The sequence below is a fragment of the Cimex lectularius genome, unplaced genomic scaffold, assembly GCF_000648675.2.
Source record: "Cimex lectularius strain Harlan isolate CLEC.00 unplaced genomic scaffold, Clec_2.1 scaffold408, whole genome shotgun sequence".
Classification (NCBI taxonomy): Eukaryota; Metazoa; Arthropoda; class Insecta; order Hemiptera; family Cimicidae; genus Cimex; species Cimex lectularius.
The window spans coordinates 58,109-191,966 of record NW_019393055.1 but is presented as its reverse complement, the minus strand read 5'-3'; the positions used below and the strand labels follow the sequence as shown (position 1 = coordinate 191,966).

Below are 133,858 nucleotides of genomic sequence, written 5' to 3'. Positions count from 1 at the left end.
TAGTTGGTCTAATTTTCGGTGCTCCAGTGTGAACTTGAGGTTGTTTCTTGAAGACGCTGCGCTTGTGATGTAACCAGGGCATTTATCGTTGCGTCATATCCCAGGATCCACGACGAGGCGAAGTCCCTCCCCGGGGCATTTCTCCTCTCACTTCCGCACCGGATGGTACATCACGTACCTGCTGAAACCGTGGCCTCCTTTGTCGACAATGGAGTAGACAAATTTATGCCCGTTCCGCATTTCAACCGGCGACGCTTGGCATTATTAAGTGACATGGGACTTTATCGAGCTGAAAGAAAGGCGGCAAACCGTGAATAAAACAATTTTTATTATTAGTTGCGCCCAGTTGAACAATAAACGAGTTAAAATGCCAAAAACAATGTTTCGTAACAATGAAGAAAAAGCTTTTTAAACCGATAAATCTACATAATATACTGAGAAATAGGAACAATTAGAATATCTTCTACCTTACAATGGTTCACACAGTTAAAATATTTCTGTATTTAATAACAATGCCAACATGCAAATCACAATAAAACTTTTTTTGGTGATACAAGGCCAAAATGTACTAGAAAGCTGTCCAAGCCCAAAGAATAATTATATTGAACAATAACAATAATCTCAAAATTTTTTGAAAATATAGGTTCCTGTCCTGTGCAGTGCATGCATTTTTGGTTTATCATTCGATTTTATTGTTCATCTAGGATAAAAAATAATGTGCATGATTCTATTTAATAAGATTGGATATAAAAAAATTTCAAAAACCAAAACACGGTTTCGGTAAAGTAAGCAAAACAATATTTTTGTTTTTAAAAAAATCGTCTTAAAGACTCTTTAAAGCTCTCGAAATGGGGGCGTCGGTGGCCGCAACGGTTTAGTCGTTGACACGAAGTTCATCACTGCAAGGTTAAGGTCCAGGGTTCGAATCCAGCGGCCCTGCATTTGAACCCGGCATACTTACAAATGGGCTTTTTTTTTCAAAAACATCGGCATCCCGTGGGTTCAAATAACCTCGTAGTTGAAATACTCTCCTAAAAAAAACCTCGATTACGAATTTCTGTGATTTTTTAAAAAGACCGTCGGCATTCCCTCCCCCCCAAAAAAAATCGCAGGTTTTTCTGGCTTAGAATATTATTCTAAAAAACTTTTGTTCGTTTTAATTCAATTCTTTTGTATTAAACAAAAGCCTCCCTCCCTGTTTCCAAGCAATGGCAACTTTTCTTGAGAAACCCATTCTAACCCTAACACTGCATAACATAACCCGTCCATAACCCTGAATCTACATAACCTAGCCCATCCTTAACATACATAACCTAGTCCGCCCCTAACCACTAACCCTAAATCTAACCCGTCCCAAACCTTAACTCTACATAACTTAACACTACCTAACCTAGCTTACCCTAACGCCAACGCGAACTCTTCATAACCCTTCCCCAAACCGAATTCTGCATAACCAAGCTCGTCCCGAACACTACATAACCTAAACCGCCCCTAACACTAATCATTTTTGTACATAGCCTAACTCGTTCCCAATTGTAATCCTAACTCTATCTAACCTTGCCTGTTCCTAACACTCCCTAATTCTACATAACCTAACCAGTCCCTAGCACTAATCCTAAACCTATATAACCTAACCAATTTCAATAACGTAACCTAACTCTACATAACCTAACCCGTTCCTACCGCTACATAATCTAGCCCGCCACTAACACTAACCCTAACTCTCTATAGCTTAACGTTGCCAACCATGTTAAACATAATTGAAATGAAGCTTACTTTTCAGTCACTTTATTATAGTTGATTATTAATTACTTTCATATATATTGAAAAGATCAAATCTGTACGGCATAATCTGTATTTGTAAGTCTGACAGGTGCCGGTAATCCGACGTTTTATATTCACGATTTTTTTTTTTTTTAATTGCGCATTAATGTGTGAACAGAACGACTTTCACCTTTTCCTCGGAATCCTTTAGTTATCAGTTCTTTCACCTGGGAGATATCATAAATTAGGCCCATTTTTCGTTTCATGACTGATGAAAGGTCTTTGTTCCTGGCGAATCATTATGGAAACAATCAAATTTATAATATTTTAAGTAACTGAAAGACGGTCAGATTTGTAAAATCTTCTTACACAAAAAAATCATGGTTAATACGAGGTCATCTTTGTTGTTAATGCAAGCTAACTCTTCAATACCTAACGGGCATGCGATTCCGAGTAAAGTTTTACTTCCCTGTTAACTTGTTGCACTTTTGTTATCCCTCTGCTAAAAATTGCTACTGTTTTCAAGACTTTGTCCGAATCCTGGGCGTCTGAAGTCGGTCTGAAATCATTATGTGCAAAGCAACCTTTTATACGATCGAGGTTGAGGTTTGAATAGCGTGGGGGAAGTGAGATCATCAAGTCGTCATGCTATCGGTGAAAAGTAGCGGTCGAGGATCGTCCGAAGCATTCGTTTTCAAAAAGACACGGTTCTTTCCCCGAAGAAAAATGCCTAGAAACTGTTTTATTTAATCAAAATAAAGTATGCATGAAGTTCTAAAAGAAAGTAGATTTAAAAATATTTATTTCATTTACGTCATTGTTGTCTTCTTAATGAACGACTACAAAAAGAATTCATGTTGTAAAATCAGCAGATATGAACTTATTATATTCTTTTGAATAGTGTTAAATTTATTTTAGAATTATTAATAAAAACTATTCTTCATGAGGGAAATCAAACACAAAAGCAATATTTAAAAAAATGATAATATTGACAAGCATAAATACAAAATTAAGTTAAGATAGTAAACAGGCAGACAGTGGGTCGTAATGAATGGTATCACTTTCCTAGCCTTGACTCGGGTCTCCTTTCTCCTTACCTGCTACACGATTCAAACTCCCAGGATGTAAATGATGACACGAATCGGCCTAACTACTTCCACGTGGAGCCTGACCAATTTTCGCTATGGCATAACATGATCCTGCATGACGACCTTTGGAAATATACGTTTGGAGAAATGGAAGAAAGGCGATGAGCTTCTTCGCGATTCTGAAATGTCAGAGGACAATAGAGAACGACACTGGCTGATTTTAAGCCTATCACTTTAATTAATTTAGTTTTGAAATTTGGTAACGCGATTGCTTTTATTAGGTCGAGAATGTTAACTTTTCTTTGACAAGGGATAATACATTAACACCCTAGTTTTCTGCCTAAAACTTGACTAACTTTAAAGCGTTATTGGTAAGAGTATTTTTTACACAATAGATATAGATATTTTTCAATACTATGTTGAATTAAAAAGCTACGGTCTACGCCGGGATTTGAACCTAAAACCGCTAGCGTGGCAAACATAAGCGCGACGCTATAACCGCGGGTCTGAGATGGAATGTTTAAGTTTGTACAGCAGGCCCAAGTCCTCTATACGTTCTCAAATGCTTGTGAGATATCAAAGAGACAAACGGACGGTACTGCTTCAATTCGTGGTGGCGTTGGTGTCTTCAACGCGATGGGCTTGGTGCATGGTTGGGTGTAAACACTATTATTCAGGAATAATGTTTAAGGGTGTAAATATGGTTAAAGTAGGGCCATTTGAATATTTATTTTGAATTTAAAAAAACATAAAGAAAATAAAGAAAAATAACGAAACATTTCCTCTCAGCAGAAACCTTTCAAAAGTACAGTAAAAAGTAGAATTTTTACTATACTTGTAAAATTTTCTTATGAGAAGTGTTACCAAAACTAGTAAAAATAAATGAATACTTACTATAACAAAATAACGTAAGACATTATTATTTTAACATTCTTCAGCTCGCAAATTTATAAAATAGTGAAACCTCATAATTGAAATTTTAACGCCAGCAACTGACAACATAAAAAATTAAAGAGAAGAAAATTATTGCCTTAACGACGGGCGATACTAAACCCGCATTACTTCGCACCCGTGCTGGCTTTATTGAAAAGCCTATACTAACTAGATTCATTGTTTTAGCATACGATATACAAATGAGAAAAATACACCAATACTTTCTTATTTCTAGGAAATCCACACAATAACAACATAGAAAGGTTCAATTAATTAAGGTTTTTAGTTGAGATAAAATTGAAAGATATTAATTGGTCAAGCGGACCACAAAAACTAGTGAATAGAAGACAATGTTTAATTTTTAATTTTTACAAAGCTATATATTTTTTGTACATATTGAAAACAATCGTTGCATTATAATTTGCAGCACAAAGAAGGGGAAGATTTGTGAAAGTCTAAACCAGCGAAAATAGGCAGACAAAAATGATCAGAAAAGGCCAAACTACGGTTCATCACTTCCCAGACCTTATGTTGAAATATATAAATTGGAAATTTTTCAAACGCATTAAACTAAAATCTTTCTCAATGGCAGTTCTTTATTTTTTATGATTACCATTATGCCATAAAAAATTAGTTATCAAAATGAATTTTCCTTCCTTGTTCACAGAGATTCACAACAGGAGAGGTTACATCAACCCTTTGTTATTTATTTTATTTTTTTAAACCAAATTTGTAAGTATTTTGGATTCAAATTTACGGTCGCTGAAATACCGATGCACAGTGGTTAAGAGGCGTCAAAAATTTATTCTCAAAAATATTTTATTTTTCTTCAAAAATGTTATTTATAACTTTTCGTTTATATTCGTTCGATATAAATTTACTTTGCGACATCGGAACTATAATAAATTAAGTTTTTGTCATTCCCAAGTTATATAATTTTTACAGGAAAAGTGTTTTACGTTTTATGACACTTACAGATATCAAACACAATTACGTTTGCACCAAATAATGTATTAATGGTACTGTGGGATCGCAATCGTTTATAGACACGTTGATGTGAACAATGTAGTAGAATTCTTAATAACTTACAAATAGAAGACTTATATGAAGTGTTCTAACTTGTCCATGGATACAAAAACAAGTTTCACAGAGCTCCAAGGTAAGTTATTTCTTTAAGTTTTTCCCACTTAATTATAAATATCATTATTGTTTTCAACCAGCTTTGTAAGAAATTGAAGAAAAAAGGCAAATTTCAACAAGTGTATTCTTAAGACCTAGATTGATGCTAGTTGTATTACCCAGATCCATGATGTAATTTGTGATTAAAATTTATTAGTTATCAAGTAGGTGTTAGGCCAAGTATGAAACTTCTGGAGGCATTAGATCTATAGATATTCAGGTTCCATTCCTTGGCTCTATATAGGGAACATGTAAGATTACCCCTCGATGTGAGTATTGTTCCTGAGGCGGCGAGGTTTTACGTCCCCTGTTCCGATTTTTAGAGGAAGGCAGGCAGTTTTAGTGTACATACTTAGATATATTTTTAGTTATCTCGTCTTATGTTCGTTTGTGTATGTATTGAGAGTAAATGTATTCATTAGCGTGAATATGTGAGGAAAAATGAAGCTTCCAGATCCGTCTCACCCCAAATCCTTTAGTGTTGTAACGATTAAATTTTTCCTTGGATGGTTGGAACAATGCGGCTTTTCTAAATCAACAATTACATTATAATCATTTGTTTTTTATTGACCAGATGTTTTCCGCTTTATGTCACTTTTAAAAAATGTGCGCTAATGTTCATCTCTTATTTTCGACCTCCAGGGCCAGGTCTGGCACGAAGGGCTCATCAATAAACTAAAAGGTATGCTACCAAAGCAGTATGTCGAAATTATCAGTTCCTACCTAACTGACAGACTGTTTAGAGTCAAACAAGATCAATATTCAAAATTAAAAACAACAAATGCAGGAGTGCCACAAGGTAGCATATTAGGTCCACTGCTTTACTTGTTTTACACCAGTGATTTTCCGAAAATAGATGGAGTAAAAATTGCAAAGTTTGCAGATGACACAGCGGTGATATCACTAGGACCGACTATCACCCACTCAACCAAAATCCTCCAAAATGCATGTAATAAGATAAACGAATGGACAAAAAAATGGAAAATCAAGCTAAATTAACATAAATCAGTTCATATAATCTTTACAAACAAAAAGGTGGACCATGTTCCGTCGCTCATAATCGATGGAACTACTATACCATACAGCAATACAGCTAAATATCTGGGAATGACCTTAGATGCCAAGCTGAGATGGAAAGGACAGAAATAGGTTTAAGGTATAGACAACTATACTAGTTTACAGGATGTGGCTCCAAACTTGCTATACAAAATAAAATATTATTATATAAACAAGTCATAAAGCCTATGTGGACATATGGTATTCAACTATGGGGTTGTACCAAACACAGCAATATCAAAATCATACAAACACTCCAAAATAAAATCTTACGTAACATGGTCCATGCACCTTGGTACATAAGGAATAAGGACTTACATAGGGATCTTAAGATCCCTGAAGTCACGGCGGAAATACAAAGATTTGCCGCCAAACACCAGGCTGGCCTCAGCCAGCACGAGAATGTGGAAGCGACCAAACTCTTACATAACCGAAACATGGTCAGAAGATTAAAAAGAACAAAGCCATATGAACTTGTGTAGTTAAAAGTGAATAGTGAAATGTAAACCTTATTGTACCAATGGGTTTATAAGAATGTAAACATTTATTTATTCTATAATATTATTGCAAAATTAATGGTTGGTCTAATAAGACCAATTTTAATAAATAAATTTAATTTAAAAAAAAACAACCTCCAGGGCCAGTCATGATTCAACAGGTTGATAATCCACCTAAAAATTAAAAAAAAAATCATTTGATCATAGAACTAATTATTCAAAATTCAAACTCTCAAGAATAAAAACATTTTCAGTCCATAAAAAGACTTATTTGATGTGATAATTATTGCCTTACTGAAAAGTGATAATTAACCTGCAATAATTTTCTCCTATGAAGAGAATTTCTTGAAAGTAAAGGCTAGTTCTCAACTGATTCATGTTTTCTTCATATTTTAAAATTGATCAACTCTTTATTTTTAAACCATTTTCTTATACAATCTTCTTAATTTTCTTCTTCAAATCATCAACTTCCACTTCTTTTCCAATACAGTACAATATATTTCTTTTCACAAAGTAAAGTTGAACAGTTAATTCGGATGGAACTTAAAAGGAATAAATTAACTTGAAAAGATGTCTAGACTTGGACAAGTTGATCAACTCTGTTGGATCAAATGTTCTTACAACATATTTAATTTAACTTTATGTGATCTGCCAATGTTTAAAAAAACAGAAAAAAAACATCTTTCATCATGAGAAGACGCCTTTAAGCGGCTTTTACCCAACATTAAGTTATAGCAATTATTGCCTTAAAAACAAGCGATGCTAAACCCGCAATACATCACGACCGTGCGTGTTAGCATTACTTTAATAATAAACCTGATTTAGTGACAGTGAAAGCAAAAATTGAAATAATTAATGGTCGCATTTCAATTTGTTTAATTTAAATTACAAATAATGAAAATAAGATATTCTTAAATAAATATTAATAATAAAAATAAGTCATGACTTAAAAAATCTTTTTTTAATTCGTTTATTTGCTGACATGCTCCACATACATATTACATGTTATTATATAACTATTATTATTCTTATTACTGAAGTTGAAATAATGTTCATAATATTGTACTAACTAATAAATTGCGATTTAGGTTACAATTTTACAAATCATAAAAATTAGAAATAATATTACAGATTATTAAAGGTAAATAATTAAGTTCACAAATTGCGTGGTCCGCTTGACCAATTAATATATTACAATTAATTAAGGTTTTTAGTTGAGATTAAAAAAGGAGGGAAAATTCTAAAGTTGGGATTGAGATGGGAAGTTGGTGTCCGAGTGGATCGAGGTCACGATAGCTCAAATGGTAGAGCAGCGGCGTATCTAGCCGAAGATCGTGGGTTCGAATCCCACTCGAGCCATTGACTTTTTTATCTCTACTAAAAACCTTAATTAATTGTAGTAAATAATTAAGGTTAAAATCTTTGTATCACATATTTAAAAGTATATTTATTTTTACCACGTAAAATAATGCGGGCTTTGCTAATCTTAAAGAAACTTCTAACTCATTGTTTTTCTACCCTTAAATACTTTATTAAATGAAAAATTGTCAGAAATGAAGAGAGTTTTGTCAGAGGAATGCAAAAGTAAATTTATTACGAAGAAAGCATAAAGCTTACAATGGTAAAAATAGAAAAAATACTCCACCGAAATATTTGAAAATTGCTTACCATAAACTAAAAATGGGAATGTCTTTTTATTATGAATTATTTTTTCATGCTTGCATATTATTTAAAATGGATATAATTTTTTTCCATTTTCTGGTTTAAACTAAATCAAAACGTAATACGAATTGGTGTGGGAGCAATTTTTTTATACTCTGAACTTACAAAAGTGTGTCATCACTCTTCTCAAAAACAAACAAATATTCGCTTTTTATAAAGATGTCAACTTAGGCTTCTTAAGATTAGAAGTTGCGCCTTCGTATGAACGCTGTGAAAGTTCTTAAAATGACAAACCGCACCGTTGAAGGCTTTGACCCCTTAGTCACTTTCACTTTCGATGAGATCAGCTCGGTCAAAGTTATTGTCACCGGTTTTACTCGGATTTTCAATTATCCGAATAACTAATATGGCCTATTAATTAAACGCTTTAATGTTATATCCTAACGTATATCAGGATTTAAAAAAATCTAATTTCAAAAAAGAAATTGGATACTTTGGAATCTGAAAAGGAAACTTTAAAATAGACAACAAGAAATGCGTCTGGTCCGCATGTCCTCGCTGTGGTCTGTGGTCAGACTTTAGCTTGTAGCCGTTATAACTTTATCTCATCCATCTAATTTAAAAGTTAAACAATGCACCGATGAATGATAGACCATCAATTTGATTTATGGGCTTTTCTTAGGAATCATACAATTCGATTTTAAAATTGCAAAACCATTTTGGTCCTATTTTGGTTAAAACTCCGTTGAAGACCTTGTAAATATAAACATTGGTACATATAAATAAAGGTAGCTCCTGACAAATGTGAAATACTCGTATTGAAAGGGTCAATGGGCACCCCCCCCTTAGAGTGAAAATAGACGGTAAAAACATCAAACCAAGCCATGAAGTCAAATACCTTGGCGTTGTTATAGGAGAGAGATTGAATTCTTTTCCACACGCTCTAAAAATCCTGGAATCCACACGCTGTACCTTTGCAAAATTAAGCAGGATAGCCAAATCAACATGGGGGCTCAGCTCAAAGGCACTTTCAACGATCTATAAGAGCGTATATATCCCTATAGCAACTTATGGAGCAGCATCCTGTGGATGAAAACTGCAAGGTAAAACCAAACAGGTAATAGAACAAACCCAGCAAATTGCTTTACTGAGGACATCGAAGGGATACAGAACGGCTTCCACTCACGATCTCCAAGTGTTAATGATAGCAACACCTATTGACATAAATGTCCATAATGCAAAGAAAGAGCTGAAGAAGGGATTGCTACCAAGACTACCCGGCTTAGAGGAACATGAAGCGAATTGGTTAAGAAATGCACCCAACAGCCAGCGCCAAACTTTTCTGAACGAATGGGTAACCGACACCTGGCAAAGCAGATGGGAAAGTAGTATCAAGGGCAGGCTTACTTATGAGTTCTTTCCCATCATTAAAGAAAGAAAAAAGCTGAGTTGGGTGCAACCAGATTTTTGGTCCACACAAATGCTTACGGGGCATGGAAACTTTGCCGTTTATCTGCACAAATTCAAGAGAGCAAATACCCCAAACTGTCTGTTATCCAATGTTCGTGAAGACGTACGACACAAGCTATTTTTCTACCCAAGCTTTGTACAACTTCGTCAGGACCTGCGAAACAGTTTTCAGAATATATGGCCTCCAGAATTGAAGGAACTTGTAAAAAGCGAGCGATGTGTTCAAACAGCTTACACAGAGCATCCTAGCGGGTAGTAAACCAAGTACCTGAAAAAAAACTTTCTAAACCACCTGTGATTAAACTGTGATATATTTAAATGTGTAACCTTAGTACCGATAATTCCGGGCTGGCTACTTCTTTAAAAATAAGTTAACATTGTTATATAGTACCTAAAACTGTGATTGTTCTTTATTGCTTAAATTAGTATATTTATATTGTTTTGTAATTTTATATAGTTTTTATAACTTTAATTTTGAAATTTTATGTAATGATTGTATGATATTACTGTGCGAAAAGGAGTAACTAGCAAGGGGGAGACCTATTAGATTAGGTCAATTTAAGTAATACAGAGAGGAAAAATATATATACCCCTCACCTTCCTCGTGACCCCCGTTTAGAGCGAGGCATAAGGAAGGCGTTATGCTTCCGTTTTCCCCCGTACAAGAAAATAAGTCAGTCTAGTGGCCGAGGTCCGCCGGTATGGGGTCTCCCTCAGGGAGGTGGATGGGAAAAAACAAATATAATAAATAACTTTAATCCTACTTTACTTTTCAAATAGGTCGACCTTCTTCGATGAACTGTTGAAGGAAACCGCGTTGGCCGAGTGATAAGATAGTCTAGATTTGCCACGCTACCGGTCCTGAGTTCAAACCCCAACGTAGCGCATGGCTTTTTAGTTGAAAATTGTATGAAAAAGTATTGTAAAGTGGTTGATCGCTCTGACGTAACACCCAACGGGTCGTTAGACCTTAAGTCCTCCTGTAATACAATAATTATTTCACTTTAAGATTTTACTTTACTTGGACTGGTGAAGCTTTAATTTTAAAAAAATTCAAAATATACTTATACATATTACAAAATTGGTCTGCATATTAGCTGATACCATAAAGTCCGTTTTTGGACTTATCCATATTTTTTCTCGGCCGGCTAACCAGCAGGGTCATTGCCGGCACCTCACATACATAAGCATCTCTCATTTTTCTTTGTTTCATTTCAACTGGATCTCTATCTGATTCACTATATCTCTTCTTTTAATTTTGTTTCCTACCGACCAAACAGAGGAGTGTCTTGTTGCTCGTTCCTACCATCCCACACGTGGTATGTTAAAAATACTTCAATACTTACAGACTCACTAACAATACCCACTCACGCTAAGAAAATGATTACCTAATCTACAGTTGGCAGGGCTCAGACTGAGGTCCTGCCCCTACAACTAAATAAAAAGTCGGTAGGATAGTCATAATCCTACCGACTTCCTTCCATTCGTGCTAATAGATACATTCATACAGTATGAACAGAATTTCATTCATCCATTAGACAAATTTCCTTTTGACGGGCTTCTGGAGTACTCGATATTCCTCGACATCCACGTCCATTTACACAAAACATTCACTCTAATAAATACATTCTTTTAATGACGTAGGAATTTTTCCTTTGTATTTTCAATTTCTTCTGTTGTGCTCAATCTCTGCCAATGATTTTCCTGTAAAATTTAAAAAAATAAGTACAGAATTCTTTTCAGTGTATGAAGTAGTCTTTATTACACAAAATGGCTTCCTAGGTTCGATTACAAGGTAGTTTAATTTGTTATATTTTATAACAATTTGTTTATAGTTGCCTTCTGTTAAGAAGGACATCCTCTTTCTCCCATTGCGTTTCTTGCGAATCTTTTTGCTTACCTTTTGTCCAGTGTTTCATGAGTTTTTCCATAACCCAAGATTCCAGCTGTGTATTAATATGGCTCATGTATATGCGCACGAAATAAATTTTTGGATCTGTTCGTCCGGGACTTCCTTTTTAGGTAGGTGTTCTGCTGCCTCGTAAGCTGTAATGACTTGGTACACTCTGTTGCATTAGGCTATTTATGTGTACCGGTTTTTTTTAGGTCATTTCTGTAGAGCTTTGGCTTTCTGATAGCAATAAAATTATTAGGGCTTGAATGTTCGTTGTGGTAAATTCTAGAGCCATGCGGTGCTCATTTTTTAAAAAAAATTATCCGTAATTTTATCATTCTTAATTTTTCTATTAAGAAACTCGACATTTCCTGAGCAAACAAATACTCAGCGGTGGCATTTTGATCTAAATGCACAAATTCGTCGCGGGAAATACGACAGCTCGTTTTAAAAAGAGAGTTTCGGATGAAAGTGACTTTGAATTACCGGAGGTGCTTCCGTTTCTGCTTTTTCCGCCGGTTCTTTCCCTCAGTTTGACTTCCTTTTCACTTAGTTGTAATTGTCGAAATCCCGTAGTCATTTTAGACACCGGTGGTCCATAAAGGGACTATTTAAACCTTAGACTGCCTTCGAGACAAGTTCATTGATCATCCTGCTGGAATGGCATCACCATGGCCGTTAGAAACCTAGCCCTTGCAACTATCGTAAGTAAAAACGTTAAATCAAAGCACCAACTTTACACTTTTTTCCCCAAATTGTGCACACATTACTCTTTACACATTTATAGTTAATAGTCTGGCTGCCTTTTGTTTTTCATATATCTTACTCAAAACGCAACTTTAAAAAACCTAGTTGGAAATAAGATATATTGACTAATAAATACAACAGGAAAAAATGTTTCCAGATCTTTCAGAGATCATAACACGCAAGATATATCACTACAAATAATAACAGTTTTTATTACTAAGTATATAATTCGAGAAAAAAAGTGAAAAGGCAGACATTAAGGTATTGTTTTTATGCAGTGTTGTATGTTGTTAATGTAAATAATAAATAGATTACAAGCAAAATCGATGGGGGCGTCGGTGGCCGCAACGGTTAGTCGTTGGCACGGTGCTCATCACTGTAAGGTCCCGGGTTCGAATCCAGCGGCCCTGCATTCAAACCTGACATACTGACTTTTTTCAAAAACACCGGCACTCTGAGGGTTGATATGATCTCTGCTGATGCAAACCCTCGTAAAAAAAATCGAACAAATTTTTTATTTTTAAATTTCGTTTTTACTCCGTCTCGACAGAGTTTACTATTTTTCAAAAAAAAAGATTGTCAGTAGTAATAACCATCAAATCCGTCTACATTGTTCGGTGTGTGTGTGTGTGTGTGTGTGTATACGTGCGTGTGCGTGTGTGTGGTTGGGTGTCAAAGAGAGGAAGAGAGAAAAAGAAAGAGTGAGAAGGAGAGAGCGATAGGTAGAGACACATAAATATATATAAATATAGAGAGATAGCTAGATAAAAATAGATAAAGAGATAGAAGAGAGAAAAGGCAATATGTGAAAGAAAGAGTGAGGCAGTGAGGAGAGAAAGAGACAGAGAAAGTTAAAGAGGAAAAAAGAAAGAGAGTTTGAGTCAATGGGATAGAACGAGAGAAAGAGAAAAAGTTAGAGAGAGAAAGACAGAGAGCGATAGATGAACGTACTTAGAGAATATATATATNTATATATAGTGATACAAAGATAGATAGATAAAGAGATAGAAGAAAGAAAAGGCACTAAGTGAGACAGAGAGGATAGAGAATGAGAAAAAGAGAGGGAGAGAGAGTAAGTTAAAGGAGGAAAGAGAGTGTTTGAGGTAATGAGATAGCAAGAGAGAAAGAGAAAAAGTCAGAGATAGAATGAGAGATTGAGATAGTGAGAGTAAAAGAAACACAGCCTGAGAGAATGTGATAGATTGATAAAGAGGAAAAAGGATCTAGCACTACAACTGAAAACACTCCTAAAGTTTACTAAAAGTTTAAAATTATATATGTGGGACGTTTCAAAATTCGCATCATCAAAGTTATGGAGCAACCAAACGCCAGACCAACAAGTCAGAAAAGTCTGGCGGGTCCAGACGGCCGCCCATCATCTTAATCAGCATTTCTTTGGACTAGTATAAAAAACCCAAATCCCCAAATTACTCGTTCGATAACATTCTGCTCGTTACTCTGTCAGTTTAAAATTAAACATTGAACAGTTTTGACAATTAAGTTTCTTCTTTGAAAAATGACAAAAAGGAGGGAAAATTCAAAAGGTGGGGTTAAGATGGGAAGTTGGTGTCCGAGTGGATCGAGGTCACGATAGCTCAAGTGGTAGAGCAGCGTGGGTTCGAATCCCGCTCGTGACACTGACTTTTGTATGTAACACTGTTTTATTTAAATTTAAATTGAATTTGGGCTTTGTTTATTTTAGATGGTCTGTAAATTTCGAAAATTTGTACGATTTAGGCAAGTGTCCTGCTTTGCATCCTGCTCGTCCAATTGACTTTTTTATATCAACTAAAGACTTTAATTAATTATAATATATCGAGCGGACCACGAAATTAGTGAGTTTTTTAAATGTTTTCTTCGAGCGATTACTTTACTTCCATTTTTTGAAATCGCTAAAACTGAAGACAAAAATCACGATAGCAGCAAGCTTTAACCCGTTTTCAGAAGGTAATGTGACCTGTATTGTGCACAGATTTGAAAAAAACTTTTTGACAATAAAGTTTCCTCTTTTTTAAAAAAAGTCTTCTTCGAGCGATTACTTACCTGGCGCCCGGAACAGGAACCGCGAATGAAGTTTTAAAGTCGTGACCATTTGTCCTGCAGTTGCGTCCATTTGACTCAACGGAACTTTAAGCGTGCTTGTCAATACTTTGTTCGCGGTTTATAGCGTTACTATTTGGACCTTCCCCGAGGGAGTGGATCTTTCCTTGTTTAGACAAATGAATGAATAATAAACAAAGAATATTAAAAGGGAAACAATTCTTATATTGAGCAATTTACAAAAATTTGAAATTAAGGTCTAAGTTTGGAATTAAAATTTTTTTTTTATTAAAGGAAACTGACTGATTATTATAATCTTATTTTAAATTAAAAAAACAGAAGCAATTCTTACGAGACTAATTATTATTATGATTATCAATAAAATGAAATAAACAAGTTGCAATACCGACTTTGTGAAGTTTAAACAAACAAACAAAAATTACTCTTCGTTGTAAACTAAATGATTAAAAAAATCCTTTTTTTTTTTACGAAAAACAAATTAAAATTAAAAAAAAAACTTGCGTCACGATTCTCGCTTGTGTAAGGACTTAAGGCGGCCTTAATAATTGCAGTCCCGATTCTCGCTTGTGTGAAGATGGTTGATCCTTGCTGCTTTTTTACCCAAAAAGAACCAATTGCCACGTCTCGTCTCTCGTTCAGCTCAAAACCAACAGGCCTCTTCTTGTTGAAGACTCCTTCCTCCTCCTTCTAGTCGCTTGTGGAAGGGCTTTGGGCGGCCCTTATGAATTGCACTGTCATAAATACTCCTAAGATTCCAAAAAGAAAAAAAAGAAAAAAAGAAAAATCTTAGGCCTAAGTGATCAAAAGTGATGAAGATTCTGGAAGGTCTATGATGTAGTGATGATGTATGTTAGATGCAACTGCAACAGATGTTTGGCGAAGTCTTAAGTGCCTGTTTGCATTATCTTCTTCTTCAGTGCAAATTGTACAGTAATTTGGATGCGATGGTCCTTTTCGTTTGCGTTGTTGAGGTGATGAAAGGCGTCCAGTTGACACATGAAGAAAGAGGAAATTGTAGATTGGAAGTAGTTCTAAGCTGGAATAAGTTGTATTTGTTGATGACATAGTTGAATCAGCTGTGCTGGAAATCCCTAGATGACGCAGGATGAAGACCATTCAAGTTATCGTTTATTTAATATGTTTGTCGTAAAGAAAAGGAATAAGCTTGCACGTTCTTTTAATTTTCATGCATCGTTTTTATTTATTGATTATTGTTTTTGTTTGCAATTTGTTTAATTTTGTACAGTTATTATTATTTGCTTCCATTAAATATCTTTCTTTTATGAAGAATAATTATGTCAATAAGCACTTTTAATTTGATAAAAAAGTTTTGATTTGAAAATAATTAATTAAATTTGTTTTATTTGTTATGCATTTTATTTATTTTTTGTATTCAAAGTTTTAATTTTATTGTTATTATTATTCTTTGTGGTAGTAAGCATCATAATTTTTTGACTATATTTAATATGATAAAGTTTTAAGTGGAATGTGTGTATTGCAAGTTTGCTGTTAGGAAATTTTGCTTTGAGATTTCAACTAAGTCAAATGAGCGTGAATCACTACTTTCGGATCATCACAAAAGTTGCTGCAAGGTAATTCCTCATTATTGTTTTTGTATGAAAGTTCATAATCAGAAGAGTTGTTGTTATTGATGTTACCCGAGATACAATCGTTTGGGAGGATATTATAAGCCTTTAATGGATTGTGACTAAATAATATTTGTTTGTGATTACAATCTAAAATCAGACCCGTTTCTTTCATGAAATTATGGCCCAGGACCATTGGAATTGGCATTTTATTCAAAATTTTTACGTTAATTGGCCAAGAAAGATTGTTAAAATTTATTTTACAGTTTGCATGCCCATATGAATTTATAGAGTCCCCTGCTATTGAAATTATTGTATTATTTCCCCCAGCGACAAAATTTTTAAATGTTTTTTTTATTTATTTTATTAAAGCATTCTTTGGATAAAGCATTTATTGTGCTCCCAGAATCTAACAATGCTGGTAAATGAAATTTCCCAATTTTTACTTTAATGAACGGTAGAATTTGAAATGAACCTTGGTTTTGAGTTATTTGAGTTTTTTGCTGCAGGGAGGCTGTGGGGTTATTTAGTTTTTTGAGATTTTTGTTTGCTTAGTTGTGTCGTTAGATGATGATGGTAAGGAACATGTTTGTACAAGAAGTTGTCTCAGTTCTAAAATTTGTTTGATGTTTCGATTGAGTGTTGCGAATACATTATCGTCAGATGCGCTGAAGGGTTTATTTTTATTTTTATGGTATTCCTGATTTTTTAAATTTGGTTTCTGTCTTGTCGGATTGCCATAATAGTGGTTTGGGTAACTCTCTTTTGAATGATATCTGTCCAAGTCTTTATAATTACCATGTTTGTATTTGTTAAAATTTTGGTTGTTTGATCTATTATCACGATTGTTAAAATTTGATCTATTGTTATAAAGATTTTGTTTGTAAGTACTATTGTTATTGTTAAAATTGTATTTTTTATTATTGTTATAATTTCTATTGGGCGAGCTGTGATAGTAATTTTTTGTTTTGTTTTGATGGAAATCTCTATACCTGTTTTCAAATTTTTTATGATTATGTACAATATCAGCATAGGATGGCTTGTTAAAATTTGGAACGCTGGGGTTTCCATACCTTTCATTTATTATGATTTCAGCTTCTTTTATTTTATCAAAAAGATGATTGTAGGATGTTATATTTTCTGCGTTTCCTAATAATACTAAATATTTTGGATGAATCGCTGAAATAAGATTTTTTATATTTTTGAGCTCATTTAATTCTCCAAAAATGCGTAACAAGGTAATTTGTTCATCAATGTAATAACGCAAAGGTGTTATTTCGTCTTGAGGAGAAAAAAGTCGTTTCGATTTTATTTGCAAATATTGTTTTTCTGACATGCCGTTTTTTAATAAAGATTCCCCTAATATTTCGAAGTTGATTTTTGTATATGATAGGGCATTATATAAAAAATTTGCAGTGATGGTATCCATTTCACGCTCCGCGAGAATAGCTAATATTTGTTTGAATTTATGCCTGTTTCTGTTGGCTATGGGTGTTAATTCAACCAAAAAATTTACAATGGCCTCTGGTTCGTATAATTTAAATTGCGGTAATTTTTTAACTTTTTTTGATAGTGTGTATGACAAGGAACGTTTAAAATATGTTCTAAAAAACCCTGATCCGTTGTTTCCATTTCCCGATACACTAGAACTGTCTGTGGAACTGTCGTCTGTAGAGTTTTGCAATGTACTGAAATCCGGGTAAATTGTTTTTTTGTTTGTTGGAAACAAAAAGGTTGAGGCAGTGATAGGTGTGGTCATTGGGGGTTCCGTTTCTGGTTCATTTAGTTTGTTTTTGTCTATCTGGTTTTTTTTTGAAATACCGTCTAGAATTATATTGACTTGTTCATCCGGAATGTTTTGCTCTTTTAAGGTCAGCTTGGTGTTCAACAATTGTAAATCTTCCCAAAATCTCCTTTTTGGATCTGGGGTTTCCGGAAAAAATTCTGCCGAATGTGACACTATTGATTTTGCCTTTTCACTGGCAATTTCTTTTACTGTTGTATCAAACGCCTCTAATTTGTCAGATGATTGAAGTTCGGGCCAAAATTTAATGATTTGCTGTTTAAAAGATATTACTAACTCTTTGAAATTATCATGGAAACCTTGTTTCATGCTTTCTAGCTTAGCAACTTGAAGCTCATATTCTTCTAAGTTTTTTGAGCAAGTTTTTTTATGATGCATTTTTTTATGATGCTCAAGTCGTGATTCTTTTTTACTCATATTGAAATCTCAAAAAAGGTTTTAATTTAAACTAAAATAAAATTTGTCAACAAGGTTTTGAGCCTGCTACCACTATTTATAGCGTTACTATTTGGACCTTCCCCGAGGGAGTGGATCTTTCCTTGTTTAGACAAATGAATGAATAATAAACAAAGAATATTAAAAGGGAAACAATTCTTATATTGAGCAATTTACAAAAATTTGAAATTAAGGTCTAAGTTTGGAATTAACAATTTTTTTTTTTATTAAAGGAAACTGACTGATTATTATAATCTTATTTTAAATTAAAAAAACAGAAGCAATTCTTACGAGACTAATTATTATTATGATTATCAATAAAATGAAATAAACAAGTTGCAATACCGACTTTGTGAAGTTTAAACAAACAAACAAAAATTACTCTTCGTTGTAAACTAAATGATTAAAGAAATCCTTTTTTTTTTTTACGAAAAACAAATTAAAATTAAAAAAAAAAACTTGCGTCACGATTCTCGCTTGTGTAAGGACTTAAGGCGGCCTTAATAATTGCAGTCCCGATTCTCGCTTGTGTGAAGATGGTTGATCCTTGCTGCTTTTTTACCCAAAAAGAAGGAATTGCCACGTCTCGTCTCTCGTTCAGCTCAAAACCAACCGGCCTCTTCTTGTTGAAGACTCCTTCCTCCTTCTTCTAGTCGCTTGTGGAAGGGCTTTGGGCGGCCCTTATGAATTGCACTGTCATAGGTTCAAAGAAACTTCTCGTTAATTCAAGACAGAAGACATTCCTGCAGCGACCATTTAGGAGGAAACGTCTTGAAAATCGCCAAAAAAAGAAGAACCAGCAACCTGGAGAAGAAGAACACTACCGTAGGAGTAAGTAGCCATCTTTCGCTTTTTAAACCTTTCAAATTAATCCTTCCTTCTAATCTTCAAAAATTAATTATAAAATAACAAGAAGACTACGATCAAATTCCGTTTTTTGATGGAAACACTTCAGAACTAGCCTTCTGAACCGTCGCCTCTGGACTTTTTCTGACGCCCAAGGGGACCGGTGGCCGCAATTGAAAGAAATTGACACGGCCCCAATGGAAGGGGCGGGATCAGATCTCAGCGACCCTGAATTTGGTCCCACCCCCTTCAAAAATGAGTTTCTTCGATGGAAGAACACCGGTACAACGGGGGCTCAAGTTCACATTTGTGTTGCGAGCCCTCCCCCAAAATATGGAGCCAGGGATAAAGTACAATAAGCTGAAATATCAGTTAAATTCTGTGAACCTATCATTACCACATTTCGTTGACGGACACGGACTGAAATAGTTAATTGATACGGAATCTTCTGAAAATTACATTACACCTACAGCAATGCCCAAAGACAAAATTTTATCAAATGACCCTTCATAATTTCAACCCCCGCTGGCAAAAAGAACGGAGCAAAATCTTGCTATCTAAGTTTGTATGAAATATTACAAAAACAAGTAAATGCGAAAATTCATCTCTTTCCTTTTTCAGACAAATACGATGTTTTGCTAGGGTATAAAATCATGCAAGTACTAAATATAAAAATAGATTTAACTAATAAAATTGTTTTTTCCCTGGTGGCTCGATACCACTGAAACTTACATTTGAGCAACCAGAATTAAATAATAAATCGCTTTTAAATTTGATTAAAAAATGTATAAATAATAATGATACCAAAAAGGAGACAGCTTGTGAAGTCAAGTTCAGATAAGTAATGACCATTTGCCCCGAAATGTCAATACGCTCAGATTTGAGTAAAATAAGGGAAGATAAACCCTCATTAATCAGAACAGAGCATATTAACTCCGAAGAAAAAAATAAAATTATTGAATTTTGGAAAGAATTTTTTTTTTTTTTTTTTTTTTTTTTTTTTTAGGTTGTGAAAGTTACATTAACCTGTAAAATGAAAAATATCCCTAACACAGCTGAAAATCAGACTTTGACCAATAAAAAGTTTTAAGTCCAATTGCAGATGTAATGCAAACCATGGAAATATCCTTATCACGTAGCATAGGCAATGACACACTGCACGTGGGTCGTGCTGGTTAGTATAACCAAGCGGATTAAGGCAGCTCACTTCGTACATCTCTTCTTCTAGCATCACACATTTTATTTGTATTTCAAGTTAAAAATGACTTAAATTTACATCAATTAGCTATTTTATTACAAAATTTCCCTTTTAAAAATAAATTCATTAACTTATAAGCTTTTCGAAAGAAGGAAAACAAGGTGAAGATATAATTATTGAGAGAAATGATATTTATTTTATTTTATTCTCCATACGGGCAGAGCCCATTTAATACTTATAAGAAAAAGTAAAACAATAGTAAAAATATACATAGATTAAAACTATATTATACATAAGTTTTCTTATTAATGTTAATATATCAGGCTAAAAATATACATTGATTGAAATTAAATTATACATAAGTTTTCTTAATAATATTAACATATTAGACTAAAAATATACATTGATTGAAATTAAGTTATACATGTTTTTTTTAAATAATATTAACATATTAGACTAAAAATATACATAGATTGAAATTAAAATATACATGTTTTTTTAATAATACTGACATATTAGACTAAAAATATAGATAGATTGAAATTAAAATATACATAAGTTTTCTTAATAATATTAACATATTAGTCGGAAATCGTGATATGCTGCCTGTGTGATGTAGGTTTCAGAAAAACATTTTCTTTATCGTGCCAACGTTTCGATCTTTATTGAGATTATCTTCAAGGCATACATTGTTTAAATTTAACAAATATATGTAGGATGTGGAAAAAAGTGAATTTATACAATGCAAAAAATATTTTTTATATTCAATCAAAGATTTCTACTCACTCAAAGTGTTTGTTTTTTGCGTAATTGTGCCATTCTTGCGTGTCGTGTTGAGAATCACCACACAATTGACATATTGGACTAAAAATATTTTTTTTTTAAACTAATCGAAGTAAAATTGCAAATATATTATTAATGATAATGACAACAGGCGAAACTTAGCATTATTGAAAACAAAATTAAAGATAATATAGTAAGTAGTAGAAATATGTAAAATTTAGAAAACAAAAATATATATAGCTATATAAAAATATAACGGAGAATATAATAATATTGCTTAAGAAGAAATACTAAAAAAATAATAATAAAAATACACAAAAATACAAAAAGGAAAAAATTGCTGGCGATTAGTTTTGGAAAAATTTGTCGGAAATCGTCTTTCAATATCGGAGATTGAGCAGTTGAAAAAAATCTATTTGTGAATTATTGGCATCTTTCCATATTCTCTTAATTCCAGTGAACTTGAGAGCTTTTAGGAAAGGAATGTGGAAGGTTTGGCAGGATCTAGTGGTATAATTTGCGACATTGAAGGGAATAGAATGAAGGAGGTCTGGACAGTCGATGGAGGATTTTACTGTTGAGGATTTCATGGAGAAAAATAAGATTTATTTGTTATCTGCGGGATGAAAGTGACCTAATATGAAAAAGTTCCCTAAGATGAGAGGAAGATGAAGTAGAGGGCGATGGAGTAGATAGGTCCATGTGTGCTTATAGCCTAATATCCTGAGATATTTATTTTGAAGCTTTTCTATTAGATTAATATTTGAACCTGTATAGGGAGACCAAATCGACCTGCAATACTCAAACTTCTAACAAGGGAATTATTTTTATTTACGAATATTACAAGGGACTTACATCACTTACACCAATTGTAAGTGGTTATATTTTTTAGCCAATTAAATAAAATAATTAAAAGAACATACTGTTCAAAACGCAAGTTTGATTTACCAGATTATAAACGAGGAAAATTCGTCTTTTCAATATCGGATCAAACCGCTCACGCAGTGAAATGAAATCTTTTCCATGGCCAACAGCTCGCTCAAGGTGTCTTGGATGTTGGAGGTATCTAGGGTGTGATTCGAATAAGAGGACAAAATTGCGGTATAGTCCGCGTTGGTGGTTTTGATGGTATTAGGATGTATGCACACTAGAGATTCAGACCAGTATAAATGATATACAGGATGGGAAGAAGAATGTTCCCAATTCCAATCCAAGAATGTTCCATTGCGGGACACTAATCACTACAGTGCTTTTACTCTATAAATTCTTCACCGCTACCCTTTTCACCTCTTGACCCATTTGTAAAAACGAGCTTTGAGATTTTTAAAAACACGTTATTTCAAATAAATGCATTTATTCACTTCGTTGTACCGTTTTTATTGAATTTTACAATAAAGTTGGCAAGATTAAAAAGCAAATATTCTTCGGGTGCCTGTTCGCAAATCTCAGCAAGTTTTGACTTACGTAGGGTGAATTTATGTCTTTCAAAAAAATAGCCAAAAAACCAGGGTTGCACTACTCATAAAATTGACAAAATTTCATTAAAAATTCTTCAACAGTTAGTGAGATATTAAAATCAAATGGGAATGTGAAAATTTAGAGATAAGTAGAATGTTAAAATGGCCTATCATCGAAGAAGAAAATATCTACATAAAACTTGGCAACAACTACATAAAAAGGTTAAGAAAGCCATATTCTTTAGTTGTACAACAGATCCTTTGCAATATTTACGCAAAAGTAAAGAATTGGTCTTTATAAACGCAGTAATTAATGGTTTTTGAAACACCCATAAAAATCGTCACTCTTCGATGAGCCGGCAGTTTAATACAGAGAGCTTTAATGTTTCTTAACAGATCCTGTCTTTAAATATTCCCTTAAAAATTATTTATTACAACAAACAAAGCTAGTATTTTCCTATAATAATAACTAATCCGAAAATTAAAAATGGTTTTGAACATCTTAAGATTTTCAAGGGGCATGTTAAAAGTAGCGATATGAAGAAACTCTTGAGGATTAGTGGTGGTCAATCTGAAGGGAAATTACCGACAATTATCAGTTTAGAATCTAAAGTTTTCAATTAATAAAAATTTACGAAATTTGAAAATAAGCGTCGAGGACTTGGAATGAAGAAAATCATACTCACCATTTAGCAATTTGTTCAAATAAACATCTACTATTATTCAGAAATCGTGAGATGCGGTCTGGTGTGATGTAGGTTTCAGAAAAACATTTTCTTTATCGTGCCAACGTTTCGATCTTTATTGAGATCATCTTCAGGGCCTGGGATTTACAAATATTGTTTACATTTAACAAATACATGTAGGATGTGGAAAAAAGTGAATTTATACAATGCAAAATATTTTTTTTTAATATCTATTACGCGATATTGAAATGTTAATTAAAAATTCAAAACAAATTTCATCTGTTCGTCTTTTTTTCATTTTCTTCAGAAATTTCCTTTTTTTTTACTATTTTAGACAAAGACTTAATTATTAAACGTTAAAAAACGTGAAACTTTGATTAATATTTATTCAGATATCGTGAGATGCGGTCGGGTGTGATGTAGGTTTCAGAAAAACATTTTCTTTATCGTGCCAACGTTTCGACCTTTTATTGAGATCATCTTCAGGGCCTGGGATTTGCAAACAATGTTTACATCTAACAATTACATTTAGGATGTGGAAAAGTGAATTTATGCAATGCAAAATATATTTTATATTCAAACAAATCTTTGATTAATATGTAAAATTATATACAAATCAAGTTACAAGTGGGTGGAACTTTTTGCCTTTCGGTATAATAATCATTACACTGCAGTTCCACAATGCTGGTCATTTTTCAATTTCGTCGATCAGGAAGTCGCTGTCAACAAAGTACATTTTCGTCATGATGTTCGAAAAAAAGATATTCTCTGGTAAAACGCGTGTTGATTCGAACAGACCGATTAGTCAATTTGTATCTCGACCAGACTCGCTTTATTTTGAACGTCATTATTTCACCTTTATAAAACGCTTCATGTGTACTAGGCCTTCGTCGAAAGAAGTGGCAGTTTCATAAGGATCGGGTATTTCGTAACTTTCCGGAGACGATTTGCGGTATCATTCGGAAATTATCGACCTGTCGAAGAATACCGTTGTCAACCACATTGTCCCTTCCTGCGTACGGCTGCCCTATATTTCAAGAGCCATTTATGCTTATTTGATCATTACATAAAGCTATATTGGTCGAGATATGACCACACCAAAAAAATAACGCCTCGTCTTAATGTGACCAGCATGGATTTTTAACACATCCGATCCCCTTCTTAAGAATGAATATTACAAAAGAACTTTTATTTATTTCAGACTCGTTTCTTATACCCTATCCTTTTACTTACTTTTCTACAGTCGGTATAGGTTCCAACAGTGTATTTTTAATTTTTAGAAAAATATTAATTTTCTGGTACTTTGAAGCTAAAATGAGGTCGACCTTCAGTTAATAACTGAATTTAAGAGGGTTGGAACGTCAACTAGATACAACATTAGACTATAATTATGGCAAGCTTTCAACGTACAATACACCATCACCAGGCTAATGAATGATTAAATAGACCAAAAATTTAACAAATTTTTATTCGACAAAATATTAAAAAATGATATTAAATTCACTAGTTTTTGTGGTCCGCTTGACCAATTAGTATGTTTCAATTAATTAAGGTTAAGTTGAGATAAAAAAGTCAGTGTCACGAGCGGGATTCGAACTCACGACCTTCGGCTAAATACGCCGCTGCTCGTGACTTCGATCCTCTCGGACACTAACTTCCCATCTCAACCCAACCTTTTGAATTTTCCCTCTTTTGTCATTTTTCAAAACATCTTTTGCCCTTTTTATCTCAAATCAAAACCTTAATTGGTCAAGCGCCGTTTTGGCTGACCAATAAAACAATATCACAATTGTAACAATTAACTTCATAAATTCATGCAAGTTAATTATTTAAAATTAAAAAATGAAAAAAAAAGAAAATGAAACAAAGACATAATTTTAGAGAAAGCAAGTAAGAACCTCCATAACCCCCGACTAAGCACGTCCAAAGATTCATAAACGTATAAAATCCCAATAAGAACCTGCCAGCCTTTGTAGTACGCATGTCAGACCTTCATAACTTTCGACACGTTAAAAACTTGATAAAGGTGGACAAAAGGCAAACCTTCACAACATTTCAGTGCATGTCAGAACCATCATAACTTTAGTATAAGCAGGTCAGAAACTTGATAAATGTAGTAAAAGCGAGTCGAAAATTGCATAAATTTATAGCATGTCAGATCCTTCATAACAATTAATTAAGGTTTTAAGTCGAGATGAAAAAAAGTTAATGGCACGAGCGGGATTCGAACCCACGATCTTCGGCTAGATACGCCGCTAAGATAATATTTTGCAGATTGAACTTGCGTGGACGTGAATTTCCTTCCTCGCTAATATTTGGAAAAGTCTTGTTCAATCTTAGGCTACCGGTTTGTTCATCGTCTCCGGGAAACAGCCCTAAGAAGATCTTCTTTTTTAAGATTGGAATTTGGGTTTTCTAATCCTGTACAGTAATGAGTTACAGACTCATTGGATCATTAATCTTTCACGGCAAAGTGTATTTTAGGCCATTCTCACCCTGTCTTACTATTTAAAACTAAAACCAAAAAGGACATGAATTGAATCTGAATAAGTCCGAGAGTCTATCACGCTGACGACCCGGCTACTACTAATTTTAAGTTGGATTCAAAATTATTTTTCTAGAAGAGGAATCCCTCCTAACTTCCTAATAAAGGCTATCCTTTTTAAGGCGAAAAGACGTTGAAAAATTTTCTCTTGAGTTTTATCGTTTGATTATCTTTTGCAATGTTCGACCAGTATACGTAAGACACAAAATAACTTTGCAACAACGGCCAAAGCTTTCCATACTTCAGCAAACCGTCTAACCAGCCATTGAAATTAGAATTTGGCACGGCAGAACGATTGGCTTTGTATAAAGCTGAAACATCAACCGATTAGCCTCAGGAATTTTTACAATTTAAGAGGTTGAAACCTTAATTGGCTTATTTTGGTCAATTATTGTGTTGACAAGTATTAAGTGTCTTCCTTTTCATGATTTTTTATCTTCCGTTGGTGTAGCCTAAGAATCGATATTATTGCGTAACGCAAAATCATCGATTGCCTTTCTTTTATTAAATGTCTCGACTGTCCAGAAACGCGAATGAGATTACGTGGGACGAGATGCAACTGAACAGAGCGACGGCCACCGTTTAGCACAACTCGGCGTTTCTTTCACTTTGCGGTCGTTTGCCGCAAACTCTCGGTGGTTTGCACTGCTTAGTTTTCTTTGTTATGTAAAAAAGAAGTGCACCGCTCCGACGCCGATCTGTCCGATCCGACTTCCCATGTTAAATGACCAACAGACCGACGGAGATTAATAGACTTTTTATAATATTCGGTCTTCTGGTTTCGGTCCCGTTTAATGGACGATTTTGAAACCTTTCCGAAACGTTTAGAGAGAAATTTACCCAATTGGCCTTTTTTCCCTTATCTACTAATCATTTCGTTCTCTAAAAGCTTAACGTAATCCTTTAAAACAAAGCGATTACACGAACAAAAGTTACTTGTTTTATCAATAAAATTTCAACACAAACACTAGACTTATTTTTTCGGATTGGGAATGGATACATTAATATTTATAATATATTAGAACGAATATGTCAACTAAAAATAAATATCACACAAAATAAATAATAAACTAATTATTTACCGAATAAGGAATATGCTGACATTAAATTCAAGAGTACATATATTATGTTAATACCTTAATTTGTTGTGCAACATAGATACACTCACTTAACACATAAAAAGACATGAACAATCTTATAATTGATCAACTAATTAATCATCAAATCAATTATTTTGATCTTATTCTGAAAGTACCTAGTTGAAACAGCAACCAAAAAAAATATCGAACACAACTATTAAAAACATAGCTACAATGTGTAGATCGTTCTATTTTACCTAGATTCTCCTAATAAATATAATTTAAAATAAAATAAGAACCAACAAAAGCATAAATTTACGTAACAAAATATAACACTAAAATAAAATTATGTTTTGTTTTACAAAATTTTGAAGACTCTTCTTGCTTAATTTTAATAGTATAATTACCAAAGGAGACAGTTGTTTTAAAATTATTGTAAATTTAAAAAGAAAGCGCACTTAAAAAGTCCTGAACAATCTTATATTTGATCAACTAATTAATCATCAAACCAATTAATTTGATCTTATTCTGAAAGTACCTAGACAGTTGAAACAGCAACCAAAAAAACAAAAAAAAACTCTCAACACGAGACGCAAGAATGGCACAATTACACATAAGACAAACACTTTGAGCCCTGAAGATGATCTCAATAAAGGTCGAAACATTGGCACGATAAAGAAAATGTTTTTTTGAAACCTACATCATCTCACGATTTCTGAATAATCATCGACTAACGGTCACTAATCACTACAAACACAACAAAAAAAATTGTCGAACACAACTGTTAAAAACATAGTTACAATGTGTAGATCGTTCTATTTTACCTCGATTCTACTAATAAATATAATAATATAAAACAAAATAAGAACAAACAAAAACATAAAGTCATGCTTTACAAAACTTTGAAGACTTTTCTTGCCTAATTTTAATATTATAATTACCAAAGGAGACAGTTGCTTTAAAATGATTGTAAATTTAGAAAGAAATCGCACTTAAAAAGTCCTGAACAATCTTATATTTGATCAACTAATTAATCATAAAATCAATTAATTTGATCTTATTCTGAAAGTACCTAGTTGAAGCAGCAAAAAAACAAAATATTGTCGAACACAACTATTAAAAACATAGTAAATGTGTAGATCGTTCGATTTTACCTAGATTCTATTAATAAATATAATAATTTAAAACCAAATAAGAACAAACAAAAACATAAATTTACGTAACAAAATGTAACACTATAAAATAGAATTATGTCATGCTTAACAAAATTTTGAAGACTCTTCTTGCCTAATTTTAATAGTATAATTACTAAGGGAGACAGTTGCTTTAAAATAATTTTAAATTTAGAACGAAATCCTTTGTTTTTATGTTTATCTGGTATTAATATAAGGAGCAATTATTCATGAAAATGAAGTAAGAAATCCGAAAAAAGAAGAAAGCTCAAAGACAGCACAAGACAATAAAAATTAAATGTGAATGTAGCTCTTTATTTGAATGAAACTTTTGTTCTCATCAATGGAAAATAATAAAAACATTAGTATTATAGTCCTTGGCAGTGTTGGGACTGAGTCTGTTTTCAAAGAAATTCAAAACCAATTATTAAAAACTTATTTCAATTTGTACACATCTTCAAGATTATTTTGCATTGATTATTTCCGTAAAATAGACAGTATTGAATTTGTTTTTCCACCTATTTGACCATACCGATATCCATATTATTTGTAAATAGTAAAAGTCAAAGTTTATCTCTCGCCATGGCCAGTTTGGGTTTTTAGTTTGTAAAAGATACATGAAATCAACATATTTACAGTAGTACAAAAATAAGATAGGACAAAAGAACCAAATGGTTTATGGATTACCATGTCGACCACCAATAATTGTCTGTAGGTAAAGACTTTCTGCTTTATTTGTTTGAAATCTGTGTGTGTTTGTCGTTTCAGTGCTTTTTAATGTTTTTGCATATGAATGTTTACTAGTTTTTTCTTCTAATGATTTGCTTTCGTCACTGGTGTTAACTTAACCTCATACGTTTTTTCCTTTGATGCTTATATTGGAGTTCTTGATTAGGCTACTTGTTTCGTTTTGAATTGTATATTATAACTTTATTTTGTCAAAATACTTGACGGTTTCTTTAAACAGGGAAAACTACAACTGTTATTATTTCATTGTTAGAGATATTTGTTTCCCACATTTTTTGTGTTATTTTTTAGGTTAATGCATTATGGACAATCGCATAAAAAGACCTAATTTTTATTACTTAATCGCCATAATTTTGAATAGATTTTAATGCGATAGAAGTGCAGGTGTACTTGATTTACGTTTTATGCTTGTTATTTTTAATTTTTTGTTGCATTTCCGCTCCAAACTAATAATAAACGAAAATAATAAGAATTGTACTTTTATTAAGTACCTTATTAAGTACACGATGATTGCGGCCGTCACCACGTGTCAAACAAGCGACTCTCTTCCCATGTCCTGCAGGGACGAGGTTTCTTGTCGATTTCTGAATGTCCAAGAAATTGTGTTAAGTTAATTATATAGTAAATTTTATTAAGCAAAGCAAGCATTATATTTTCTTTGGTGATTGATCAGCCTTCTCAGTTTAAATATATTTTTTTTCCTTTCCAAAAGGTGGATCAGGGATGAGGCCAGGAAGACCGAAACATTTATTTTCTTGCCGAGCTTTCGGCAGAATATATCGCCTTCATCAGGACTTCGAAAAAAATCGTTATACTATATGAACAGGTACATGTGTGGATAACGGTTAGCCGGTAGAATAGTATAACGATTTTTTTCGAAGTCCTGATGAAGGCGATATATTCTGCCGAAAGCTCGACAAGAAAATAAATATTGTTTCTGTCTTCCTGGCCTCATCCCTGATTTACCTTTTGGAAAGGAAAAAAATATATTATCATTATAATTATTTTTACTATTTAATTAACATTTCTAAACACATTTGAAAAAAATATTTTTATTCGTTTGTGCAGAAATGATATCATAAGTGTAGTTCTGTCTACGGAATATTATATTTTGTTGTTCAGAAAGTTACATCATTACACACAGAGACACATACAGAGTGAGAGAGAGATAATATAGAGGTAAAGAAAGAGAGAGAATTAATATANTGGATATATATATATAGAGAGAGAGAGAGAGAGAGAGAGAGAGAGAGAGAAAGAAAGAGAGAGCTTTAAATAGAAATAGGAAGATAGATAGATGGACAAAGAGGGAGAGAGAAATGTAGAGAGAAAAGAAAGCAAGAGCTATAGATGGAAATAGAAAGATAAATAAAAGGAGAGAGAGAGAGAGAGAGAGAGAGAGAGAGAGAGAGAGAATGAGGGAGGGAGGGAGGGAGCGAGGGAGAGAGAGAGAGGGAAGAAAGCGAGAGCTAGAGATAAAAATAAATAGACACATGGATGGAAGGAAGTAGAGAGAAAGAGAAGGGGAGAGAGAAGAATAGAGAGATAGAGAGAGACAGAGAGAAAATAGCGAGATTAAGAGATAGGTAGACCGATAAAAAGACAGAGAGAGAGAGAGAGAGCATAGAGAAATAAAGAGAGAGACAAAGAGAGAACAGAGAGATAAAGAAAGAGAGAGAATTGAGAGATGAAGAGAGAGACAGAGAGAGAGATAATGGAGAAAAAAGAGAGAGAGAAAGAGGAATAGAGAGGGTGAGAGAGAGAGAGAGAGAAGAAAGGAAGAACTAGAGATAAAGATAAATAGACAAACGGATGGATATAAACAAATGGTATACATAACAATTTTTTATGAAAAATACTTACTGCTATCTAAGGTACTAGCGGCACCAAATGGTTCAAAGGATTTCTTAAATATATTATTATTATAGGAAAATTTTTACAGCAAAGTGGCTGCACAGAATCGCCTGATAATTAGAGGTAAAAACAAAAGCCATAAAACTATGGTATCTGGTGATTATGATTATGCGTGAGCGACGACGGACTCTGGAAAAGCATCTAGCTTTCTAAATCATAAAATATATTTTGTAAGAATAATTTTTAAAATATATATTTTTAGATTTTGTACATAATTTGTTCTAGGTAATTTTTATAATTTTGTTGGTGTGAACGAGGAAATAATCAAATAACAATTTTTTAATGATGGAAAAAGATTTCTATTGATTATAAAAAAAACCTACCGAGAAAATTTGAAAACATTGTAAAATCGTCCGTTGTCAAACGATTTAAATTAGTGTGGATTTGACATAGACTGTGACTTCCAAATAACAACTATTTAAGTGAAACGGAAAAGTGAGAAGAACCTTCAGAATTATAGATTTGCAAGTGTCTTGTTTCACACGTGCTCACAACTTTTTAGCCACTTAATAACAGTCAATCGCTTATAATAGCAAAGAAAAGTTAAGGCAATGAAAAATGCAAATAATGGAAAAAATAAGCATGAAACCTAAGCCTTTAAAAATATATAAAAACAATATATTTTAAATTTGCTGAAGATTGGCTAGAGAACGGCCATCTCTAAATAAATTAAACTACTGCGGAATACCTGGTATCATTCAATTTTAATACAACAAATAAATATTTTTTGTGATTGGAGTAATAAAATGAGCTGAACTATTACCACAAGAAATAAAACAAACAAGAAAAAGATATATAAACATGAAACAATGGTATGTAACGTATTATGCATTTTCCTACATAAAGAAACTGTAAAGTAGTTTTACAAAATAAAGCATAAGATAAAAAATAGCACTAAAATACACTATTCAAAATGCTATAAGAAACGCAAAAAATAGCCTAAACATGAAAACAAATGAAACTCATTCAATTAATTAAGGCTGTTAGTTGAGATAAAAAAGTCAGTGTCACGATAGCTCAAGTCGTAGAGTAGCAACGTATGTAGCCGAACGTCGTGGGTTCGAATCCCGTTCGTGACACTGACTTTTTTATCTCAACTAAAAACCTTAATTAATTGAATGATATTAATTGTTCAAGCGGACCACGAAAACTAGTGAACAAATGTAAACACCAAACGAAAAAACAGTCTACAGGCTATCAAGTCAACAGCATTTGTGAAAATAAATCATTATAACATTATTGATTAAGAAGACAACTTTTCAATAAAAATCTACAAAACTGGACATTATAAAATTAAGAACTACCTAATTAATTTGATCAATCTGAAAAACTAATCATCTTAAATAAAGCTCTTAAACCTGAATAGACAGATAAAAGTAACATCAAACTAAAATTTAGTCTTATATCAGTTGAAAACAGTACTGAACATAACGTGAACGTCCAAAAATATAAAAAGAGCATTGAATTGACATGAACATATTTAAAAAGGATTTGATCGTTATCAGTCATTTTGGTTTGCCTATCTTTGCTGACCCGCTGGCAGCATGACCGCAGAGAGACTAGGCGGACCAAGATTTTCGGAACTGACCAAATTTGAGGTTATTGACAACGTACACGACACAATAATACTAACACAGAACTTAGCTATAGTTTGGTCATTTCCAGTCATCAGTTTTTACCTTTTTTCATGCCGAAGACTACCAAGAAATGTAAGTTTTTAGAGCAAAAATTATGAAAAATAATCCAATTATGAGGTTATTATATGACCTCTGACTACTTTTTATTCATAATCTGGATCTCGGTTTAGTCTGTTAAAAAAAACAAGTTTGATTGTTACATGCCAAGCTTTCGACCTATTTTAAGGTCATCATAAAGGCAAAATAATCTTGAAGGTGTCTACAAACTGACATTTTTAATAACTCGTTTCGAATTTCTTTGAGAACAGACTCAGTAAAATAAATAAAAAATTAGGTCTTTTTATGTGATTGTGCATAATACGATTAACGTAAAAGAAAACACAAAAAATATGGAAACAAATATCTCTAACAATGAAATAATAACAGTTGTAGGTTTCCCTGTTTAAAGAAACCTTCAAGTATTTTGATAATGTAAAGCTAAATTATACAATTCAAAACGAAACAAGTAGCCTAAGCAAGAACTCCAATATAAGCATCAAAGAAAAAAACGTACAAGGCTGAGTCAACACCAGTGACGAAAGCAAATCATTAGAAGAAAAAACTAGTAAACATTCATATGCAAAAACATTAAAAAACACTGAAACGACAAACACACACACAGATTTCAAACAAATAAAGCAATAAGTCTTTACCTACAGACAATTATTGGTGGACGACATGGTAATCCATAAACCATTTGGTTCTTTTGTCCTATATTATTTTTGTACTACTATTAATATGTTGATTTCATGTATCTTTTACAAACTAAAAAATCAAACTGGCCATGGCGAGAAATAAACTTTGACTTTTACAAAAGAAGAAAGCTCAAAGACAGCATTACAAGTCTTTGAGCTTTCTTCTTTTGTCGGATTTCTTACTACATTTGCATGAACAGTTGCTCCTTATATTGATATTTGATGAACTTAAAAGAAAAGATTTCCTTCTAAATTTACAATTATTTTAAAGCAACTGTCTTATTGCTGTCTGTTGGATTAAAAAAACAAATTTAATTGTTACCTGCCAAGCTTTCGACCTATTTTAAGGTCATTAAAAAGGCAAAATAATCTTGAAAGTGTCCAGAAATTGGCAAAGGTTTTTAATAACGGGTTTCGAATCATTTTGAACACAGATTTTTAGAATTAATTATGGTTTTTAGTTGAGATAAAAAATTCAAAATTCGAACCCGGGGTTGAGATGGGAAGTTAGTGTCCGAGTGGATCGAGGTCACGATAGCTCAAGTGGTAGAGCAGCGGCGTATCTAGCCGGAGATCGTGGGTTCGAATCCCGCTCGTGCCATTGACTTTTTTATCTCAACTAAAAACCTTAATTAATTGTAATATATTAATTGCTCAAGCGGACCACGAAATTAGTGAACAGATTTTTAGTTGAGATAAAAAAGTCAGTGTCACGAGCGGGATTCGAACCCACTACCTTCGGCTAGATACACACGGTCGAAGGTCGTGGGTTCGATTCCCGCTCGTGACACTGACTTTTTTGTCTCAACTAAAAACCTTAATTAATTGAATGATACTAATTGGTCAAGCGGACCACGAAAAATAGTGAATTTGAACACAGACTTAATCACAACACTGCCAAGGGCTGTAACACTATTGTTATTATTTTAACTATTACTACTAACTTTTTTTATTACCTTATATTTAAAACTAGTCGTGAGGAAGACAGGTTCATTACAACAAACATCTACATTCACCTTTAATTTTTATTGGCTTGTAGGCCTTCGAACCCACGACCTTCGGCTAGATACGCACGGTCGAAGGTCTGGGTTCGAATCCCGCTCGTGACACTGACTTTTTTGTCTCAACTAAAAACCTTAATTAATTGAATGATACTAATTGGTCAAACGGACTACGAAAAATAGTGAATTTGAACACAGACTTAACACTGCCAAGGGCTGTAACTATTGTTATTATTTTAACTATTACTACTAATTTTTTTTATTACCTTATCTTTAAAACTAGTCGTGAGGAAGACAGGTTCCTTACAAGAAACATCTACGTTCACCTTTAATTTTTATAGGCATGTAGGCCTTCGAACTTTCTTCATTTTTTAATCACATTTTCATGAATTTTCTGAGACAATCAGGATTTCTGTTCATGCTCCTTATATTTCTTGTTATCTGATTCACCTAAAAACAAAGAATTTCTTTCAAAAATTGCTATTAGTTTTAGTAACTGTATTATTGAATTAGGCAAGAAAACCCGTTCAAAATTGGATAAAGTAACGAAAATATTTTATTTTATAGTGCTACATTTTTAAATGTAAAAAAAACGAGAAGAGCTCAAAATTTATAAGATTTCACCTCATTTTATACTCTTTTCTACGTTTATGTACTTTTTTTTAAATCAATCGTTTATTAGACTATACTTTTAACTAAAAAAAAAAATGGCAGTGTAACTTCAAAGAAGAACAATTAATTGGAAACTATTTGGACAATTCAAAACCTAGAAATTACATTCTGAGGATTTAATCATGAAACACTATGTTAAAATCAAGGAACAATGATTTATTTACGTTAAAGATTCACAATTTTCTTGGACTACTGTTACTAGATTATTTGTCGATATAGTTTTCTTGACTGATTCTTTCAATGTTGTAAATCTTGAATTATGATCAATGAAGAAAATCTTTTTATCATGCAGTATAACTTACGCCGAAAGATTATCAGAAGTTCAATACTTATTTTATATTTCGTACAGGTAATTTATTTTTTCGTTTGTTATCACTGAAGTTTTAATATGACACTGAACCAGTTTTGTCGGATTTTGGTCGTGCTTTTGGGGTATGGAGCAAGGGTGAGACTGGTTACTACTCTCGATAGGAACTAGCCCTGATTAGTCAAATGAGCCAATCTGTGTCAAAATAGGGCTAAGGAGCAATGGAACCATTGAGCTGGAAAGTTCAGCTGCAATTATGACATAAAACTAAAGAAGCCTGACTGACAATCTGCCGATTGGTATCGTAACATCGGGCGGAGAAGGGGCGAGAAAGGGAATGGCGGTTATCAAGTGTTTCTTTTTCATCGACAGCCCGTGACGGCCTCCCTCCTTATCAACGTTTTACCTATATATAACTCACCCCGCCTCGAATCGGTATCACAGTTCATCACAGAATCTATCCATGGAATAATACAACAATGAGGGTAAGTCCAGTCGTGTAAAGTGTCAAGGGGGGTGGAACGAGTGCAAGTGGATTTTTCGCCGCTTCTCTACAAGCGACCCCGAACCACTTCGATAGTGCGATGACAAAAAGCCGATTTTTTTTCTCGAAAATTTTCAATTTCGATCTACGTGAACTAATGAGACGGGAAGAGTGCATAGTTCGTAGGATTTTATTTTTCGGTTCTGAATGAAAGCTTCTAAAAGCTTTCGAAAGGCACCATCTCAAGCTCACAGACAGTCGTCTTAATTAATCTTCAATAAAAGACAATATTGTAAAAATATAATTACCTGGATACATTAATTAAATTGTATTCTTTCTTTTAAAAAAGTACGCTTAACGCAAAATTATACCCAATTGTGTAGAATAGTGAAATATGAACTTTTTTCATTTAAAATTACATTAAAATGCTTAATTATCATACTAATTATCTTACTAATCACCAATTCATAAAATTATTATTGTAATGAAGGGAAAAATAGATTTTACAAAGGATTTATTTCCAACGAAATTAGACTTGGATGCAATTACAAAATGCATAAATTGAAATTGAAAGTTCAAAAATCAAATTGATCGTAATAATTTTAAACCATCTGAAATATGTTTCACGTTGTATAAAGTTTATCAATTGTGAAATTTAAATCGAATTTTTTTTTTTTTATCTGTTGGCAGCTTAAAACGGATCGTTATTTATCTTTTTAATATTATGGGGAAAAACTTTATTTTTGATATTTAGACAATATCTCTTGAAAAAAAAATTTTTAAATCATCAATTGCTAATTTTAAACGGGAATGATTCACATTTCGGAATTTTAGATAGAATCAACCTATGAGAAAAATTTCTACTTTATTTGTAAAAACATTAATCCACTATCATATCTGATCTGGTTATGCCTATTATGTAATAGACTAGGATAATTAAAGACATTGTAATTTAATATATTTAAAAAATATTTAATATAATAATTGGAAACGCAAGCAACGAAATTTTTGATATGAAAATTTTATAAAAAAAACAAAGTAGGTTTTGCTTACTAGAAATTGAAGATTTAAAAAAAGGTCGCTATAACAGTAGAGAAGAAGCAAAATGACATTTCACTCTAATATTTTTAAGTATGATAAAAACCTAACCTAATCTTTTCTACAGTTTTTATTTGGCGTACTGTTGGTAGCAGTGGGAGGAAACGTTTTCGCCCAATGCTTCGAAATTTTGCAAGCTGCTGAACAGGATGATGCCAATCTGTTATCAGGATTTGAACCAGAGCGTTCAGAGTAATTATATTCCAAATGAATGAATTTTAATTGAATTTGTTGTGTATAGTAATATTTTTAGGTCTTCTCGCCATATATTTCTCGTGCCTGGGGTGAAGCAGTCACCGCCGGCCTCTCCTCAGCATATTCAATCCGAGGAAAGCCCGGTAGAAGATACAAAAGCCGCCGAGGCAGTGACGCACCATCACGTCCATTCGGGCCATGTGAAGCACGTGCATAAGCACGAAGGAAGCGCCCACCACGGTCATAAACACCACGGTCACGCCGATCACAAGCATCACCACGGAGGGCATTATGGCCACGGTCATAAGCACCACGGTAGCGCAGATCATAAGCACCATCACGGTGGTCACCTGGGACACGGGCACAAACACGGTGGACATTTCGGCCATGGGCACAAACACGGTGGACATTTCGGCCATGGTCACAAACACAGCGGACACGCCGAACACGGACACCACCACGGCGGTCATTTCGGCCACGGACACAAGCACGGTGGTCATTTCGGACACGGACACAAACACGGAGGTCACTTAGGTCATGGACACAAACATAGCGGACACGCTGAACACGGGCATAAACACGGTGGACACTTTGGCCACGGGCACCAACACCACGGACACGCGGAACACGGTCACAAACACAGCGGACACGCGGAACACGGTCATAAACACGACGGTCACTTCGGCCACGGTCACAAACACCACGGACACGCGGAACACGGTCACAAGCATAGCGGACACGCTGAACACGGACATAAACACGACGGACACTTCGGCCACGGGCACAAACACAGCGGACACGCAGAACACGGACACAAACACGGCGGTCATTTCGGCCATGGACACAAACACAGCGGTCACGCCGATCACGGACACCACCACGGTGGACACTTCGGCCACGGACACAAACACGGTGGACACTTAGGCCACGGACACCACCACGGCGGACACTTCGGCCACGGACACAAACACGCCGGCCATTTCGGCCACGGGCACCACCACAGCGGACACGGTGGCGGGGGCGGTGGCGGTGGCCATAAAGATTTTCACTCCGGCGTAGGAGGACACAACGACGAAGTAGTTGTAGACTACGGCGGTTACGACATCCATGGAGGTGAAGCGGCTGACGAATTCGCAGCGATCGAGGACCCTTTTGACAGGGTCGATACCATTCCTGTCACTGAACTGAACGAAGCGGAAGAATCCGCAATTAAACCTGTAGAAATTCCTTTAAAAGTCTACGAGGAGCCAGCAGTTGAAGCAACTGAAGAAAAACTGGTAGCGAAAAATCCAAAATTCGACTTATCTTAGACTATTACTATAAGTAGTTTCACTAGTTAAATCAGCACATCGTTTTTATCTCGTTTATGCTGTTGTTTTTATATATTGTTTATTATTGTTGTACTGTTTTTGTTAATTATATTTGTTGGTTTTAAACCGTCCCCTATTTATTTTCATTTCGTTTCACTATCAGGTCTAATTTTCCTTTTAAATCCTTCTGCAATCTTTTTTTGTAACGCATGCAACGATGTGCTCCAGTAACGAAAGTTTTTACTCTCGTCAGAGTGCCCAATCAGTCGTAACAGATATGCTTCGATTGGAAATGGTGAATTTTTCCCTCTGACAGCGTCCAATTTCCAAACGGCCACAGCCAACAGCTTTGTCGAACTGACCTCGCGTAACTAAGCGTAACACACACGGCGTTTTCGGCTTTTTTAACAGCAAAACTGTTTTTACGTAACATGTAATGTAACTGTTTTTTTTTTAAACCTCTTGAAAATAGAAATAAAGAATTACGTAAATTGTAATAGAATTTGTGATATTACTCTAGATTTAGAGATGCTATTTTAAAACATTAATGAATGAGTCAATTGAAATATGATCATTTAGTAAAATGTCAGGTCTTTTTCGCAGAATTTGCTTTGCTGATAAGACGTAGGTGAGAACTTCTTAATATATAGTTTTACTTGGCATAAAATCGTTAAACGACGGAGTGTAAATAAGACATTTTCGATATGACACATAAGTAGCCTTACGATATGCCTAAACAGTGGAATATATCATTTTCCTTCGTAATCGTCTATTTTTGGCCATATTCGAAGAAATAATAGATATTACATACTAAATTATTCCAAGAAAAATACATTACAAAATACATTATAGGAAAACCTCTGGTTTGCTTCTAAATAATCCATGCAAAAGATCGTAGCTAAAAATAATTTGGAAGTACGTAATAGTGGTTCTTCTTTATAAAAAAAGGTCCAGACATTAAAAGATGACCATCATCAGCCAGCATACAACAGTTACTTAGATTCCTAATAAAATAATCCAGAGTATTGTGAGAAAGGCAGTAGAGAAAGGGAGTCAGACAAAGGGATAAATTGTATTGGAAGAAAAAAAAAAATGGTTCAAATAAAAGGACGTGTAGTGTAGTGTAGTGTAGTGTAGTGTAGTGTAGTGTAGTGTAGTGTAGTGTAGTGTAGTGTAGTGTAGTGTAGTGTGTGTGTGTGTGTGTGTGTGTGTGTGTGTGTGTGTGTGTGTGTGTGTGTGTGTGTGTGTGAAAGAGAGAGAGAGAGAGAGAGAGAGAGAGAGAGAGAGAGAGAGAGACGGAGAGAGAGAGGGACAGAGAAAGAGACAGAGAATAAGTTTGAGGGAGAAGGTATAAAACCAAACTTGACAATATAATTTAGGATAATTTTATGAATTCTTATTTTTTTTAGAACTATTTAATATTTACAACCATAGATACTATATTAAATAAATATTTTCTATATATGCCTAATTTGTCATTTGAGGGTAGACGAAGTCACCCAGTGACGACATACTGAAACTTCGTCATTCTTCACTCACTGAGAAGATCTCGAGGCCACTTTCGCTTCAATCGTCTTGGATGATTTTCTGGTAGGGTTGGATGTGATAACAGTCGTACCGGCAGATAGTTTTGTTTGCTCAGTGATAAATGATTTTTTTTAGGGGATTCGATAATGTAAAATTTACCTGCATTCGTTTCTTTAAATTTATTTCCATTCTCCTTTTTTTGTGAACCGTACTGTTAATTCATTCAGTTGTTGTAAGTGTGTAAATGGATGGCGCGAATTATGTATAAGACAAAAAGTTAACATGTATAGAATATCTGCAGTGTATATTACATACAGAAATGGGCCAAGTATGTTTCTCTGAGAAACACCCGCCCTAATGAACAAGGGAAAAATTCAGTTCTCTGAAGACTCAGCAAATCGGCCCGTCAGATATGATCTGTGTGGGTTAGTAAGCGTGAGGGAGGATGTTTTTCAATTTCCAAAAGAAGTCAGAGAGCCACTCGATCGAAGGCCTGTTCTAAATCAACAAGCATGCAGTTTTTATTCAAGGGAAAAGGCGATATTGTCCGCTAACGATGTAGCAGTCGAGGTTTGAAGTAAAATAAGCGGAATCCAAACTGATGAAGAGAAATAATATAAGAATTTTCAATTATAGGCAATATTCTTTGGAGTTTTTCCAGAATTTTGGCAAGATTAAATGGAAGATTAATTACCTAAGATTGGAAGATTTACTTGGCTTATGAATCATTTTAATTATTAAAAACTACCCTTGCAATAAAAATTATGGAGCAAATTTTAAAATATTTCTGTAGTAATTAAATCATATCCTGGAGCTTTTCAAGGAGGTTGTGGTTTAATACTGTCGTATGTCTGATTGAGTAAATTGTTGAGGATGACGAGAGAGTTGAACGTGGACATTCAAACCATGTTCAATGTTATGCCTGTGATTCTGATTAATTATGCTTATTATTAAAATAGAAATTCGATTAAAAGATTAAATGGCATTAAATTCAATTTAATGTCAAATTTTAAATGAGAAAGGAAAGGTAAACCTTTAATTATTTTATTAATATAATTTGAATATTATTGGTCATCCTGACTACTATTTTCATTACCTTTAATTGATTTTATATTAAATTGTCTGTTATAAGTCCACACAAAGAAATGTGTTCAGGAAATAAGTTAAATTCAAAACAAAAGTACTTTTGAACAGGCTTTTATAGTGAAAAACGCCGGAACTTCAAAAGTGGATTTTGATGTTGGAACTCCAGGATTTTTTTATTAATGAAGTTTTTAGGGAAAACGTCATTGCGCTATGATATTAGTTTACATGAGCCTGTATTATTTTGTAGGAAAAATATTTACAAATAAATAAAAATTCTTATGAAATTTATGAGTATAATTCCTCACATTGAAGATAGTTGAATTATACTGTTTTGCTATTCACCGGTGTTTGGCGGGTTAGTATTTTACGTCAAGAAGGAGAAAACCAAGTTAAGCAATATTTAACTTTTACTCGCAATACCGAAGAATTCACAAACTTCTTCTAAATAAGAGGCAAAAAATTTGGCCACCCTCCTTTTTTTGATAAATACTTGCAATCGTTATAATTTTTATTTCTTCGTGTTTACTGGATATTTTAAAGAAAAATAAAAGTTATAGCTAAATAAAAAAGCTAAATAGAGTAATGTAAATTAATTTACAGAAGAATTATAATTGCTACTTCAAACATCATCTTACCAGATTATCAATTTGGCATTCGAACCCATCATTCCACTGCTCATCAACTTCACACAGTTACAGATTTCATTGGACTGGAGTGTTTCTAGATGTTTCTCAAGCCTAGGACAAAATATGGCAAATTAAAATTATTTTTACCCCAGGCCTATATTCAATTACACAGTCATACCTTAAGGAAAGATTTCGCAGTAAACCAGGACACTTCTGAGATGGAAGAAGTGCTTGCAGGTGTGCCACAAAGGGCAATACTCGGCTGTACACAATTTTTACTTGTGATATGGCCACAAATGAGAATGCACTTTCTGCCAAAAACGCAGATGACACCGCCAAATTAACAAGTCGTCTTCTACACAAGTTCACTTACGTTACAAACCACATATCAACAATTGAAAAATGGAGCAATCTTTGGAAAATAAATTTTAACTTCACAACATATCACCTTTACACTCCGTTGAGACTTGTCCTAGTATATTGCAATGAACCTATTCCTCAACCCGACAACTACAAACCTACTTGGTTGTATGGGTGCCAAGTTTATGAATAGGCCAAATATTCCAATACTCAAAGATTCAAAGTTTTCAATTCAAAATTTTAATAGTAATTGTTTCTGCTCCTTTTCATTCAAACTATAACACACTTCATAAAGATCTTCATATGCCGAAAGTTGGTATCGCTGGGCGAATTTTACTCACTTCGTTAACTCGTCCCAAAGGTGTTCGATACTGTTAGTCCGGACTACATGCTGGTCACTCCAAATATTGAATTGAAGCCCGTTCTAATTAGTCACCAACGATCCTGTGCGGGGCTTTGCATTGTCATGCTTAAAAATAAAGCCGTCATCTCATCTTTCTCATCCAATGGTTTGTAGTTAAGAGTTACCGATCCAACATTTAAAAAAATCAAAATTTCAACGTTTTTGTGTGGTGATTAGTGACCGTTAATCGATAATTATTCAGAAATGCGGTCTGGTGTGATTTAGGTTTTAGAAAAACATTTTTTTATCGTGCCAACGTGTCGATCTTTATTGAGATCATCTCCAGAGCCTGGGAGTTACAAACATTGTTCACATTTAACAAATACATGTAGCATGTGGGAAAAGTGAATTTATACAATGCAAATAGTTTTTGTTTTTTCTGAATTTTTCGTGCAGAATTTTTTTCATCAATTTTGAAATGTAAACAGGTTTCCATACAACAAATTTAACGTTAATTCAGGTGACACAAACCAGATTTTTCTACAGTCAGTTATTCTTAAGTTTATAAGCAATTTAGTGGACCTAAGTCGAAAAATTAAAAAACACTCAAAACCTGAAATTACTTCTTGAGACATTGAGACTTGGACAGGGGTTTGATAACGAGATTGCCATAAAAAATCACAGGTCAAAAAAGCTCCAGGCTTTCTTTATTACTCCTAAAATCCTCCAACACTTAACCAAAAAATCAATATTCATAACTTATTTATTTAATTCTGTTCTTCATACAACCTACTTCCCTACGGCATAGAACTCTCTTATATAAATGTTCCCTCAGCTAAAAAATCCAACACATTTTACTACTTCATATAAGCCAATAATACTACTACACATTGTGACAAGTGAAAAAATAAAAGCTAATGTTAAAAATAATTCGTGAAATTTTAAATTTTCAAAATAATATCCCAAACCATTAACAGAAAATAGAATGTTTTTTGTTGCACTTGGTGAGTAGAAACACCAACTGAAATTTTCGACAATTATCGCCAGTCACCCTGTATATCGCGCAGCTGTTAGGGAACCCTCGACGATTAAGTTTGTGCGACTTTCCATATAAATGCTTGCAAAACCATAACACCACTACATGCTTCTCCTGAGTAAAAATCATGATTTTCGTCCAATCTCGCTCAGACCAATCGATGTGATTTTTTGCAACCTAACCGAGCTATTGTAGGGCTTGTCAGAAGGACCAGTGGCAGGCCTTCTCGCAATCCAGCATTCAAAAATCTTCACCTTACACTGCGCAAACTGCCATTAACATTTCTAACTTGTTGAAGTCATTGCTTGATCTCACCAGAGGTTAAGTGTCGATTACGGAGTGTATTTGAAACATATTTGAGATGTGGTTGATGGATGCCTTCTTGAGTAACTTCCAGCATCTCGGACAGGAAGACCCTGCGGAAAATTGTTTTGGGAATGTTAAACACCCTGGCCACATATGCTAGGCTTCTTCCATCTTCTAACAATGCTACGATTCTAGTCCAATCTTTATCATATAAAACTATCACTCAAATCTGAAACTTAAAAATGGTACATCTTAAAAAAATCAAACTATCGGAACGTTAGAAATAAGCTTTACAGAAAAACAGAGATGGACTATTCAATGATTTATTTACAAAATCCATTTTAAACGTGGGATATTTTATCTGTTATATTTACCTCTAATCCTTTAAAATGGACCAAATATTGTTTTAAGATAATCAATGGGGATAATCTAAGAGATAATTCAAAATATTAAGGATGGCCACTTTTTTTGCCTTACAGTATATTATCCTCCTAAAGGTTTTTCACCTTCGGACGTTCACTTTGCCATAAAAAATCTCGGTCAACGAAAGCTCCAGGCTTTCCTTATTACTCTTAAAATCTTCCAACACTTACCCAAAAAATCTATATTCATAATTTATTTATTTAATTCTGTTCTTCATACAACCTACTTCTCTACGGCATTGAACTCTCTTATACAAATGTTCCCTAACCTAAAAAAACCAACACATTTTACTGCTTCTTATAAGCCAATAAGACTACTACCCATTATGGGTGAAAAAATAAAAGCTAATGTTAAAAATTCGTGAAATTCTAAATTTTCAAAATAATATCCCAAACCATTAATTTGGTTTTCATTACTTTTCAACGGTGTTTTCGTGTGGTACACATTACTTCCTCTTATCTGGAGTTAGGAGAGTTCTGTTCGGAGGTTTTCTTGGCGTAAGCCAAGTTATTGAGCGAGTTTGGCACCCGGGCGAGTTCATGTTCAAGGTCGTCCTTCCCTTCATCGACATCTAACTCTCATACTGCACAGATGCTCTGGCCGGTTCTTCAGGTTCATCAGGGAAGGTCCGGTTGTACGTGACTGACATCCCATCTTCAAACCGCCACACTCACATTTGCAGACGATACAGCGATCCTCTCTAGTAACTCCGATCCTGTCATTTCCATTCCAAATCCTCCAGCAACACCACGCACTACAAGAGTCTCGTGTGAAAACAAAATAATAAAATTTAACACAGGCAAATCCACCTAAATTACCTTCACTCCGTAAAAAGATATTCCCTCCAGTCTACTTAAATAATATTTCCCTCATAACTCCAGACAAAGAGCGGGTACTTCGGACTTTACACAAACCCTTTACGTGAAAGTTATGACAAAATGCGTGCGTTCTTCCACAACTGACAAACGTTCTGCTTTACCACTCAAAAATAAAAGGGTGGAATTGTAGAGTTCAGGCAAACATCCACCGAATCCAAACTGCTCCAATCTTTAATCCTACGAAAAATCCTTGATGATCCGTTTTACGTATCGAACCTACCGACTTGAATTTGCTTTGTTCAAGATGAAATACGTACCAGTTACCTCAAATTTTACACGATAAGGAATGCATTTGGGCTAGTGAGTTAGAGTGGAGGGATAGTTCAGATTGGAAATGGAGGAAGCGTCGGATTAGATCCTTCACGACTGGGATTATAAGATTTTTATGGATTATTTGATTGAAGATACAGCGGAGAACTTTGGATTGAAAGGATATGATCTTGGGGAAGATCTGACCCTACAGTTCGATACATAACTAAAAATTGGTCTGATGAGTAATCGGTTTTTTTATGTGTAATTTTGGCTGATTTTGGCCCTAGTAAGTGTCTAAATAGTCTATACTTTTGGTGCCTTTTTTTTCTTTTTAATTTGTATTTGTGTTCTATGTAAATCTGCTATCTAATGATTATTTGGAGATCATGAGATGCGGTTTTAGAAAAATATTTTCTTTGTCGTACCAACGTTTCGATCTTTATTTTATTTTTTTACGAGGGTTTGCAACAACCCTCGGGGTTTCGTTTTTGAAAAAAAAGAAGCCCATTTGTAAGTATGTCGGGTTCGAATGCAGGGCCGCTGGATTCGAACCCGGGACCTTTACCTTACAGTGATGAGCGTCGTGTCAACGCCTAAACCGTTGCGGCCACCACTTCTTATATTTATTGAGATCATCTTCAGGCCCCGGGATTTATAAACATAGTTTAAACTTTACAAATATAGGATGTGAAAAAAATGAATTTATACAATGCTAGAAATTTACATTTAGTCAAAATATTTTTACTCATTCAAAATGTTTGTTTTACGTGTTATAAACCCCAAGCCCTGAAGATGATCTTAATGAAGGTCGAAACGTAGGCACGGTAAAGAAAATGTTTTTCTAAAACCTACCGCATCTTCGAATAATCATTAACTAACGGTCACCAAACACCACATATTTCTGCTCTGTAAGTAAACCCTAAGGGAGCAGACTTTGTTGGAAGGACCTTGTTAATTTGTGCCAGGTGAGAAAATCAGACGTTAGATTTTAAACGTTATTTGTTGACTTTATTGACCTGATCTGCACCGAGCGTACCAGTAGTGAGATGTTGTTGGACTATTTCTGTTGCTGGATAGGGTTGGTGACGTCTGCATATGTTGTGAGTTGTGTTTGGATCATCAGTGTACATCGTGTAGAAGACGGGACTAGGGCACTTCTGCTACTTAAACCAATGGTTTTCTCGAGCCCCATTAATGAATGAACGAATAAACATTTACTTAAAAAAATACTTGTTACATCCTACTTCAAAACGTTTTCCTATCAACGCACCTAGTCCTAGTTTGTTATTATTTTTAATTAACCAAACAAGTAAATAGTGGAGAAAAATATTGTCTTAAAAACCCACTAGGTATCACATAGAATTAACAAATGAATTAACAAAAATATGTTAACAAAAATATAAAAAAATAAATGAGATTAACAAGAACAATGCAACACTAGTAATTGAGCTCAATGGTAGAGTAGCGGCGCATCTAGCCGAAGGTCGTGGGTTCGAATCCCGCTCGTGACACTGACTTTTTTATCTCAACTAAAAACCTTAATTAATTGAACTAGTAATTGAATTATCACAAATTGTCTTATAGTATCACAGCTTTGGTAGAGGAAACGATAAATATATCACAAATCCTAGATTTATGTATTGTGCCTATTCCTTCTATGTTTCCATGGAAATCTTATGATTCTTCCTTCTTGGTCATCTCAAAAAACCACAACCAGTTTTTATCCACAACGTTGCGGATTTATTTTAATCCTTCCTCAGGTGAGTTAACGCCTGTACACAGAACAAATTTTTTTTTTCATTTGTTTCTTCACTACTTACAATGGTTAAAAAAGTGGTCGTCAGTCATTAATAATTTATAACAATTTATTTTAAAAAAGGAGCCAGTGTGGTACTTATTCAGACTAGAAACAAACGTTTAATATTTTGAACCCGACTAGACTCTTATCACAACCTCTCATGTGACGTTCGACCTCTTATCAACATCTTATCACAGACCAACGTATTAAAAATACCACTCAACAGGTAAAATTGCATTTTTCTTATAAATCTATTTTTAAACAACAAATTTTATTTATTTTATTAACAATATTTTAACAATTATTATCACAACTATCACAGATTTTAAGTTTCCTACAGAGTTTAAAATTGACTAGAATATTTTTATATATTGTTTAATAAATGAAAATAGCAATCACTTATCATATCACAGTCTTGACGGTAATTAACAGACAGTTTATCTTTTTTATGTAAAGGGCCTCTAGGAACTTTCGTTTTTTACTATTTCGTTCCTTTGTAACAATATTAACGTCATCAAATAAAAAAGTGGGACCGCGGTAGCCGAGTGGTTAGCATGAGAGACTCTCACGCCGCGGTCGTGGGTTCGATTCCCACCGTCGCCTCTGGCCCTTTTTTCCCGATAACCCCCAATTTGAACAACATATATAAGAGATTCGTCATGGCTAATATGCAAAGATCATAAGACCAATTTAAAAAAAAAAAAAAAAAAAAGTATGACTTTCAACAACTGCATGTTGTGCCAAAGCAGTTTCATTGTTTTTATTATGTTTGGACTGTGTATTTATGTTGATAAATTCTATTCTTTAGGTATTGTTTGGTTTCACCATAGTATACTTTCTTCCAGTCTTTGCATTCAATTTTGTATACCAGGCCTGATTGTAGTGCTTTCTCAATTTTATCTTTTAGCGGTGAGTAGTATTTTTTGACCGCATTACTGTTTCGGAAGGCCAACTTAACTAGAAGGAACTTCCTTTTCAGACAACTTCTCAACTGTTCCGATAACCCTTGGATGTAGGGGAAAGTGAACATCATACAGCTCCATGGAAAGTTAACATCATACACTCCTACATCCCTACAAGTAGTGTTCTTGCTGGTGGAGAGACCCATAAAAAATTTCCTGGACAGACGCTTTAATTCGGACTTAATATTCTCCACTCCCGTTCTGTCATGTAGCAGGTCAATTCAGGTGTATCGAGGTAGTGAGGTTATAAATTTTAGAAATTTATTTTGGACCGTTTGCAGTTTTTGGATGTTCGATTCGCAGGGCAACTCCATGCTGGGCAAGCACACAGCAGAAGATAATTAGTTTATTTTCAAATCTCATTCCACTCTCAAGGGCCATCAGAGGAAATAAGGCTTTTATGGATGTTTTTTCTCCCTTTCGTAAACTATAGCATTTATATGCCAAGAGAAGTTAAGTTTTCCCTCCAGAATTAAACCTAAGTACTTAACCCCCTCACACCACTCGATTTTGTGTCCGTGATTGGAAATGATTTCCCTGAATATTAGTCGTCGTTTTGTGAAAAATACGGCTTGTTTTGGAAAATTCTGAGTTTCCAGCAGTGACAAAACCTGCAAATCCTGGTGATGCTGCCATTTAATTCACAATTGTCTTAGGCCCAGGATGAACAATAGACATCTACGTCATCCGCATAAAGAGCAATTTTATAATTTCTCAGTGGTTAAACTAAAGTAACCATATAAACAATTTAGTTTACAAAAAATCTATTACTTCTTGACTTGCAGCATCAGACGCTGAATAAAAACATTTTTTCTGAAACTAATAAATTATATAATTTCATGTGACGACTGAAAAAAGATGTTTTCTACTTAATTTTCAATTTTATTCGTTACATTAATATTGTTTTTTTCAAAAGTGTTCCCTTTGTAAGTTTGCCGGGACAAAGAGAAACTTGGTCTGTACCAAACGGTCGGGTAGTTTCCACGTATGCAACAGCCGAAATTCCTAAAGGCCTTGTTTCAGAATCAAAATGTTTCGGCTGAATTACGTCACGTGTGGCGAATAATCGCGTTATCACACTGCGATTTCGTTTCACAACGAAACGCTGCTTCGAGGGCCTCGTGGTGCAAGTCGATAATCGCTTAATTTAAAAATTTACCGACCACTCACACCGTGTTTAAAAAGAAACCTGAAGAAAAAGAAATAAACCATTGTGTTACTATGAAATGAGACATGCTTTTTATCTCCCCCCCCCCTGAACGTGGCCCGTTTAAGCCGTGAAATAATCGATAAAGTAGGCAAAAACGTTCTTAGTAATACACCACAAAAATTTCGCCTTCCCTGTTTCTGTTTTAAACAAATATAACAAAGAAAAATATAGCCACCAGTTACAATAAATAGCATAGGAAATATGAAAAAACACAAAAGTATAAATTTACGGGAAAAAAACTGTAATCAGATAAGAAGACTTCTGACTGTGTTGACCCTAAAACATCGAAAAGTTATGAAGTTTTTGAGGCAAAATAATATGCTTCAATTTTGCAAAGTTGTTAAACCCAGCCTTGCATATAAAAACTGGAGCTTTGCTATGGATAGAGATTTTTCAAAGATACTGAAGATAGAAAGTAAGACAATAGCCGCAATAAGAAATATAAAACCACAGAGTCGTATTAATAGAAATTTCTAAAGTGATAATTATAGAAAAAATATATAAAGGAAGTAAGGAAAAGAACAGCAAAGCATGAGAGGACTGACTATGAACTAGTCCACCAACAATCGACATTATGCAATATAGTTTGTAGAAAGAGAAGAAACAGAGAGATAAAAAAATAAACAGTCTTTTTCTCTTAATTTTTTCTCTCTCTACGAAAGAGAGAGAAAGAGAGATGGGCTAAGAAAGATTGAGATAGATAAAATAAGAAACGGACTGGCAGGGAGGGAGAGAAAGAAAGAGTGAGAGAAAGAGAGAGAGAACAAACAAAAAGAAGAGTGAAAGAAAGGGAAAGAGAGCAGACATAAAAAAAAGGGAGAAAGAGAGAGAGAGCAGACCAAACAGGGAGAGAGAAAGAGAGAATGAAAGAGAGAGCAGACAGAAAAAAGAGAAAGAAAGAGAGAGAACAGACAGAAAGAGAGAGAGCAGACAGAAAAAAGAGTAAAAGAGAGAGAGAGAGAGAGAGAGAGAGACGTAGAGCGGACATATAAACAGCAAACAGAGAGAGAGAGAGAAATATATGGGTAGAGAAAGATAAAGTAAGAAATGCACTGGCAGAGAGGGAGAGTAAGAAAGAGAAATAGAGAGTGAGAGAAAGAGAGAAGGAGCAGACCAATAGAGAGACTAGAGAGAGAGAGGAGGGGTGAGTGAGTGGAAGTGAGAGAGAGAGAGAGAGAGAGAGAGAGAGAGAGAGAGAGATTGGCTGAGAAAGATTGAGATAGATAAAATAAGAAATGGACTGGCAGGGAGGGAGAGAAAGAAAGAGTGAGAGAAAGAGAGAAAGAGAGCAGACAAAAAGAAGAGGGAAAGAAAGAGAAAGAGTGCAGACATAAAAAAGAGAGAGAGCAGACATAAAAAAAGAAGGAGGAAGAGAGAGAGCAGACAAAAAAGGGAGAGAGAAAGAGAGAATGAAAGAGAGAGCTGACGGAAAAAAGAGAAAGAAAGAGAGAGAACAGACAGAAAGAGAGAGAGAGAGAGCAGACAGAAAAAAGAGAGAGAAAGAAAGAGAGAGGGCAGACAGAAAAAAGAGTAAGAGAGAGAGAGAGAGAGAGAGAGAGAGATTGGTAGAGAAAGATAAAGTAAGAAATGAACTGGCAGGGACGGAAAGAAAGAAAAAAGAAATAGATAGATAGATAGATAGAGAGAGAGAGAGAGTGAGAGTGATTGACAGAGAATGATAAAGAAAGAAATAGTCTGGCAGGGAGAGAGTATTTCTTATAGCATTTTAAAAATCATACATTAACCCAGGAAAATAGAAAAGACATTTGATTTGACCAAATTTGGTTTAATAAAAGTAAAACCATATAAAAATAGTATAATTGACTCATGCGATGTTTTACAGGTGCTGGTGGCTGTCCATTTGTCGCTTGGGCAATATTTAAATAATGTAATACAGGAACGCTCTCAGTAAGTACCATGTTTGTCAATCTGAGCACTCTAATCGTCTGATTTATTAATTTTTTGTTTTCAGAAGAAATAGAGTGTTATTATACGTGCCAAAAGTTGTGAAGAAAATAAGACATACACATACCGTTTACGTGCACAAAAATGATAACAGAGAATCGGACCATCATTACAAGGGTAAAGTGGTCCATCATCATCACCACAGCGGGAAAGTAGAACACGTCCATAAACACGATGGAAAGAGTAAACACGAACACGAACATCACGGCAACGGGGATCACAAGCACGAACATCTCGGCAAAGCCCAGCATAAGCACAAGCACCACGGCCTTGCCGCACACTCGCACAAGCATGCCGGGCACGCCGCACACAGTCATGCGCATAAAGGCCACGGTGACCACGTACACGGGCACAGCGGTAAAGGTCATCATTCGCACGATCACTTCGGCCACGCGGAACACGGCCACAAACACACCGGCCTGGGGAGTCACAAACACCAACACGACGGATCCGCTCATCACTGGCATAAACACAACGGAGACGGCAAGCATCATCACAAACACGACGGCATGGCGCATCACGCTCACGCACATCATGGAAATCATCTCCACGGCGACAACCACGATCATGACGAGACTCATGGTTTCTACTACGACGATCAAGACGACGAAAATAGTAACGACAATCAACACGACATGGATGAAAAAAAACTTCACATTTTCCTCTATCCTAACAACAAATATTACGGACTTTATTTTACGGCTGATAGTCCCGATCAAGTAAATAATGACGAAGCTGAAACAGACGAAACAGACATCAAAGATTCCACAGAAGTCGAATTATCTAGTGAAGATGATGAGAAAAGGAAAATGGACGACGGTGATAGCTTAAAACCCGACCATACCAAAAGAAAAGACTGTCGATTGTACCTATCTAGGAAAGTTTGCCTACAAACTATGCTGAGCTGATCGTTTAATTTCCCAGTAAAAAAATAAGCAAAATAGTTATGATTGATATTTTTATACTTTTCATTCACTTTACTGTTTATTTTGTTCTTTTTAACCAAGAAAATAATTATCGTTTCATATACTAATTTTATGTTCAATTTAGACAAACAGTTTTAGAGTAACAATATATTACTCGTGTTAAGATTATAACAAATTTATTGTGGGCTGTAAACTACTTGCTTCTACATTTCTGCTAGCAACAATGCTCAATTAAATGTTCAAATAATAAAACTAACAATAAATTGCATAAAGAAACAGCGAGTCGGATTGTGTAATACTTGTCAATCCTTAACAGTACAATTTAAACTTACGTTTCTTTTTTACCAATTTGTTCAGCTTCACATTCAATCTGAAAAGGACTTCCTGCAGGGGTAGGTTTAGTTCGACCATAAAGCTATAAAAAAGCGTTTCATTTTAAAAGTAAGAAATCCGTTGGTACTTCCGGATGAAGTGATTTTAACAACTATTAAAGATCGATACTATAACTTCTTACTGTAGGAGTTCCTTTAGTCGTAAAACTTGGAAAATATAAAAGAGCGGTGGTCGACACTCCGAGTCAAAGCCAATTGAATCCAGAAGGAAACACCATGAAAGTATGTATATTTTTTCCAAATAAACATATTTCAGTTCAAACATTGTACGTAATATTTTTTTTCTGCTATAGGAAATTTGTGTCTTTATAATTTATTATTATTTTATAATAAAGTATGAAGGATGTCATGGTGCAGAAGAAATCATTTCTGAGAAACCCAATCCAGGATTGTAAGAATTTAAATTTAAGTTTAAATCATTTTTTTTAATAATCGTTTTTAATTATGATTTTAGCGATAATACAGAGGATTCTTTTGGGTTAGATTTAGTAGATGCCGGATCTCTAAAGCACACGCACTATCATAAAGCGGTGTTTGAGCATGTCCATAAACATAGCGGAGATTTCGGCCATGGGCACGAACATTCCGGACATGGATATCATTCTCACGATCATCACGGACAAGCTGAACACGAGCATCATCACGGCGGTTCGTGGCTTCATGGGCATAAGCACACAGGTGGTGCAAAGCACGATCATAAGCACTCGGGATCTGCTTCTCATGGTCACAAACACGTTGGGAATGTAGGACACGGACATCAACATGCCGGACATTATGCGCACGATCATAAACACGATGGTCATGCCGAACATGTACATTCACATCATGGTTCGCACTCTCACGAGCATCATCATTCTGGTAAAGCTGACCACGATCATCATCATGAAGGGCACATCGGACATGGTCATAAACACCGAGGCAATTCTGAACACGAACATTCACATCATGGTTCTTACTCTCATGGACATCATCATTCTGGTAAAGCTGACCATGATCATCATCACAAAGGTAATGCGAAACATGAACATCATCATTCTGGTAAAGCTGACCATGATCATCATCACAAAGGTAATGTGAAACATGAACATCATCATTCTGGTAAAGCTGACCATGATCATCATCACAAAGGTAATGCGAAACATGAACATCATCATTCTGGTAAAGCTGACCATGATCATCATCACAAAGGTCATGCTGAACACGGACATTCACATCATGGTTCTTATTCTCACGGACACCATCATACCGGCAAAGCCGACCATGATCATCATCACAAAGGTAATGCGAAACATGAACATCATCATTCTGGTAAAGCTGACCATGATCATCATCACAAAGGTCATGCTGAACACGGACATTCACATCATGGTTCTTACTCTCACGGACATCATCATTCTGGTAAAGCTGACCATGATCATCAACACGAAGGAAAGTTAGGTCATAGCCACAAACACCATGGCCATGCCGAACACGAACATTCACATCATGGTTCTCACTCTCACGCACATCATCATTCTGGCATAGCTGACCATGATCATCATCACAAAGGTCATGCCAAACACGGACATCAACATTCCGGCAAATCTGACCATGATCATCTTCAAGAAGGGCAACTTAATCATGGTCATAAACACGAAGGTCATGGCAAACACGGCCATCGCCTTTCCGGAAAAATACTTCACGGTCATCATCACGATGGAAATGACAAGCACGGTCACAACCACGAGAATAATGCAAAACAAGCCTATGATCATTCTGGAGGTAACGATCATGACCTCGAAGACCTCGGATCCTCGTTACACGATAGCTACACTCAGCCAGCAACAAGCACAGCCAACTTATCGACCAAAAATACAATGATTACAAATCCTCTAATATTGCAACTTCGCATATTTCAAATGTTGATGAGGTGAAAATTCCATCGGGAAAATACTTTTCGCTAACAGCCTTACCAGATACAGACTTACCTTCGGGGTTTTCAGCAAGATACCAAATTGTACCTGTATCATTGAGTAATGCATTTTACCCATTGCAGCTGTATTAACCAAAGATTAGTAGTTATGTTAGATATCCATTATAAACATAGAAAAATAAAATAAATAATAAAATAGTATAATTTACATTTATTTGACACCCCCGTTTTTTTTCCTATGTTAAGTTTCCCATGAAAATTCAAATTACTCCATCCATTCAGGATTCGATTTAGAAATTGTGCTTGAACTATACAGTATGAGAAAATTGTTCAGCAGAATGGAAAGAAATGTGGAAATAGCGGTTGCAAAGAGTGAACGATCCTGCTAGAAACTCGTGACCTAGACAAGGAACTGCCTTGAGGGAGCCCTGGCCACCACCAGGTGTCGTAGGGAAAGTGATTTACCATGACGGTACGCCGACCGAGAATAATCCACCGTTAAACAAACTCCGTCGGATCCAGACCGTTCCTTTCCTCTGGTTTTGTACTTGCCGGGAATTTTCCGCATGCTAGGAGATAATTCGCAAAGCCGGATTGACACCGGATTAACAGTGCACACGTATTCCGCAAGACTCGGTACACATTCCGTTGACAAACGATATTACTGAACAGGGAATAAACCAGAATACAATTTTTTGGCATAAAATTTACGGAAAGCAAGACCTAAAAATCTAGGATACGAAAGAATGAATGACCCCAGACTTAGTGAGAGCTCGGCCCCACCGCTCTACAGCTATATTCTGAGCCTGCATCTGAAATATATTAGGAAAGTACTGAACCACACCAGACTGAGTTTTTGACCGACATGGTAAAAAATATGCATATTGTGGCATAAGCAGGTTGGATGTTCGATGTAGGAGTAAGTAGGGAGGAACTGAAGTCCTCTAATACCTGATTAAAAAGTGGGAGGCAAGTAAAAGTAACTATCTGAACTTTCGTGCAAGAAATAGCTTTCATCACGACGTGTATGCAAGACTCGACTTAGAATTAGGCCGAAACTACATGGTTCCAGACAACCTATGACGTGAGTGAGATTGAACTGCCGGCCATGGAGACAGGATCGTCTCTTTTGCTTCTCGTATAACCACAATGTCCCAAAGGACAATTCTAACTTCAGGAGTATGCCCTGTTCTAAGAGAGTTCCGCCAGAAGTACTTTGGCATACCGAAGTTGAATAAAGAAGTCATCGCAATCTTTAACGAAACGGATAACTCGAGGAAATTTGGAATTGCTCCAGCTGAACTGCCGACCATAGAGACAGGACCGTCTCTTTTGCTCCTCACGCGCTTTTTTACCGATATTTGATCGACCACTTCAATTTCTAAAATCAAATAAGTATCTTAAATAACAAAAATAAAGTGTATAAGGCAACAAGTACAGCTAAGGGCATTGTCAATAATAACTTTTGCGAAATGTAAAGCTAATGAATGTACTCTTGTGTAAATAAACCATTTATTCATTCTTTCATTCAAATCTAGAAATTATACGAAAAAAATAAATCAAAGTAAAAGGAAGTTCAACAAGGCGTTACAAAAATTCAAACGGATTGGAAACATTTCGTAAAGTCACATCGGCTGTGACAGAAAATTGACTATGAAATTGGCTCGTTGTCAACGATCCATTTAATTCTTGAATGATTTATTGCTTTCTTTATTGTATCACACGGTTATGGAAATTTTGTCGAAACACTTGTCATTTCTTTGGCACTGTACCCGTCGTGGTAGAACCGTTCAGAAAGCGGTCATTTCCAGGAGCTGGACCATAGGGAAAAAATGGGTGCTAACAAACAAACCCAAGTGAATTAGCAACGCGCGATTAATTATCCCTGTTTGTTAATAAATATTTAAACAAACATAAAAATGAATACATTATTTTAACAAGCCATTTGTTTAAATAAACACGAATTATTTCACCTCACATTCATAATTGACTTTTTCAATTATCAATAGTATTGAAAAAATTTGAAAATATTTCACAAAATCAATGGAAACATGGAAGCTTGATTGGAATTGATAACTGCTCAATTGATTTTTAATCAAAGATGTCTGGCACAAAAGTTGGATAATTTTTACTTATTTCACATCCGTGGTATGTCCTGAATCCTCATGGAGTATGACACAAAGTCCTAGCGGACTTAATGAAACTGTGAAATACACTTCAATTATTAATAAATAAATAAAAATCTCAAAGGTGATCAAGTCGATTTTATAGTTTTTAAAAGTTCAAAATGCACGAACGTATCCCTGGATGTGAAAATAAATCAAAAACAAAAGAATAAAAGAACCAAAAAAGGGATTTTTTTACACAAGTTTAATAATTTCAAAAAAAATTTCAATTTTATAATCAATATTAAGTTCTTTTATTTGCAATCCGTAAACCTAATTTTGAAAACGTTTCCGCAAAAATTATTTCAACGTTATACCTGCTTTCAAGGGTCGCATGGCTGGTGATAAATTACAAAAAAACAATATTTAGCCAGTTTGTTGTGTAAGAACAAATAACTTTACCCATTGCGTTTAAACGTTTTCAGCTTTGGACTCAGCCGTTGCAAAATTGGGCGAAAGTCGCGGATTGAAAATCACTCAAGTATATTGTATTTTTACCTATTTCATATTTTGTCATTATTACAAATGTTAGATCCATCGTTCAAACTGCCATTTTAAAAAGCGCACTTAAGCAACAGAAAAATAAGTAAAAGTTTTGACGTTAAATAACCATTAAAATAGAGAAATTCTACCTTTTTTTTTGTTTTTTTGTATGTAATACGTTGTCATTTTTATTTATTTTCCAGTCTAGGATCTCACAATTATGCTTTAAACATAAACGAAATAAATAAAAAAAACCACTTGTTAATTCACAAAAGACTGTCACGACATTGCTTAAAAAATATTTTAACGTTTCACGTTTCATATTCCATATTAAAATAGAGAAATATGTGTGGTGATTAGTGACCGTTAATCGAAATTTATTTAGAAATCGTGAGATGCGGTCTGGTGTGATGTAGGTTTCAGAAAAATATTTTCTCACACACTCGGGCACTCTCGACACGACACGCAAGAATGGCACAATTACACAGAAGACAAACACTTTGAGCGCTGAAGATGATCTCAGTAAAGATCGAAACGTACATCACACCAGACTGCATCTCACGATTTCTAAATAAATAGAGAAATATTTACTAATTTTATACAAAAAACAATCGGGCCAAGTTAACTGTAATGCATTGGTGGTGGGTTGTTTTTTCCGAGCTATATGTTAAATCTGGAAAAAATATATTTGGACCAATTAGCTACTACCATTCCAGTTGTGAATATTAATTTGATTTCTCAACGATCAAATTTTCTACCAGATTATCATTGTCATCACAGCATTATTAGCACTTTTTCTATCTTTGTTTATTAAGTAGACAACGTTATAATTAATAACTTACTATAATATTTTATCATCTGAGCTCTCACAATCAATATTTAAACATGAACGAAATAAATAAAAAAAGACGTCATGAATTTTTTTAAAATATTTTGATTTCTCACATTGCTACACAACTTGAATTTATAAATTAACCAGTATATTTTTTACTTTGAAAAAACGTTTGAACTATTGGACGTTTATGGTCAGACTTCCAGCGATCACTAACTTTTTTTTAGGCTTTTATAAAATAATTGATAACTTACTATCATATCTTGCAGTCTAGAATCTCATTAAAAATCTTTAAACTACACATCTTCAAATTATAAATTAATCAGCTACAGAATTTTTATTTAAAAATAAATGTGTGAATCGTTCAATTTTTATAATCTGATTTCGAGCAATCACGTCGTTTTTTTTACTGAAAGTTTTTAACTTTTTGTACATTTTTAAATGATTAATTAATAACGTACTATAATATTGCACTGAGCTCTCACAATCAATATTTAAATATGAACGAAATAAATAAAAAAAGACGTCATGAATTTTTTTTAAATATTTTGATTTCTCACATTGCTACACAACTTGAATTTGTAAATTTTTACTTTGAAAAAATGTTTGAATTATTGACTTCCAGCGATCAGCAACTTTTTTTTAGGCATTTTCAAAATAATTAATAACTTCTATCATATTTTGCAGCCTAGGATCTCATTAAAAATCTTTAAACTACACAGCTTTAAATTATAAATTAATCAGCTACAGAATTTTTATTTGATAAAAATGTTTGAATCGTTCAATTTTTGTAATCTGATTTCGAGCAATAACGTCGTTTTTTTACTGTAAGTTTTCAGCTTTTTATACCATTTTTAATTATTAATAACGCACTATAATATTTTACCATTTGTGCTGTCACAATTAATAAGAAAAATTTTTTACTTTGAAAAAATGTTTGAACTATTGGACTTTTTTGATCAGACTTCCAGCCATCACCGAGTTTTTTTTTATTTTAAGCACGCTTTCTACGTTTTGTAGGCTTTTTTAAAATAATTAATAATTTACTATCATGCCTTGCAGTCTAGAATCTCATTAAAAATCTTTAAACTTCACAGCTTTAAATTATAAATTAATCAGCTTTTTATTTGAAAAAAAAAAAAAAGTTTGAATTGTTCACTTTTTATAATCAGATTTCCAGCAATCACGTTGTTTTTTTTACTGAAAGTTTTCAACTTTTTATACCATTTTTAATGATTAATAACGCACTATAATATTTTAATATAGTATAGAAATAAATAAAAAAAGACGTCATGAATTTTTTTAAAATATTTTGATTTTTCACTTGACTACACAACTTGAATTTGTAAATTTTTTACTTTGAAAAAATGTTTGAACTAATGGACTTTTATGGTCAGACTTCCAGCTATCACCGATTTTTTTAATTGTAAGCACGCTTTCTACTTTGTGTAGGTTTTTTAAATAATTAATAACTATAATATTTTACAGTCTACAATCTCATGAGAAATCTTTAAACTATACAGCTTCAAATTATAAATTAATCAGCTATATAATTTTTATTTGAAAAACAAAATGTTTGAATTATTCAATTTTTATAATCAGACTGCGAGCAAAGTTTTTTACTGTAAGTTTTCAGCTTTTTTACGTTCTGAAGTCTAGGAGCTGCAAAATGCTTGTCGATCGTTAATTTACGGTTTAAAAATGAGAGTTAATGTAATTTTAAATCCCTTGAACTATTACTTAAGCGAGAATGAACTATCTCTTACCCACAAGTAGCTGATTCATTAAATTAAATGAGGTGTTCGAACAAATTGCCTTCTGCGCCACCTTCTTTTTAAAATGATCGCTGGACGTAATCAATTTGAATTAGTTGATCGACTTTTTCAAAACAATCAGGGTTACGATAAATATAATTTTTTATTCGGCTCCATCAAATAATTACAAGTTAGCAAGGTCCTACGACCCATGAGTCGCTTTTGCTCTTCAGTTGAAAGTTTTCACGAGATAAGTTGACATAAGATTACAGTTATGAGCGGGGCACCGTCGATAATCAATTTCATTACGACCTGCAACATCAATTATTTTTCTTATAATTTCTGTTCGAAATAATTGCAAGTACCTTTATCTAGTGAGAATATGAAAAAAACACTGGTCAAACGATGTTCTCTCAAATTTTTTGACGATTTTCTCATCATTTCGAGTGCTTTAGGAAAAAATAATACAATTTTTTTTATTATTGATGTTATGAGTTTGATGGGACCGCACCAAGGGGAATTATTGTATTGAAATAGGTAGTACTTTGCAACTTTATTTTTATATATGTTTAGTGATCTAATTGACCAAATTACTTATTTCAATTAATTATTCTTTTTATGTAAGTTCTTGGTTGAGCTGAAAACGCTAGTGTCAGAAGCGGGATTCGAACCCACGACCTACGGCTAGATACGCCGCTGCTCTAACCACTTGGGCTGTCGTGACTTTGAATGTGAAACTAAATCAATAAATTGGTAAAATAGGATAATTTATTAGACATTAAGCCAAATCAGACGACGGGCTACAGCCCATGCTATTCGTGCTTTAATTTATTGTGCATTTTGCATTTTACTTTTTTTTCTTAAGATCTTTTGAAATGTAATAATAATAATAAACAATTTTCCATTCTATTCTATTCTACTTTAATAATTTAAAAAATAAAGAATAATAATAAAAACACTGTTATTGTGTTAGCCATAGATTTTCTAAATATACATTTTTTTTCGATCCTTTACTTCTTTGCACTACCTTATTATTTTTAAATGTTGTTATTATTTTTATCTATTCTTTTATTGTTTTACTGCGTTTAATTTTGTTAATGCATCCTTCGAGTTGGATATTTATTCCCACACTGAGAGTGAAAAGTCTTTTGTATAAAAATATGTTGAATTATTTTAAAAAGTAGGCAAGTTTATTTGAGATAATTGAAAAATGCACAGGTTATGAATATCACGAGAGAGAGAAAGAGAGAGAGAGAGAGAGAGAGAGAGGGAGGGAGAGAGAGAGAGAGAGAGAGAGAAGATGAGAGAAATAAATAAAATTAGAGAAGGGCAGAAATAACCCATTAAAATTTTATGTTTATATGAATACAAACGTAGAAATATAGATAAATGGGTAGAATGATAAACATAGAAGTGTTGAAAGTCAGAAGACCGGGATAGATAAAAAGAAAGAGAATAAGAAGGGGAGAGAGCGAGAGAGAGAAAAAAAAGAGAGAGAGAGAGAGAGAGAGAGAGAGAGTGAGAGATAAGTTGTAACAACAGACAGGGAGAGTCAGACAGAGAGTGAAAGAAAAAGATTGGAGACAGTAAAAGGCAGGGAAAGAGAGTGAGGTAAAGGAAAAACAAAAACAGAGAGAGAATCGGACAGAGAGAGAGAGAGAGAGAGAAAGACAGACAGACAGAGAGTAAGAGAGATAAGTTGTAACAACAGACAGAGAGAGTCAGGCAGAAAGTGAGAGAGAAAGATTGGCGACAGGAGAGTGAGATGAAGGAAAAACAAAAACATAGAGAAAGAATCGGATAGAGAGAGAAAAAGTGAGATAAAAGAAAAACAAAAATACAGAGATAAAATCGGACAGAGAGAGAGAGAGAGAGAGAGAGAGAGAGAGAGAGAGAGAGAGAGAGAAAGAAGTTGTAACGACAGACCGGGAGAGTCAGGCAGAGAGTGAAAGAGAAAGATTAGAGACAGAAAAAGGAGAGAGAGTGAGATGAAGAAAACACAGAAACATAGCGAGAGAATCAGAGAGAGAGAGAGAGAGAGAGAGAGAGAGAGAGAGAGAGAGAGAAAGAATATACAGAAGCATAGAAAGTGATGAATAAAATTATAAGACAACAGAAATAAATCACTAAAAGAAGCATATTTACGTACAAAGACAGATTTGTAGACATACAGATAAAATGATGATTATAAAGTGTTAAAAAACAGAGAGACCTATAATAAAGAAAGAGATAAAAAGTCATAATTCCCATTAGATTCTATCCAAATTCGGACATTTAAACAGCCGCGGAAACGCATAAAATATCTTTTTTTATGTTAAATCATAAAACTTTTACATTTTATGTTTATAAGTGAAAAAATAAGAATTGAATCAACTAGAACACTTTAAAAGTTTTATTTTTATATCTCATATTTTAATTAATTCAAGAAGGTCAAATATATACCATTACGTGCAGTTCATAGTGTTCTAAATCCCTAAAAATATATCCTGTAAATCATTGGAACCGTTGCAAAGTTGTAAGTATTTTTGGGATTTTCTAAAAAAATTGGACACCTTCCCCCCCCCCAAAAAAAAGAAATTTATTCGACGGTTTTGGAGGGTGTGATAAACGAATTTTTATTTTGGTTCTTACTAAAAAATATCTTTTAACCCACTTTGCCAAACGCGAAATCCATATACTGCCGATCAAATGCCAGCTATTTACGTAAATACAATTATTTTGTGACTGATCAACTTTGCAAAATAAGCAACAACAAAAAATCACTATAAATATCGCCCTAGGGGATGATATTTATATCTTACTAATACAAAAGCAGAAAAGGTTTTCAAGTATTAAGTGGAGAAGCAAAATAGGAAAAAACTTAGATCAGCCTGACGTTTTCTACTAAATTTCAATTTTTTTTATCTTAGGGACAATAATGATTATGTTGATTTTTATTGGCAAATATTTAAGAAAGGAAAATTAAAAATCATTGTAATTTTTAAATAAAAGTCACTTGAATTTTGATTGTTGTAAGACGACAAAGGAAGAAACCAAGTTATTTTCTACCCTTTGGCCCAAAAATTATGCGACAGGAGGAAAAAAACGCGTCGACTTACCGAGGCCAGGATCCGACTGCACTTGCAACTTCAATATTACAGATATGCATTGGATAACGGAGATATGTTCCAGTTGGATGTACATAACTGCTGTAGACCGATTTAGAGTTAACGCGCGGGGAAATTGTCGCCTCGCTGCAGAGCAGGGTGGGGCGCCCATAGAAACAGACTCAGGAGGAAAAAACACCCCGGCTACAGGACAATGGTTGGAGAAAGGACTGCCCCACCATGATACGACAATTAAGACACAGACAGCCGTGTCTAAGTGATTGATTTTTTGATGTAGCAATATTGTTATATATACCGGGCCGGCGAAGGAGACAGCATCAGTCCAGTGTTGATCACCGACCAAGATACACGGTGAACAGGATACAAAATCACTTAAATATGAGGGTGAGTTTCAGATCTAATTCAACTTGTTCCGACAGAGTTTAATAGCTAAACTTCAAGCTTTGAAATTTCAACTTCAGAAGGCTTAAGGCAACTTAAATTTGTTGTTTAAAACATGACCGATCTCAAAAATTCAATTCTAACAATTTTAAATGTTCAAGAATAATAGATTTTAACTTATATAATAAAAATTCACTGCACAGTACAAATTTATATTGTAAAGCTATAACGTTAAACACAAGTACAATTAAACAAAGAAAATATGCTTCGCAGTGAGTAGGAATGTTTTTCTTCATAAAATAATTATAATTAAAAATTCAATATGTTGAGTTAATACTTCGTCTATTATATGATGACAAGATAAATTCTACCGAACACGCTCCACCGGGTGTTTCTCCAGGTCAGATCTGGTGGTGGCGGAACATAGGCAGAAAATTGGCGATAATACTCAGCTCCATGTAGTTGTTGCACTACCATGTTTGCGTCATAGTATTTTGTAACGCGGTGTGTATCTCGGTACTATGTTTTTTCCTTCATGCCTTTTCCAGGAAATGCGTAACCCGTTTCTAGTCGCAGCGCTAGCGGTTGCAGTTACAGCAAGTTCAGTCCAAGTCGCGGTGGTCAGTCCTGTTGGCACTTCACCTAACACTTACCCCGATCTAAAAGCCGAAGCGACAGGGTAAAGCGATTTATCGATATACTAAAATAACCAGGGAAGTAGATCGCTCAATCCTCTTTTAAATTTTTCAGAGCTTTGGGGACCAAATACCTGGGTGATAACTCCGGTGACGATACGATCAACCATGTTCATTATCATTCAGGCAAAGTCGATCACGTCCACAAACACGACGGTCACTTAGGACATCAGCACAAGCATCACGGTGACCTCGGACACGGACACAAGCATCATGGAGAACTGGGACACGGACACAAGCATCATGGAGAATTAGGACACGGACATAAGCATCACGGTGACTTAGGACATGGTCATAAACATGGCGGTGACTTAGGTCACGGACATTCTCACGGAGGTAGCGTCGGCCATGGTCATAAACATGGCGGTGACTTAGGTCACGGTCATTCTCACGGAGGTAGCGTCGGCCATGGTCATTCACACGGCGGAAGCGTCGGACACGGACATTCTCACGGAGGAAGCGTCGGACATGGACATTCACACGGAGGAAACCTTGGACATGGTCATTCACACGGAGGAAACCTTGGACACGGACATGCACACCGAGGTAGCGTCGGACACGGACATTCACACGGAGGAAACTTAGGACATGGGCATTCACATGGTGGAAATTTGGGACATGGACATTCACATGGAGGAAACTTAGGTCATGGACATTCACATGGCGGAAGTGTCGGCCACGGGCATTCACACGGAGGAAGCGTCGGCCACGGACACTCTCATGGAGGTAGTGTTGGACATGGTCATTCACACGGAGGGAGTGTCGGACACGGACATTCACATGGAGGAAGCGTAGGTCACGGTCACTCTCACGGAGGAAGCGTAGGTCACGGTCACTCTCACGGAGGAAGTGTAGGTCACGGTCATTCTCACGGAGGAAGCGTAGGTCACGGTCACTCTCACGGAGGAAGCGTAGGTCACGGTCACTCCCATGGAGGAAGCGTAGGTCACGGACATTCTCACGGAGGTGATGTAGCACATGGTCATTCCCATGGCGGTGACTTGGGACACGATGAAGTCCATGAAGGCAACATTGGCCATGGCCATACTCACGGCGACGACGACGGAGGAGCTACAGGCGGCGGCGGTCTTGGAGGTGGTCTCGGAAGTGGACTTGGAGGTGGTTTCGGCGGTGGGCACAGTAGTGGTCTCGGAAGCTTCGGGGGACACAGTGGTTTCAGTAGTCTTGGTGGTTTGGGTGGCCACAGTGGTTTCAGTGGTCTCGGAGGTTACGGCGGCCACGGTAAATCCGCAGGTCTCGCATCTGCCGTTTCCTACACGGTGCATCACGCAGCTAAAAAGTCAGACGACGTACCCCTGGCGCCTAAATCATCCAATTCGGTCAGTTATCAACTATTTGACCATGGATTTTAAGAGAAAAATTTTCAGCACCACTTAACCTATGTAGTGCATTTGTTATCAATATTGCTAATAGTTCACATCGTTGTGATTTTAAACCAAAGTGTTTCATTTTCTAGTATATTTCACACTTTATGTTGTGGTTGTTATTGTTTATTATAGTAAAATAAAAGAAATTTGTATTTAAGCCTTGCTTTTTCTTCTCATCCATAATTGAAACCTAGCCAAAACGATAAATTACAAATATATATGAGGGATTATTCTGATATGACATGAGAGGTATTTTCGACTTGCTTTCATCAAATACATAGATACACACATAGATTGATAGATAGGAAGAACGAGATCGAAGAAACAACAGCCCTGTTACAAAGTTGTTTCAAACAGACAGACGTTAAAGACACTAGGGAAGTTAAAATCCATGGATACTCGAACAAGAAGAACAAAAAGGAACAAGCATCCGGCATAAAAATTGAATAACATCAATCAAAGAAAAAATGGATGATCTAAGAATTGAATGGATGTAGATTACAAACATGAGGGCTTATTTAGGAAGGATCGGAGTATTGAAGGTCATACTCTGTGGGGTTTCTGTTGGTAATTCATCATTAACTTTTTTTTAAATTCAGTTGAGTGTTAGGTTTCGGAAGAGGAGATAAGGATAACGGTTCTTCTAAAATGGCGGATGTGTCAATGTGTGGGGTGAAAACGATGGTAAGGTATTTAGCAAATAATGCTTTTTCAACATCAATGAATTTTTATTTGTAGGACAGTAGTCCTTTGGAGCGAGAACAGTTGATTTGTCTTTAGTATTAAGTTGTAAAATTTTCGATTTGTACGTCTTTTAGTGTTTTCAGTTCTCGTCTTAACCGTTTGCTAAAAGTGTTGATGTATACATGTGGTATTTCTCTGCAGATCTACCAAAGGGTGTAGGGTGTCGAGCAATCGTAGGGGGGTCAGAGGATAGTACAGTTGTGCCATGGGCAAAAGTTGCAAGGTGGGTGAAGTCGGGACATCTGTGTTACAAAGAATATAAAAGATTGGTAGAAGCACGCTGCTCCCTTGACTTAAATGTTTATTTGGTGTTATTGGTTATATCAATGGGAACTTATTAGAAGAAATTTGAGAAAGAAAAAAGTTTTAAGTAGTGTCGAGCTAAGAAATAAAGCCTAATTACAGATGAATAACATACGATTATTTTTAATTATTACTAAGCAGATGTGAATCGAGAGATGTATTCAATTTAACTAAGGGGTACAAAAACAAGAACATAGCTGTCATGTCAGTTAGCCAAGCAGCCATCAAAGCACTAACCTCAAACATTATTAGTTCAAAGATGGTGTTGAACTGCAAAACCAAAAACATATTAGGTATGTAGAACAAAGTCAGCCTCTGCAGGTCCCAGGACACGAAGAGTAGTAGGCATCGAAAAGCGGAAACCCGTGCAAGAAAAGAGGCTGCTATTCGGCTGATAGGACACGAACCCTTCTATGGCATAGGAACCCGTACTCGGAGTACTTTAGAAAGAAGGATTAAACAAATGGGGAACAATAGAAATCATTCACTGACAAACAATCAAAGAATCCGCTAAAAAATTTTGGAAGGAAAGAAGTAACACAATGTATCAAAGGAAGCAGGAAAAACTGCGAATCCTAACAGGATTTTTAACAGGACATTGTAAACTAAACGGACATTTAAAGATTGGCATAACCCAGCCCGGCACGTGCAGATTCTGCAAAAAAGCAGAGGAGACACCAACACACCAATTAACAAAATTTGGCTATACTTGCCCGCAGGAGGAACTGCTTTGGGACGTACAATGTAACGATAGGAGAAATTCAACTACTGAAAGAGGGCTTACTAATCAAATTCCTTGATGTACTAGAACCCACCGGTGTGCTATTGGCATAGAACGGGGGGTACAACAGCTCTAAAAAGGGCGCAGTATAATTCACACCCTGACTAACAAATCTACATGGAAAATCACATCACAAGGCACAAAAAACTGTATTTGAAAGTAGACTTATTTTTTAAAATGTTGATAGAATTATAAGAAATAAAATAGTTTCTTGAGAATAGCACAGGATTCCTTTTGACAAGGATGTGACGTCATACTTTTACATATGACGTCACAGTTTCTTACAAATTGAAACCCGTTGTCGTGCCTGTCCCGGACATTCCATAACCTTCCTAAACGTTAACCTTTCTTGAAGAACTTTATTATGTAAACTTGGAATATGAAAAGTAGTTTATTTTGTGCTTATTCTGTTTGAATGGATGAAAGCTCTCAAACGAAGAAATTAATAAACTACGAGTAATAAATCGCATTGGATTTCTAGTCAGGATTAGTTAGCTTTCTTCGATTTCATCGTATTATTTGGTTTGATTATATTTTTCTACACTGAAGGACATTTGATGTGATTTGTTTTGTGCCGGTAACATGTACCGCAGTGACACTTTTAAAATACTAATAATATAATGAAAAAAATATTTGATGTTCAAACTGTCTACTGATTGATGGTTTACCATACAAATATGAGCCAAGGTGATAATGTTTCTGCCAAAAATGGGGAGGAGACCCAGGAAAAAACGAGTTTGATCGTTAACTATTTGCCTAAGAGTTTCATGCAAGAAGATATTAGAAAATTGTTTTCTTCAGTGGGTGAAATCGAGAGTTGCATGCTTATGCGAGACAAGGAAGAAGGTTGTAGCCTTGGGTATGGATTTGTAAACTTCAAGTATTCGCAAGACGCCGAAGCAGCCATAAACAAACTCAACGGTCTCAAATTGCAAGAAAAAGTTCTTAAAGTGTCGTTCGCAAGGCCATGCAGCGATGCAATAAAAGGAACGAATGTGTACATAGCAGGCCTCCCTTGTAAGATCACAGACGCTGAACTGCTTTCGACATTCAAGAAATTCGGCTGCATAATCGACCACAGGATCCTCAGGCCGAATCTCGACCTGGTGGATCCGAACGCGGCAAGAAGTGCCGCCCTGATCAGGTTTGACAAACGGGACGAGGCATTGCTCGCGATCAACCAGTGCAATGGAAAAACCCCTCCTGGTATGCCGTCTCCCCTCGTAGTCAAGTTCGCCAACAGCCCCAAGCTAAAAGCACAGAAGAGATCGTTCATGGAATTCACACCGATCGACCATCCGCCGGGGAAGATGATGGTACCTTTGAGCAAGCCATTCCCCCCGTACCCTCCCTTAGGAGCACCGATGGGATTCTTAAACAATAGCTGGAATGACTACAACCACCAGGAGGTAAAACCGCTTAATGCCAACTATTCCAACGGCCAGGAAGAAGCCTGGCCGCTCTTCGTCTTCAATCTAGGATCAAATGTAGAAGAAGGCGACCTCTGGCAACTCTTCGGACCTTTCGGTGCCATCAAGGGCATCAGAGTTATCAAAGATAAAGGCTTCGCTTTTGTCAACATGATCAACTGGTTAGATGCAAAAATGGCCATTCAATCTCTCAACAGAACCAATTTCAAAGATCGAATAATTCAAGTATCTTTTAAGATTTCTAAAAATAAATACTAACTCTCTTCCCATTCCTCTTTTGTATTTATTTTTGTCTTTATCAGATTTATTATTACGACCTGCCTCTTATGTATAATATTTTTTTTTTTTTTTTAATTCACAAGAAATACCAAGCAAGTTAAATTTTTCTTTCGATTGTAGACTCTTATAGTTTAAAATAAAATGAAGTCAAAAGAAACGAGTTATATTTTTTTATTTACTTTACAATATAACAATTATTTTTAATTGATGAAAATTAATTGTCATTTGTTAAAAAAAATTGCATTGATTTTATCATGATTAAATAATGTTTATATTTTTTGCTAATATAATTTTGCTTGGCCCTATGCTTTTTGAATAATATAATGACAATTATTGAATTTACTTTTTTTTCTATTAATGAATTATGAGTTTCTAAGCTTTTTCATTTTTTCTTGTTTGCTGTACACAGTTTTCTTTTCTTTGTCCGCCTTTTTTCAAAAATTATACAAATTTCAACTGAGGTGCAGAAAAAAAGCAGCTCTTTAGCCCTTTGACCTTTGCGACCATTGTATTTTCGGTCAGAAAGAATAAATGTTAGAGTTGGTTTCTTGTAATCGATAGTAATGATGTTCAATTAGTCATGGTGCTTCCTAATGTTAAATTGTGAAAAAAAAATTCTTTTTGACGATTCGTTTCTCAAACATTCGCAATGATTTGTAATAAAATTTGTTCTCGACTATATAATTATCATTATTTTTTAAAACGGCAATAAGTAGCAGTTTCAACTATTATGTTTAGATCAAGTGTTTATACTCAATGTACAATTTATAAGTGACTGTTATGTATTTATTATTATGATTATTAACTTGAAATTGTTTTTCATTACCAGCCTTACTTGAGTCGGACTTGTACGGTTTGAGTAATAAAACGATTAAAGTTATTACAGGCTATTTAATTTCATTTATGTTTTTATTTCCTTAGCCGTTCATCATAGATCAATGGCTTTATAATTTAAAAAATGTTAGATCTTGTGACTTTTATATTTGTTTTTGCATTGAGGGAAGAAACTATGTACAAAGTAGTGGATTGAGAAAAGTACCTTTTAATCCATCTGTTTAATATTTCTTTCTGTATATTAAGAAGAATTTTGCAATAAAAAGTTTTTTATTTAAATTTGTCTAACAATTATTCAATTTACAGTTTATTTAGTTCCTTCTGTTTGTTATATTATGATTAAACACTGCATTATTTATTATATTTGTTTTAACTTTTTTTTTCGTAGCCAATTAAAGGTTAATTTCTGAGTCTGGTGTACTGTTGAAGTTAGTATAATTAATAGTAGATAATCAAAACGAGTTGGTAACCAATTCGTAAGTTTGTAAAGTTAATAATCTCTATTTTAAAAAATTCTCTTAATTTCCACTTCATATTGGCATTTAGCTTGCCATTTTTTTTTATTTTTTTTTTTATTGGTCTTATGAACTGCATATTAGCAATTGTACGATTCTGTTGTTTTGTCATAGGGGAGAATGGTAGCATAAAAAAAGGGCCAGGGGTGATGGCGGGAATCAAACCCACGATTTTGGGGTCTACCAGCTCGGCTACCATGGTCTCCTATTTCATGTATTTTTTTAATATTCCAATATCGATATTTCATCAGTACATAACACCATTTGGCCGAACCAGGGTTCAGGAAAAGCAAGAAATATGGTTAATAATGAAGGACCCACGATCGATCCTTGGAGGGAAGGCATTGGTTATTCTATTGTAGGGAGATGAATGAGAGAATTGGAGGACAAAAAGACTCCAATTAGGCTTCTTTCCTAGCTTTTTCACACTGTTATAAAAATTTCCATAAATCATAAAGATGGAAATCTAGGAAGTAGGGTTTTTATATTCCCGAGCATTCTTCCTCCTTGCATAACCTTCAAATCAGTCATTGAATATTCCCAAAAGACAATTATCGCACTACTGCCAAGCTTTCAGCATTTATTATACCTTCCTCAGAGCTCTATATTCATAAACAATATTCATTATAAATGTATAATAATAACTGGACTTAAAATAGTTCTCATTTTCCATTTTTATTTGGTTATTTGGATGCTAAGTCAGTTGAAATTTATATATACTTTTTCTTTTTTACAAGTAAACTTCTAATAGGTATTGTCTTTAAAGAAATAGATAAATATGTAAACAATTAAACATGTTTGGTTTTGCCAGGTGCAATATGGAAAGTGTGTAAAGCATACTCATCACATGCTTACTTAACCTGAATCAAGGCACTTCTCCTTTTCTTTTTTCAATCCATCTGAGATGAAACAATTCCACATTTGTTTTTGTTATCGCAAGAATAGATTCAGGGCCTATTGCAGATTCTTCTTCTTGCCAGTTTGTCTGCATTTTTCTTACCCAAAATTCCTTTGTGTCCTAGTACCTAAGATATAATCAGGATGTTGCGTTTTCTTAGGAATAGGAGTTTTTTGAATGCATTCATTTTGATGTGACGGCTGCTTTACTATCTGTTCAGTCTTAATTTTTTTTGAAATTTTTGTCCGAAATTTATTTTTATTTTAATGTTATTAAAGATGAGATGATGTGTCAACTTGCTGTTGAACAACTTGGAAAAAAGGATCTTCGGTGAGATCACAACAGAAAGACAATTATTTTAGTTTTTGCCGAGCTTTCAATGATTATATCAGGGCTTTAACTCGATGAGTGTTGAAATATAACTTAAGAACAAGAAACTGCATTTTTTAATAGGATTATTTAAAATCAGGTGAAGCTGAGTATCTCGGTTAAAATATACATACAAGTACATGCCTCTTTTTTTTAAACAAAATTACTTTTTCTCCAGGTACATTTGAATATCAGTGAAATTTGAGTATCACAGTTAAAATTAATTAAACTATTTTTAAATTTTAATATATATAGATAACTTAAATTAAAGTGCTAACTTCTACCACAAGGGAGTGTAGTCACCTAATTTTAAATAATCTAAGTTAAAACCCTGATGATGATGATATAATCGTCAAAAGCTCGGCAAAAAATTAAAGAATTGTCTTTCTGTTGTGACCTCTCCGAAGATCCTTTTTTTCAAGTTTATTTTAATGTAATTTATGGCCAGGCTTTCTAATTGTGTAAAAAAGCCTTTTAATACTGTAATTGTTGTTCATCTGAGCCTCTTGTGTTATACATTAGTGCTACATTTCCAAATCCAATAATTATATTTATTTTTTCTTTCTCTTTAGGTATCTTTATCTCACACTCTATCTCTCATTTTCCATATTACACTTCTTTCCTACTTCCTCTTTATTCTCTTTGTTCACTTCTACAAATATTCTTCCATATTTTTTAATATTTTTCAAAAGATAGTTCCTACTCACAGTTAGTTGTTTTCAGTGATCTGGATTTCATGCTTATAGCTCGTCATCAGGTTGAAGGAATTTACACCACGTCTCTCGACACGAATTGTAAGAGTATTGTTTATAGTGCAGAGCATTGTAGTATATAGTAGAGTATTAATCCTTTTTTTTTTTTTTTTTTGTTAAACAGGTTTATAATTATTTCCTTTTAACTTTCTGATAATTAATTCAAACTTTTTTATGTGAAAATGCCCTTTTAAAACTGTCATTATTATCTGTACTTCTTGTATAATGGATTAGTGTTACAATTACAAAAGTAATAATTATAATAATTTTTTCTGTCATTTTAAGCATCTTTACCTCACTATTTCTCATTTTTCATATTATAATTTTTTTAAGCTCTACAATATTCTTTAACGGTCATATTATTTGCTTTTATCTGTCTGAGAATTAATTATATTTAGCTTTTTTTTAATGTCATGTCCAACATTTTTTTTCCAAATTTTCTAGTTATGTGAAGACGCCTTTTAAAACTGTCATTGTTATCTGTATATCTTGTATAAAGGATTAGTGTTACAATTACAAAACTAATAATTATAATAATTTTTCTGTCATTTTAGGCATCTTTATTTCACTATTTCTCATTTTCCATTTTATAATTTTTTAAGCTCTACAAATATTCCTTTATTTGCTTTTATCTGTCTGAGAATTAATTATATTTAGCTTTTTTTTATGTCATATCCAACATGACTTGCCGCCAAAATTTTTAATTATGTGAAAAAGGCCTTTTAATACTGTCATTTTATCTGTAATCTTGCATAATGGATTAGTTTTACAATTACAAAACTAATAATTATAATAATTTTTTCTGTCATTTTGGGCATCTTTATCTCACTATTTCTCATTTTCCATATTATAATTTTTTTTTAAGCTCTACAAACATTTCTTTAACAGTCTCATATTTTTTGCTTTTATCTGTCTGAGAATTAATTATATTTAGCTTTTTTTAATGTCATGTCCAACATTTCCACCAAAATGTTTAATTATGTGAAGTAATAATTATAATAATTTTTTCTGTCATTTTAGGCATCTTTATCTCACTATTTCTAATTTTCCATATTATGATTTTTTTAAGCTCTACAAATATTCCTTTAATAATCTTATATTATTTCCTTTTAATATTCTGAGAAGTAATTATATTTACCTTTTTTTATGTCATGTCCAACATGACTTGCCGCCAAAATTTTTAATTACGTGAAAATGCCTTTTAAAACTGTCATTATCTGTACGTCTTGTATAATGGATTATTGTTACAATTATAAAACTAATAATTACATCCATTTTTTTCTGTCATTTTATGTATCTTTATCTCACTAACTCTCATATTCTATATTATACTTTTTTGTTCAGCTCTACAAATATTCCTCTATATTTTGTTGTTGTTAAACCGACTTATAATTATTTTCTTTTACCGTCTGAGAAATAATTATGTTTAGGTTTTTTAATGTCATGTCCATCACCAGATAGTATTTTTAATTATATGAAAAAGCCTTTTAAAACTGTTATTACGTGATCCACATCATGTGTGTTTCTTATATAATGAATTAGTGTTATAATTATAAAACTAATAACTATCTTTATTTTTTCTGTCTCTTTAGGCATCTTTATCTCACACTCTATCTCTCATTTTCCATATTAAACTGTTTTGCGTGCTTTTTTTATTCAGCTCGACAAATATTACTCCATATTTTTTGTCATCTTTTCGAGAATTATTTAGTTTTTTAATGTCATTTCCTGTCATCACTTGTACCAGTCTTTTTAATTGGGTGAAAAAGCCTTTTAAAACTGCCATTGTGTGTTCCTCATTTGGACCTCTTGTGTAATAAATTAGTGTTACAATTACAATACTAATAGATAAATTTTTTTTCTGTCCGTTTATTCCTTTCTTTATTTCTCACTCTGTACCCTTCCCTTTTTCTTTTCCTGTGTGCTTTTTTCTGCTCTATTTTTGTCTTTTAATTTTCTACTTTTTTATTTGCATTTAATGTCACCCCTGTGCCTTCTAACTTTTTATTTAATAGAAAATTATAGTTTTTCTATTTTTATTTGTGGATTATTCCTTAGAACAAAGCAATGACATGTTATTTGACAAATCAAGGATCAAATCATATTACAAAAGTATGATGTATATTACATAGTTACATATATATGCATAGTTAAATATAAAATAATTAGCTAACTTTTACTGTTATCTTTATCTAATCTTGTAAAAAAACTCATGTTTCTCAAATATTTTTTCTGACCTTTAAACTGTCTTGAGATGACATAATTTGAATACATTTAAACTCATTTAAATATTTGCTTCAATATATATTAATATAATATATGAAGGTACATAAAATGTACAGAATAGAATGATATATCGGGTTGTCCGGAAAATAATGCAGGATTTTAAGTTTTCATTAAAAAAAATCTATATAAAATATTCTGTTTACGTTTACAGGATTACTCNATGGGAAATTATTTTGATTAAAGAACATTGCTTTAAAGTAACTAGTTTCTTTTTTTTTGTTTAATACCAAAATCCTGCATTATTTTCCGGACAACCCAATATAAAACGATTATTTGAAGATCGTGAGGTGCGGTCTGGTGTGACGTAGGTTTAGAAAAAATTTATCGTGTCAATGTTTCAATCTTTATTCAGATCATCTAAAGATATATAAAACTTTGATTGTGTTCAATAATTTGTGGCATATTCTTTGGCTTTTATAATGTGTTCTCCATCAGTATTTAAACTTTGTTGCATCTCCTGATGTCTGATTATTCATCTGCTCAAACTGACCAAGTTCTTAGACTGTTTATGTGCCTGTTTTTTGTATTTTGAAATGAAAGTTAGAATTTGAAATGAAACTGTTATTTTTCGCTGTGTAGAATAACCAGTGTCCCCAAAGGATCTATCTTGGGTCCTACATTGTTCTCTTTTTTTCCTGCTTTACCCGAACCCTGTTGCAAAATGTTGTCATACGCTGATGAAATGTCAACAAGCTAAATGCCAAAGAAAAAGCATTAGGAAGGCAAATGTTATCATACATAAAACTAAAATTGTTTAAATTTCATTTGTCAAAATTCCATAATGGGTATTTTGATCCAAACAGTTGAAACAAGCTTGAGATGCCTTGTTCCAACCAAAATGTGGCAAATTCCACAAATTGAAACTGAGAAACAAAACCCAAATAAAAGAATTGTAGCAACAGCAGTCAAAGCTGTCAATGACTAGTACTTCTTAAGAAAAGGATCGAGTCAGTTGAACTGAACTAAGTAACTAGGAGTAGGAAGGGTGCAAAGCTTGGGTTTTGAATAATGATAATAATAAAACTCATTTATTATTAAATTGTATTTATTAATAAAAAAAGGTATAAAAAAATTTAATTTATTGACGATGAATCAGTCACTTATTAACATTTGATTGACAAATACTTTAACGACTATATTTTGTACTAGAATATACGAGGTAACTGAGATGAGTGGTGATGATTGATGGGTATTTACAGCTGCACCATTTTTTTATGATACAGGATGTTTTTAAAATTCTGCTCTTGGTTTTATAAGTTCGCCCAAGTAACTCAGTCCCATCCGTGCCAGCCGTGGTCGTCGTGGTCGTCATGGTAATAGTGTCCTCCATAGCTGCCGGTATGGGTATGGGTGTGGGTGTGCGTCTTGACGTAGACTGGAACCTTGTGATGGTGGTGCACGGTGTGCACGTGGTATGGCACATGAATCACGTAGTGAGTGCTGAAAAATTTTATGAAAAAAATTAATTATTTCTTGTGATTTTATTTTTGAGCTTTATTCTTTTAAGGTTATTGAGTATATGAGATACTTTTAATAATGGTTTGAGGACTTTACAATTGTTTTTGTAAGTTCATTGGGAAAAGTAATGGAAATAATGGGTAAAAAAAAATAATAATAATAAATATAAAATATGGTAAGTAATGGAAGTAATGGGAAAGTAATGGACTTTTGAATGTTCTGAGAACTTTACAATTGTTTTTGTAAGTTCATTGGGAAAAGTAATGGAAATAATGGGTAAAAAATAAAAAAAAAATAATAAATATAAAATATGGTAAGTAATGGAAGTAATGGGAAAGTAATGGACTTTTGAATGTTCTGAGAACTTTACAATTGTTTTTGTAAGAATATTGGGGAACGTAATGGAAATAATGGGTAAAAAATAATGCAAATAAAAAATGAAAAAAAAAAAATATAAAAAAATAATGGCAAGTAATGGGAAAGTAATGGACTTTTGAATGGTCTGAGGACTTTACAATTGTTTTTGTAAGTACATGGGGGAAAGTAATGGAAATAATGAGTAAAAAATTATGAAAATGAAAAAATAAAATAAAAAATAATGAAAATAAAATAATGGTAAGTAATGGAAGTAATGACAAAGTACATTGACTTTTGAATAGGCTGAGGACTTTACAATTGTTTTTGTAAGTTCATTGGGGAATTAATGGAAATAATGGGTAAAAAATAATGAAAATAAAAAATGAAAAATAAAATAAATATATAAATAAAATAAAAAATAATAAAAATAAAATGATGGTAATTAATGGACTTTTTAATGATCTCATGAAGTCCAACTTGGTTATACAAGACCCAATATATTTTTTATTTTATTTTATTTTTTTAAAGATAATTGTACACTTGGCTGTAATGTGTTAATAGAGGCTTTATATTATCAAGGTTTTTATCTAAAATCAATAAAAATTTGTAATTTTTATAATTATTTGTTACAATATTGGATGAATGGGATGAATGGATATTCTTCGAGGTTAGAATTTTTGCTCAAAAGCCAAACAATTTTTGGACGAAGAAAGGCACAAGTTACAAGCAAAACGTAATTATATATCATGTTTTTAGATATGTAGATGATTGTTAAAGAAAAATTTAAAGCGTGGTCGAAAATAACAGACATCTTCACAATTGGCACTGTCCTAGCGTCGGATGATCGATGGACCTGTTGGAAAATCGATAAATGCTATCGGCTCAGTTACGCGGATATAGCAATTATGCTGTTATGCTCTGCACTTGCAAGTTCGAAAGGCATCCGATTACATCTGGACCCCAGAACCAGCTCCCTTTCACGAGGAAACGGTCCACTTGAACCCTATTTTCAAATGCTAGAGAAATCCGTATGTACTTCCGGAAATAACAGGATATTTGAACGATCATTACGTGACACGCCGGTTCGATATGTAAAGAAACAAATAGAAAATAAAGAAAATTTGAAAGGAACAAGATATACCACCAGGTCATCACACTCTTGCTGTATATCCTTGTCAGAAAATTTTCAGTACTTTATCACTGAAGAATCAGACTTTCAGCTTCTAAGGGATTATCTAGTTGAAAAGAAAATTTTTAATTGAACTTACTGTTTTCCGTATCCGCCTGGGGTAGGGAACGATGAGACGACTGCGACGAGGGCGAGAAGGAGGGCGACCTGAAACCGGAAGAATTCAGTTATAACTGGGTCGAAAAACCTGTCCTGAGCCAGGAAGAGTGACCCAGGGTTATTATGCTATTATGCAACTTGCAATATAATGTCCCGATGCAAAACTTGACTCGATCCCCGGGCAGACCCTTCCAGCCCAATAATCCGTCGACACGCCTTGTTTTCAGCATCGTTTGCTTCTTTACGTTTCTTCTTAAAAAAACCATCGTGATTTTCCCTCCGGCCAAATAAATTTTGCAGTGGATTACGTACAAATTGTGGACTGAATCGAAACTTGAGAAATTCACGCTACTACTCTTGTTTTCCGCTTAATTAAAACAGCATTAATTAATTGTTTATTGCTATTATTCAATTCCATGTAGAAAATGAGAACCCTTTCAACTTATTACACTCGTTGGTTTCAGAACAATTTTTTGCAAGTATATAGTAGTCATTCAATTAATTAAGGTTTTTAGTTGAGGTAAAAAAGTCAGTGTTATGAGCGGGATTCGAACCCACGACCTTCGGCTTGATACGCCGCTTCTCTACCACTTGAGCTATCGTGACTTCGCTAAGTCGGGGGGAAAATTCGAAAGGTAGGTTGAGATGAGAAGTTAGTGTCCGAGTGGTTCGAAGTCACGATAGCTCAAGTGGTAGAGTAGCGGCGTATCAGGCCGAAGGTCGTGGGTTCGAATCCCGCTCCTGACACTGACTTTTTTATCTCAACTAAAAACCTTAATTAATTGAATGATATTAATTGGCCAAGCGGACCACGAAAAATAGTGAATTTGAGTATACAGTAGTATTTGATCATTTCGGTCTGCCTACCCTCGCTTGTCAGACTCGTTTTGTCTTCCCGCCATCTTCATTGTGAGCCAACGCCCAGAATCTCATAATAAATCATATTCATTTAAAAGATGAAGTAGACGCTAAATTATAAATGCTTATCATTCAATTATTCTCACAAATTCGTAAAATTTTTCGTCAAAATTTACAAAAATAAATATTGCTGTTGAGCACTTTGAGAAATCCCTTTAAAAAATCAACTTTCGTAAAACTTAGCTACCTTGCTGATAGAGTAATAATTAATTACTTATTAACATTATTCAGATTTTTCTGATCAAACAATTTCTTTATTTTAGGTCAGTTTTGCTTTCAGTCAATAATCATGGAATTTTTTTATTGAATTTGACTCAAATTAAGCCTAATTAAAATTAGAGGGTTATAAACAAATTCTTTAATGTTCAGGCTAAAAAATTCATCCCTCGTGAAATCTGTCAATCCCCATAAACTAATAAAAAATTGATTAAATTCTTAAAAAATTGCCAATTAAAATTTAACTCTCAACACGACACACAAGGATGGCAGAAAAAAAAACCACTTTGAGCCCTGAAGATGATCTCAATAAAGATCGAAACGTCGGCACGATAAAGAAAACGTTTTTCTTAAACCTGCATCACACCAGACCGCATCTCACGATATCTGAATAATTAAAATTTAATACAAAAAAAATATTTTCTAGAACTTCACTGAGTCTACCAAAACTCTTCATAATCAGTACAAAAAATAAGCAAATAGAATAAAAATCGTGGGATTCTTTAAACTGTATATTCACGGGTAATCCATCTATTTTAGAGAAAAATATCTCATCATCAGCATAAAATTCGATCGAAACAGTAAGAATTAATTATCAAGATTTTTAAAAAAATAAAATCTCGAATTAAACAGTACAATAGATTTTAGGTTCTTATTCCTCTTTCGTTAGATTTTACATTCTCAGCACTTTTTCCCCATTTCACTATCGACTCCCTTATTTAATTATTTTTATTTTTATATAAATATATATTGCATTTTGTCATTAGATTCTTAGCTTCTCTTTATAATTTGTCATAATTTCTTAAACTGTCAAGACGATTAACACCGAACATTAGGGATTTTTATTTGTTTCCCGAGCCTGGAATTGTTCCGATGTCACATAAAATTTATGTTTATGAAACTATATCATCCCATCTGTAAAACTGTTAAATCTGGACGTCTTCAAAACAAACTTCCTTTTTTTCAGTTCTCAATTAAAAATTTAATAAATTTGTGTATAATTAGTATTAATTTAAAGGTGATACAGCAATTGGATCATTACAATAATAAATCAAAAAATCCTTCTACAGTTTATGATATTTTATAAGGTTTGAATTTTATTGTTTCTGTCTATTTTTTCCTGTAAGTTTTGAAAATTTCTACTTGATTTACGTCATGTAGTTTTTATTTTTTGGTATTCCCTGCATTAAAGTTAAAAGAGGTTTCGAAGCTGATTAAAGAAATCGTCAGGTATAAAACAAGACGGAGGCATTCTTGGACAGAAAGTTTCTCAATTAATGGACCATTTGTTTGTCCGAGTAAATGTCCAAATAAAAATAAGAACTTCTAGGTCACGTACTTTCTTCAACGAAGTGTTTACGAATGGAAATAGGGGAAGAAATGCTTTCAGGGTCTTAATTGGACTTTGTCGATAACGAGTCCTTTCATTCACCTTCGAACAGATCGTGAATTTTCCCGGTTTTGATCCTGACGACTCCAACCGTAATTCGATGTAAATTAGGAGTTTGCGAAAAAGCGAAGTAAAAAAATAAAACACAAGCGCACGAGCGTACTTTCTAATATCAAGCCACAACTTAACTATCCATCAAATACGCGATTTTTGCCCACGACTACTTTCCCGGTAGCAATTGCGGCTTTTGGAGAAAAAAATTCCGCCTATGATGGAATAACCGTATTAACGTTGAAATACCGGGCGTTCATTTATTATGGAACATAATCACTAAATGGCCAATTTCTCAGAATTCCTGGAAAATTCCTCGGCATGTGAAAGCGATCGGAAATTGACACTTTTATTCCGATCAGGCTTGTTTATACGCATATTAATTCTGACTTTTAATTTATAAGAATTTTTTTCTAAATTGAACAACTGTTAAAAGGCAAAATCAATATAAACTTTCAAAATTTTAGTACTATTTAAACAAAAATGGTAAAAAAAATGTAAAAAAATTGAAATGAAAGGAAAATAAGTATGAATTAGTAAAAAGGTTGATCTACTTCAACCCTGTACCGGGACGTTTTTTAATAAAGAAAATAAAACAAATAATCTAAAAACCAAAATTACTTGTCCGTGTAAAAACCAAAATAAAAATCCAAGTTAAATAAGTAAAATTTTTGAGAAAAAGTGGTTGGATTTAAGATTCAACCAGATTGGAAATAAAGGCAAATTTGCATTCATCCGTAAGTCAAGTTGAATTTAGTTGAAAGTTACATAAACATAAACAAGTGAAAAAAAAAGTCCAAGACTAGAAGAGCAAATAATTAAATAAAAATTATACATCAAGTAAATATCTATTAATATGAACAAAAAATAAACGCCACGTGAAAGTTATATTTATAGGAAGGGAAATAAAAAAGAACGAAAAATTTTAAGGCACTCACATTTATAGAAAAAGAGTAGAAAGTAAGTAGAAATACTTTGATTGAATATAAAAAATATTTTTCACATCCTACATGTATTTGTTAAATTGGAACAATGTTTGTAAATCCCAGGCCCTGAAGATGATCTCAATAAAGATCGAAACGTTGTCACGATAAAGAAAATCTTTTTCTGAAGACCCCATCTCACGATTTCCGAATAATCATCGACTAACGGTCACTAATCACCAAACATTTATAGAAAAAAAGAACCTATAAAAATTTAGCATGTTTGCCATCGGATTACATCATTTATCTAGATAACAGATCAAGTTCTAATTGAGAGAATCAAAAATCAAATCACGATTTTTTTAGTTGAATTTTTTCTAATAAGTGAAATTAATAAATGAACAGTCACACTGATGATGGAGAGAAGGCTAGACGCGACTGACAGGCCAACCGATAGGCAGATGAAAATGACTAGTAACGAACAAATTGACTGACACATTGATAAATAAAAGAAAGTTACGCATATAGAAAAATATAATATAAACTAATCAAACTACAGACAGCATTATACAATTTTTATCAATTCCATGAATAGAATATTTGATAAACATCAAAAATATTTTTAAAAAAGAAATAAAAATGCATCATTGTATTATGAGAATATTATTAGAAGATTAAAATAAAAAATCCCTCATATAACGGTTTTCCATTTGATTTTTCGTTGAGTTGAACCTGGGGGGGGGGATTTGCATGCAATACAGATAAAAATTTAAAATCCTAAAGGAATCCGATCACAAATATATCATAAAATAACATAACACATAGAAAAGATCGTAGGATAATCCAAATAATATATATTTTCAAAATTAGCGAAAATGCCAACGTATTTAAAGTAGAAATACTAGACTTGCACGAAATGAGAATATTGATAAAATTTAATTACTGGATAACTAGTGTCAAAATCAAAAGATACCTCAAAACAAAAATTGTTCAATTGGATTTTTTTAAAGGTGAAAATAATTTAAATGTGTATTGTCAGAAAGATGGATTAAATATTAATTTTAGAATCGACAATGTTCAATATTGTTTGACTGATCATAAATCATAAGGGAAAGTACGTGGAATATCAATAAAAAAAAAAGTCAAAATTGAGTGTTTTTCGTAAAATTTCAAAATTTGAATATAGGCTCAAATTTATCATTCTGTTATCGGGATTTATTTATCAGATTCAATTCACGATTTTATTTTAAATTATTTTAAATTTTAAACTTATTTATTTATGTACTAAGTTATTCGATGAAAGTAAGACAACACAAAGTGTAAGCTAATATTTTTTCCCTTTCAAATTTGATTTTAACAATGTAAACATTAATAAATGATTGAATTAATTTGTAGAGTGTTTCTATATGTTCGTAAAAATATAAAAATATTACCGAAAGTTTTTATTTAAAAAAAATATATATTAAATTCGTTTCTTTTTAGGTTCAACATTTTGTAGAGGACAGAAAGCTAAATATTCCGAAAATTTGGTTAAATATTTATGGAACGAACTGTGTATACGTATATAAATAATTTAATTTGTTTGTATATATAAACAAATTAATTTTTTGGTCATTTAAGAATAAATAATTTAAATAATTCCCTTGGTCCCACGGCGAGTCTTACAAGGCGAAAATTCGACGACTTACCGAAATCTTGAGGGATGCCATTTTTCTAGCTGTTTCTATTCCCTTTGGAGACGGTTTGTGAAGTCGTTTGTATCTGTAGAGTAGACGGTGCGTATATATAGTTAAAGTGTGGTGTGGTACAGGGCGGGGGATGCCATGCCGGCCGGTGGGGCACCTTTCATTGTGTAATCGCACCTTCCTGCTCTAAGGACCTTCCGCTTTTTCGCATTGCCGGTGAATCGGGGTTTTGCAATTGGTGGACGGCCGCGGCTGGAGGAGCGCCTCAGGAAGAAATTTTGGAAAAGTCAAGAAACCGAATAAAACCACAGAATTACTTCCAAGCCTAGTCCAGCTCCTGAACATAAGTCATTACACATTATCATGTTACGTATTACCAAAAATCTTGCATTTAAACAAATTTTTTTGTATTTTATAGGTTTTCCTACAATGGAATCTGATTTTTCACCCCACACTCTTTTCTTGTTATACAAAATTTCACGCTAATAAATACGTTACTACGGATATATTTCACAGTTTGATCATTAGAGGGTTTTTTTCTTTTCTTTTATTACCGTATAATAAAAATAGCAAGAATGGTACTGTTGGAATCTGCGGGGCAAGACGAGGGGATCTCTCTCTCTCACACTCTCTCTCTCTTTCTCTCTATTTCTTTCTCTCTCTCCCCCCTCTCTCTCTATCTCTTTCTCTCTCTCTCTCTCTCTATCTCTCTCTTTCTCTCTCACTCTTTCTCTTTCTCTCTCTTTCTTTCTCTCTCTCTCTCTCTCTCTCTCTCTCTCTCTCTCTATCTATCTGTCTATCTATCTATCTATCTATCTATCTATCTTTTTCTCTCTCACTCTTTCTCTTTCTCTCTATTTCTCTCTCTCTCTCTCTCTCTCTCTCTCTATCTCTATCTATCTATCTATCTATATATCCATACATGACAATGAAATAAAATCTAAACTTTGTTTACACAGTATAAAAAAAATCCTCAGCTGTCCAACAGTGTTAATGATGTTAAAAAATTTAGATTTAATTCAGAGAAATTATGAATGTTTATGTTGAACGACTGACATCGGAGTAGCAAAAATTGCGCTGGGATGACCCAACCCAAAAATATTTACTTTTTGTTTGCTACAAAATTCATTCATTGCTTTTACAGGAATCTTGAAGCAAATGCGATTTTTTTTTAAACGACGGTTTGGTTTTAAAACTTTTTATGTTCTAATCCATTGACCAAGTTACTTCTTTCAATTAATTATTCTTTTTATGTAAGGTCTTGGTTGAGATAGAAAAGGTGTCACTAGCGGGATTCGAAGACCTTACATAAAAAGAATAATTTAATGGATAATGATTTTTCACCCCAAACTCCTTTCTTGCTATACAAACTTTCACGCTAATAAATACGTTACTACGGCGATGGCTCAGAGATTTATCAGTGAAGATAGCGGTAGTGAAATGTCATTCAACTTTTTAACTCTGATTTTTTTTTAAATTTAATTTTTTGTTTTGTTTCTTTACTCTTGTTCACTATTACTTATTACCCAAAATTGTGGGGAGTTGTAATATTCCATTAATAAAAAAAGTTCTTATTCTAAGTTAAAATATAAATAGACTGTTATATAATAACCTAGAAATGAACGCACAATAAAGTCGGAAACTACACTCAAATTAGAAATGTGTGGTGTTTAGTGACCGTTCGTCAATGATTATTCGGAGATCATGAGATGCGGTCTGGTGTGACGTAGGTTTTAGAAAAACATATCCTTTATCGTGCCAACGTTTCGATCTTTATTGAGATCATCTTCAGGGCCTGGGATTTTCAAACATTGTTTAAATTTAACAAATACATGTAGGATGTGGAAAGAAAAAAAAATGAATTAATACAATGCAAAAAAAAATCTTTTTATATTCAATCAAAGTATTTGTTTTCTGATTGAATATAAAAAAACTTTTTTTTCATTGTATAAATTCATTTTTTTTCCACATCCTACATGTATTTGTTAAATATAAACAATGTAAATCCCAGGCCCTGAAGATGATCTCAATAAAGATCGAAACGTTGGCACAATAAAGAAAATGTTTTTCTGAAACCTACATCACACCAGACCGCATCTCATGATCTCCGAATAAACAATAACTAAAATTAGATTTTTTAAAAATCTCTTGGCTCCTAGGGCCCATTTGGTAAGAACGTTCCGACAGATGTTTAACATTTTTCAGTATATACTGCTCAAAAATGAATAGGTATATTGGCAATTTTGTAATATTTACTTTTCCATCTATTTTTATTTTGTTATAAATTACTTTAACGTTTATTAGAAGTTATGTTTTTTACTGAAGGAAAATTTAATTAATGGATTTTGAAAAAAAACAAAAAAAAACGGTTTAATTTCATAATTTTATTTATTGGACACAATATTTTTTTTAAACAATTGATACTAATAATATATAATGTTGCAACGCTATACTCAGTTGTTGCAGGTCAACTGGCTTCGGATGGTGATCGAAAAGCCTTCTCTGCAACGCACCCACATATGCTCAATTTCAAAAGTATGGAGAAAATGGGGGAAGGGGCAGATGGGAAATTCTCAGGCTTTGTAAACATTGATGAACAACTCTGCCTCTATGGGGTCTGGCATTGTCGTCCAGAAATCGAAAAACCCTGCCAATGAGATCCCTGGTTTGGGGGATGTATTCCTCCATAATTTCTTGGTCATAACGGACTGCGGTGAGGTCGCATTTGACATTATGGAGTCGAATTCGTCCTCCAGTGTAAGTCCCAGCCCAGACCATTACTGCACAAACTGGGGCATTGTCCGCACCTCCTGTTCTTGGTAGACCATCGCCAGCTATCACTATACAGACATCAGTAATAGTAGCCTCATCAGTAAACATAACAAGATTCCAACTTGTGTTCTATTCTAGGCGCTCGCTGCACGATATTCTCCTGAGTTGCTGGTGGCGGGCTGTTGCTGCAGGTCTCGAAGGTGCTACGATATGTGCTATTGATAAAGGCCTTGTCAAAACATCTCTCACAGCAATGACAATATCTCTGTCCTCCCTTCGTGGCAACCTCTTTAAAGCACAAGCTGCACTCGTGTCGGCCTAGGGTCGGCATGGGCGGCGGGTGCCTTAGCAGAGTCACACGAGGGCCAGTGCACTAGATTCTGTCTGCATAGACGGGGGAGGGTGTATGGCCATCTGTTCCACGGCGTAACTGAACATTGCAAATTCAGCCCTAGTTACACTGGGAATGGATTCGTAGTGGAAAGCTTGCGTATGGCCAGCGTAATTACCCCCGGCTTCACGGGAGACGTTGCGACCGGACGACAGCGTGTAAGCGTTGAGGACGCGACGATCATGCTGAATAGTCCCTCGAATGCGTGAGTAAGCGAACGGAAACGGGTAGTGAATCGGTATCTATGACTCGAGTATGTTTTTGCATTGTTGTGCGTATGACCAGCGTGGTACCCTTGGGGAAGCGAAGTATCGGACCAACTAGGCTGAGCCTATGGCGTCCCTCGAATGCGCATAGCAGGTGTAGGCTGAGCTCGATAAGAGATTTTACCGTAGGCGGTGCTCATCTAGGGAGTGGTTAGCAATTCCACTTTAAACTAAACCGCTGCTGGGGCTTTCCCGGAAGTTTCTACGCTAGGGGAGATACTCAGGGAGATAGAGTGGCCTTCTCTATCTAGGGAGAACTCGGGAGAACAGGCTGATGTATTTTGGCCTGTTAGCCCTTTGCGTGCGGCATACGACCCGATGCACAATGCGGGTCCGACCATTCGGAGTGAACAAGCGGAGAGCGAGGTTGTCTCGGCCCTTAGGGGCTGGGGCGCCTCTACACCATTGCTGCGACAGTAACACAATTCCGTCATATGCGGAGGTGCGTCAGCTCTCATCTTGAGAATCAAAACGTCCGATAAGGCCGAATAGGCCAGGTGCGGACGCTAAAGATCCTCTTGTCTTGTTGACGATGTTCTCGGGAACGGAATCTCTGTCCTCCCTTAGCGTAGTAATGCCCTGAGATCCACTATCAGGCCTCCTATTGGCACTCCAGTCTCTCGGAATCGGGCTAAAGCCCGGGAGATCACCCTCTTAAAATCTGCCTCTGCGATATCCACTTTCCGGTGTCCTCGATGACTCATTCTCACAATATTGCGAACTTCTGGTTCAAGATGATGTCTTTCCATATTTAAAGAGAATACAACTGGATTAAAATGAAGAAAAGACGAGAAAATGTGTTTGTTTACCAAATTGGTAATCTTTATGCTTGCTTTAAGTAAATCCATTATTAAAATTGAGGATTAACATTTGTTTTTGGTTTGTATTTTCTATTTTGTTTTATCCAACTAACAAGTTTATCAAGCACACAAGAATATATGGGTTAATTTAATTAAAATTAATATAATAAGAATAAATTGGGGGCGTCGGTGGCCGCAACGGTTTAGGCGTTGACACGGCGCTCATGTAAAGCGGCGGTAAGGTAAAGGTCCCGGGTTCGAATCCAGCGGCCCTGCATTCGAACCCGGCATACTTACAAATGGGCTTTCCTTCAAAAACACCGGCACCCCGAGGGTTGATATAATCCCTGCTGTTGCAAACCCTCGTTAAAAAACAAAACAAAAAAACCTCTAAATCAAACTGAAATATATCCGTAGTAACGTATTTATTAGCGTGAAAGTTTGTATAGCAAGAAAGGAGTCTGGGGTTAAAAATGAGAATCCATTAAATTAATTATTCTTTTTATGTAAGGTCTTAGAATCCCGCTCGTGACACTGACTTTTTTATCTCAACCAAGACCTTACATAAAAATAATAATTAATTGAAAGAAGTAACTTGGTCAATTGACCACTAAAACGTCAACGGATTAGAACATAAAAAGTACGACATACTTAAAAATGGGATTTTTTTCAATAACACTATCACCCCAAGGGTTGATATAACCCCTGTTGCTAACCCTCGTAAAAAAAACCCCTCTAATAATCCAACTGTGAAATATATCCGTAGTAACGTATTTATTAGCGTGAAAGTTTGTATAGCAAAAAAGAAGTTAGGGGTTAAAAATCAGAATCCATACTTGGCCAATTGACCACTAAAACGTCAACGGATTAGAACATAAAAGTACGACATATTTAAAAATAGGATTTTCTTTTTCAAAAACACTGGCACCCTGAGGGTTTTATAAATATCTCTATTCATTTTTGAGCAGTTTAGTATCAATAAAAATCTGTAATTTGGTCAGACGCGTTAGTGAATTTTGCTTTTTTCAGAGTTGGATCTGTCATACATTCGGCGTGGATAAGAAGATCAGTAATGATTCAATTATACAGCTCTTTTAGCCACAGTTTGTGTTATTTAATTAAAACATTTGCGCTGTAAGAATGATATACGCAACAAAATTTTTTAGATCGGCTGTCGTTCAACTACATTTTTTTTAATACTGCCTCGTTGATTGGTGCAATTACCGGTCAAGTTTGGCAACTGTGGTGCACCTATTTTAAAAGCAGTTACTTCTGGCCTATATATGTACTTTAAATCATTACGAAATGGATTGAAAGGAAAATAATATACGTCTCCGTTTCAGACAAACTATCGATTATTCTATATCTATATGTTAATTTTAATACGCACATTGATAATTAATACGGTACAAAATATGAAAGGACATAATAAAATCATATAAGTGGTTTAAAAAAAATTGAAGTTTTTCTATGTTGAGTAATTTTTGCGTAAACCAGTGTCACTAAGTATTTATTCTATTCACTAATTTCGTGGTCCGCTTGACCAATTAATATATTACAATTAATTAAGATTTTTAGTTGAGATAAAAAAGTCAATGGCACGAGCGGGATTCGAACGGAAAATTCAAAAGGTGGGGGGGAAGTTAGTGTCCGAGTGGATCGAGGTCACGATAGCTCAAGTGGTAGAGCAGCGGCGTATCTAGCCGAAGATCGTGGGTTCGAATCCCGCTCGTGCCATTGACTTTTTCATCTCAACTAAAAACCTTAATTAATTGTAAGCATTTATGCTGTACTGATCATTTAAATATTTTTTAGGCTTTAAAGGCCTAGTACTTTTGTTAAATATAAGTTAAAACTCATCTTTGTTTAATAACTGTCTTGATAATGGATTTACGCAAGTATTCAAGACGTTTAAAATAGGATTTTTATTCGATTTCAGATGGCCTTTCGGCCAATCGTGATTACTTAGCAGAGTTCATCCCGCGATGTAAATTACGGCTGTTAATAACTTCCAGAAAGGTTCAATCCATCAGTGTAGTTTATGTAATTTTAGGATGTGTACAATCTCAACGAATGGACATTCAATACCCTCAGAGCGTCGGGTCCGTTCACCGGTGCGAGTGCAAAAGGTTACCGGCGTTATACAACCCTGCGATATGGGTACTTCAGAGCTTTTGGACGCCTTTCAATTTTTTTCTATATTTTTGTTTACGAAACACGAGAGAAGCGGGCCTTTTGTCTTCTGATGCTAAAACTAGCCCATTTCACAACTCGCTTTCTACGAATGCCAGCCGAATATTGATTGCCCTTTGACAGACGATTCGCTGTTAGCCGCTTCGAAACCACGCACCTGTGGAAATCATAAACCGAGATCATCTTTTTTATTACTTTATTCTTTGAAGTGGAATAGTATCTGAGTGCCATGATAGAAAATGGACCGTTTATTAAGTTAATTATTGTATAAAATATCTACTTGTCTATAATAATAGTTATATACAGGTCTGTCAAAATAAACAAGAAAAGATAATCATTTTGCTAATGTTTATTCCTTATGTAGAGTACAACCGAAGTTGAGATTGTGAAATTTGCTTTTTACCCAGAAATGAAAATGGCGGGAAGCCGAAACGAGTTGGTGGGATTAAAAAAGACGGTACGGTGAGCAAATAATGTTATTCCTTGTTCGTTTACTACAATATACGCAGGATGAACCGACGATCCCTTAAAAAAAGAAGAAAAAAGAGTGTGAAAGAGAGAGAAAGAAAAAGGAAGGCACGGGGGGAAGAGGGAGAGAGGGAGAAAAGCAAAAAGAAAGGAAGGAGAGTGGGAGAGAGAGATGAGTGAGAGAGAGAAGAGTGAAAGAAAAAATAAAAGAGAGAAGAGAATGAGAGATAAACAGACAAAGAGTGAGTGAATGAAGGAGTGAGGGAGTGAAAGAGTGGGAGAGAGAGGAGTGAGAGAGAAAAGAAGAGAGAGAGGAGAATGAGAGATAAACAGATGTTAGACCTTTAGGGTATTTTTAATGAAAATTATTAAAATACAATTTTAACAATTACAATAATTCACTAATTTCGTGGTCCGCTTGACCAATTAAACATTACAATTAGGTAAGGTTTTTAGTTGAGATGAAAAAAAGTTAATGGCACGAGAGGGATTCGAACCCACGACCTTCGGCTTGATACCACTTGAGCTGTCGTGACCTCGAGGTCTCTCTTTCGAGGTCACGATAGCTCAAGTGGTAGAGCAGCGGCGTATCAAGCCGAAGGTCGTGGGTTNAAAGGAAAAATTTAAAAATAAAAGACACTGTAAGGGAAACAGAATTTATTCAATCCAATTATTTCTTTTCTAAAATTATATTTACACTCTTCTTTCTTTTAAATTGAATCTTCAAACTTAAATTTTTACAAAAAAATAAAATCAATTCTTCTTGAAACAATATAAAAAAAACTTAAAATATAATTAAGAAGTATTTAAACTATTGTTAAAAATAAATGAATTCATATTTACGTATGCGCAAGCCCCAAGGAATAAAATTAAGGAAATATGGAATAGGAAAAAACTCACAGGATGAATGCCGTTTTCCTGATGTTTTCTCATAAGATGATTCTTCACAAGCCAAGTTGAAGCAGCTACGTTCGAGGTGGTTTGTTCGCAGTCTCACAATGGAATGCATCCTGTCCACCGCCTTTTAGCCTTTCTGCACTTATGTCTCCCACGAGTTCCAAAATCCATCGCCTCCTTCTCGTTCATTTCAATTTGTTTGTTACACAGACAAAAAGTGAGTGAATGAAGGTGTGGTGGAAAAGAAGAGAGAGAGGGGAATGAGAAATAAACAGACAAAGAGTGAGTGAATGAAGAGTGGGGGAGTGAAAGAGAGAGAGAAAAAAAGAGAGAGAAAGAGAGAGAGAGAGAAAGAGGAGAATGAGAGATAAACAGACCAAAAGTCAGTGAATGATAGTGTGGGGGAGTGAAAGACAGGGAGAGAGAGAGGAGTGAGAGTGAGAGAGAGAGAGGAGAATGAGCGATAAACAGACAAAGAGTGAGTGAATAAAGGAGTGGGGGAGAGAGAGAGAGAGGAGATTGAAAGATAAACAGACAAAGAGTGAGTGAATAAAGGAGTGGGGGAGTGAAAGTGAGAGAGAGAGGGAGAGAGGAGAATGAGCGATAAACAGACAAAGAGTGAGTGAATAAAGGAGTGGGAGAGAGAGAGGGAGAGAGAGAGAGAGAGGAGATTGAAAGATAAACAGACAAAGAGTGAGTGAATAAAGGAGTGGGGGAGTGAAAGTGAGAGAGAGAGGGAGAGAGGAGAATGAGAGATAAACAGACAAAGAGTGAGTGAATAAAGGAGTGGGGGAGTGAAAGTGAGAGAGAGAGGGAGAGAGAGAGAGAGAGAGGAGAATGAGATATAAACAGACAAAGAGTGAGTGTCACTCATCCACCAATTAGGAAAACTGGTTCATTGGGAATGGTTTGATTCTAAAAACTTCTAATACGAGAAATAGTCTAGAAAATCAACCGATAAAACACATGAGTGTAGTTATAGATTCATATCTCTCCTGGGATGCACATTGTCAATTTGAAGCACCTAAACTTAGCAAACAACTATTTTTACTGAGAAATCTCAAATGTAATGTGGAGACACTCAAAGAGAGAGATGGGGAGTAGCTGAAGTGGTAGACCAGCGGTGTATTGAGCCGAAGGTCACGGGTTCGAATCCCGCTCGGGACCCTAACTTTTTCATTTCAACCAAAAATCCTTATATAAAGAGATTAATTAAGTACCTCATGAAGTTTTAATTAATGCTCATTAATGCTCATAAAAAAAACACGTAAAGCTATAAGAATTTTAGGGAATTTAAATTATAGGGGATGTTGCAGAGAAACATTTACTAAATTAAACGTTATGACATTGCCCAGCTTATATATCTTACAATGTGTAATGTATTGCTACAAACAATATGAAACTTCAAAAAAATTTAATTCTTTACATAAACACTATACGAGAAAATGAAATAAAATACATTATATTTAATGGACTAATGGCCAAATTACTTCTTTCAATGAATTAATCTTTTTATGTAAGGTGTCCGAGTGGATCAAAGTCACGATAGCTCAAGAGGTAGAGCAGCGGTGAATTGAGCCGAAGGTCGTGGGTTCGAATCCCGATCGAGACACTAACTTTTTCTACTCGACCAAACCTTACTTAAAAAGAATAATTAATTGAAATACGTAATTTTGACAATCAGACCACTAAATATAATATCATACCATTTTGTGAGATTCGTTTTATATTGCTAAGAATTTGATTTTTGGTTTTGTTTATAAAAGTTTTCACAAAATATGCATTAATTAATTAAGGTTTTTAGTTGAGATAAAAAAGTCAATGGCACGAGCGGGATTCGAACCCACGATCTTCGGCTAGATACGCCGCTCTGCCACTGAGCTATCGTGACCTCGATCCACTCGGAACACTAACTTCCCATCTCAACCCCACCTTTGGAATTTTCCCTCCTTTTTACCATTTTCTTTTTTTATCTCAACTAAAACCTTAATTAATTGTAATATATTAATTGGTCAAGCGGACCACGAAATTAGTGAATTTAATGATTTAAAATGAAGTATACTTCACTAAAGCTCTCCGTGGCCATTTCATTTGTCGTCGAGAATCCAATCCGATTACACGACATTTGAAAAATGGCAAAATGGAGGGAACATTCAAAATGTGGGGTTGAGATGGAAGTTAGTGTCCGAGTGGATCGAGGTCACGATAGCTCAAGTGGTAGAGAAGCGGCGTATCTAGCAGAAGATCGTGGGTTCGAATCCCGCTCGAGCCATTGTCTTTTTTATCTCAACTAAAAACCTTAATTAATCGTAATATATTAATTGGTCAAGCGGACCATGAAATTAGTGAACTTACATAAAAAGATTAATTAATTGAAAGATGTAATAAAAGAGTTCTTGAACGGCTGAACCTTAAAAAATGTGAAAATTTGTAAACATTGGGCTATATTTTTTTTAATAATCTTCCAGATGATGTCAAACCGTTAACTGAAAAAAAATTAAACTCGAAGTAACAAAATTCCTCACTGTTAATGCTTTTTATGACTTTGAGGAGTTTTTTCGCGTATTATTAGCTAATAAGTTATTACTACCATCCATTATATCAGGGACTTATTTTGAGACAAAACAGGGAGATAAACGGTCTTCCTGGTCTGCCTGATGATCCGTCAGACGCGTTCTCACCATTGAGGATGGCGGAATGTACGCTTCTCACAAACTATAGAAGAGAGTCTGACCAAAATGATCGGAAAGACCAAACTTTTTTTTATCATTTGTTACCATTATTGTTTATCATTTGTCCTATATTTTGTTGTACTAGATCATCTCGGTCCTCCTGTTATCGTTGATTTGTTAGTGTTTTCTTCATCTTCAGTGGTGGAGTGTGTAACTAGTATTAAGAAACTACTTGTGTTTAGGCGATTAAACGTTACATCTCTGGACCAAAAATTCGATTTGCTGGAGAATTCGTTTGCACAACCCTTTTTCACTAGGATTCAAATTTGGAAAGGCCTACTTACAAGAGAGTAAGTTCACGGTCAAGCGACGAACAGCTAATTTCACAGTCGACGTGACATAACATCCGGGCACACGGCTTCGCCTCTTCAAACGAGTCCTAGCTTTGTATCAAATCAAAAATCATTTTTTGGCTTGACCGAATTAATGAAAATAAAAGCAGTTATGCAAAATAGGAAGCGGCTCTCGTTGCATAAATATTTAAGCGGAACACATAAGACATAAACAAAACTTTAATGGCGCATTTTCTGAAGCGACGTCGAACAATAGAAACGTCCAACAATGCCCGGCAGTTGATCTCCGAATTTTTAAGATAACTGGACAAACAATTTTGTTGTTGGTACCTGAAAATGAAATTTTTAGTTATATCAGATATCCTGGCAACTACAGACATAGATTCAAATTTTAATTTGTATCAATGCAATATTATTCAAACTAATAAAATTTGGAACTAAGAAAGTCAATTAACAGTGAGGAAACAGCGAACGGGCTATTCAAAATATTTGCGTAATGACATAATTATTTAAGGTGTTACAAAAAAATTGTTTCCTGTTGATACTGCTGATATCTTCAAGCAAGAATTATTCACCTAATCCAACTGTGATCTTTTGATATGTGGAAACAGGAATTTTCTTGTTGATGCAGCCTTAGCGACAAATCTAGGGAACGGAATTTTTCCTGCTGTTATTTTAAGTTGGGTATGACATCCTCACGCAAGATTATTTCCCTCTGATCCTGCTGATATTTTCGAGCAGAACTTTTCTTTTTGATCCTGCTGATACCTTCATGCCGGATGTTTCCTGCCGACCCTGCTGATGTTTTCAGGGAGGATTCTTGGTAATCTTGCCGATATGTTAAACCTGATGTTTTTCTGCTGATCCTTTCTGATATCTTCAGACAGAATTTTTACTGCTCATTCTATTGATAATTTCAAGCTAGAATTTTCCAGTTTTATTTGCTGATATTTTCAAGCATAATTTTTTCCTTTCTGTTCATGCACATATCTTCAAGCAAAATATTTCTTGTTGATCCTGCTGATCTGTCTTCAGTAAAAATTTTCTTATTGTCTCTGCTGATATTTCAAACAGCATTTGTTTGCTAATCCTGCTGATATTTTCAAGCAGGATTTTTCTTATTAATTTTGCCGATATGTCAAAACAGATGTTTTTCTGCTTTGCCTGGTTATTCATTAACAGGATTTTTCCTGTCGATCTCGCTGATATTTTCAAGCAGGATTTTCTTGATAATCTTGCCGATATGTCAAAACAGTTGGTTTTTGCTAAGCCTGCTAATATCTTCAAGCAGGATTTTACTGGTGATCAGGCTGATTCTTCAAACAGGATTTTACTGCTGATCCTGCTGATATTTTCAAGCAGGATATTTCTTGGTAATCTTGATATGTAAAAAAAAAATGTTTTTCTACTTGGCCTGGTTATTCATTAACAGGATTTCCTGCTGATCTCGCTGATATTTTCGAACAGGATTTTTCCTACCAATCCTGCCGATATTTTCAAGCAGGATTTTTCTGGATAATCTGCCGATATGTCAAAAAAGATGTTTTTCTACTTGGCCTGGTTATTCATTAACAGGATTTTTCCTGATGATCTCGCTGATATCCTCGAACAGGATTTTTCCTACCAATCCTGCCGATATTTTCAAGCAGGATTTTTCTGGAAAATCTTGCCGATATGTCAAAAAAGATGTTTTTTGCTAATCTTCCAAGCAGGATTTTACAATTTTTAAAAATTCGATTTGCTGGAGAATTCGTTTGCACAACCCTTCTTCACTAGGATTCAAATTTGGAAAGGCCTACTTATTTACTCATATCAATATAACTCGACGAAATTGGCCAAAAAACCGGCTGTTCTCAGTTGACCCAGAGACTAGGGTTGCGCAACAGGGAAAGAAATTTGGTGGACCAAGAAACCGTCTGTACGTTGTTTACATAAGACCTGTACGCTTTTTAATCGGTTGCAAATTAAATTGGAACGCCACCCTCCCGTCCTTATGGGAAACCGGTTTCCGGCGGAACTGGATGTAAAATTTCAAAAAGGAAACGTCCATTCCTTCTGCCAATATGAAACGTACCGGTTTTATGATTATCCTTCATGGCTGTAAAAAATCGTGCTTATTGAACGTTTTCCTTATTTTCATTCTGTAGGTTATTGATCACTTTATTTATTATTTGGGGCAATAAAATTTTCAAGTCCATTGAACTCGAGTTGATTGACCTTAAGTTTCATCTTTGATTGAGGGAATTGTTTTAAATATTTTAAATTTGGTACTTCACTGCAGGTAATATCGAGATAAAATTTATGAGTGATTTTATAATTATTCCTTTTGATTTGTGTCATTTTGGATTATATTGAATAACAACAAAGAGAAAGTGATTTAAGGAATCAGAGCAACTTGTGGAACAACAGATACTAAATTTACCAAGTCACAGTTTCATTTTAGTTTTATTTGTCATAAATAGTTTTAAACTTATTTTTTAGATAAGATCAGATATTTTTCAAGCAACTTGTTAGGTCTAAGTCACATAAACATCTGAAAAAAAAGTAATTTTGGATTTATTACAGTGATTTTTAAGTATGAAGTAATTTTGGAATCATGAGTTCTGCAAATGACTTATTTTATATTATAGGTGCGTCGAGTTAATGATTTCCAAAGTAGAAATAAAACATAACTTTTTCATCTACCATTCAGAAAGCTTTCAAGCTTAGTTTGAACCCATTAGATCATGATGGTTCAAAATATTTCTTCGAATTTTTCAAGAATTAGATTAATTAATTATAAATATCCGCATAAGATTTTGAGACAAACCGAACAAAAGTCTTGGAATTTTGGACAGAAATCTGCTTTAACCGTCCAAACTCAACATAATTCAATTAATTAATCTTTATGTAAGGTATTGGTTGAGATAGAAAAGGCAGCGTCATGAGCGGGATTCGAACCCACGACCCTCGGATAGATGCGCTGCTCTACCACTTGAGCTACCGTGACCTCGATCCACTCGGACACTAACTTCCCATCTGAACTCCACCCTTTGAATTTTCCCTCCTTTTAGGAGGTGAGTGGATCGAAGTCACGATAGTTCAAGTGGTTGAGTAGCGGCGTATCTAGCCGAGGGTCGTGGGTTCGAATCCCGCTCGTGACACTGACTTTTTTATCTCAATTGAAACCTTAATTAATTGAAAGATATTAATTGGTCAAGCGGACCACGAAACTACTGAGCTCAACATAATGCTACATATGAGGACTTTGGACATATGAAATGGACCTGGAGTTCCGCCAAGCTATTTTGTATCCAGCTTACGCAATACTTTCTTATTCTTCTCTTCTTTCTTCTTGGTTGTTCGCTTGTTTTCAGATCTTTTTAGGTGTTTTTTCAGAAACTTACAACAATTTCAAAATATCCTTTTATTACATCGATATCGATTTCGGGGCGCACCAGCCACCCTTCTGGTCTGGTTTCTATTTTAGAACCGTATCATGCGGTTCAAAGTTCTTTATTAAGTCATTAACTTCATTATCTCCAAAGATCTCAACATCGAACTCCTAGCCCTTATTGTCTTTTACTGAAATTATTTTAAAGTGACAACCGCGCGGAAGGGGGTTTCGGCAACGAGTACTCAGATATGTCAATACGGGGTCCTACAAGGGAATACTCTTGGTCCATCTTGTTTTCCATTTATACCGCTAGCCCGAGCATCCTCGACTTGATAACCAAAACATCACAAATATCACCGAAACACTGAAGATGTCGAAATGCCGAAACGCGTCTGAACGCTCAAAAATCAGCGAGGGTTAGCAGACTAGGATGATATTTATCAAACCTGCTAGGTCTTCCTTTCTTCCTGCACCTTCGCCCAAAGGGCTTTACCAGGAAGTACCTTTAGTCGACCAATTGGCTCTGCCTAGCGATGTTTTCCGCTCTTCCGGAACTTTGTCCAGGATGGCCTTCTTGGCTCTTTCAGCTTCTCTTTTCCAATTAAGTCTTAGCCTAACAAAATTTGTACAATCAGTGAGAGTATGACTAGCTGAGGTGCTCCACTTGAACACGATGGGTATTCCTTTAGACGAAATGAGAACAGTTTTGCTGCGAAAGTCCTCATGGCCAGTCCATTACTTGAGACATGAAATGGTCGACATTCTTTACCTTATGCTAGGGAATAACTGGTATGTATGGCGTCCTCGGTACTTAAGTCCCACCGACGTTGCCAATCTGTCGTTGCCCAGTTTCGACGTTTGTTGCATTGATACTCGGCCGTTTATCATTTCTAATTCATTCGCAAATCTATTGGCATCTGTCCTGAAATAACTTGTAATGCCACCGTCGATGTTGTCCTATAGGCTTCCGTGCCCAGCAGTAATGCTTTCCTTTGCGCTTTTGTGAGCTCTGCCCAATCTGTTTTTTTTATGTGCCTTGACCATGCAGGTGTCGCGTACGCTATAATTGATTCACATATTTGTACATAATAAGGCGGCTTTTATGGGTGATACGTTGGTCCACTTATTGGTCTTATTTGGGAGTACTTGGGTACAACTCTTGTACTCACTTCTTTAATGCGTTCCTTTGCGTTTTGTTGAAAGAGAAAGCCTCGGGATATTTAATATACGCGGAACTTTGGACTTCGCAACATTGACGTTTGAAAATGTTGAAAGGATTTTTGCCAATAATAAACATCGATGTGAGAAACCATTCGAGAGATAGCAGGACATTCCTTTTTCTAAGGCAATTATTAAATGCCGCTATATTTGGGTCGTTTTTCGGTTTATATCACAACTTATACAACGGAACGGCCTCGGGCCGTTCAAAATGTTATCGTTCGCAAATGGGTGAAAGCAGTGCTCCCGAATCCTGGGAGGCGTGTCCGTCCGTCGACGCTCGCTAGGTCAGCGTTAAAAGTGGATCCCCTTCTCACAGGAAGAGCCTACATAGTTGGAGTTTCCTGACGAGAGGGAAACCGGAAGAAAGGAATTGGTCTAGACCTTAAGCGATTAGACCACTGCAACGAATGGGTTGCAGGAGAAATCACCCATGCTTACATTACGTCCGACGTTATTCATTATCATAATTGACAAGACCTATTCCGACAAAAAAATAAATATCCTCGGTCAAGTTGGGATTTTCTACGAACGTGAAGACTTGAAAGTACAAATGGCAATGAAACAGCTCCCACACAAATATATAAATATTATTTAAGCCTTTACATATATAATTAAGCTTGTTTATGTAGCTCTTTATGAGATATTAAAGAAGAATGACTTCACAAAAATCACTCACCAATTTTCATCCATTAACGTCACTGATAACGAAATGCTGAAACTAAGAAATCAATACAAGAAACGCAGATCAAAATGATCGGTAATGACCAAATTAAATCTGAAGCATCTTGCTATTTTAGGCAAACCTTTTTTTTTTTAACGATCCTTGGGGTTTTCAAACTGGCGTCCTTGTACGTTTGGGTTATAAGCAGGGAGAGGGGACCGTGCGACTTTTCCGCGTAGCGTCAATATCGGACGGTGCGAATCAGTTTCCGATCAGTTTGGCCCGACCTGTATAACCGGGAATTCCCTGAAGATGGCGAGAAGCCTAAACGTGTCTATCAGGCTAAAACAGTAAAGATAGCCAGGCCGAAATTGTTGTAACCGACAAAAAAACACGTTCGTCGCCTCGCAGACCTCATTGAGAAACCAAACAACAATTACCTGTTAAAAATTTGTATTATTCGTAGATAAAAATGGTCTATTTCTCACTGAGAAGTCTCTTTTACCATTTAATAACTCAGAGCCAATAGTCTTTCGAATACTCCTACAAATCTGTTTGTATTGAAGATTTATGACCAAACTGGGCTCCATAAACAAAAATCGATGTTATAGCCACATCAACATTGTCAATTCGGGCGTTGGTAGCCGCAACGGTTAAGGCTTTGGCACGACGGTCATCACTGAAAGGTAAAGGTCCCGGGTTCGAATCCAGCGGCCCTGCATCGAACCCCACAAACAAATGGGCTTTTTTCAAAAACACCGGCACCCCGGGTGTTGATATGATCTCTGCTGTTGCGAAAAAAGGTAATGATCGGCAATTTATTACGCAAAACTTCTTCATTTTTCACAATTGAAAAAAAAAAATGAAAAATTTCCGTTTTGCGGTTACATATTTTCTCTGATTCACGGTAAAAAAAATTGAATCATGTGTACCTGAGCGATACCTAACATATCCCTAACCTTACCAAACTTAACCTATGCTAATCCGTCCCTAACATAACTCTGACCTAACCTTCAAGCCTAAACATAACCTTCTAACCTTAACCCTACGGTAACAAAATCTAATCCAAACTGTACTACATAATCCGCGATCATTCGGCAGCATACAAATTCAGGTTTAAATTCTCTCTTTATTCACCATCAACTTCTTATCCAAAACAACCTCATCTTCAAAAAGCGGACATTAAAATTATAAGCTAGTGCGTCGCAATCGCATATTTTCTCCATTTCACGGAAAAAATTGAATCGTAGGTATCTGGGGGTATCTAACATAACCTAACTCCTAATTTGATCTAACTCGTCTTTAAATCTAGCTCTAACCTAACCTAACCTAACCCTAACCTATCTCTGACTTAACCATAACCGAACATAACCCTGACCTAACCTAAATCCTAACTTTAACCCTGGTTAATATAATCTTACTTTAACTCTAATTAAATCCTAACCTAATCAAGCTCATGCGCATTCTTCGCTGACGCGAAAATGGCTACCCAACCAAGAAATAAACGCGACACACTGTCTACCCTATTTGATAAATAATATTGATCTCTGTCTAAAAGTCGAGAGAGAACTTTTTATTAACTATTAACCGCAATTAACGAGAAAATAATATGCACAATATTGATATAAATAGTATTGGCTCCAGGCGTAAGTTGAAAAACAAACGGTAAAAAAAAGAAAAATTATATGTTTCGACATAGATATTTGAAATTTTTGTCTTTATACAGAATAATTTAAATATGCCTAGACTATTAGACTCAACAAATTACTACCTGTTAATTGGTGGGGACGGTGAAAGTGTCAATCCAGGCCGTTTATGTGCTGCAATAACACGTTTCAAATGGTTTTCTTGTTGCATTATGTCCGTGTAGTGTTTGCTGATTGAAATTCTTTATCAATTATAAACAAATTGGAAATAGGTTTTTAATCATTTTATTTATGAAAACCGGAATGATTTAATGGGTGATTATGTTTGTTTTTCTTTTTATACTTTTCTAATTGTCCGGGTCATTTCACGCCCTGTCCTGTACAAAACGCTTCATAAAACTGTAATTATTGTTTGTTGAATAATTAATTAGATTAAGATTAAGGTTTTTAGTTGAGATAAAAAAAGTCAATGGCACGAGAGGGATTCGAACTTTTTTATGGGAGAGTGAAAGACAGGGAGAGAGAGAGTGGAGTGAGAGAGAGAGATGAGTGAGAGGGAAAATAAGAGAGAGAGGAGAATGAGAGATAAACAGACAAAGAGTGAGTGAATGAAGGAGTGGGGGAGTGAAAGTGAGAGAGAGAGAGAGAGAGAGAGAGAGAGAGAGAGAGAGAGAGAGAGAGAGAGAGAGAGGAGAATGAGAGATAAACAGACAAAAAGTGAGTGAATGATAGTGTGGGGGAGTGAAAGACAGGGAAAGAGAGAGGAGTGAGAGAGAGAGAGATGAGTGAGAGAGAAAATAAGAGAGAGAGGAGAATGAGAGATAAAGAGTGAGTGAATGAAGGAGTGGGGGTAAATACATATAATTTCATACCATTTTGTGAGATTCGTTTTATATTGATAAGAATTTGATTGTTGGTTTTGGTTTTAAAAGTTTTCATAAAATAAACATTAATTAATTAAGGTTTTTAGTTGAGATAAAAAAGTCAATGGCACGAGCGGGATTCGAACCCACGATCTTCGGCTAGATACGCCGCTCTACCAATTGAGCTATCGTGACCTCGATCCACTCGGAACACTAACTTCCCATCTCAACCCCCACCTTTTGAATTTTCCCTCCTTTTTACCATTTTCCTTTTTTTTCTCAACTAAAAACCTTAATTAATTGTAATATATTAATTGGTCAAGCGGACCACGAAATTACTGAATTTAATGATTTAAAATGAAGTATACTTCACTAAAGCTCTCCGTGGCCATTTCATTTGTCGTCGAGAATCCAATCCGATTACACGACATTTGAAAAATGGCAAAAAGGAGGGAAAATTCAAAAGGTGCGGTTGAGATGGGAAGTTGGTGTCCGAGTGGATCGAGGTCACGATAGCTCAAGTGGTAGAGCAGAGGCGTATCAAGCCGAAGGTCGTGGGTTCGAATCCCGCTCGTGCCATTGACTTTTTTATCTCAACCAAAAACCTTAATTAATTGTAATATATTAATTGGTCAAGCGGACCACGAAATTAGTGAATTTAATTAAGATTAAGGTTTATTTTATTGGTTTTTGTTCGAAATACTTCAATTTAACGCTTAAGGAGACGGACGATGCAGTTAAGGTTACTACCCTTCAACTTCCGAATTTAACCACTGCGATCCTGTCTTCTGACGATAAAAACGAAATAAAAACACAATCAGAAAATGACAGAGTCGGTGAGCCGGATCGAGAGAGTAGCTCATGCATATCAAGTGCGGTTAAAAATACGCAATAAGAAGATGACAAACGCATAGAGATGAAAGATTACTCGATGTGTTCAATCTGCAACGCTGCAATTCTTGGCTCCTTATAGAGAGCGAGTAGGAATAAGATACGAGAATTGTGCGAGAAGTAGACTCAACTCTGTACGCGTACATGCACGGCAAATTTGAACTTGTACAAATCAGTAATCAGAAAGAGTTCTTTTTTTTTCTTGATAACGTCTACAATATACAAGGGATATTGTTCATTGAAGATTCTTCGGTTGACCGGAAGGAGACAAAATGACTCATGTCTCGACATTTCTGGGCAAGGAGTAAAAATATCCTTTGCGCAATAACTGCTTCACAACGTTTAAACCCATGTAGGGGTGTGGGAGCATAAGACATAACGCTTTACACCCGAAGCAGGACTTGGGAACAGCAGGTCACGTAACCCCTATTAGCATTATAAAACAAAAGTGAACAAACAACTCACGATAATTATTTCATATACAGTTAATTTGTTGAATTGTATCGTTTTCAAACAGTTAAATCCTTAATATTATACTTATATATAATATATCAGAGAGATGGCGAATTTGAAATGAAAACCTTCGTCAAGCTTTCAAAGAATCTATCTTCTTCATCAGGACTTTGAAAGTATTTTTAACGATGATAGTGAGGGATCACTGGGATCTCATCAAATACTGAAATGTTCAAAGTAATGGTAGCCATCCTGCCTTCAAAAGAAAGCACTCTCTAGTTCCAGTTATGGAAAATCTTATGTACATGAACGGTTTTACATTAAAAAGAAGTATATAGATTATTTTCAAGCAATCCCGCCTAAGAATGAAAAGTTCCAATAAATGAAAACAAAATTTTAGTAATAAAAAAAATTTAGCTGTAGTTTCCAGTACTTCACAGTATCTTATATCAAGACCTTTTTTTAATGGCCCACCACATCTACGGAAGAAGTTTCTCGTTTTTAGAATTTAATTTTTCTCATTTAAATTCCACATTTTGTCTCATGTTCAAATGATTTTATGCAAGTCTCTGTAAAAATAATTGTTTAATGAAAAATATTTTAGTTAATTTTGACAAACCCACCAAAAATTTTAGACAACTGTTATATAAAATTCAAGAAGCTTGAAAATTTCTAGTTAGTTTGATCTCCACTTCCAGAAAAAAAATAAATAAACGAAAATTTGTTTTTTTATTTTTCCTGAAAAAATTGAATAATCGGAATTGATCCCTTTGAATGATATAATTAAATGTGTGGTGATTAGTGACCGTTAATCGATAATTATTCTGAAATTGTGAGATGCGGTCTGGTGTGATGTAGGTTTCAGAAAAACATTTTCTTTATCGTGCCAACGTTTCGATCTTTATTGAGATCATCATCAGGGCTCAAAGTGTTTGTCTTCTGCGTAATTGTGCCATTCTTGCTTGTCGTGTTGAGAGTGCCCACCCATGATCGAAACGATAAAGAAAATATTTTTCTGAAACCTAGATCACACCAGACCGCATCTCACGATTTCTGAATAGATTTAATTAAAGTACATCGTTTCATTAACTAATTCAAAATTTATTAAAATAACAATAAACTAATTTATTGAATACTTATTAAATTCACTAGTTTTCGTGGTCCGCTTGACCAATTAATATCTTTCAATTAATTAAGGTTTTTAGTTGAGATAAAAAAGTATGTGTGACGAGCGGGATTCGAACCCACGAACTTCGGCTTGATACGCCGCTACTCTACCACTTGAATTATCTTGACTTCGATCCCCTCGGACAACGCGGCGTATTGAGCCGAAGGTCGTGGGTTCGAATCCCGCTCGTGACACTAGCTTTTTCATTTCAACCAATACCTTAAATAAAGATTAATTAATTGAAAAAAATAACATTAGTCGTTACGTAAATTTGTTATAGAAAACAATATGGGAAATTGTACCTGGTCAACCGGTAAAAAAAACAATCGTGCATTTCCCAAGAATATCAGTTATCAAATGAAAGTAATCACCATGCTAAATAAAAATCCTAAAAATCCAGTGGAGGAAAGATAGATTAAGTAATAAATCTGGGCTTAATTAAAAAAATGAAAATATGCCGCATTTCGATAAAATAAGATTTACCATATTTTATATAGTTAAAACTCATCAATCGGGGGGAAAAGTTCAAAAACTGACTGCTCTTTACGAACAATTCGCAATAGAAAAACGTGTAATCGGTGATGCAAATCGTTTTGATCAAAATGCTTAAACGGCTCATCAATTCGCATCCGCCCCCTGTGAAATTTCGTAACGAATAACATGTTCACATTTGTGTATGCGTGTTCACGTTTTGGCGTAGTACGACGAAGAAGTTTGATATGACTACGAATCTTCATCGGCGAAAGGGGTTTTACGTAACAGGACCGTGGACGGGCCTGTATAAACTATTCCATCCGTGCTATCCCTCGTATTGTCGAGCAACTATTTATATTTATCATTCTAAAACTGTGGAGGAATCAGATCACGATTTATCCCCTCGAATTAAAAAAATAATTCAAAAATCCTAATTCGACTCACGAACCGTATGTGAGTGGAAAGTCAGCATAAAAACTTTTTAATTTTATTACAATCTGCATTAATCAAAATTTTTTTCTCAACTAAAAACCTGAATTAATTGAAAGATATTAATTGGTCAAGCGGACCACGAAATATAATGGTGTTAATTTTTTTTTTAGCCTCGGTCACTAGAGAAAAATTAAATAAATAAATATAGAATTTATTTCGTAAGATCTTGCACCTGGGCATGTTTTACAACTATTAATATATAATAATAATAACGCCAAGTTCGAAGGTAGTGGGTTCGAATCCCTCTCGTGCCATTAACTTTTTTTCATCTCAACTAAAAACCTTAATTAATTGAAATATATTAATTCGTCAAGCGGACCACGAAATTAGTGAATTTAATGAATACCATTTAATATACAAGAAATTGAACTTCGATCTTGGGGACAACAATTACTTGTATAAGGAATGCAACTGGAATTTGATCAAGGTTGTTTTTCGCGCGTGAGGTCAATTAATATATTTAAATTTTAAGCCTTGGCTGGAGGAAAGAGACCAAACATGCTATATATGTAAACTAAAAATTTCATTTTTCGGCAGTTTGTCCAACTTTGGAGAACGTTAGGTTAATTTGGTACCACAGATGTCGTTTGACATTCCGTGACTATATAGAACTGTTAAATGGGAAAGATTGGTTTAGTTTGTATAGATATATTATAGATGCGCTGAAATGCAGAGATAATTTTATGTTAAGTTAATAATTTGTATGTTAATTTAAGTTTTATTTGAATGTAATTATGAAAGGGTCAACTGGCAGACGACTAGATCATGCCATTACAAGTATTATTTTGTTATTTTGTAAAAAAAATGTAATATTTTGTTTTCTTTTCAAAATATACTTTTATAAAAATAATAATAATAATAATTGCTTATTGCCTTATCCTGAAATCCTTCAGGATGCTGGTCCAGAGGTGAAGTCAGACAGATGCAATCCGGCGTTTCACAAGGGTGCATTTTTTAATCATTCTTCCTGGCTACTAGGGCTCACAGAGAGGCAAAGAGGACAAAGAAAAGGCCGATGTATTGTCCAAGGAAAGTTCGACGAGGGCAACTATCGGCCCTCAACTCTTGTGACATACCAAACCGCCAAAATCGTAGATCCGTCAAAGTAAAAATAAGTCCTCTGTTCATAGCAGGACAATACGAAAAAGTCCTTATAATATTTTGAACTATGTCTCTGTTTGGAGGGTTTTGTAAATGTTGGTACAGGAAAAGGACCATTGCAGAACTGTTAAATCTATGGCGTGTTACGTTAATAGGTCTTAGTAGAATAATATTGGTCTGCTGACCGTACAGATGCAGAAACAAGCCTGTGCAGATACTGCCAAGAAGAAGATGACACAGAGGAACGGAAGGTTTATCCCTCCTTCCGTAGTAATCCATAATCTCTCGTCGACCTCACTATATTTTCAAGCTACTTCAGTTCAAATCCTCCACACACTTATCACCCGCTCGTTTTTCAATGACCTATATTTTCCTCGTTATAAAATCTCCACATTTGAGAGGTTCTTCCCAGCTCGAGTCACAAATCACAAATCTCTGGAATTCTCATCCTTTGCCAATCCGCAAAGCTGCCTCCCTTATCCCTTTTAAATAACTACTAACACCTCATCTCTCTCTGTCCATTCAGAAGCAACGGTTCAAAATATTAGGTGCTTTTGCTTCATTAGAAAACTTGTTACCTTCCTTTTCTCAACTTTTAAGATTACAGTTTGTGATTCGCACAGGACATAGAATGCTTTATTATTACAACTTTCTCTAGATTCTTATTATTGCTACTCTTTTTTTATATTTTATATTATATGATTTACAACAGGTCAAATTATTTCACTTTATTCACTAGTTTTCGTGGTTCGCATGACCAATTAATATATTTCAATTAATTAAGGTTTTTAGTTGAGATAAAAAAAGTCAGTGTCACGAGCGGGATTCGAACCCACGATCTTCGGCTAGATACGCCGCTACTCTACCACTTGAGCTATCGTGACTTCGATCCACTCGGCCACTAACTTCCCATCTCAACTGCACCTTTTGAATTTTCCCTCCTTTTTGCCATTTTTGAAATGTCGTGTAATCTATTTGATTCTCGGCGACAAATGAAATGGACACGGACCGCTTTCGAATCCCGCTCGTGACACTGACTTTTATATCTCAACCAAAAACCTTAATTTATTTCACTTTATGTTATCGTCCAACCTTCATTAATTCAAGTGCCACATTTGTAAAAATGTGTGACTTATTCTTCCGGGACTCTCGTCTCAGAATAAAATATTTTTCTCGAAAGGTTTAGTAAGCTGAGATTCCTACTCCTGAGACAGGAAAAGCCCCTGCCTGAAGGATACGCGCGAGTCCTGAAAAAGCTTGGAGTCTGGTGAAAAGCCTTAAGCTTAATTTACCAATGAAGATGCACACACAATATTGTTAATATTCAATCAGCCTTAGACCAAAACCCACTTTGGCAGTCGGATCCAGGTCAATTAGAATCCTGTTTTAACCTTATCCTCCAATTTTGCTAAGAGCGAAATGGAAGTAATGGACTTTTGAATGGTCTGAGGACTTTACAATAGTTTTTGTAAGTACATTTGGGAAAGTAATGGAAATTATGGGTTAAAAATAATGAAAATAAAAAATGAAAAAATTAAATAAATATATAAATAAAATTAAATTATGGTAAGTAATGGACTTTTGGATGATTTCATGAAGTCTACCTTGGTTAAACAAGACCCAATATATATATATATATATATATATATTTTTTTTTTTTTGTAACAAAAATAGGATTGGGGAAATAACCAGAGTTTAGCATTAAAGAGCATTAAAGTTTTATCCTAATTTAGCAATACGATATCAATAAAAGCAAATCATAAAAACATCAAGAATAATGAGAAAGTCGCAACCAAAAAAAAAAACATGCTTTAAGAAATTGCTCTCGCTTTTTCGTGTAATCGATATGAATCGCATGATTGCAAATAAAGGTTCTCCCATTTCATGATTTGAAAGTGCGCAAATATGATATTCTCGATACATAATGTTCAACTTTCATTGAATTCATTTAAGGCGTTTCACAATTTGTCTTTAAATAACTTTTTTTAATAGTGCTTAATTTTTTAACGAGTGAGAGAGAGAGTGAGGAAGAGAGGGAGCGAGCGATTTTTTTTAAATTAAATTTATTTATTAAAACTGGTCTTATTAGACTTTATAGTGTTACAATAATATTGTAGAATAAATAAATTTTTACGTTCTTATAAACCCATTGGTACAATAAGATTTACATTTCACTATTCACATTTCATTTCTAACTATACAAGTTCATATGGCTTTGTTATTTTTAATCTTCTGACCATGTTTCGGTTATGTAAGTGTTTGGTCGCTTCCATATCAATCTCAGTGATGACGTGACTTCAGGGATCTTAAGATCCCTATGTATGTCCTTATTTCTTATGTATCAAGGTGTATTGACCATGTTAAGTAAGATTTTATTTTGAAGTGTTTGTACGATTTTGATATTGCTGTGTTTGGTACAACCCTATAGTTGGATACCATATGTCCACATAGGCTTTATGACTTGTTTATATAATATTTTATTTTGTATAGCAAGGTTGGAGCCACGTCCTATCAACCAGTATAGTTGTCTATACCTTAATCCTCTTTCTGTACTTTTTTTTCTTCACGTGTTCTTTCCATCTCAGCTTGGCATCTAAGATCATTCCCAGATATTTAGCTGTATTGCTGTGTGGTATAGTAGTTCCATCGATTGTGAGCGACGAAACATGGCCCACTTTTTTGTTTTTAAGTATTAGATGAACAGATTTATGCTTATTTAGTTTGATTTTCCATTTTTTTGTCTATTTGTTTATCTTATTACATGCATTTTGGAGGATTTTGGTTGAATGGGTGATATTCGGTCCTAGTGATAACACCGTCATCTGCAAACGTTGCAATTTTTACTCCATCTATTTGCGGAAAATCACTTCGTGAATAACAAGTAAAGCGGTGGACCTAATATGCTACCTTGTGGCACTCCTGCATTTATTGTTTTTAACTAGGTAGGAACTAATAATATCTTCGTACTGCTTTGGTATTATACCTTTTAGTTTACTGATGAGTCCTTCGTGCCAGACCTTGTCAAAAGAATGTGAGACATCAAGGAAGATAGCAGAACAAATTTGTTTTTCTTCAAGAGATTTTTCTATTACGTCAGTTACTCGGTAAATTTGGTCTATTGTTGAATGTCTTGTTCGGAATCCAAATTGGGCGAGCGATTGATTGACGGAGAGAGAGAGAGAGAGAGAGAGAGAGTGAGAGAGAGAGAGTGAGAGAGAGTGAGTGAGGGTGGGAGGGAGGGAGGGAGAAAGGCAGAAAAACAGAGACTCACGTTGTCAGGGCCACCAAACTCTAATCGATTTTATCTGATTTATTTTATCTCAGCTTTTCAAAAATGATATCCATTCTCCATCACTGCACTAAAAAAATTTCAAGGATTTAAATTTGAAACAAAATTCCTTCTTAAGCTTATGAGAGAGCGTGTGGTGTTTAGTGACCGTTAATCGATAATTATTCAGAAATCGTGAGATGCGGTCTGGTGTGATGTAGGTTTTAGAAAAACATTTTCTTTATCGTGCCAACGTTTCGACTTTTATTGAGATCATCTCCAGGGCTCAGTGTTCGTTTTCCGTGTAGATATGTCATTCTTGTGGGTCGTGGCACTCTCAACACGACATACAAGAATGACACATCTACACGGAAAACAAACACTTTAAGCCCTGAAGATGATCTCATTAAAGGTCGAAACGTTGGCACGATAAAGAAAATGTTTTTCTAAAACCTACAGACCGCACCTCACGATCTGCAAATAATCTTATGAGAAAGGTCGACTTCCCCCATAGGTTTAAATATTACTACCAACATAGTAGTACATTGTCGTATTACCGAAGAAAGAAAGATATGGTAGCATGGTCAATTTTTTATGTTTAAAATAAAACATTTTTCAAAATAATATATTATATAAAAGATACTTAAAACTTTTACAAACTTAAATATTTAATATAAAATCATCGTCGAATTGACTTGAAATAAATTAAACAAACAGTTCGAGCCTTGTCGATAGAAAAAAAGAAAGTGAGAAAAAGAGAGAGATTGATTACGATAGATAGAGAGTGAGCTAAATAATAAAAAAGAATAAAAAACAGAAAGAGAGAAAGAGAGAGAGAGTGAGAGAGAAAGAGAGAGAGAGAGAGAGAGAGAGAGAGAGAAAGAGAGAAATCGATTGAAAATGAGGATAATGACCGAGTAGTATTTATTACGTGAATGTATAAAAGGGCTGATGACAAAAACAAGGAAAGGAGGAGGTCAGTGGGAGAAATATAGACAGAAACAGATAGAGAGAGCAAAGAGAGAGAAAGAAGAGATTGGGAGAGGAGCTTCCTGTGGTATTTAGCCTTCAAGACGCTGAGCAGTAAAATTGATCGTAAATCAGGGGTGGCACCCCTTAAACTTACAGTTTATACGTACTATCGATGGCTTCACTCGTCTTCTTCCCGCCATCTTGTGTTATAGAGACATGAAAGTCAGTCTAAAGCCCAAGAGTCGTACTGATTGATAGAAAATACATTATTTAAAAAATAATTTAACAATAATTCAATAACAGAATCTTATTTACAAAAGTGCATAATATAAAATTTAGAATCGGAGCTCGTTACAGACTGGAAGAGTTTGGAAGAGCCTCAGTCAGCGCGTTAAAAATGTTGGTCTCTGAATAAATTTTTTATTTTATTTTAAAAGAATCACAGAGCAAAACGTGACTTTCCATTTTCATAATAGTTTTAAAGTTCATTTTGAATGTTATATAAAAATATCTATTCGCACAAGTTTTACTTATGATGAAACACGAGAGATTATTTATATAGGAGATTATGATATAATCTTTTTTTGAAGGGAAGCAGGGATGTGCCGTTGTGAACGGCTTCTTCCAGGATTTGAGGCATTTCGGTGGGCAAACTAGTGGTGAAACGGTACAAAAGAATTACCTTCTATTGTAGATTAGGTAAAATTAGGTGGATGACGGCACGCGAGCTTCCTCCGCGTTCTTCCGGTTGTGCAAGAAGGTCCCATTTACCCAAAAACAGACGTCTTCTTTCGGATCGAGAGCTTAAAAAACTTAAGGTTGAAGTGAAAATGTTAGTGTCACGAGCGGGATTCGAACCTACGACCTTTGGCTAAATACGCCGCTCTAATCACCTGAACCTACCAACTCCTCAACTCAACCCAATCAAATTTTCCCTCCTTTTTTCCATTTTTCAAATGTGTAATCAGGATTCGATTCTCGGCAACATATGAAGTTGCCTCGGAGAGCTGTAGTGAAGCTATACTTCGTTTTACTTATTAAATCCATTAAATTTGGAGGTCTTATTGACCAAATGACTTCTTTCAATTAATTAATCTTTTCACGTATAGTCTTGGTTGAAATGAAAAAAAAAAATGGCAAAAACGAGAGATTCCAAAGCCTGTAAGTTGAGATGGGGAGAGGGTCCGAGTGGATCGAAGTCACGATAGTTCAAGTGGTTAGAGCAGCGGCGTATTGAGCCGAAGGTCATGGGTTCGAATCCCACTCGTGACACTAGCTTTTCCATTTCAACCAAAACCTTACATAAAAATGTTAATTAATTGAAAGAAGTAATTTTGACAATCAGACTACTAAATATAATAGATATACGTTCATAACATTTTGTGAGATTCGTTTTATTATTGGAAGAATTTGATTTTTGGTTTTTGTTTTTAAGAGTTTTCATAAAATAAACATTAATCTTCATTTTCGGGAAAAAAATTTCAGCCAATTTGCCTAAACAAAATAATAAATTTGCCTTTTAAGAACAAAATTAATGAAATAATAAATACGTTAAAAAAATTTGCCTACGAGCCTTTTACATCGAAAAAATGCAATAAATTTTTTTCTCGATTTTTTTTTTTGGGGGGGGGTTTTCATGAAATATCCGTAAAAAATCGTGCCTACGAGCCTTTTACTTCGAAAGTGACAATAAATTATTGTTTTGATTTTTTGGTGTTTTGGCGTTTTTCATGAAAAATACGTTAAAAAAGTGCCTTCGAGCCTTTTAAATACATCGAAAAACACAATAAAATTTTTTTCGATTTTTTGGCGTTTTTCGTGAAAAATACGTTAAACTAAATGCCTAGGAGCCTTACATCGAAAAAAACAATAATCAAATTCTCGATTTTTTGGGGTTTTTTGCGTTTTTATGAAAAATACGTTAAAAAACGTGCGTACGAGCCTTTTACATCGAAAAAGACAATTTTTTTCGATTTTTTTGGTTTTTTTCCGTTTGTCATGAAAAATATGGAAAAACGTGCCTTCGAGCCTTTTACATCCAAAAAGACAATAATCATTTTCTCGATTTTTTGGGGTTTTTTGCGTTTTTATGAAAAATACGTTAAAAAACGTGCCTACGAGCCTTTTTCATCGAAAAAGACAATATTTTTTTTCGATTTTTTGTTTTTTTTGCGTTTTTCATGAAAAATACGTAAAACAACGTGCCTACGAGCCTTTTACATCGAAAAAGACAATAAAACTTTTTCGATATTTTTTTTGCGTTTTTCGTGAAAAATAAATTTACATTAAAAAATCGTGTCTAGTAGCCTTTTACATCCAAAAAAGACAATAACATTTGTTTCGATTTTTGGGGGGTTTTTGCGTTTTTCATGAAAAAAACAAAAAAATCGTGCCTACGAGCCTTTTACATCGGAAAAATACAATAAATTTTTTTCTCGATTTTTTGGTTTTTTTTTTTTTGGTTTTTCATGAAATATCCGTAAAAAATCGTGCCTACGAGCCTTTTACATCGAAAAAGACAATAAAATTTTTTTGAGGTTTTGTTGCGTTTTTCATGATAAAGCCGATAATGAAATTTCTTAAACCGATGCATTAGCCAGTCGCAAAGTGCAATTTATTCGATCGACAAAACCGCTAATTTCGTGAAAGCAAATTAATTGCAGTATTTTGAAAATCGTTGCACAAGGTCTGGGTGCACAGACGTCTCGAATGTTTACCAACAACATATTTTGGCCGTATCGGCTTCTTATGTCACAGCCGGTCAGGCTCGCCCCTAGAATTATGATCCGAGCATTTCCAAAACGCTTGCGACACATTATAAGTCCCGCTCTTTGCCCGCCTGAAGAAAACTAATGAAATTTTGTCCCGGGCGAAGGTGACGATGAAAGTAGGAACAAAGTGCATCTCGGTGCACTTCACGGTCCACGGATCGCGCAAACCCTGACGTTTACGACTCTCAATGTTTATGATTATTAAGTCCGTCTGTTCACGCAGAAAGTCACGTTTTTATTTTTTTAAGTGGTTTGTTTAAATTTGTTATATCATTGATAGTTTAGATAAAATTAAGTTACCATCAACAGCAAACCTTTCACCTATTAAAAAAAAATACGCCTGTCCTACTTGTGGTTTATGGTCGAACCGCTTCAGTGTGAATCTTCTCAGGTTTATATTTTCGTAAAACTTCCTAGAAAGGGATTGACCACCTATTATCCGTTTATCTATCCGGGCATGTCATAATTCTGCCATTTATGACGAAATGTTTCGTCACATGGCTCACTGGATCTTGATATTGTGCGTGCCTATATGGAACAAACGGGTCAAAATCGCGTTCAGGATTGAAACTTGATCTTTGCGGAAGCCTTTCGCCGTTCCCACATTCCACTACATTATCTAACATATTTTTCCCCTGTTCACACCAGCCCGATCTAAATGAACGCCCGTCTTACAATTCCGACCCAATTATACGGACGAGTTATTTATAACGATTGTAATATATCGTTTTTTCGACCAATTTATCATTTTTGCTATAATTTCCGTTGTGCAAGAGCGCGTTCATTTTTTTTCAAAAACTACTTTTTCCAGTTCTTTACGTTGAAGCAAGAGAATTGTATAACAGGTGACTCCTTAAAATAATTACATACAATAAATGACAAAATCGCGTTTAAATTAAATAAAAACAAGTTTGTCGACATTTGCTAAAACTTGTTTCTTTCTTGGAGCTACGACATTCAACCTGAAATTTGTCTTGTAAACAGCGCAAACAGGCGGACCCACAAAACGACTCAAAGGTTCACCGAGTTTATTTCAGATTCAGATGATTTTTCATTAACAATACAAATATTAGCCAAACAATAAACACGCCTTACAAAAAATGTCCAAAGAAGAATGTACACAGGTGAAAAACCACTCAATGAAATAAGTTCATCAGAAACGCATAACACAAATGTGGACTAAGTATGATTCTCAAAGTTCACAAAATATGCTAAATAAAGGCACACATACACACACAGATCAGATCTTCATGGTTTTTTATTCGAAATTTTTCACTAATTATTAGTAAATATTTAGCATAATAATACCCAATTACTCATTTTGTGTTGATGTATTGTACACATCCCCTATATAATAAAATATATTACATTCGATTTAATTTTATTGTAAAAATTCGGTATAGAATAAATAACCAAAACAAATCAGAATTCTTCATACAGTACGATAAAGACATGGTTAAATTACCATATCCAAAGAAGACACCGATATAAAAAATTTAGGAATTATATGTACGGAAATTTGATTTATTTTTAGATGAAGAAAAGATATTTTTGAAAAACAGCAAAATCCTTTGAGACAAATCACTTGCTGGAAAAAAACTGATACGAACATATTAATAGCAAATTTATATTATACTATTCTCAAAATTCTGTCTGCCTTTTCTCTCTCTCTCTCTCTCTCTCTCTCTCTGTAGCTCTCTCTTTCCCTCTCTTCCTGGCAGCCAATTTCTTTTTTTCTCTCTTTTTCTGGCCATCCCTTTCTTATTATCGCTCTCTCTCTCTCTCTCTCTCTCTCTCTCTCTCTTTCTCTCTCTTACTGGCAGCCAATTTATTTCTTTCCCTCTTTTTCTGACCATCTCTTTCTAATTATCTCTCTCTCTCTCTCTCTCTCTCTTTCTCTCTCTTACTGGCAGCCACTTTCTTTCTTCCCCTCTTTTTCTGACCATCTCTTTCTTATTATCGTTCTCTCTCTCTCTCTCTCTCTCTCTCTCTCTCTCTCTTGTTTCTCTCTCTCTTTTTAGCTCTCTATTTCCCGCCCTTCCTGCCAGCTGCTTTCTTTTTCTCTTTTTTGCCCATATCTAAAATGGTGCCAGACTTGATCGATCCCTTCTTATCAAGGGATGCGATGATGTCCTCGACACATGGCACTGTACCTTCGTAGAATCGTCTTTATCTTAAATCATGGTCTGGGATAACGATTCTAGAATGGGATGGAATTTTTGTAGAGAAGTTTTAACAAATTTTGAGAAAAATTGCTGATAATCTTACAGTATGGTAGGAATTTGTAAGGTATGACCTGATGGCTGAATGACTAATGAATTTTGTTTAGAGATTGGTAGAACTTGTTTTAAAAATTGTTTCCCATGCTCATTTAATTAAAAATCCTAGTTGTGACATTGTTGTATTTTCACCCAGGCTTGTCCTGCTGATACTTAGAAGCCGAATCGCGTCACACTCGATGAAGATGGCGAAATTACGAAACCCGTGTGCAGGCTAGCTCAGTTGGTGGACAGATTAATTTAACTACTTGGATAAAATTTGGATAATCAATTGGATTAATTTTATATCCTATTCCTTAATATAGACGATAAGTTATTCAAATATCGTAAGATGCGGTCGGGTGTGATGTAGGTTTCAGAAAAACATTTTCTTTATCGGGCCAACGTTTCGATCTTTTATTGAGATCATCTTCAGGGCCTGGGATTTACAAACAATGTTTACATTTAACAAATACATTTAGGATGTGGAAAAGTGAATTTAAACAATGCAAAATATATTTTATATTCAAACAAAGTATTTNATACAATAATGACAAGTGACAGTAACTGAGAAACTATGCCACTGTAAAAAAAAATTGTTAATGATGCTGCTATTGTAATATGTATATTTTTGCCTGTTTGATCCAATTTTATAAACTTCACAAGTCATAAAATGTGATTTTCTTTTCCATATCACCATTTGTTATTACTAAAAGAACTTTTGCAATGTTTATTTCTTTATAGGTTAGAATTTTGGGGTTAGTTCAAATACAATACAATTATTGTGTTAAGCTAATTGATTAGTCAATTTTTTTTTCGAAATAGTCATTCATTTGTATTTGATTTTTTCATGCTCATGTTGAGGCTGAAAATTGGCCAAAAGCTCGAACAAGAAAAGAAAGGAGACACCCCTAATTTCTAACCTTCAAAAGACTTGCAGTAGTGACATTTTTATACACAAAATGAACAGTTGTTACACCACGCTGGTCTATTACATAATTACTCACAATAGATGCCAATGTTTTATCCAAATTAGTTTTTTATAAAAAGTTACAATTGACACCAAATCACATCTCAGCATGGAACTATGAACAGTGTACAGTGCTAATTGTCTGTTGTAGTTGAGTTGATTGATGAGATAACGTGTACTTCAAGGAACCACCCTTTGCCATGACCACATGTCATGAATTATTATACAACATACCATGAAGTAATGGCATTCGATGGTAACTATGAATCATGATAGCAGATTATGGTACAAGTAACACAATTGAGAATATTCACGTGTAGACATGATGCAATTTCAAAGCCACTATTTCTTGCCATTGATTGCATAAATGAATTATTTCCCATCTAATACAATTATGACAAGTGACCGTAACTGAGAAACTATGCCACTGTAAAAAAAAATTGGTATTGATGCTGCTATTGTAATATGTACATTTTTGCCTGTTTGATCCAACTTCTCAAGTCATAAAATGTGATTTTCTTTTCCAAATCACCATAACTCGTCATTATCTAGCTGAATGAATAACCTAGCACATTACAACCAGAAATGACGAATGATGGTAACCAGAGCAATGAGCACAGCCAACAGAGTAAACAGACTAAAATTTTTATATTCGTATTCTACCTACTCTTCCATATTTAGACACTAGCATCACTAGATATGTTGAAATGAGCATGCTATTGTCAACTCAAACATTTACATCCCGTATGAATAATGTAGCACATATGGGACAGAAATGCTGAGTGACAAAAAGCATGATGAATAGAGAGATGGTTATGTCCTGTAAAATTCAATCAGTAATGACATCATTGGTATGTACTTCCAAGCCGACCACTCTCACCAAAAATTACATCTGAGAGAACCTGTGTTACTGAAAAATACATAAATATACACGTGATCCAAATAAAAAATGGGAGACGCCAAATTTCATAAAATTCACAAGTCATAAAAAACGTGTTTTTCTTTTCCATGCCACCATAACTCGCCATTATCTAGCTGAATGAATTATGTAGCACATTTCAACCAGAAATGACGAATCATGGTAACTATGAAGCAACGAGGACATTCCATCCAACAGTATGGATAAATTTCAGATTTGCATTTCGACCGCTCTTCAACTTTTACCCACTGGCGAAACACATGTGATGAGATGAGCCGTTGTCAACTCAGACATTTTAATCCTGTATGAATAATGTATATGGGACAAAAATGTCGAGTGACAAGAAGCCATATGATCAAAACTGCCCTGCCGAATTCAAAACCCTTTTATTCTCTGGAAAGGTGATGTGTACTCCAAGCAACTTGCCACTCATCACTATTTTACGATGAAATTCAACATCACAGCATGAAGAAAACTATGAAGCATTGTTTACGAAACATCGCAACTAAAAATTAAACTGATGCCAAGCCACCACCTCTTGTCATTGCTGCATAAATGAATTTTCATACATCTTAAGCAACTATGACAAGTGACAGGAACTTGATATACGATGTGAAGCTTCAATCAATAAGACTTGTCTTGTATGGATGAAAGAAAGTAACCGAATATTCTTTGATACATAATACACTTCCAAATCAAACTCCTTCATCCATAATTGCACCTGTAAACATATCAATCATATATATTATGAGAATGTTGTTTTTTATATTATTTTTGAAATTAAAAAAAAAAAAAAAAGGTATAAAGACAATGTGATGGGGTGCTGGGGCCCCATGACATAAAATGGGCTGTTTTTCAAGTACACTGGCACATCAAGCGTTCATATAACTCATTTGTCGCCGAGAATCAAATAGATTACACATTTGAAAAATGGCAAAAAGGAGGGAAAATTCAACAGGTGGGGTTGAGATGGGAAGTTGGATGTCCGAGTGGATCGAAGTCACAACAGCTCAAGTGGTAGAGCAGCGGCATATCTTGCCAAAGGTCGTGGGTTCGAATTCCGCTCATGACATTGACTTTTTTATCTCAACAAAAAACCTTAATTAATTGAAAGTTCATATAACCTCATAGTTGATGTGCTACTACCACACTCTAGTGTATGAATTAATGTATATGTATAGAAAGATTATAGTAGTTGGCAATTAGTTTTTGTATACAAGGTGTGATGTGAAATCAAAGCCACCGTCCAATTGAATTATGATAAATTGTAATTTGAAGTTATGATAATTGATAATGATTCATAATGTAATAATTATGATACCACCATAAACTGACAATTGGCCTCATGATTGTAGCACATATCCAGAAATGACAGGAATGTGTGAATAGAAGAAAATATTCAGATATACCCAGAGAATGAAATCGAATTTTCCAAATCATACAGCGATGTTTGAGATGCTAACTTGACAGAAAAGACAATTTATCAACCACATTGTAAACTCACCCATCCTGAGACTCAACATATAAGTTTATTTTACATTTATACCTTTGATGTGAAGTAAAAACATAGTCACAGTCCACTTGCCATTTTCTGGTACATGAATTCATATCACACAAAAAATACGGAAATGACAAATCATGGTAACAGTGAAACAATGATGCTAGTCCGTTAGTGTACTGTGTATCCATGAAACTTGAATGTGATATAGCTCAACACTTGCTGTAACGAGAAATGATGGAATTATGAAATTGTAGTATTTCCAAATGCAGCTACATAACTATCAGTTGACATTTACAAGATGCCATTCAGCATTTTTCTTTTAAATTCTGGTCCTAATAAATTAATTCTGCACCAACTAACCTTATACATACTAACCTCAAAGCGAGTGACAGTTGATGTAGGTTAAACTATTTTTCAGTTGAGTTTATCCTGGGGACAGCTTACATTTAAATTGAATTGAGCTTTATATTTTGACTTGTGGTGTTGACATTACCACCATCTACTCATCATATTCTGACATATGAATTATCATTGTACATATAATTCAGAAATGACAAGTGATGGTAGCAATGAAACAATGATGCTAGTCCCTTGTATTAAATGTATCCTGAGTATCCATGAATCTTGAATGTGATACAGGTCGATAGATACTTGCTGTAATGAGAAATGGAATTATGAAATTTTAGTAATATTTCCAAATGCAGCTGCAATTAACAAGATACCTCTTCACATAGTTGGCATTTCCGAGTTGCCATTCAACAGACAATTTTTCATTCAAATTATGGTCTTTACAAGTAAATTCTGTATCACCTAACCTTTTGGAAGAATAAATATTGTAAAGTAAAACTTACCTTATAGCGAGTGAATGTTGCTTTCAGTTAAACCAATTTGCAGTTGAGTTTATCCTGGGACAATTTACATTTCAAGCGAATTGAGCTTTGTATATTTACTTGAGTGTGATGTTAACATTATCACCATCTACCCATCATATTCAGTCCCATGAATTAAAACTGTGCGCATAATTCAGAAATGAGGAGTGATGGTAACAATGGAACGAAGCTGCAGGTCATTTTGAATCCTAAGATCCTTTATATCTTAGATGCGATACTGCCTGATGACCTTGCTATAACGACAAATGTTGGCAGGTATACCTTACATTAAAACTGTAATATTTCCAAATGTAGCTTCAATTAACAGTAACTGAAATGAGTATATGTTCATTAGAACCTTATCAGCAGGAAATGGTTCATTCAAATTCTTGTACTTATAACGTTGAAAGAAGAAAGATTCTATGACATCACCTAACTTCAGCATGGAACTATAAATAGTGTAAAGTTGTGTACTTACATCATTACAAGTCATTATTGTATAGTTGTTGGAGCAATTTTCGTTTCAATTAAAATAAATTGTGTATTTTTACCTTGGTGCGACGTTAACAAGATTGCCACCGTCCACCTGTCATTTTAAGACATATGAATTTGTATTGTACATATAGTTCAGAAATGACAAGTGATGGTCACAATGACACTATGATGTTGGTCTCTATAAATATCTCAAATTCATCATATATATGGGTTGATGGAAACTTCCGGTAATGACAAATAATGGTAAGTATGGAATTATAATTCATATGCTTTACTTAAAAACTGTATAACATCCAAATGCAGCTTCTGGCCTTTACAAACTAATGCTGGATGATATAAGGTTCTGTCACACCATCTACTAACCTCTTCAAGAATGTATGATTAGTGTTAAGATATATACTAACCTCACCAAAAATGACAATTGCTTGGGTTAAACCACCTTGAAGTTGAGTTTGTCCTGGGTCAACTTTACTTTCAAATAAAATTAATTGTGTACATTTATGCTTGTTTCATGATGTCAACATTACCACCATCCACCTGTCATATTCCTGACATATGAATTTATATTGTACATAAAGGTCAGAAATGACAAGTGATCGTAACAATGAAAAAATTAATTGCATACATTTACCCACGTTTCATGATGTCAACATTACCACCATCTACCTGTCATATTCCTTACATATGAATTTATATCGTACATATAGTTCAGAAATGACAAGTGATCGTAACAATGAAATTTTTATAATGGTCCATAGTTTAGAAAATGTGAAATATCTGAATCCTGCTATCACCTCTATACTTGAGTTGCGAGCGTGGCTGATGAATTCTTCCTGTAATGACAAATGATGGTATGCAATCATAATTCATATGCCTTACCTGAAAACTGTAGTAACATCCAAAGGCAGCTTCTGGCCCTGCCCTTACAAATTCTGGAAGCTATTAGGTTTAATGTTTAAGGGCTGTAGTAACCTCATCACAAATGACAATAGCTTGGGCTAAACCATTGACCCGGGTCAAATTTCCTTTCAAATAAAATTAATTGTGTACATTTACCCGTGTTTGATGTTGTAAACATTGCCACCATCCACCTGTCATATTCCTGACATATGAATTTATATTGTACATATAGTTCAGAAATGACAAGTGATAGTAACAATGAAATTTTGACAATGGTCCGTTGTTTTGAAAATGTGAAATATCTGAAACCTGAGAGCACATATATACTTTAGATATGGGTGTGGCTATGAATACTTCCTGTAATGATAAATGATGGTAAGTATGGAATTATAAATCACATGCCTTAGTGAAGACTGTAGTAACAACCAAATGCAGCTACTGGCCCTTTCAAACTAATGCTGGAGGATATAAGATTTTGTCACACCATTAACTAACCTCTTCAAGATAGGATAAATAGTGTTTATGATGTATACTAACCTCACCACAAATGACAATTGCATGGGTTAAACCATCTTGCAGTTGAGTTTATCCTGCGTCAACATTCCTTTCAAATAAAATAAACTGTGTACATTCACCCTTGTTTGATGCTGACAACATTACCACCATCCACCTGTCAAATTCCTGACATATGAATTTATATTGTACATATAGGTCAGAAATGACAAGTGATAGTAACAATGAAATTTTGATAATGGTCCGTAGTTTTGAAAATGTGAAATATCTGAATCCTGCGATCACCTATATACTATCGATGCTTGATGAATACATCCTGTAATGATAAATGATGCAAAGTATGGAATTATAATTCATATGCCTTACCTGAAAACTGTAATAACATCCAAAGGCAGCTTCTGGCCCCTACAAACTAATGCTGAATGATAGAAGGTTCTGTCACACCATCAACTAACTTCTTCATGAAAGTTTAAATAATGTTGTAATAAAATATATACTAACCTCATCATAAATGACAATTGCTTGGGTTAAACCATCTTGCAGTTGAGTTTGTAGTGGGCCAACATTACTTTCAAATAAAATTATTTGTGTACATTTAACCCCGTTTGATGTTGTCAACATTACCACCATCCACCTGTCAAATTCCTGACATATGAATTTATATTGTACATAAAGGTCAGAAATGACAAGTGATAGTAACAATGAAATTTTTATAATGGTCCGTTGTTTAGAAAATATGAAATATCTGAATCCTGCTATCACCTATATACCTTCGATGGAAGCATGGTAGATGCATCCATCCTGTAATGACAATTGATGCTAAGTATGGAATTATACAATTCATTTGCCTTACCTGAAGATTCTAGTAACATCCAAATGCAGCATCTGGCCTTTGCAAACTAATGCTGTATGATAGAAGGTTCTGTCACACCATCAACTAACCTCTTCAAGATAGGATAAATAGTGTTTATGTATCATTAGTTTTTAAGATATATACTAACCTCACCACAAATGACAATTGCTTGGGTTAAACCATCTTGCAGTTGAGTTTGTCCTGGGCCAACTTCCTTTTTAAATAAAACTAATTGTGCACATTTACCATCGTTTGATGTTGTCAACATTACCACTATCTACCTGTCATATTCCTTACATATGAATTTATATCATACATATAGTTCAGAAATGACAAGTGATAGTAACAATGAAATTTTTATAATGGTCCGTTGTTTAGAAAATATGAAATATCTGAATCCTGCTATCACCTGTATACTTTAGATGCTAACGTCGCTGATGAATTCTTCCGGTAATGACAAATGATCATATGCCTCACCTGAAAACTCTAGTAACATCCAAAGGCAGCTTCTGGCCCCTACAAACTAATGCTGGATGATAGAAGGTTCTGTCACACCATCTACTAACCTCTTCAAGATAGAATAAATAGTGTTTATGTATGATTAGTGTTTAAGATGTATACTAACCTCACCAGAAATGACAATTGTGTGTTAAACATCTTGCAGTTGAGTTTGTCCTGGGGCAACTTTACTTTCAAATAAAATTAATTGTGTACATTCACCCTTGTTTGATGTTGTCAACATTACCACCATCCACCTGTCAAAGTCCTGACCTATGAATTTATATTGTACATAAAGGTCAGAAATGACAAGTGATAGTAACAATGAAATTTTTATAATGGTCTGTTGTTTTGAAAATGTGACATATCTGAATCCTGCTACCAACTCCTTTCTTTACATGCGAGCGTCGCTGATGAATTTTTCCTGTAATGACAAATGATGGTAAGTATGGATTCATAATTCATATGACTTACCTGAAAACTGTAATAAAATCCGAATGCAGCTTCTGGCCCTTAAAAATTAACATTAGAAGATATAAGATAATTTTTTTCATTTCAACTAAAACCTTAATTAATTGTAAAGTATTAATTGGTCAAGCGGACCACGGAATTAGTGAATTTAAGGAATTAGAAGATATAAAGTTCTTTGTCTCAACCTACAAACCTATTCATGAAAGTATAAATAGTGTTTGAGATATATGATAACCTCTTCGCAAATTACAATTTCTTCAGTTAAACCATTTTGCACTTCTGTTTGATGTGATGTTGACATTACCACCATCCACCTGTCATATTCCTGACATATGAATATATATTGTACATATAGGTCAGAAATGACAAGTGATAGTAACAATGAACTAGTTATAATGGTCCGTTGTTTGGAAAATATGAAATATCTGAATCCTGCTATCACCTCTATATTTTGGTGGGAGTGTTGCTGATGAATTCTTCCTGTAATGACAATTGATGGTAAATATGGAATCATAATTCATATGCCTTACCTGAAAACTGTAATGACATCCAAATGCAGGTTCTGGAACTTACAAACTAATGCTGGACACACCATCTACTAACCTCTTCATGAAAGTTTAAATAATGTTTTAATGAAATATATACTAACCTCATCATAAATGACAATTGCTTGGGTTAAACCATCTGGTTTATCCGTGTTTGATGTTGTCAACCTTGCCATCATCCACCCGTCATATTCCTGACATATGAATTTATATACATATAGTTTAGAAATGACGAGTGATGATAACAACGAAACTTCGATGGTGGGTTCCTCTGAATATCCTGAGATCATCTATATCCCTTAGATGTGATACTGATTGACGAACTTGCTGTAATGATAAATCATGGTAAGTAAAAAATGCTTTAAATTGAAAGTAGTAATATTTCCGAATACATCTCTGATTAAAATAATCTGAAGTGGTTACTTTTTATACAGAAGATGTCATTACTTGTCAGCAGAGTATTTTTCATTTTAATTTGTTTCCTTATGACACTGGAAGAAGAAAGATTCCATGGAACCACCTCACCTCAGCAGTATGGAAGTATAAATATTAGATGTATACTAACCTTATAATAAGTGACAGTTGAATGTCCTGGTCTGCGTACAGTACAAGTGCAATTAAGTGTATTCGGTGTATTTTTATCTGTAATGTTATGCTGAAGACACTCTTACCATCAGCTTGTCACTCGTGATATATGAATTCATATGATACATATAGTTCATAAATGACAAGTGATGGTAACAATGAAACTGTGATAATGGTTGCCTGCTTTTGGAATATATTTTGGTACTAAGTAAAAATATTAAATGCAATGATGTTACAGGCCACTGGCAACAAGATCTAGCTTTATGAATAGTGGACAAAGTGAACAAACGTCCTTAATATCCATGCGATGTATGCTCCAAGCTACACACTCACACACCAATAATTAATTGTATGCGGGTTTTCAACATATCAACAATCATTGATGAGAGATATAACTAAGAAAGAAGAGAATGTCATATGTTAACTGAAGTTGCAGTGGCTCAATATCACCATCCACTTGCCATTTCAGGCTAGGTGATTTAGATGTCAGATGTCTTTCATTTATTGAAGGGTACGACGCCAACGCTTCCCACCAAATACTGAATAAATGAATTAATTTACTACATTTTATTCAGTAATGATGGGTAGCGGTAACGACATTGGCACTAACCTCTCTTTCAAGATTTTGTGCTGAGGTTATGTCCACAACTACTCTCTCACCACCACCTGTTTATGAACTAACACTCACACATCACACAACAAGAAATGGAAGTACATAGTGCAATCTATATTCAATATAAATTCCAAAACAATGTGCATTATTTGATTCATATTGTAGTGAGTTGGTGTCCCTGAAATTTAAAAAAAAAATTAACATGATATTTAGCATATTGTGTTGAGGAACATTTACCTTGGGTAATGTTAAAATTTCACCTTTATGTCTAATAGGATTTGGTGTGAACTGCATTTTACCATCCACTTGCCATTTCAGCCTAGGTGATTTAGAACTCAGATGTCTTTCATTTATTGAAGGGTATGACACCAACGCTTCCCACCAAATACTGAATAAATGAATTAATTTACTACATTTTATTCAGAAATGATGGGTAGCGGTAACGACATTGGCATTAACCTCTCTTCCAAGATGTTCAAAGTCACCACACATCAGTATGTTGATTGGCATTGTATATACCACGCAGTAATGACAAGTGATGAGGACTTGGGTCGTTTCTTTTCCATCTTGACATGTCCAACTGTTTTATTCTTTATCTATAGATGTGTAAGGATGCCCAGTCCAAGCCGCAACCTCTCATCATGATCGCAGTATGTTTATCGATTACATATCACAATAATGATGAGTGATGGTAACTACGGAACAATGAAACGCTGCAACAAAGGGGTGTAAACTCAACATCACCATCCACTTGCCATTTCAGACTAGGTGATTTAGATCTCAGATGTCTTTCATTTATTGAAGGGTATGACGCCAACGCTTCCCACCAAATACTGAATAAATGAATTAATTTACTACATTTTATTCAGAAATGATGGGTAGCGGTAACGACATTGGCATTAACCTCTCTTCCAAGATGTCCAAAGTCACCACCCATGCCAATTACTCAGTATATGGATCCGGATTGTACACATCACATAATAATAAGTGATGAGAACCAGCCTTAAAAGCTAAATTTGAGTTGATTACAATAGTGATTTGATAGTTTCTGGTCATCTGGATATGCCTATTTTCACCACTGCTTTTTTTTTTTTAGTTGTTCCTAGTCGATTAAGTCTGGGTTTATCCAATCAGTGGTTATGTTGGTCGGTCTGTTCATTTTTATGTTTTGATGTGTTTTTAGTGATGTGTGTAAACTGTCCTTAATCATAAGTTGTGTTGTCTCTCTGTTTGAGTATGTCCATTTTCAGACCGTTCTTGTTGAGATACTTGAGCTGGATTTTCACTTATTGTCTCTAGTGATATGTCTTTTATTGTTTTTCAAAGATTATTAGATGGGTTTGTCATATTGGTCAGTAACTTTCCAAGTGCGTCTTTTCCTTATCTTATTAATTCTCTTCCTGTTTATGTGTGAATGTGGCAAATTTATGGTAATGTTAAGTGGATGACCTCTCCGAAGACGACCAAACACTATCTTTACATCATGACAAATTCCCTCATAATTCAATATAACATATAAATTTTTATTTAGAAATCGTGAGATGCGGTTTGGTGTGATGTGGGTTTCAGAAAAACATTTTCTTTATCATGCCACGTTTCGATCTTTACTGAGATCATCTTCAGAGCCGGGGATTTCCAAACGTTGTTTACATATAACAATTACATTTTGGATGTAGAAAAGTGAATTTATACAATGCAAAATATATTTTATAATCAATCAAAATATTTCTACTCACTCAAAGTGCTTTTCTTCTGTGTAATTGTGCCATAGAAATACTTTGATTGAATATATATAAAAAAATATGTATATATATTTTGCATTGTATAAATTCACTTTTCCACATCCAAAATGTAATTGTTATATGTAAACAATGTTTGTAAATCCCAGGCGCTGAAGATGATCTCAATAAAGATCGAAACGTTGGCACAATAAAGAAAATGTTTTTCTGAAACCTACATCACACCGGACCGCATCTCGCGATTTTTAAATAAATATCGATTAACGGTCACTAATCACCACACATAACATATAAAGCACACAAAGCGAAAAATACTGTGTGAATGAATACATGCATAATAAAACTATTAATAATTGATCAATAAGTAACTTAAAAAAATAATAGCAAATATAAATTAGATTAATCCATATTTGTTCAGTGGTTATTATTTGGTCACTTATTGACCATAATAATTATTCCGATTAATTATTCTTTTCATCTAAGGTTTTTTATTGAGATGAAAAATTATTGTCACGAGCGGGATTCGAACCCACGACCTTCGGTTCAAAACGCCGTTGCTCAAACAACTTGAGCTATCGTGAAAAGAGATTCGAAAGATTGTAGGTTGAGATGAAAAGTTGGTGTCCGAGGAGATCGAAGTCACTCTAGCTCAAGTGGTAGAGCAGCGGCGTATTTAGCCGAAGGTCGTGGGTTCGAATCCCGCTCGTGACACTAATTTTTCACCTCAATAAAAAACCTTAGATAAACAGAATAAATTACGATATTGCAATCCGAGTTGGGTGCTTCAAACCACCGATATTTCGTCATTATCAGCATGAATGATACTATTCCACATTTCATGCAATAATGGCGAATATTGATGAGATGAAAGAAAGAAATTTATCACTGCAATACATAATAAAAAAACATGCAAAATTTAACATGCCTTGTGTTTTCCATATTAACCAGGGTGCATTGATGAACAAGACTCTCGAAAACTATTTTTTTGAAATTATTTTGTGAACCAATGACGTCGAAATATTTTTTGTAGAACGAAATAAAAGTTTAAAAATTCTATTTGCATCCAAATAACCGGTGAATACGAACTAAAAACGAATTAAAAAAAATGATAGTTTATCTCAAATTTTTCGCATTACAAAAACAATTTCTACGATTTTTTTTCTCCAAAATCATAAAAATAATAACTCTTTAAAATAAAACCCTTTGATCTACATAAGGCCGGTTTTCAAATTACAAACTTAAATTTTTTTTTAATATAAAATTTTAAAAAATGTCAACACCCGTACTTTACAATTTAAAGTAAAATTTAACGTTAAATAAAACAATGTACGAACCGTTTTCCCACAGGTTTTTCTTCTCCTTCGGACCCTCCGGCACGCCATCATCATCTAGCGTTTCCCCCGAAGTTCGATCATAGAACCTCTGGACTCGGACTTGCGATTGACACGACGTTTACTGCGGGTTGGCCTTTTATAGGGCGCTGGTAGTACCGTTTGTCCTTTGTTCTCCCCTTTCACCCCTACCCCCTACCTCTAAAACTTTTCCTTTTATTATTTTTTTTTGTAAATTTGATCAAGAAAAACCGGCGTTTTGCTTAAAAATTGTGAATAATTTTTTCTATTTAAATTGTACAAGGAAATTAAGTTTAACCAAAATTTATATCCGCGAATTTTTTAAGACAATAAAAAATTAAGCAAAATTAGGAATTCTTTTTATGTCAATATTTTAATTTTGTCAAAATTTGAATTTAAAACGGAGTCATTTTAACATTCAATGTAAACTTAGATACATTTGATTCAGTGATGCATGTAAATATGACTGGCAGAATTTTTAACCAAGGAAGCATTAATTACTTAGTATAAAACAATTTTAATTTAATTTAAAAAAAATCAGTGCTAAGATCAATTTGAAAATTTGACGAAAGAATTGACTTTTTCTTTAAATGGACCCGTTTTATGANAAATAAATATTTATTTTATATATAAGTATATATTTATGGATATGTTTTTAATGTAAGATAATTTTTTTATATTTAAAATGGTAATAGTTTAGTTCATAATTGTATATATGATAATATTTTCATTGTTTTTTTTACATCGACAAGCCCTGCATTTTTTCTCTTATTTTTTATTTCTTTTTTGGGTTACCTCCAGTAGACGGTCTTTCCGTGCCGTAATAGCAAGCTAATAAAAAAAACTTACATATTGTAAAAAGTAGAAATAATAAATAAAGCATTATAAAGTCTTTCAATTAATTAAGGTTTTTAGTTGAGATAATAAAGTCAGTGTCACGAGCGGGATTTGAACCCAAGACCTTCGGCTAGATAATTCATAAATTAGATAATAAATAAATTCATTCAAGATTTTCTTTAGTTTTTAATTTTTATTGTTATTAATCATTCCACCTTACCAATCCCTCAACCACGGTTTTTTCCTTTCCTCCATCATTTTCTTTGAAAAAAAAAAATAATTACAAAAGCAATTACAGTACTAAAATGGATATTAATTGGAGTACTTTCCTGAAATTTGCTGGTCTCTAGGTTTGTAAATAGTGTGTTTTTCAACATTGATAAAAAAAGTTTTTTGTGCTGCCATGCCACTTCCGTCCATCTGCGAAGATGGAAGTTGAATTACGAGTTGGTCCTAGTACGAGTTTTAGAGTGCAGATTTGTGAGTTGGATTTAGTCGTTTTGATGTGTCGTAGTTTGTATGTGTTGTGACATGTTGCGAGTTGTTGTGACAGACTTTGTCATAGTTTTTGTGACTAAATTGTGAGACGGAGTGATAAACCTATAGTTGATAGTTATCTATAATGTGTAGTGATTAGTGACCGTTAGTCGATGATTATTCAGAAATCGTGAGATGCGGTCTGGTGTGATGTAGGCGCCCTCAACCCGCAAGAATGGCACAATTACGCAGAAAACAAACACTTTGAACCCTGAAGATGATCTCAATAAAGATCGAAACGTTGGCACGGTAAAGAAAATGTTTTTCTGAAACCTACATCACACCAGACCGTATCTCACGATTTCTGAATAATCTATAATCTTTGCCTATCATCGCTGATTTTTTTTATTAATCAGACGCATTCAGTGAGTGTATGAGTGAGTGAGTCTAATTAGATTTTTCGTCGTCGTCCCTAAACAATTTGATATGTTCTTTGAATCTATGTTTTATTTTTACCCTATCTTTCCTGCATTTGTATGTTCATGTATATATTCCTTTTTTTTAGCTGTGTTTGTGGTTTTCATTTCGGTTTTTTATGCCTAATTTGTTGATTAAAGTTAATTAGTACGTTTTTTTATCCAATGTATGCGAATGTGTTCCATTAAATTTCCGTTTTTGTTGTGTTTTCTTTATTATATTGTTGATTTTGTTGTAGCCTTTATTGTGATGGTTTTGTATTTTTTATTAGTTTTCGTATTTTAGTTATTGGGATTTTACTACTGCTACTCGAGTTACAAACTTAGCCCGTAGATCTACATTCAAAATGAAACCAAAAAGTTCTAATTAACTATGGCCCGAATCTCAGCAGTTTCAGAGTTATCCGATTTTTCTGATTTTTTAAAATTTCACGCCCTTGCTTCTAAAAGGTTTTGGATAAATCCGTTGATACCATTGAAATCTGCGTTAATTTCCTATAAGATGTGATCAATACTAAACTTGTAAACCTTCGTGAAATAAGCGTTTTAGTAGCGAGAACGGTTTTGTTCCTTTCCTCCATCATTTTCTTTGAAAAAAGTAATTAAAAAAGCAATTACAGTACTAAAATGGATGTTAAATGGAGTACTTTCCTGAAATTTGCTGGTCTCTAGGTTTGAAAATAGTAGTTTAGAATCACCATAATAAGTTTTTTAACATTGAAAAAAAAAAGTTTTTTTTTTTTAATTTATCGCTACTAAAACGCTTTTTTCACGATGGTTTACAAGTTTACTATTAATCACATCTTATTGGAAATTTAACGTAGTTTTCAATGCTATCAACGGATTTATCCAAAACATTTCAGTTTTGGAGTTATCATTATTTATTTGAAGCAAAGTCGTGAAATCTTAAAAAATCAGAAAACGTAAAATATTTCCGAAACTGATGAGATTCGGATCATAGTTAATTAAGACTTTCTGATTCCTTTTTCAATATAGAATCTACTAGCAAAGTTTGTAACACGAGTAGCCGAACACCCTGTATATGCACTGACAGAAAAAACAATTCCGCCCGATTGATTATTTTCATTTTCTCGATTAAAAAAAATTCTGCCCTTAATCTGTCTCATTGTTTTTAATTAATAAATATTTGTTTATGCTGTGTTTTAAATTGGAAATATCAATTAGAGGGAAATAAACATAATCCTTAAGCTAAAACAAGGATAAAAGATTTTTTCATTCTTTACTTTTTACGGAATTTAAAATATTTATTCAGTATCATTTGAGTACGCGTTCTGACATTTTCTGGTCTGTAGGTTTCGAAATAGTAGTTTAGAATCACCATAGTAAGTTTTTCAACTTTGAAAATAAAAAATATTTTTCAAAGTTCTCGCTACTAAAACGCTTATTTCACCAGCGTTAGTAAGTTTAGTATTGATCACATCTTATTGGAAATTTAACCTAGTTTTCAATGATATCAAAGGATTTGTGTAAGACCTTTTAGTTTTGGATTTATCATTGTTTATTTGAAGCCAGGTCGTTAATTAATTATTTAAAAACATCCTCCTGATTCTTCAGTTCTAATCAAATCCAGAGTTTTATTTACAAGGAAGTTAAACCTTTTTTTTACATATGAATATAAAAATAATACATTTAGCCTTAATTTTGTACTGAAAAATCAAGATCAATTTGTAAACCTCCGTGAAATAAACGTTTTAGTAGCGATAACTTTGAAAAAACTACTTTTTTTTTTCAATGTTGAAAAACTTATTATGGTGATTCTAAACTATTTACAAACCTAGAGACCAGCAAATGTCACGAAATTACTCCATTTATTATCCATTTTATTACTGTAATTGCTTTTTTAATTTTTTTTTTTCAAAGAAAATGTTGGAGGAAAGGAAAAAAACGTTCTCGCTACTAAAACGCTTATTTCACAAAGGTTTACAAGTTTATAGTATTAATCACATCTTATTGGAATTTTAACGTAGTTTTCAATGAAATGAACGGATGTATCCAAAACATTTCAGTTTTGGTGTTATCATTGTTTATTTGAAGCAAGTTCGTGAAATCTTAAAAAATCAAAAAAGTTAAATATCTCCGAAACTGATAAGATTCGGATCATAGTTAATTAGGACTTTTTGGTGCATTTTTGAACGTAGAATCTACTGGCAAAGTTTGTAAACGAGTAGCCGAACATCCTGCATATGCACTGGCAGAAAAAAAATTCCAACCAATTGATTATTTTCATTTTCTCGATAAAAGAAAATTCTGCCCTTAATCTGTCTCATTGTTTTTAACCAATAAATATTAGTTTGTGCTATGTGTTAAATTGAAAATATCAATTAGAGGAAAACTTAGGTTAGGAAATAGTAGTTTAGAATCACCAGAGTAAGTTTTTCAACTTTGAAAATAAAAATATTTTTCAAAGTTCTCGCTACTAAAACGCTTATTTCACCAGTGTTTGTAAGTTTAGTATTGATCACATCTTATTGGAAATTTAACTTAGTTTTCAATGATATTTTGTGTACACGGATTTATGTAAAACCCTTTAGTTTTGGAGTTATCATTGTTTATTTGAAGCCAGGTCGTTAATTAATTATTTAAAAAATCCTCCTGATTCTTCAGTTCTAATCAAATGCAGAGTTTTATTTACAAGAAAGTTAAACCTCTTACATATGAATATAAAAATAATACATTTAGCCTTTAACAATAATTTTGTACTAAAAAAACAAGTTCAAGTTGTAAACCTTCGTGAAATAAGCGTTTTAGTAGCGATAAATTTGAGAAAACTACTTTTTTTTTCAATGTTGAAAAACTTATTATGGTATTCTAAACTACTATTTACAAACCTAGAGACCAGCAAATTTCGGGAAAGTACTCCATTTAATATCCATTTTAGTACTGTAAATGATTTTTTAATTATTTTTTTCAAAGAAAATGATGGAGGAAAGGAAAAAACCGTTCTCGCTACTAAAACGCGTATTTCACGAGGGTTTACAAGTTTAGTATTGATCACATCTTATTGGAAATTTAACGTAGTTTTCAATGGCATCAACGGATTTGTCCAAAAACGTTTTAGTTTTGGAGTTATCATTTATTTGAAGCAAGGTCGTGAAATCTTAACAAATCAGAAAAAGTGAAATAACACAAATAAAGAAAAAGTTTGTTGCACTAGTAGCCAAACATCCTAGTTATTTATATGTGCATTCGTATATGTAATTAAAGAAAGATATGTTGTTCTTTTATTGTACTTATTCAGTTTTTCTCTTTATTCCTTAAAACAAATTTTTATCCCTGTTTTATTTGCTTATTAAAATTTTATAGTCCGACTCCAGCAGACGGTTGATAACCATTGCCGGGCTTTTTAGTTATGTGCTATTTTTTAATCTTTTGTTTATCCGATAAAGTATTTTTTCATTCGTTCATATTTTTTGATGCTCTTTATCATAATTGTGTGGTTTAGTCAGGCGGATATGCTGTATATGTTCTATTTTGCCTACAATAAATGAAAATATCATAGATTGTAAATAGATTGTATTTTACTTTTATTAAAATGTTATTTTTAATTTTTATTTTTTTGTTGATTGAGCAAGATTTAAAATAAACAGCCAAAAATCACTTAAACCAACTGTAGTTACAGGACAGTGATTGTTCATGCTCTGGGTATATTTTGTAAAAACCCCCGCCAATTTTTTTTTCCGACCGGCTTTTGTGCTTTTTCGGAATTTCATTTTCCTCTTAAAACCTTTCACTTAATCCTTTCGGAAATGTTCCTCCTTTTAAATAAAGCTTTGACAGGAGGATGACGAGCGCGGGGTTAAGCAACCCATTGTCCTCGCTGCGTACGGGCGCGGCTGTTGAATCGGAAAGGAAACCGAAAGGGGATTAAAAAGGAGGTATAAAATCTATCTTCGAAACCGACTCTTGTAAATTCCCGTAAAATTGCTCGATTAGAAAGGGCTTAGAAAAACTCACTGTTTACCTATTTTTATTATTTGTTTATTTTTTGGTAGGCGATTGACTTTTTAATACATGTAACGCATACAATTCATAGTAAAAACCAAATAATCCGATACAATTTTATTTATTAATTTACTTTAAAATGAAAACATACGAAAATTTAATGAGGTCGTTTATATTAATTAAAATTAAAATCAAATCAATTTATCGCAAACAAAAATGGATTTTTTGGCCTAGATTACCCAGGGGAAATTTCTCTCTGATATCAGGTGTTCGACTCAAAAATTCATAAAATTCTCTGGATTTGTGTGGTGGTTAGTGACGTTAATCGATGATTATTCAGAAATCGTGAGATGCGGTCTGGTGTGATGTAGGTTTCAGAAAAACATTTTCTTTGTCGTGCCAACGTTTCGATCTTCATTAAGATCATCTTCAGCGCCTGGGATTTACATTGTTTAAATTTAACAAATACATGTAGGATGTGGAATCCATGTGTTCCACATCCTACACGTATTTGTTAAATGTAAACAATG

The 133,858-nt window shown here is 34.3% G+C and overlaps 4 protein-coding genes across 5 annotated transcripts; 3 read left to right on the top strand and 1 right to left on the bottom strand.

Moving 5' to 3' along the window:
- The first annotated feature begins 12,176 nt into the window (after positions 1 to 12,176).
- LOC106663990 (sarcoplasmic reticulum histidine-rich calcium-binding protein-like) lies at positions 12,177 to 54,180 on the top strand. Its single transcript, XM_014389333.2, has 6 exons — positions 12,177 to 12,247; positions 50,692 to 50,756; positions 50,821 to 51,716; positions 52,259 to 52,353; positions 52,467 to 52,522; positions 52,586 to 54,180. Exons 1-6 carry the CDS (start codon positions 12,215 to 12,217, stop codon positions 54,042 to 54,044), a joined length of 2,604 nt encoding a protein of 867 aa, XP_014244819.2. The 5' UTR covers positions 12,177 to 12,214; the 3' UTR covers positions 54,045 to 54,180.
- An 8,536-nt stretch (positions 54,181 to 62,716) lies between these two features.
- On the top strand, positions 62,717 to 64,950 carry LOC106664864 (glycine-rich cell wall structural protein-like). 2 transcript variants are annotated; one of them, XM_014391026.2, is made up of 4 exons: positions 62,717 to 62,768; positions 63,314 to 63,444; positions 63,516 to 63,760; positions 63,821 to 64,950. In XM_014391026.2, exons 1-4 carry the CDS (start codon positions 62,763 to 62,765, stop codon positions 64,831 to 64,833), a joined length of 1,395 nt encoding a protein of 464 aa, XP_014246512.1. In that variant the 5' UTR covers positions 62,717 to 62,762; the 3' UTR covers positions 64,834 to 64,950. The 2 variants fall into 2 exon arrangements, with proteins under 2 accessions (XP_014246512.1, XP_014246427.1); XM_014390941.2 differs by having other exon boundaries at positions 63,516 to 64,950.
- Positions 64,951 to 67,006: 2,056 nt separating this feature from the next.
- LOC106665402 (ELAV-like protein 1-B) lies at positions 67,007 to 68,494 on the top strand. The gene has a single exon (XM_014391817.2). The coding sequence runs from the start codon at positions 67,336 to 67,338 to the stop codon at positions 68,362 to 68,364; it is 1,029 nt and encodes a 342-aa protein (XP_014247303.1). The 5' UTR covers positions 67,007 to 67,335; the 3' UTR covers positions 68,365 to 68,494.
- A 6,609-nt stretch (positions 68,495 to 75,103) lies between these two features.
- Positions 75,104 to 82,416, bottom strand: LOC106666116 (uncharacterized histidine-rich protein DDB_G0274557-like). The gene is made up of 3 exons (XM_014393036.2): positions 82,329 to 82,416; positions 77,123 to 77,190; positions 75,104 to 75,479 (listed from the first exon to the last, which is right to left on the bottom strand). The coding sequence occupies exons 1-3, from the start codon at positions 82,347 to 82,349 to the stop codon at positions 75,311 to 75,313; spliced, it is 258 nt and encodes an 85-aa protein (XP_014248522.1). The 5' UTR covers positions 82,350 to 82,416; the 3' UTR covers positions 75,104 to 75,310.
- Between the last annotated feature and the right edge of the window lie 51,442 nt (positions 82,417 to 133,858).

Excerpts from the sequence above, each read along its gene's own strand:
- LOC106664864 (XM_014390941.2), top strand. Across the intron at positions 63,445-63,515 it reads CTAAAAGCCGAAGCGACAGG|AGCTTTGGGGACCAAATACC; the intron begins GTAAAGCGATTT and ends TAAATTTTTCAG.
- LOC106663990 (XM_014389333.2), top strand. The coding sequence starts at position 12,215 with ATGGCCGTTAGAAACCTAGCCCTTGCAACTATC. Across the intron at positions 50,757-50,820 it reads GTAATACAGGAACGCTCTCA|AAGAAATAGAGTGTTATTAT; the intron begins GTAAGTACCATG and ends TTTTGTTTTCAG. Across the intron at positions 51,717-52,258 it reads TTGCCTACAAACTATGCTGA|GAGTTCCTTTAGTCGTAAAA; the intron begins GCTGATCGTTTA and ends TTCTTACTGTAG.
- LOC106665402 (XM_014391817.2), top strand. The coding sequence starts at position 67,336 with ATGGTTTACCATACAAATATGAGCCAAGGTGATAATGTTTCTGCCAAA.
- LOC106666116 (XM_014393036.2), bottom strand. The coding sequence starts at position 82,349 with ATGGCATCCCTCAAGATTTCG. Across the intron at positions 77,191-82,328 it reads TGGCATCCCTCAAGATTTCG|GTCGCCCTCCTTCTCGCCCT; the intron begins GTAAGTCGTCGA and ends TTCCGGTTTCAG. Across the intron at positions 75,480-77,122 it reads CCAGGCGGATACGGAAAACA|CACTCACTACGTGATTCATG; the intron begins GTAAGTTCAATT and ends AAAATTTTTCAG.